Below are 125,589 nucleotides of genomic sequence, written 5' to 3'. Positions count from 1 at the left end.
CACAGTTTGGGAACCACTGTCATACAGTATATCAAGACCACAATAATGAAACAAGACTATTGCTTAAGCTAGCATGGGGGTTTTGTCTAGATTGCCTGCGGGCATGTGTGTGTGTGTATGAATCTGCTTCCATTGGGAAGTGCTGGGTGTACACAAGATGTGATAGTCACGGAAGTGGGTGCATAATCCTTGCCGCTATGCGCACATATTGAGCAGGCTAAGTGTGCAGGATGAGCAGTTTCTCAACTGCATACCTCCCATTTGTTCCACAGCAGTGCCCCACAGTGGGGTATGGTGGAAGTTGGGATTTCCAATGCCATTCCCTGCTCTGCTCAGCAGCATTGAACAGATGTTGTGTATTCAGAGAGACCGAGGGACTGGGGGCATGACCGACATTTGGCCTCACTCAGCAATCCGAGTCCTCCAGGAATAGCCAAGCAGTGGCTCGGCCAGACTTGGATCTTTGGAGCTGTTTGGATTCTTATGAATCCGAACCGCTCATCTCAAATCCAAGACGTTCGTAATTTGACTGACAGAAAGCCAGCTTGTGGGTGTTGTTACAGGCCATTTTCTGGGAGTGTCGGGAAAAAAGCAGGAGTGCCCAAGCTTTTTCCGGAAAGGACTGTGACAGGAGCTCTGTCCCTCATCAGCCTGATGTTATTGTACCATTATTCAAACTGCAGAAAATGGTACAAAACAAGAACATTCTTAAGGTCCATACACACTGGGTGATGTTGGCCAGCTTGTATGGACAGCAATGATTGCTATCATCGCTGCGGGAAAGCCACTCAGTGCATACACACTGAGCCGCTTCCCCCCTGCCTGGCGAGGACGGCTTTGCATAGCGCAGCAGCGCTCACCGCTCATCGCCGGACCATACACACTGGGCGGCTTTGAGCTGAAAGCTGCCCAAACATGCTGAGTCGCCCAGGGTGTATGGGTCTTTACTGGCTCTATAGCTATAAAGTCCAATCAGTATGATGGAATCTCCTCTGGTCCTCAGATCAAATTCTGATGGGAAGTCCTCACCAGGTCCCATTTATTATGGCATAGAATCGGAAGCATCAAAGGCAAAACAAAATGTGACACTTTTTAGAAAGTCTTAAACCCCAGGTAAGTATTTGGATGGAATTGGATGGGATCCACTCCAGGTTTTCCAAAGTTCCCAATAGGCTATAATGGACACCACACACATGCAAATAAGGATAATGGTGAGATCGTATGAAAACTTAATTCAAATAAGCAGATGAAGATAAGCAAATTAAGGTCCTCCTCCTCTCAAATACAGCACAGGGATCACAAATAAAAAGTATATATGTTGTGTCTCAGGTGAAACTTAGAATAAGAACACCAACTTGTGAACCATACCAGATGTGACCTGGGTATAGGGCATGGGGGCTTGCTGTGTGCACACGCACTGTATTACCCTTGTTTTAAAAAAATATATATATATATATAAACCGTCACTAAATCCAAGCGTTTCGGCATGCTGTGGTGCCTTTTTCAAAATTGGTGTCTGAGAATGTCAAGGATAAAAAGTACTTAATATCCAGTAATATCTTATAATAATAATCAAATAAAAGAGGGTATAACCTATATGTACTGTACTTTTGGCACCCTATAGCTACATGTCCCAGCATGTCAGTGACTGGAAATCACTGGAAACATGCTGCTCACAGTATACAGACTTTTCCACACTAACTGCAGAGACAACAGGGATTAAATAAGATAGAGACAATATATTGTTGCCAGCTACTAGCTCCAGAGGAGGTTGGAGGACCAGGAACAGGACATCCTGGATGGGTTGGGATCATTTGGTCTACAGCATGGTGGTCGACAGTCATTAGGTCGACACCATTAGGTCGACATGGGAAAAGGCCGACATGGGTATAGGTCAACATGGGAAAAGGTCGACATGGTTCTAGGTCAAAAGGTCATTAGTTTGACAGGTCATTAATTTGACAATGTCTAGGGCGACATTTGACATTTTTTTTACCTGAATGTCAACACAGTCGACATGGACACAGTTTAGTGTGCACCGCATTCCCTTGCTGCGCTCGCAATGCGTCGGGAACGGTGCCTCGCTAAGCTCAGCACACTATTTTATTCTCCCACCATGCCCTAGTGGATAGTAGGGCATGAAATACCGCCTGTCAGCACATGTCGGCTCAAAAAAAAACAGTGAAAAACCCATGTCGACCTTTTGACTGTCGACCTAGACACTGTCGAACTAATGGTATGCCACGGTGCCCTGTATCTCAGCCAGCCCTAAAGGTGCCCACAGACGCATCAATTATCGAATGCGTTTTGTACTTTTTAAGCACAAATTGCATCTTATGTACAATTATTGGATGGTGTTTATGGGCTTGTGCGATGCGATGTGCGTTCCCAGGAGCCCAATATTGTATGTCTAAAAAAGTACGTGCTGCACGTACTTTTTAGACTACATCTGAAATTTAACATTACAAACATGGTTTCATCACATGCATCCAAGTGCACATCTCATAGCAAGCTGGAAGAAAAATTGTATAGAACCATTGTACAGACAAAAACGCATAGCACAGTACAATTGTAGCGTCTGTGGTCACCTTAAGTCTCCTTACCCGTCCCCATTGCCGCCGGCGCTTCTGCCTCTAACCCGACACGCAGATCTGTGTCGTGTGACGGGCGGTCCCCGGCTCCGGCTGCAGTGCTAATATAATAACGACACTCGGAAAATGGCTGCTCCCATACAGCATTATGAGGGCAGCCATTTTCCGAGTGTCTCTTATTATATTAGCACTGCAGCCGGAGCCGGGGACCGCCCGTCACACGACACAGATCTGCGTGTCGGGTTAGAGGCAGCGGCGCCGGCGGCAATGGGGTAAGGAGGGGGGAGGACAGGTGTTGGGAGCCGGGACCAGGTGGTAACTATAGTCCCGCAGACCCCCCAGGCGCCCACACCTGCCTAGCGCCTCCCCGCCACCGCGGGGGCTGCGGGACTATAGTTATGCCACTGACCATCCCCTGTATTGTCCATCAGTCAGCACCAGGGCAAATGCCAGAGTGACTTTCGTGCTGCAGTATTACTGAATGAAGTTTCTTATCCTGTGTTCTGCAAATTATTTAATAACCATTTCTAGCTTGGAAAAGTTCAAGATCTCCCCTGCTGACTGTAGTCAGAGACACAGGGGTACTAACTTTACAAGTCAGCTCAGTTCTTAACAGAGATCTTTACCTACAGTGCCCAGTATTAATGGCTCAAAACTGGTAGTGTGAAATAGAGAGCAATACCATCTGCTGTTCAGAAATACCTTCACTTCCTTGTGCATTTCAGGAACCAAGTGCAGGTCCAAGGGTTTTATGTATGTGCATATACATCATACTTGCCTACCCTCCCGGCATGGCAAATCGGGTCCCCTGGGAAGGTGGGCAAGTCTCCCACATTGTAGCCACAGCCCCTGCTTCCCCCTTCCCCGCTGTATAAATTTCCAAATTCCGCAGGTCCGCGGGAAGGGGACGGGGCTAAATGACGCGAATCGTGTCATTTCGCATAATTTCGCCCCTCCCCCCATCCACGGACCCGCAAATTAATGCGGCTGTTGGTCGTGGGGGGCTGGGCTTCGTGACATCAGCATCGCCCCAACCCCAAAACGGAGCCTCCTCCAGTCCACCTTTCACTTCTCTCTGGGCTTCTCCCGGAGAGGAGTTTTCAAAAGTAGGCAGGCATGATAAACATCCGTTCTTGCATTAGGATCCTAAACCCTGAGATCAGGTACCTTGGAGTTTTTCACCAGGAACATTGCTACCGTGAACTGTGTTGAAATTATATTGCATAGTACAGATGGCATGCATAGTGATTTTTCCTAAAATATTACATATATAATAGTTGTCTCTTTTCAATGCACAGAATATGTAATAGAGATTGCATAGCAGGTATTCAGGATTATTTAAAAGTGGTTTATTCTTACGCATCTATTAATAGAAAGTGATTTGTCATGAGTAGTGGAAAACATTTACTTGCACAATATTGCAGAAGTACTGTGGGCAGGCTTCTCTAAACTAAAAATGCGGTAAAAACCCTGTTCTCTGGATTTTTACCGCATTGTGGGATGCTCTAAAGCAAAAGCTGGCAATGCCCCATAGAAGCCTATGGGCTTCTACTGCGACCCACCACCGCCCGAATGGACCCCCGCCACCCTGCACGGACCCCCACGACCCCCCCCCCCCCTCACCTGTGTCCGTGCAGCACAGCGCTGTGCTTCCCAGGGCGCGGATTTTACAGAATCCCGCCCTGTGACTTGATAATTTGCATAAGTAGTGATTGTATTGCCTGATATCATGATGGTACCGCCTTGTGGGCAGTGTTCCCTATTTCATTCCAATCCTATCCAGTTTAGTAACAACCTCATTGAGGCCATTCACAAATTCGCATAGCTTAAATCAATACTCTCATCTCTCCGCCATCACCAGCAAACCTGAAGCAGGAGTTATTCGGCTGAAGAATCTACAGAGGTTAGTGACACAATAATCCCTACCAGGGTTTTACATACTTACCAGGGACCTTTCAGTTCAGGTGAACAACTCCACAAGCTAAATACTGATTTGCTCTGTACAGTAGACTGCGGCACACCAAATATATATGTGTGTATAGGACCGGCCAGGATGTAGTTACAACTATTTATAGTGTGAATCAAATGTCACTTTCCAGATACAGGAAGTTCCTGCCTCATGTGACCGGAAGTTGGAAGGTGGAGACACAGAACAGTGTCCGTGACCTCCTTCCCGTCATGCTCGGCCGTCTACCACTATACATTGATAGGTGAAAAAAAATCACATGATATGTAAATACATAATAAGCACTATAGATAAAGTGCACAAGTATCCTAAATAGAACAGAGACTAAGGTTTACCGGATTCTGTGGGAACTGAAATGTAAACAGTTCCAAATGCATTCAAACACACAGTCCAAACAACGGCACTTCAGCTGGGCACTTTCTGTGTTCAAATCCCGGTTCCACTGTCTCCTATAAAATTCATATACAGTCCAACAATGCGTTTCTTCCTCCGCGGAGGACTTTTTCAAGGTGTGAAAAAGAATCACATGACCAGAAGTGGGGAAATGGAGATACAGAACAATGGGGCAGATGTATTAAGCCTTAACAAGAGATAAATGCGAGGGTGATAAAGAGAGATAAACGTCCAGCCAATCACATCCTAACTGCCATGTTACAGCCTGTGTTTGAAAAAAGTCAGTTAGCAGGTGATTGGCTGGACGTTTATCTCTCTTTATCACCCTTGCATTTATCTCTTGTTAAGGCTTATACATCTGCCCTAATGTTTGTGACCTCCTTCCAGTCATCTGCCACTATACTTTGATAGTTGGAGAAAGTAGTAGTAGTACTTTATTTATAAGGCGCCACAAAGTGTACGCAGCGCCGTACATAGCAAACTCACATGATTAAAAGTGGGGAAACGGAAACACAGTGTACATGACCTTCTTCCTATCATGCTCGGCCATCTACCGCCAAGCATTGATTGGTGCAAATGGTCACATGCTAATTATAAGTGAGCCTACTTTATATTGTAGATCGTTTTTAATCTATTTAATTTCTATTTAATTTTTATGTCGTTGACATTTTGTTGGAGCCTAAAACAACTCCCCCCTATGCACATACCCATATCACAGATATCAATCACAAAAATTACAGCATTAAAAGGGAAACCTAAAAACATTATTACATGGTACTACAATAAAATAATTTACTACAATAAATAGTGCTACAGTGAAAAATAGTACGACAATAAAAAATAAAAATCTATAAAAACCACCTGATCTAGAATTCATGATTTAAACCTGCCGAAAATCGTATATATAGCTCATTTCTGTTTCTGCTAATCTTAGATCCCTATTTCTAGTGCGCAAATTGTCTTTGATCCATGCAAGAAAGGGCCGGTGTAAGGTTTCTCAGCACCCTAGGAAAAACTTCAACCTACTCACCCTGCCCCCCCCCCCCCCCAAAAAAAAAAAAATAGTAATCATGTGGCCCTCCCAGCCCCCCAGGGAGGGTGGGCAAATCCCCTGCTTTCCCTGGAGGCCCTCTTCACCCTCCCTTTGCCACCCAGCCACCGACAACAGAGTACAAGGAGGGGGGGGGCAGCAACATAGGGAAGTATGTCTCAAGCGAAGTATGGAGGCGTGGTCTTAGAAGTTCCAAAACCACCACCTGCATTAAGTACAACAAGGATCCTCATAGACATCCTTGATTTGCAGACTTGGTGGCGACCGCTCAGATCCCGGCACCCTAGGCAGCTGCCTAAAGCTGCCTAATGGTAGAGCCGGCCCTGGTGCAAGAGCACAGAGTTGCTTAAGACGTTTTGTCTTGCAATCATGTTCCTCTTTGAAGTGTTTAGAGAAAAGCTGTAAATAACACCAGACAAGCCGCCTGTGGGCTTATAGGAGTCGTGTGAGGAAACATTTCTTGCTACTAGTCTTTTGTAGTTCCTCATACAGCTTCTGTTTTGTAGTTGATGACAAAATGCCCAAAATAAAGGTTACAGTACTTTTTGGATTGTATTGTATAAAGAACCATCGGCCACAAGTTTTCCTTTAGGATTTATAAGAGAAAATAATAGGAACCATGATATGAACTTTTACAGTTCTATCTGGGAATCCATTCCTTCTACTACCCTCCCCAGGGGTGAATTTAGGGGTCAGGCCGCCCCTAGGAACAACATTTTTGGCTGCCCTTTAGACACACCGCACCAACTAGAGCCCCTTAGACACACTGCACCATTATACATTGTGCCATACACTGTAATGTCCATTACACATTATGCCACACACCGTAATGCCCATTACACAGTGGCCCTTATTCTGATTGAGTCGGATGGCTCCGATTGCGGACGTCAGCCGATGGTTGGTGTTCTGCGCATGTGCGTATGCCTCACATGTCCGAACACGGCGTGAGTTCCGTGCAGAAAATGATCAGTCGGAACCATCCGAGCAGGGGGTGGAGAGGGGCGTGATGGGCTGTTTGGGCTAATTACCATGAAAATGCTGGGCGTACGTAGGGTAATGCGGCCGTGATGCACGTGTGGGGGGGGGGGGGGCAGGGGCGGACAGCTGACATAGCTGGATGTCAGCTGCCCGCCCATATCCCTGCTTTCACACAGAAAAATGGAGCACTCGGTGCTGCCTGACCACTCGGTCCATCATTTGATGGTCGGCGACCATCGGAGGATGGGGGAGGTTCCCACAGATGGAGGAGGTGTTCACATGAAACATCCACCGCGGTCCGTTCATGAGTTTTACTGCATTCGGATGATGTGAGCGATCCGTACGATAGGCAGGGCTAAGAACACTTGGTTCCTGTCCGAAATACGCATCCATCCGATTCAACTAGAATAAGGGCCATTATGCCATATATTGTAATGCCCATTACACATTGTGCCAGACACTGTAATGCCCATTACACATTGTGCCACACACCGTAATGCCCATTACATATTATACCACATACGTGCCCCTGGATTAAGGCTCCTGGGGGCCCAGGGTACTAAAAACAAGGGGCCCAGTCATGGGGGGTGGGGTATTAGCTTTTAGGCTGGGGGTAGCTTTAAGCACTCAGAAGTGGTTTAGATGCTGAATGTGGGACAGGGGGGTTAGGTTTAGGTGGTGGGGTGTTGGTAGGGCCCTCTGACGAAGGCCGTGTGACGAAACGCGTAGGGGCGTGGCCTAGCGAAGTTCAGACTGTGGCGACTGTGGAGCCCAGACGAAAGTGACCGCTCCGGCAGTGGTAACACGGTGTTGAGCACCTTCATTTATGTTTGGGATAAGTTTCTGTCATATGACAGTGTCACTAGGTTACAGGAATGGGAAGTTCTATGGCTGGTGCAGTGACACAAGACATCTCTGCTCTATTACCAAATAACTAGGCACATATTCCTCATTCTACAGATGATAAACAGGAGACACACTGAGCGGACATCTACAATGAGGGTCTGTGTAACAGCAGGTAAGGTGCCACATATATAATGATACATCTATACTATATTATTACATGTATATTATAGCACATATTACCATGGACCATACAGAGCAGCGAGGGTACTATATATGTCTAGCTGTAACCACAATGGGATAGCTTACTTAGAACTGCTGTTACTTTTGGCCTGATTCAGACCCTATTGCTAGGCTGCAAATGTGAATCCCGCCCCCATTTGTCCATCTCCGTCCAGGATAAAAGTAAATATAGACTTACTTTTATCCAGGAAGGGAGGAAAAATCAATCAATGGTAAGCAACCACCATACACATCCACTCGCATGCTCCAGTGGGGATTATGTTGGCACAAGGGGGTGGCGCATTTAGCGGCGTTTACCTGCTCGCTAGGCTACCTAGAGAATAGGTCTGAATCAGGCCCTGTTGGAAAGTATCGGATTGAAAGTAAAAGTAGCAGGTACTGATGGAAAGTATTGGATTGGAGCCGATAGTAACAGGTACAGGGCTACACTGTAACAGATCCTGTAACATGTGTCAGACTGGAACCAATATTGGTGAGTATATGATTGGAACCGATAGCACAAGTTATAGGACAGGATACATCTGCACAGATTATTGGTCTGGAACTGACGGAAAAGATTATCGGACTGGACCACAACACAAATACACAACAACAGCACATTACTCATTATGCCGCACAGTATTGTCCATTCATCCCGGTACACCACACAGTAGTACCCTTATTCATGTTACATCACACAACAGTACCATTATACATGTTACACCACACAGTAGTACCCTTATACATGTTACATCACACAGAAGTACCCTTATACATTTTAAACCACACAGGTGCAAAGGGGGAGGTCCGATCTGCAGATCTCCATAGATCCACAAAGTTTGGGTGTACCCGATTCTATAATAACGACTAATGTACATATCTAAGTAAGTGTTTTTTTTTACAGTACAACCCATATGTATATTTCCAAATTTCATCTACATTATGTATCTATGTTGGGTCTCCTACCATCACCTCAGGGGCTACAGATGTATTTGTCATACCACCACATCCCACAATAACAATGTCAGATTGGCTGAAGATTGATGTCATGATGTTTCTCTTCCAGTTCTCCTCAGTCTGTGGATGGATCTGACCAGTGGAATTGTCAGCATTCAGCTGATCCCTCAGTATCCGGTGATCCGGGAATCTGTCACCCTGAGTGTTACTGGGGTCACTGGGATGATTCAGTATTTTGCTTGGTATAAAGGACCATACGCTGATCATCAGTATCAAATCCTCGCACATCTTCCTCCTGATCCTACCTCACTAGTTACTGGGCGTCTATACATCTCTCGGGCCAGACCTATCCCTAATGGCTCATTACTGATCACAGATCTCCGTATAACTGATACTGGTAATTATATAGTGATTATACAGACATCGAATCGGCACGAAGAAGTCTCTGTGAGGCTGACTGTGTATGGTGAGTAACATGGTATCACTGACCCAGGCAGACGCATGATGAGTAATGAGCTGCGTCTCTTTTCTGAAATTGACTGTGTGTGGAACCATGGTAGCAGTTACATACAGTAAGTACTTAAGGGTTTGGATGTAGCTTTGGACCATGTGACCGTTGGAACATACCATGTGGCCTGTTACTGCAGTGGCAGCTAAAAACAGTGGTGAGAGCTGCTCAATCAAACTAGTAATGCCCCCCAGGTGCTGCAAGGGAGGGGGATTTACCCCCAGCACAGCAAAGGGCATTAGTAATAAGATTTGAAAAACCAACATAATAGAGGGTCAGTCAGAGATCTTAGTTACATATATTTTGCAAGACATCGAATCGGCAAGAACAAGTCTCTGGGCCAGATTCTCTAAGCTTCAAAAGTGATAAAATGGAGAGTGATAAACAGCCAGCCAATCAGCTCCTACCTGCCATGTCACAGACTGTGTTTGAAAAATGTCAGACAGGAGCTGATTGGCTGGCTGTTTATCACTCTCTATTTTATCACTTTTGAAGCTTAGAGAATCTGGCCCTTTGTGAGGCTGATTGTGAATGGTGAGTAACATGGTATCACTGACCCAGGCAGACCCATGATGAATAATGAGCTGCATCTCTTTTCTGAAATTGTCTATGTGTGGAACCATGGTAGCAGTTACAGAAGTACCCAAGGGTCTGGATGTAGCTTTGGACCATGTGACCGTTGGAACATACCATGTGGCCTGTTACTGCAGTGGCAGCTGCAAGGACTGTAAAACACAAATTAGACTATCCATGCCACCATCTATTCCTTCTAATAAAGGGTGGCAAGCTCTGCTCGCCAACAGCCTAAATTTGCTCCTATCCAGTACCAGGTTTTTCTTCCATCCAACCAACTAGTTGGATGGTTGGAGGAAAGTTGGTATGATGTGTGGCCAGCATTACAAAGCATTTGCTTTGAGCAGGCTTAATAGTATTTCTATATTTAAGCAATTTTTAAACATGACATGCCTGCATTTTTACAACCCCTCCCCACTAACCCCATGCTAACACCCCAAATGGTCACTTCCTGTCAATCACTTTGCATAGGCATCCTTACTGTGTGCAGGTGCACAGCTGCACTTCGACGCATGTGCAATGGAAATTTAGCACATGCGCAATCTGCAGATAATTGCTCAGTTCCGTAGAACAAAGGCTTTGTCACCATTTCTGAATCAGGACCACTGTGACATTTTTTACTGTCCGAGTCACCATACTGAATGTAATTGCTCCCAACTGCCTGGTCTCTGTAACCTAACTGGCCCCGTCCATGAAACATTACTATGGGGCCAATGTGTTTTTGCTGACAAATATGCAGCTTGGGATCACATAAGATTTTTTCCGCATTACGGGGATAGGATCAATCATATGAATGGCTAAAATGTAGTTAAGAGTTCATTCATATTCATTGTGTTTGTGTATTTTTATTTATAGCAACAAGACTGGTAATGTCTATTTGTGACCTCTTACCTGTCCCTATGTTTCTCCATCCACAGAGCGGATCATTAAGCCTACAGTCCCAGCATCTACCTCCCAGCCCACTGAACAGGCCAGTGTAAAATGGCCAGACACAGGAGACTACAGATACGGTACTGAGAATCCAGACAGTGACCATACCAGTGTTCGCAATACAGTGATCATATCCTGTGAGTACTTGGGAGGCCAAGGGAATGGAGACTTGCAGGATGTAGTACCAATATTTAAAAAAGGGAAAATAGATGAACCAGCAAATTATAGACCGGTGAGCTTAACATCGGTCATAGGGAAATTATTTGAGGGAATACTAAGAGATGGTATACAGAAATGTTTAGATATAAATAAGGCAATCAATAGTAACTAACATGGGTTTGTAAGGAACCGTTCATGTCAAACTAACCTACTGTACATTAGTTGGCCTAGACATTGGCAATGCAGTAGATGTGGTCTACCTGAACTTTGCAGAAGCATTTCACATTGTGTCATACAAGAGTTTGGTCAAAAAAAATTGAGGAATTTTGGACTAGGGGGGGAAATTGTAGTTGTGTAGGTAGCTGGGTGCAGGATAGAGAAAAGAGAATGTATGTCTCCCAAGGTGCGTGAACTTAATTGACGAAAGTCTTTTTTCAACCTCAACTACTATACTGTATGTACTATTACATGTAAGTTCATTGATTTATGGGGCGAAATGTAATAGGGTGCAATTTTTAGAAATGTCCAATTTTTTTTTGGGACAAAAATGGGCAAATTTGCACGTTTTATAATAAGATTCGAATTGCAGTAAAATTTGCCCATTTTGACCTATCTAAAAAAAAAATCACACAATTAAAATGAACAAAAATCGAAAAACACATATACCAGGTCTGTACATGGTTCTGTCCAAAAATGTGTAAAAGTTTTAAAAAAATGGCGTACATAAGCAGCCACAGACTCATTTTGCAAATCCTGGCTCTCCAAATATGGGGGGGATCATAGGGATCCCCTCTATTTAAGAAACCAGCACCAGGCTCTTGGACCATTCCTGGTTCCAAAGGTATGGGGGACAAAAAATGTAGGGGTCCCCCATGTTTTGGAACCAGTACCGGGCTCTAACAGCAAGTTTTTATGCAAGGTCCCCCAGCCGTCAGTTCTGGATGGGGTAACTGGGGGAGTGAGGACCCGGAATAAAGGGGAACCACCAGGCTTCACCAGTCCAGGGCTAAAAGCCTTGGCTGTCCCCGATGACCCATTCACTCTTACAGGACTTTCATTGTGCTGCTCCAACCCTATGGAATACCCTTCCAAGCACAATAAGACTCTCCACTAGCCTGCAAAATTTCAAGAGTTCCCGGAAAACTCACCTCTTCAGGCAAGCCTATCATATTTAAGTGCCAACAACATAGCCCTCTGAGGCACATATGTATTATATATTGTAGCTTTTCTTCTGGACTTGCAACTTGGTGGGACTGCTATGCTATTGCTGGCGCCTGTCCTTGTGTAAGCTTACAGCAGGGCCCTCTTACCTCCAACTCTGTCTGTTGTTACTCAGTTTGTTCTATCACTGTCTGCAATTGTAAAGTATATTGGAATCTGCTTTAATATAAAAAACTGTAAATTAATGAATAAATAAATGTACCTCTCCTTCCCTCTCTCTCAGCCATGTACCTCTCCTTCCCTCTCTCTTCCCTCTTCAGGCTTTTACTAAATCAGCTGGAGAAAGGGAAGGAGGAGCTGAAAAATTCTGTTTAGTATGTCCGACTTGTGGACAAAACCCAAAGTGTGGTCAATCTGTTGGCCACTGCCTTTGATCCTAGGTTGAAAGCCTACATGGTATCTTTGTTTCTGGCAGACACAAATCTGTAGAGGTGCAAATACCTGCTGGTGAGATAATTGTCAGCTCAAGAGGAATGTGGCATGGCAACATCTCCTCCTTCATTTTCTCAGCCCACTGTGGCCGCAAGGAAAACACAACAGTTTACAAACAGAGATGCTGGGCAGTCATCAACACATTTTTACATCTAGTCCAGACTGAAGGAACTGCCTAGAATTACTGACATATCTCCTGTAACTGCACAGGATGTTGTTATCATTAAAGAAATTGTGAAGGATAATATCAGTGATAGTATCCAAGTAGGCATGTCAGAAAGTCCATTTGGTACTTGTTTAGTTTCACGGCGGCAGATAAATCTTATGCAATTTGCATACAATTTGCATGCGATATTGCATATCATTTGATGGCCGATGCGATTTACTACAGTACCTGTTCATAACCCCACTATCCACAATGGGACAAAGTCGATTTTATATAGTGTGGCGAGCACAGCGAGCCACCGAGCCCGAAGCTTGGTGAGCGTAGCGAGCCCCGCGAGGGGACGTGGATTACTTTACCTGTATTCCGTGGCAAGTACAGCGAGCCCTGCGAGGGGATGCAGAATACATGTAAAGCATGCGATATCTGCCGCCGTGAAACTAAACAAGTACCGTCCATTTATATACATGCAGGAAAAAAACTAAATTTGGAGACCCCTGCACAAACTGGCTTTGTTATACTTAAGTTACCCACCCTGCATTGTGTACTCAGAAAGAGTTTTTAGCACAGCCAGGAACCTGGTCAACGATCTGCTTAGGAGGTTTCTTCCAGAAAATGTGGAAAAGATGATGTTCATGAAACTGAATTAGAAATTCCATGAAGAAGACCTTTACCAACAACTACCTCCATAAAGTACAGACGGAGCTGTGATTGTGATTCCAGTGGGCCAAGTTATTGTGTGAAGACGAGGATGTACACACTGTTGGGCATAAGGAATCGGAGCATGATGATGACATCTTGCCTCTGTAGAGCCAGTTTGTGCAGGGGGAGATCAATTCTTCTATTTTTGTGTGGGCCCAAACAAACCAATAATTTCAGCCACAGGTGTGGCAGTCCCTGTCGCTGAAATGGTTTGCTTTGCTAAACTGCATGTCCTGTCTATAGAACATAAGGGTGGGAGGGTCATCTTGCACCTCTTTTCTGGCAAAACCAATCCAGATCCAAAACACAAAGAATATCCAGATCCAAAACCAAAACACAAAACTTGAAAAATGGCCCTGTGCTCATCCCTAGTGTTCATCCAAATCCATCCAGTGGTAGGCCCAGAACAAGTTCCAAGTCTCAAAGCACTACCCAGCGTACACGAATGTGTGGTCAAACCAGGACCTAAACCCCTAGTATGTCTTTTGAGCCAAAATGCTTCTACTGTGAAGTTTTTATCCAAATGAAACCAGTGGCAGGCCCAGAATAGGCTCCTTGTTTCAAAGTTCTGGGCAACATACACCAATGGCAGATCCAACACCCTAGAATGCAGTGGCGTAACTATAAATTTTGCTCCCCCCTGCCAAAAAATTGTGGTGACGCCTCCCCCCCCCGGACTCCTCTCCAGCGTGTTTCCCCATAACAGAGAAGCTGAAGCAGGATAGAGGAAGAGAGACCACCCTAGCATGTCCATCCGCCCGCCCATCCTGTACACAGTAGCCAATAGCCGGCTCTGTGTACAGTCAATTGAATCAGTGGAGGGATTTGTCATTTCTGCCATGGCCGCACCCACGCTGCGGCTGGCTCACCTCCGGTGCTCAGCCAGTGGGGAGCGACAGGCAGCAGCATATCAGTGCGTCAAGTGGGTGCCGGCGCCCACACAGACCCTACTGTGGTTTGCTCCCCCAAGCGGCAGCTGGGGCTGCCTTACAGTAGTTACGCCACTGCTAGAATGTCTTCACAGACCAAAAGTTACCACTTTATGAAGTTTTCTTCCATATCAATCCAGAGGCAAGCTCAGTACAGGTTTCTTGGGTCAAAGTTATGACCAGCATACACCATTGAGAGGTCTGCCCTGTTGCAACTGTAGTAGTAATGTATGTGATTGGCTCACCTGTCAATGGTCTCCATTTAATGTACTGTACTCTATTGTATCGGTAGATATAATCAGTAAAGCATTCACCACCCAGTGGTTAAGCTGTGTATTGCATGACATGGATTCTTGCATCTTAGTATACCTGCACAGGTATTTACTAAGACACATTATTGCTGCACTCAGAGAAAAGAAGTAAAATTACACATCTGTATAAATATCAGCAGTGTGATACATACAGTAGCAGACATATGCCATGCAGAAGGTTCTAGGATAGTATAATCCAGTTGAACTAGAAAATCAATTTCTGCATCATCATCATCAATACTGACCAAGAGAGTTATCTCCTAGATCACAGCTTGTGTCATGCATGGACCAACCCTACCTGATGTACAGGAAGATTTGTTGGAGTTCCATTAATCAAGATTGAATAGGTTTATTTTCAAAGTAACTAGTATAAAACTGTTACTGTTCTGTGCTTATATCTATGTGTTCCTGCTGATAAGGATGCTGGTCTCGTCATCAGACATAATGTGTGTCCTACTGTTGTGACATAGGGTATATTTCTTATTGCAGATGGCCCAGAGAACGTGCAAATAACTGGGGAATTATCTGTGAGTTATGGTTCGGACATCTCATTATCGTGTTCTGCTGACTCTGTCCCAGCACCCGACTACCGATGGAGATTCATGGGCAGAGATCTCGGTATAAAGCAGAATACCCTCCTAATTCATAATACTTCCACAGACAAGCAGGGGAGGTATACCTGTGTGGTGACGAACCAGGCGACACAGCGTACTGCTACTGCCTCTGTGTATGTGACTGTTACAGCTGGTAAGCTTATAATGAATGTCAGCAAATGAGCATCTGTGGCAATCACTTTCAGTGACACACCTGTACCCAGGGCGGATCTACACTTTACATTTTGAAATTAATACTGACTCATCCCCTCTACTCATTACTCCTCGTACTTTGTTTTGCCTTTCTCATTTTCAACATATATTGAAAAAATAAATAAAACAAAGAGAATATTCATAAAGAAATAGATACAAATAAACACATTGCAACAAAATTAATCCTTATGCATCTACGTCCTATTATGATGCAATATGCCCCTCCTACATCAATAATTTGGGGGAAGAGGCGAGAACAAACAGTAGAAGTGAAAAAAAAAAAGTTGTATGGAAAGTCTGCGCATGAGGAAAAGGACTAGTATAAATGTATAATAGCAGACTGGATACAGATCTCAGTTAAATAAGTAATATGAAAAAAATGTATTGCTTCTTTTTTTGTGTGGGCCCAAACAAGCCAATCACTTCAGCCACAGGTACAACAATCCCTATTGCTGAAATTATTGGTTTGTTAAACTATGCATGTCTGGTTTATAGAACATAGGGGTGGGTGGGACGGCCCAAGGACAATTCAATCTTGCACCTCTTTTCTGGTTTTGGCAAAACCAATCCTGATACAGAACACGAACATCCAGAGCCAAACACAAAACCCCAGAAATGGGCCGGTGCTCACCTCTAGTTTACTTATAAATCCATCCAGTGATAGGCCCAGAAAGTCAAAGATCTGCCCAGCGTTCAACAATGGGAGGTCCAACCAGGACCCCAACCACCTACTATGTCTTTGGAGACAAAATGCTGACACTCTATTAAGTTTTTTAACAAATTAATCCAGTGGCAGGCCCAGAACAGGCTCCTTGGGTCAAGGTTCTGGCCAGCATAGTGGGAGGTCCAACTGGGACCCTAACACAGCAGAATGTCTTCTGAGGCCCAATGTTACCACTGTATGAAGTTTCCTTCCAAATCTATCCAGTGAAGTGCCCATAACAGGCTTTCTGGTTCATAGGCACTAGTGGGAGGGTTAGACTGCATGGGTGGGAGAGAGTTAGAGTTAGGCTGTGGAGAGGGAGGGGTAGGGGAGGGCAGGAAGAAGGCAAGTATACCTACCTTCTGGTTTGCTGGCTATTCATATGTATTCCCTGTATATATGTAACAGATAAGAATACCACTTGTGAAAATGTTTTGTTGTGTGAAAAAGCAAAGTAAAAACCCTGCCCTGTTGCAACTGTAGTGTCACGTTCTTAGTAGCACCAACTGCAGAGTAACGTAAGCTGGGTGCTTTAACGTATGGGGGTTGCATCCACGACAGAATGGAGTGAAACAATGAAAATAAGATGTAATTGATTTAATAAAGATATTGCAAGACAGTGATATTGATGGTACAAATGGTATATGGCAGGTATGCAAATATAAAGTCAATTGTCCAATAAGTTATTGCAAAGGATGATGGAGCTTGGTACTTGAAGGCTATTGCAATATAATTTGAGGAATGGAGACAAGACAAGAATTTGATTGGATACTTGAGGATTGAAGCTTGGATTGAAGCTGAAGTTGACGATTGGATGATTGGATGAAGATTGGATGATTGGTATTAGGATTGGATGATTGGATGAAAGTTTGGAAGATTGGATTGAGGATTGGATGGTTGGATGAAGATTGGATTGAGGATTGGGTGATTGGATGATTGAATGAAGATTGGATTGCTTGAATGAGCAAATGGTGATTGGAGATAAGGAATAATAAATGAAGAAGACTTGTCCTTTGCTGAATATGGTCGTAGCTGCAGCCAGAGGTAACCGTGGAAGTAACCGTCGGGAATAGAAGCAAGGTGAGACCCCTTAGAAGGACTGACCTTGCTGGATCCACTTTGGCGGTAGGCAGAGTCCGGTGGTATTAGGAGCAGTGAACGGCCAGCAGGAGATCTTCAGGCGAAAGCTCAGGGTTGTAGCGGATAACTACAGAGCTAGGTAGGAGCAATGATGCTGCGGGATAGACATCATTGTACTGACTGCCGGACTAGCCTGGGCAGTCAGTACTTAACAGGTGGACTTGCGCCGGGATAGGTCATGCAATCTGACATGGAGGCGGAGCCGTGCAGGAGAGGCTGAGGAAACCAACAAGATGGCGCCCGCCAGAGAGGGCGATAGATTCCAGCCGGCCCTGATTGTACGCAGCTGCACAAACACCGGCCTTCAGTCAGAAGCTAACCAGGCACAAACACACATGGTGGTACGCCACTCATACCCTGCATGGAACCAGAGCACAATGCCCCGGTGTCACCACGTGGTGACAGCACGGCCACATGTACCCCACTGGAGCCAGGGACACAAGCAGAGGTGAGCGCCATGGTTCTAGTGCAACTAGAGAGCCTAGGGCTGAGTACAGCACAGGGGTTTTGGGTAAACGCCATGGTGGATGTGATATGTAGTAGTAATGTACAGTAAGTGATTGGACCATCTATAAAGGATCTCCATCCAAGGCACAATTTTGTTTTAGCAGTTTTCATCAGTGAAGCATTCACCACCCAATGGTTAAGGTGTGTATTGCATGATGGAGATTCTTGCATCTTAGTATGCCCGCACAGGTATTTACTAAGACCCCTGAATGCTGCGTTAAAGAGTTAAAATGTAAGAGGACACATCTGTATAAATACACAAATATCACCAGTGTGATATACAGCAAATGTATCCCATGCAGAAAGTTATAGTATAGTATAATCCTGTGGAAAGAGAAAATCAATTTCAGCATCATCATCAACACAAGAAAAATAGTCAATACTAGAGAGCGCAAGCGACACAGGTTTAAATTATTTTGTATTAATGTAAATTATCACATACAAAAAACATCAATAGCAGTTAATACACAAATACAGATGTATTACAATTTAATATAATTATAAATATAAAATATAAGATAGGGAGGGGAAAGGAGGGGCAGGGGGACAGGGACAGATGTCACAAGCCAATTTTGCCAAATGGTCAGTTTCCAAAAACCTGAGATATGTTATACTCCAATATTGGCTGCTTAAGCCTTCACAGTCTCAAATCCATAGAGATGTTTGTGCTTCCAATTTAAAACGGAATACAACAGTAATCCAAATCGGCCGATTTTTATCTGGAGGAGTAGATTTTGGTTATAATTGGAGGGCTACACATGGAGCAATCACTGTGGGCAAACAGTCACATGTATTAATTGGAGGTTGTATTGGAGGGATACACACGGAGCAATATCTGTGGGCAAACGGTCATAGGTTAGACAAGGAGTTTAGATGGTGAGGGAGCTGTCCTGACAAGGTGAGGTAGCAGATAGCCTTGGGTGTAATGACCGGCTTCAGTATCCAAACCTGACCGCAGCAGCAAGGTGGGCTGACTGCGTCAGGGAGCCGCCTGCTCAGACTCAGTTTAAGGCAGACGCTACACGGATTACAAGTGCACAGTTCGTTTGTATAGCTACCTCCTTTCCTGTCGGTCGATTCACAGCATCCACCGCGCTCCACTTATTAGGTGAGAGTTCCGTCTCCACAGATCTGTTTGGGGGGCTCCTTTGATATATTCAGGGTATATTCTTGTGCAAGTGTAGAGATTTTAAGGAATCAGGGAGCCTTAATTGGGAGCAGCAGGCTACACATTTATTGAATTTTTATTGATTTTTATATAAAATATAGTAGATTGGTGCGCCCGATTGTCCGGCTTTCCTTTCTCCTTCTCGGCTTTCCCCGACACCGTGTGTTTAAACATATCACACGTTTGCCAGAGGTTTGCCGTGTTGGGAGCGAGAGTGAGCCGGGCTTAAATACTGTAGCATCATCATCAACACTGACAAAGAGATGTCTTTCCTAGATCAAAGCTTGTGTCATGCATGGACCAACCCTTCCTGATGTACACGATGATTAGTTGGTTTGCCCTAAATCCAGAATGGATAGATTTTATTTCCAAAGTATCTGTAGTATAAAACTGTTACTGTTCTGTGCTTACATCTATGTGTTCCTGCTGATAAGGATGCTGGTCTCACCATCAGAATTATTTGTCCTACTGTTGTGACAGGGGGTATATTTGTTATTGCAGATGGCCCAGAGAACGTACAAATTACTGGGGAATTATCTGTGAATCCTGGTTCGGACATCTCATTATCATGTTCTGCTGACTCTGTCCCACCACCCGACTACCGATGGAGATTCATAGACAGAGATTTAAATATAAAGCAGAATACACTGGTAATTCATAATGCTTCCACAGACAAGCAGGGGAGGTATACCTGTGTGGTGACGAACCCGGCGACACAGCATACTACTACTGCCTCTGTGTATGTGACTGTTACAGCTGGTAAGCTTATAATGAATGTCAGCAAATAAGCATATGTGACAATTACTTTCAGTGACACACCTGTGCCCGGGGCGGATCTACACTTTACATTTAGGGGGATGGTTTGAAAATCAGTCATGTACAGTACTTCTCCTTTCCTCCCCCTCTCCCAACCATGCAACTCTCCTTCCCTCCCTCAGCCATGTACCTCTCCTTCCCTCCCCCTCTCCCTCAACCATGCTCCCTCAGGAATGTAACTCTGCTTCCCTCCCCATCCCCCACTCTCTCAACCATGCACCTCCTCCTTCTTTTCTTTCATCCCTTGCTCCCTATCAGAGTTATGTTCCTCTCCTCCCTCTTTCTCAGCCCAGCACCTCTCCTCCCTCTCTAGATACCTCCCAGCTCCTCCTTCTCTATATCAACTACAGTATGTACCCCCTCCTCTTTCTCAGTCATGTCCAACTCACACTATGCATCACACCTGCTTCCCATTTTGTTGCCGCATACCACCTCCTTTTACTTTTATACATTATGTTCCACTGGAGAAGGGGACAGAGGTCTGCGTTGCTAGGGACAACTATCCAGGTGCCAGGCTCGCAGTGCAGGGCAGCGGATTCCCAGTAGGAATGGCCATCATAGCCATTGCCATCGATGGTTGCCATTGATGGCAATTCTGCAACTGGCCATTGATTGTGCAAAACTATGAAATGGATGACCATCTATATTTTTACCTATCAATGGTCATTTATTGTGTTTGACTGAATGGCCTGCCAATCAAAACACAGGGGGCGGGGCTTCATGGGTGTTGGGGGGCAGGGCCATGCTCCATGTCCCGGCACTTTGAAAACAAAAGCAAAACATTGTATCCATCGATGGAGGGAAACCATCTGGTTCTTCCCCATCGATGGCAAAAGTATTCAAAATCGGCCATGAATCATCGATGGTCGATGGCCATCCCTAATTCCCAGCACTTAACTGCAACTGGAAACTGTAGAGGCCATTGGGCTTCCACCGGGCTGATGACAGGAGCAGGCCCACAGCCTGTATTCGCGAAGGAAAAAGCGTCTGGCAGCACGGACTCAGAGGAATTGGATTACTTAATCAACCTGATTTTACCCACTTGTCTCCTCTCTGACAGCTGTTCGTTGCCTGTTACCTTCTCTCCTCTTTCATATCCCAAGCTATCTTACTCTGTTATTTACCATATCCTCGCAATCTACTACAGATGCTGTCTGTCTTCCCAAATCCCTGCCCTCACCTCTGGTCCTCATGGCTGTTAATCTCTCAACTTCACTTTCTCCTACCGCTCCTCCCCCTCCCATCCCATACCTATCCTGACCCCTCGCCCCCGCTCCCCCACCCTCCCAAGGACCCCCCTCTCACTTCTGCAATCCCGAAAACTTTATCCACATATATACACAACCTACCTCCCCTCCCTCTTTCCTGTGCCCTATGGAATGCCAGATCCATCTGCAACAAACTCCCTGCCATCCATGACCTATTCATCTCTAGTGCATTCCACCTCCTTGCTATCACTAAGATCTGGCTCTCCACCTCTGATTCTGTCTCTCCAGCTGCTCTCTCCCACGGTGGCCTCTCTTTCTCTCACACCCCCAGGCCTAACGGTCGCCAAGGTGGCGGCGTGGGTTTTCTCCTCTCAGCCTCCTGCACCTACAGTGTCATTCACCCTGAACCCTCTCTCCTCTTCTCCTTCTTTGAGTCTCACTCCATCCATCTGTACTACCCCTACAACCTCCGTGTCGCTGCAATCTACCGTCCCTCTGGCCCTATCTCCCAATTTCTTGACAACTTTGCCACCTGGCATCCACACTTCCTCTTCTCTGACCTACCTTCTGTCATTCTTGGTGACTTTAATATCCCCTTGGATAACCCGCTGATCCTGGCACCTCCAAACTCCGTTCTCTCTGCTCCTCTCTTGGCCTATCTCAGTGGACTACCTCTCCCACCCACATCCAAGGAAACTCCCTCGATCTCGTCTTCTCCCGCTCTTGTTCCCTTACTGACTACACTATCTTGACTTTTCCTCTTTCTGACCATCACCTCATCTCCTTATCCCTCACTGCTTCCCCCTCTCCCACCCCCCCAAGCACGTGTGAAGTAATGCTGCGCTCGCCACGCTTCGGGCTCAGTGGCTTGTTGCGCTCGCCACACTATATAAAATCAACTGAACGCCGACGTGGATAGTGGGGGTATGAAAAGGTCGGAGGACGCGTACCGCCGCCGCTCGCCACGCTTCGGGTTGTCGTTGATCATGGCGTGGCGTTAAAAATGGGGGGGCATTTGACATAGTAATTACCCATCAGGGTGGGTATACAATTAAAAATCTGGTCTGGGGGGCCATTTAACTTTGTAATCAGCCATCAGGCTGGCTGTACAATTAAAAATCGGGTCGAATTGGTCGCATCGCATGCGATTTGGTCGTTTGCGATGCGACCGATTTTTTGACCCGATTTCATACAATATACTCCCGTCATTTCTTTCTGGCACGCCAGCGTTTTTCGTAGCACTTCCACTAAATGGTCGGTTTCCACCCCAGATGCCGACTTCCTGTAAATCACCTTGCAAACGGTGTGCAAATGAAAAAGTAGCAAGACACGCGCACATTGCAGCCCATATACATGCAGTGTACCGATGATTGTCCGCTGTGCGATTTCTAGCATTTCAAATATAACAGCATTCAAAGCTATATAGACAAGTAAGACATAGAGCACAGCAGGGAGTATTTTGTGGGCAGAACAGAATTTGTCTTATGTTTATTTTGTACTGTAGCTGCTCACTTCCTCTTATTTACCAATAGGTCTGTGATAATATTATGAAGGTGCCCATACGCGGTGCGCTGATTGGGAGTGCGCATCATCTCAAAATCAGGATCGCACTGTGTATGAGCACCTTAAGAACTTCCACATCCATGTATTGCACAGGTGCCTGCGGAGGCTCTGCTGGGCTCAGTGCTGGATGGACCGCTGGAATCATCTGTGGCACAGTCCTGGGAGTTGTGCTGATTGTTAGTGCTACCTTCCTGCTGTATAAGAGATGTGTCCTTCCGACAGGTAATGGGGGAGATGTGCACATTAACATCACTGGATATGGGACCTTATTCAGGTCTGTTCACACGGGGACCTATGTTTTGTTAGTGGGCATATGCAGGGTGTTTGCATCCACGGCATACATTCTGTTTGCTGGGTGCACGCACCCAACACAGCAGGCTGGGGGGCGGAGAGGGGCATGGGGAGCCGTGGAAGGCGATGGGCATTCCAATGAGATGGATACAAAAAGTTCTTAGTCAGTGGCGTAGCTACATATGTGGCAGACCCGGCGGCTGCTTGGGGGAGCGGCGTCAGCTGGGTCTGTGGTGGGCGCTGCTGGCTGAACTGACAGTTGACCCTGGCAGCAGTGAGCGCTGAGCAGGTCCCGCCCTGTACATATCTAATGAGCGGGAACCCAGCGCAGTGCATATTAAATGAGGGGGTCCCCGCCCCGTGCATATGTAATAAGTGGGTCCCACTCTACATATGCACGGGGCATGGACCCTCATTAAATATGCACTGCGCTGGGTTCCCGCTCATTAGATATGTACAGGGCGGGACCACTTCAGCGCTCACTGCTTCCTGGGTCACCTGTCAGCTCAGCCAGTGGCACCCGTAGTCCATTGCCTCGCTCCTTCCGGGGGGCGCCAGAATATTTTTTGGCAGGGGGAAAAAATTTTTTCTAGCTATGCCACTATTCTTAGTACTGTGTACAAGAACAAGAGAGCGCTTATCTCATGTGTTGCTACCTTAAAAGCAGCTGCTAATTAGGAGATGGTCAGTCTCAATAAAGAAAGAACTAAGTGGAGAGCAGTGTTATAAATTATAAAGTTAGGGTTAGTATATGACCTGCACTGTCCACAATCGCAGCAGTCCCACTTTATGATGGAGTCCACACGGCGTTTGATCCTGGGAGCTGTATGAGGGAGTCCCAATTAGATGGCTTGGATGGGACTACAAACTCTGAGCAATTTGTTTCTGGATAGTACCAGGTTTGATTCAGCCAAAGACATCCAAACTTTGGGGGACAGCGTGGTCAGCGAAATCAGCCCGGTCCCTCAAAGTTTGGATGTCTTTGGATCATTCGGGTTTGGCCGTAATTTAAAATCAGTGGTGAATTACAGAACAGAATAGGTCAGTGGTTCTCAAACTCGGTCCTCAGGACCCTGCACAGTTCACATTTTCCAGGTCACCCAGCAGGTGCACAGGTTTACTCATTACTCATTTATAAAAAGCTACAGGTGGAGCTAATTCTGTGCTACGATTCTGTGAGGAGACCTGCAAAACATGTACTGCGTGGGGTCCTGAGGGCCGACTTTGAGAACCTGTGGAATACAGATGGGCCGTTCTCATTGTGACTACACCCAACCGCCAGATTGCACCATCCACCAGAATGGTGCTCGTGCTCCCCATTCTAGTCAATGGATGCGCGGGCGTGTATGATGCTCACACGTCCCCATCCTGCAGATGTCGCTCTGGTGGCAACAGAGAATGACCCCATCTGTAGGTGATATAGAGCACGCACACTTCAGTAATACAATCCAACAATTCCTCACTATAGTTTTCAATGAATCCCAGGTAGAGTACCACCTCGAAGGGCTATTTTATAGGGTATGGGATATTGGGTCGACCACTGAAGGTCCCCAGGACTGGGACGTACTGGCCCATTTTCAGCCCACTCACCCGTTTATAGGCAGGTGGGATTCAATGTCCCACCTGCCCATCGGTAAAAAGGGGGTGTGTCTGCAAAAACCATCCGTGATCTCGACTGTACACGGCCTTTCTCGGCAAAACAGATCCGACTGCTTTTAACGTCAGGTCAATTCGGTCGAGTGGCCTCTTCAATGCTATTGGGAATGACAGCATTAAATAGGCGCCCACCTCTATTCCGTCGGAAATAGAGGCAGGGAATGAATAACCCCCTATATCCCATAAGTGTCGACCTTTAACCCCTTCAGTATTGTTTTTTTTTTAGGGAGCACTCCCCACTGGTCATTTTTTTGGGGGAAAGAATACATTGCATTTCCCGGTGCCGGGCAGCGCCTCACCATGGCAACCCGGCTGTGTACAGCGTGATGTCACACCACACACAGGGAAGGAAGCGGTGCCGGGCAGTGGCTGAAGCTAAGTGCAGCGCTGATCTCAGGAAGGAGCGCAGGCAGTGACACTCCCAAGAGTGGTTTTGCCAGTCTGCGCACTGGAGCTTAACCCAGAAAATTCTTGGGAGTGCCATTGAAATTGTTAATACCAAACCCGCTGAAAGTCGTGGCAAACAGCTTTCAAAATAAAATTCCACGTCTGCATAAAACGGTAAAATCTAGAGATAATAAATTCAAAAATGCATTTAATTATTTCTAATTACTCAACAGAAACCTCAAACAAGTACGATGTCCCACAGACTCGGCATTATAATGCACAGGCGGCTATAACGGTGAGTAAAGTACCAATGTGTCCATATATTTGCATTTTAAATGGGGCAGATGTATTAAGCCTGATGAAGCGATACAGTGGAGGTGCTAACTCAGCAGACAATCAGCTCCTAACTGCCAGGTTAAAGACTGTTTGAAAAATGACAGTTATGAGCGACCCCATTGTACTACAGGTGGAGCGCCTCTTGTTCAGCTGGCGATAGAATAGCCAGCCTATGCCAGCTGCCGGAAGGGGGCGCATGTGCACGAGATGCTCCACCACCCTGTTCCGACTGAGCTATCCACCGCCTCCCCGCACCGCACCCCTAACCCTGCCCATCTCCCTGAAGCAGATATGGGCAGAGTTTCCACTCCCCGCCACCAAGTGACTGGGATGCACATGTGTGTGAGACGCTTGCACGTCCCAGTCAGATGTACCACCTCTAGACCGGCGATCACCTGCAGGGGCATTATGGCGATTCCCAGCGATAAATGAGAGGCGCTCCATATGTATATGTATCCTATGAAATCACCAGATTTTAAAGCAGGTCTTCTGCATACAGTACATCCGTGATCAGTTCTTGCACATTACCATGAATTGAATCTTAAGATATCATATCACAAGGCTTACTGCATTTCAGAATTTTGCCTTGGGCTAAAAGAAGTATATAATAGTTTACAGCAGCAGCAGCAGCAGCAGAAGAGTATAATAATTAAATGATGTATTATTTAATTATTACATTTCTTCCGATGTATACAAAGCTAATATTTTTTACACAGTGGCCAGCGACATCGTATCACTCAAATATTGCTGCTGTACACAATGATTAAATAACCGCAAAATAATTGCATTCGTGCAAACTATTTGAGTGACAGTCTGCTGCCTTTTGGCGGAAGGGGAGGGGGCATCGATGGCCTTTGTTTTTGAAAACAGAGGTATGTCGCCAATATTTGGGGACAATATATGTAACTGGCACTACTAGGGACATGATATGTAACTGGCCCTATTGGGGACGTAATCTGTAGCTAGCACTACTGGGGACATGATCTGTAACTGGCACTACTGGGGACATGATGTGTAACTGGCACTACTGGGAACATGATGTGTAACTGGCACTAATGGGGATGTGATCCGTAGCTGGCACTACTGGGGACGTGATCCATAGCTGGCACTACTGGGGACGTGATCTGTAACTGGCACTACTGGGAACATGATCTGTAACTGGCACTACTGGGGACATGATCTGTAACGGGCACTACTGGGGATGTGATCTGTAACTGGCACTACTGGAGACATGATCTGTAACTGGCACTACTGGGGATGTGATTTGTAACTGGCTCTACTGGGAACATGATCTGTAACTGGCACTACTGGGGACATGATCTGTAACTGTCATTCACATTAGTGCCTGAGATAGTACACAAACATTGTTTTGTAACATTGTATAACAGGCTTAGCTAGACAAACATGTGTTTTTACAACATAAATGCCTTTTGTGTTCACAACACTTGGGTCCCGTCCTCAAGATACCGCATGGAAATATAAAAATACTCCGAAATAAGGTATAATTCGTTATTCAAAACACTTCCGATCCAGAGCATTTTGGATAAGGGATACTCAACTTGTGCGGTTCTGTAACACTCCTCTGTCTATTATCTGTTCTAGAGGTTTCCTGCTACGCAAGAGTCTATATATATGGTGAGTATTTCCAGATAACCAATGATCTTATATGTTAATTTAGCAGCAGCAGCATCATCAAAGGGGAGACCTTTGCAAAAAGGGGTGAGGCTTCCAAGAAAAGGGCAGGACTTTATGTCCCAAGCAGTGGCTGCTCCAGAGGTGGGCTGCACCACAGTCCAAATTTCAAATAGGGGAGTCACAGTTACGATGAATGCTGCCAAATATTGGACAGCCGGGATTTATTGGCAGCTGAGGTTTCTCCCATATTTGAATTTTGGACTGTGTCACAATTCCTCCTCTGGAGCCGCCGCTGGTCCCTAACCCTCATTTTCATCACTTCGGTGGTCCGGAAGATGTAGGCTGCCCCCAACTACAGTGGTTGCAGTGTCGGCTCCTACAAATTGACAGGAGTGGATTGCTGCACGGAATGTTACAATGCAACACCAGGCACTGGTCACTGAGCAGGAGCTAGCATTTTGTTGCCCCCACACATCCCTTGTGAAGCCACTGGGCAGAGACAGCAATGTCCGGAGCAGGATTTTGACTTTTGAAGCATGGTAACTAGAATTTTATATATTCTGTACACTAATTTGTCCAAAAAAAAGGGGAGGGTGAAACCGTGCTTATCTAAGAACATGCAACAGGTATAGATAATAATATGCAAGATTTATTAAAATATTGGTATTTTAAAAATTGATATAATCAATCATTGGATATTCCATAAAAATTAATGGTACCACAAAAAATAAGAGTAAAAAATAATGAGAGCATGGATAGTCACCCACAGTATGGATGTGTGGTGTCCTGTGTCCGTTCCTATAGATTGCTTCCGTGTTAATATCCCATTTAGAGAGGCCAATATGCAGAGTGAATTTATTCGGGAGAAATGCTTGTCTCCAACCCAGGGAGCGCCTGTTGTTTTATGGTGCTCTACCTGGTGTCCTTATATTGTATTGTCCAGATGATTTTGGCTGTAGGGATGGTTTTGGAAGCTGGTCCAGTCACAAAGGGTATGGACAGATTGAATGTCCAAGTGCAGGGTGTCCAGGCTCTGATCCACCAACACGTTTCGCTGGGAAGCTTTTTCAAGGTGAAAAAGACTTGAAAAAGCTTCACAGCGAAACGTGTTGGTGGATCAGAAAATAAAGGACAAAATAAGGACACCAGGTAGAGCACCATAAAACAACAGGCGCTCCCTGGGTTGGAGACAAGCATTTCTCCCGAATAAATCCACTCTGCATATTGGCCTCTTTAAATGGGACATTAACACGGAAGCGATCTATAGGAACGGACACAGGACACTACACGTCCAAGCTGTGGGTGACTATCCATGCTCTCATTTTTTACTCTTATTTTTTGTGGTACCATTAATTTTTATGGAATATCCAATGATTGATTATATTGATTTTTAAAATACCAATATTTTAATAAATCATGCATATTATTATCTATATCTGTTGCATGTTCTTAGATAAGCGCGGTTTCACCCTCCCCTTTTTTTTTAATTCTATTTATTTGGGTTTGACTTCCCAATTCTGAAACCGCTGCTTCAGCAAAACTTACTCCTTTCAGGCACCCTCTAAGGACACTTTTGTGTCCTAACCCCTCTTGTCTAAAAATCTGCCCACAGATCATGCAAGTAAATCAGAGGTGGGGAACCTTTTTTGTTACCCGGGCCATTTTAAATGGATTAAATCCTTCCAGGGGCCAGTACCTTTAGTCCCATGCTCCGGACGCCCCAGATTAACTGCTGCCGGCTGCTGCTGCTGGATGCTCCCGTCCCACAGAAAGTGCCTACGAGGGCCGTTTATGGCCCGCGGGCTGGAGGTTCCCCACCCCTGCAGTAAATCACCCGCTCCTCCCCTCTCTTATAATTGTACATGTTGGTATATTATTTCTGGAAATGTCCTGGTTTTCAATGCTCACCATCAGCACAATACAGGTCTTTACACTTTTATTTAATGTACCATCCATAGGGCCATAGGCGCTGAAACCATGGGTGCACCGGGACCCCCACGGCAGCGAGGTCCCAGCAGCGGATATGCCGCCACTAGCGGGGGTCCCTGCAGCGGATGGGAACTACTAGCCGCTGCTAGTTCCCATCTTCCTCAGGGACCCTGTTGCTGCGGTGCTGCCAGGATCCCCAACGCAAGCCGCGGGTGAGTCCTGGGGGGGGGGTGTCGGGGGGAGAAAGCACCCTCCGAAAAAAATGTTAATTGGCGCCCCTGCATAGAGCCTAATTCAGTAAAGATTGTTTATGATAAGCTGCTCACAATCCTTCACAATGCACATGCAGGTGAATACCACCTCCTGCCTGCATTACATTGCAGTTTAAGAGGATCACTGTGCCCATCGGTTGTGATGCTCCTTGTGCCTGTAACCTAGTAACCTTACTACTGTCTGTCGCAGGGCAGCTTGCAAGTTCTTGGCCTGGCCACTCCCAGAAAATGGGGGTAATATGCCCATTCCCAGAAATGCCAGCCACCCCTGTCTCTCCCTGCCAGAGCCTCTGCCTGTCAATCATATAGAGGCATTTGCTGTTCTGCACGGTTATCGCAGGACCCACATGGGATCAAACTTGAATTAGCCCCATAGTCTATTAATGTCTGAGCTTTAGGAGTTTATATTTAATGAAGAAGAGTATTAAAAGTGCTATAAAAAAAAAGGTTTAACCAAGATATCGTGCAGCAAGGTGCGGAATATAGACTATACCAGGACCCGCCAAGAGAGCATCTGCTGTGAGATACTTATTTGCCCCTGCTCAGCAAGTACCAACAGAAATGAAAAGGGAAATGTTGCCACAATGATGTGTGTGTGTGTGTGCTGATACGTGTGTGTCTGTGTATAATATAGTGTGTATGGTGTAACTCTAAATTTGTATTTCTTGTAGGACTTGCAACACAAATCCCAGGACACTTACAGTGACTTAAGGAGAGGACATGGATACGCTGCATAATCTTCTTGTAACAGAAGCCATCTCAGGGGCAAATGCAGGATTGGCAAAGGGGGGTTTCCAGAAATGGGCAGAGCCATGCATGTTGGTGGAGACTGACATCGCAAACGCAGGTTGGACCCAGGATTGCAAACCCGGGTCCGACCCAGTCCAGCGTATTAAGATTAATACTCAAAAAAATGGGCAAACTGGGTTTAACCTTTCTTATAACTTGGGTCGAAATGCTGGGTTGGTCGACCCAGGTCCTTTGGTGTGGTGCGTTCACACCGCACCTCAACCCGGGTCAACATGTCACCAACCCGGGTCCGACCCATGTTATTTCTGTGATGTGAAAGGGGTATTTGGCGTCTATTGATCTAGTGTGTGTGTATAATAATTCCAAAGCACAAAACAAGCATCAGCACCCAGAGTCTTAATTCCATCCAATATGTATTAAAAATATAATCACAGTCCAACATTTGGGGACACATTGAAATGCCATTATATATTTAATTCATATTATGAGACATTTTGATACGCTTTTTTTATAGAAATATAATCACTTACAAGTGCCACCGGGAAGACATCAGGCTGCAGATGCTGATAGCTAAAACACTCATTGGTAGTCTTGGTTGGTGGAGGGAGAGCCACGCAGATCAAAAGGAAGCAGGGCCGGTTTAAAGTTTGTGGGGGGCCCTGGACAATACAAGGTTTGTGGGCCCCCCTCTCCCCTCCACGCAGGGCCGGTGCTAGGGGGTTCGGCGCCCTCCTGCAAACTATAAATTTGCGCCCACCCAAACTTTACAAAGGGAGGGGTGTGGCCACACAATAGTACTCCTACTCCAAATTACACCACACAGTAGCACAATATTATTCGCCTACACACGTGCCCACACCAGTTGCCGATATTAGTAGTGCTGCCTACACACGTACCCACACCAGTTGCCGATATTAGTAGTGCTGCCTACACATGTGCTCACACCAGTTGCCGACAGTAGTACCGCTTCCTACACACGTGCCCACACCAGTTGCCGACATTAGTAGCGCTGCATATAGATGTGCCCACACCAGTTGCCGACATTAGTAGCGCTGCCAATACACGTGCCCACACCAGTTGCCGACATTAGTAGTGCTGCCTATACACATGCCCACACCAGTTGCCGACGTCAGTAGCGCTGCCTATACACGTGCCCACATCAGCTGCTGACATTAGTAGCATTGCCTATATGCGTGCCCACACCAGTTGCCGACATTAGCAGCGCTGCCTATATACGTGCCCACACCAGTTGCCGACATTAGCAGCGCTGCCTACACATGTGCCCACACCAGTTGCCGACATTAGTAGCGCTGCCTACACATGTGCCCACACCAGTTGCCGACATTAGTACACTCACACTTTACAATGGTGGCAGCTCATCCTGTCCTGTTTCCTGTTGTCTTCAGGCAGTCTTGCTCCCTTGTAGCTCCACCCCTTCTGGTCCATGTAGCCACGCCCCCTCCGTCCATGTAGCCCCGCCCCCTTTCTGCCCCTGGCGATGACCAGCTGATAATGAGCCAGGAGGGATCTCTGTGCCTCCGGCGCTGCTGCCTGTGATGAAGTGACAGGTGCAGCAGCAGCCGGCAGGCACGGAGGACAGCAGAGGATGCACAGCAGGGACAGTGCCTCTCCTGCCCGGCACCTACCTGCTTTGCATCCTCTGCTGAGTGGGTAGCGCCGGCCCTGCCTCCACACACAATTGTGTGTGTGTGAATAGCAAGGGCAACAACCATAAAAGGAAAAAAGGGGGTGGGGGGGGGGGGGGGGTTAGGAATGCTTATAACTCTTTGAGAAGTCTGTGAAGTGATACAGAAAATACTTTTCCTACCTCTGGGAGTACCTCCGGCCAGTGTGGGGGTGGCCCAAGGCAGGCTCCAAGGTTGACTTGTGGAAAATGCACCAAGGACATACAAATAGTGTAGTGCAAAAAGATTATTTCTATGTTGATCTTTATCCCTTTGAGTGCCAAGTGACTGTCAAAATAGATGTGAAAATTTAGGAAAGGATATATTTTTCCATCATAATGGGCGGGATTCTCTAATAACCCCCGCAGCACATGGCCGGCACTCGCAGTGTTGATAATCGCATATGCAGTAATATATACGATTATTAACGCAAAAGTGATGGCCGGCGATGTGCTGCGGGTCCCCCCTCCCTCCCTGAACCCTTACCCGGCTGTGTGAGGGCTCCTTTTCCTCCTCCCTGCACCCGGAAGTTGTGCAGGGAGGAGGAGATCAATGGTCCGGGCAGCACGGCAGGAGGCTGCCCGGACACAGGTGAGGGAGGGCATCGCAGATCGTTGGGGGGCGGGCGGGGTGGCGGGGGACACGAAAGGAAGCCCATAGGCTTCCATGGGGTTATGCCATATACAACTGGCGTAACCCCCCGCTGCATATGAAAATGCGGTAAAAACCCCAAAAACTGGGTTTTTACTGCATTTTTAGTTTGGAGAATCTCGCCCACTGACCTGTAATGTTACCTTATATAGAAAATGTAATTTTTTATTACAAAAAAAATAAATGAAATTTATATAACAAATGTGAGCGGCGCCGGCAATTTTAGCGGATATTTTGCACATCACTCACAGAGATATTGCAACAAAAAAAAAGAAAGGTTAAAGGACTTACTGGAGCTGCCATTAGCAATGAGTAGAGAGGTGTGCAGACCCCGGTGTTTTGTTTTAAGTCTGTATTTCTTTAAAAGTCTATTTAAAATAGGTGTAATCACAGCAAATGCGACCTATCCTGGAGATGCGCTGTCCACAGATTGTGGTGCGGGGAGGAGTTCTCCTGCATAGACCAATCATGCAGCGGATTAGTAGGCAGGTATGCACAATATCGATGTTTCTAATGGGAGAGAGTGCAAAACCAATTGTGATACATTAAAAAAGGTTTATTATTAACCATAAACAATAATAAAATACAATAGTTAATACTATATAAGAGCCATATATTTCATTGAACAAAAATCTTCCAGCTGAGACCCATTTATGCATAAATCCACATCTTACGTTTATTCCTTTATATTAAAAGGTGTTAATGCTTGAGATCACCACTCTTGATCTTAGGGCAGGCATGTCCAAACTGTGGCCCTCCAGCTGTTGTTAGCCTACACATCCCAGCATGCCTTGCCATAGTTTTAGCATTCACTAATAGCAAAAAGCTGTGGCAAGGCATGATGGGACTTGTAGTTTCACAACAGCTGGAGGGCCATAGTTTGGACATGCCTGGCTTAGGGAGTCCAAATTTAATTGAAAGCGTTCCCCCACTGTACCTCTATCAAGAGGGAGCCCTTCTGTTAGTTAAAAAAAGTCTTCCAGCCTTGCCACTTGCAGACCTTGAGGAACTTTTGTATCCATCCGGACCCTTAAATCCGGGCAGATTACTTACAAAGGTCCGGTTAAACTAAAACCACATTACCATTTCTGCTGCCGATTCTCACCTTTGTACCCACAGCTGCGATAGAGCCCACCAACACAAGGGCTCCCTCTTGATAGAGGTGCAGTGGGGGAACTCTTTCAGTTTCATTTGGACTCCCTGAGATTGTGGTCGGATCTGTTATGCCTGGTACACACCAGGACGACTAGGGCCCGATCCCCTCAATAGATCCAATTCCGACCAATTGGATGTAGATTGTGTGGTGATTGGGCCCTTTTCTGTCCTGGTGTGGACCGATACCGATCCGATGCGCGGTCCCGCGGGTCGGATGGTCGTTATTCAGATCCTACCTGCTGCAGGTAGGATCTGAATAACGACCATACTGCCGGGTGCGGGTCACCATTGGATCAGACCCGCTCACGGTGCACATCGTGAGCGGGTCGTGCCCCCCGCATCATCGTGAGCGGGTCTGAAGAAACACTGACGACCCACTCACAATTTGCATCGTGAGCGGGTCGTGGTGGTGTGTACCCTACATTAGACCGTTAGAGGAGTGGGACTGATCCTTAAATATACATTAGGTAACGAATGGTAACTATCATTGTGAACTTTTATCTCAAGCATTAACACCTTTAATATAAAAAAGTAATACATTTAAGATCTGGATTTATGCATACATGTGGCTCAGCTGGAAGATTTTTGTTCAATGAAATATATGGCTCTTATATAGTATTAACTTTTGTATTGTATTATTATTGTTTATTTATGGTTAATAAAACACCTTTTTAATTTAATCACAATTGGTTTTGCGCTCTCTCCCATTAGAAACATACCTCAGTTAGTAATTAACTCTTAGTTGCTTTTGGGAGCAACACTTCCAATTATCTGGTGATCCTTTAGAAGATTATTATTTAATTTGGCACACTTGTATTGCGGCAGTTTTTTTTTTTATCTATATTGATGCATAATTTCCTGCACTGTTAAATTTGTCGGTTGCTCATCTTTCATGGGTGTACCCCATATAAGAGATCAATGTAATTGATCATTTGAAAACTTTAACTTCCTCATTTGGACAGTGTCCATGTTGACGTGTCAACATTCGGGGCAGAAAAAAAAACCTGAAAAACTCATGTCAACCTTTTGACTGTCCACCTTCCCATTGTCTACCTTCCAACCCTGTTGACTTTAGCGATAATGACCTATTCTAGGTGTCGATCTAAGCCCGGTTGACCTTTAGTGGACGACCTAAATTGGGTCAACCCAATGACCCATACCCCTAGGGGACAAAGAACAAAGAAACAATCTAGTTTTCCAGATATCAATAACATTGATTTTTTATTAGATTATTAATTTTTTTTAATACATGCATATAAAAAACACCGTCACCAAGTGCACAAATAAACTGATGTTTAACGGGAAGAAAAACGTCCAACTTCCGGGTGTGTGCCATCAATTCCCAAGAATATAGGACTATATCAGAGACAGGACTGGTCATCGCTTTCCTACTAGCTACATTTCCATTAATAGCTACACAGGCCAGTGATTAATCCTCAACCATCCGGTAACAATAGTAGCTCAACCCAAATAGCAATTTATGGTCCATTCCAAATTGTGCTCTTATTTAGTGACCCAATGTTTTTTTTTGATGGGAGCACAACTATCATCTGATAGAGAAGTAGAAGAGGAAGAATGTTGAAGAGTCGGAATCTCAGCGCACCGCTCCTAGCTTGGAAACATACCGCCGATACCTCGGTCGCGCTGCCATTTACTAGTTTCTGGCTTTGTCCTGTGTGGCAGAAGTTCTTACTTGCGCAGCCCCTTATTATGGTTTTACCTGGAAGACACCATACCGACCAACTAAATTACATTTACTATGCAAAAAGCTGAAACATACATTTTTCAAATCAGACAGCCATTAGGTAGGAGTCCTACCGTAGGACAGTCTGTTATAACATTCACTTAGAGCAGGGGTGGCCGGATATTTGTAACCCGGGAGCTACTTTTTGTACACTTACTTACCGATGATCTGCCGGTATCTCACCCTCCTCAAAAATTATTCCCCTCCCAGTGCAATACACTATTTTGCCTATTTCGGGAGTGGGTTCCTTAATCAATAATTTATCTTCTTTTGTTGATTTTCACTTGCAAGGACACATTAAGGATTTAAAATCATATATCAAAGACACTAAACACTTCCTCAACATTATTAACGAAGTTGAATGGAAAGTGGGATACATCCACGGGACATGTGATGTAGAGGTGTTGTACTCTAACATACAAAACATACTAGGAATAGAAGCAGTAGAACACTATCTTACAAAAGATCTAAAGAAGTCTGAATCCTCTTGTGGATTTGTACTTGAGTCAATCAAATTTATTTTAGAACGCAATTGAGTCATAATTTTATTTGCACACACATGGGACTGCGATGGGGACAAGGTTCACCCCATGTTTGGCGAACCTGTGCATGTTCGAGGACCGACGTGTGGGCGGAGCAATTTATGGCAAACCTTGTCCTCCACAGCAGATTTTGACGGTTTATTATTTGGGATTTACATTAATTTACTGTATTCACTGATAATTTAAACAATAATTAATTTGGTTTAAAATGTACCTGCACACACAGCACAGTTTCTATAAATTTTCTCGATGTTACATTCAAAGTGGAAGGAGGAAAGATCAACACGGAAACATATAAAACCAGTTGATCAGCGCTGATACCGAAATTACCAAAATTCACAACTAGCTGCATGGAAAAACAATATCCCTAAGGGGCAGGTTATACAAACTAAAATGATTTGCTCAATAGAAATACAGTTACAGTGAACAGAAAGGAATGACCAAACAGGTGCACAATTAAACCGCAGTGCAGCTAGAGTCCAAATCACAGAGTAGAACACCTTAATCTACCCAGGAATGCAATACAAATGGAGATGGAGAGAAATGGAACAGACTAGCGCTCCGTGGTAACCATGCATCAAGGTGAAAGATAATAAAATATACAAAACTGGATATCATTTGCAGAATTTACAGTTGTTAGGTATATATTAAGCAGGATTTGGATCTTGCTCCAATGCTCCCCTATTTACACACACACAGGGGAGACATAATAGAAATCCACATAGTGCAAATCAGTAAAATCAAACAGGTTTTTAATACAACGATTGCACTTACAATAGTGTGACTCGTATACAAGCACAAACAGTGTAATCCCAGGCAAAGCAGAAAGCAGGTGACTTTTGAAGATTTTCCCTCAGTCTTGGTCCCTTGGTCAAAGGTCCGCCGTGGATGCCAAAAACCCGTAAAAATCCCTGATCTGAAATGCTCGTGGTCCCGATCATTTTGGATAAGGGATACTCAACCTGTAAAACGTGCTGGAAGTTGCGCTTGGGTGAACACTAGAGAGGGGGCACTGGCACACACCAACTGCTTTCTTTGGCTAGCAAAAGCAACTTTTCCTAATAGTGCTGGTTCCCACTCACCCTGGTCACTTGTCACCTCATATTCAACGCAGTAGCTCTCATTGTTGGTGCAGTTCCTGAAGGCTTGGGCAGGACACTGGTCTAGTTTGTGGGCAAGACAGGTTGGACACTGGAGGCCATTCTGGATCATTTTTGTATTGTTTACTGAAAAAGATTAATTCGATTAAGCGAGGGCTGCATAGGCATGAGTGCATTTAAGAGCCTGTGAATTTGGTGATTGGTTAATAAAGTTTTGTTGCTAGGTAGATTGCCCTGGAGTCTTCGGTATTTGTTGTTTGGTAGATTAGCCAATAAGGTTCATTAGCTAAGAGGTGGTAGTTATGTCAGGGGTATATAAGGGGAATCATATGATGCTACTTCCTCTCTCATTTGCTACTTGGCCTGTTGGCTATCACCTAATTTGGCTTTTTGAAATTATTTAATTAAAATAGTCGGGAATGCGCTCTCGGCCAGCGGTCATAATGAGATACAGGTAGTTGCTGTGCTGTATTTCCCCCCTTTGCCAGGACAGCTGGTGAGTCCTGCCTCCACGGGGGAATTGGGCACTTCCTGGAAGTGTCCTCGTCATGCCATAGAAGGGGCGGTGAGATCGTCAAAGCGCGGGCTGTACCTTTAAATAGATGGGGCGTTCATCGCCGATGTTATAATTTGGGGTGTTCTAGTCGCCACCATTATTAACACCCATTGACCAAGCACTTTCCTGGCCATCCCTTTACAAATAGGGTCATACCAGTCAATAAATATTCATGACCTTTCAACTTATGCAGTTGTTGTCCGTGTCTTTATTTTTAGTTATAAGATATGTCCTTGTGATTTATTTTTAGGGGTAATCTAGGCTTAAACCAGTGTTAAAGGTCAATATCCTTACATTGTATAACTGCTCAGCGGAGCGATATCCAGAGACCCACAAGAATATTGTTACTTATTGCATATATATATATATATATATATGTATTAAGGGCCAGATGTATCAATCTTAAATAAAATTATAAAATGGAGAGTGATCAACCACCAGCCAATCAGCTCCTAACTGAGAAGTTACAGGCTGGTTTAAAAAAAAAGAAATAAAAGAAAAAGAAAATACAGGAAGGAGCTGATTGGCTGGTGGTTTATCACTCTTCCCTTTATCACTTTTTGAAGCTTGCTACGTCTGGCCCTAAGAACTTTTAAGGCCTATGAGAGGTGAGTGATTGATCTACTGATCTGCACATTATGGATTGTAAAGTTGAATAGGTTTAATTGAAGATCAACTACAATGGTCATTGTTCTACCGATACTATTCAATATTAGTTTATAGTAGGTCCATAGAAATCAATCAGGAGAGGTTTTATAGTACACGTTTGTCTGGGCTGCTATGTTTAGTCTAGTTGCCGTGAACACTTTACAGGTCCTTAATTATATTTGCAGGAATCCCGGAGGAGATGAGATAATTATTAATAAATTGAGAACCATTTATAATGTAACTCAGTGCCCTAAACCTTGGTACACACAGATTTATCTGTCCAATCTGTCAGGTGGGAATAAAATTTACAGTCAATCATTTGCTCCCAATCGCTGAAAAACAGATAAAAACCATTTGTATGGAAGTAAAGTCAACGGAATATGCTGCACGATATAAGAAACTGTAAATAATAATACATTTGTTAATTCAATCAGCTACCACTAATTTGTCTAAACAACCATTGTCTGATTTCATGTATTTGTGAGCGAATAGCTGATTGTACTTTTCTCCCATGTATTACCAGGATTTTGTTCCCACCATCAGACTGACAAATCTGTAGGCCTGTACCGAGATTAAACATGCTGTAATGCTGCAGAGGGTAGTACGTTTTGCACATTTTGAAAATTGACCCATTTTGCAGACACTACCACCACAGTGACCTGACTGATGACACCCATGACATGCAATGCCTATCACCCTAATAGCAAATGGGAATGTGGAGAGATATAGGGTGAAATTTAATAGGATGTGATGTGATGTGTTTGGTATAATGTGTAATGGGCATTACGGCATTACGGAGTTTACCTGTCATATAATTTGTCTTGGTCCTAGAACACCAAGTTGCATCCGCAGGGTGCCCAGGAACACAATTTGGGAAGAACTGGTCTAACACAAAACTGCTTAATTACTGTAAAACTACTACTACTTTTCCCTTCTTGGCTTATGCTACACAACAGGATGACCCAGGCCTTGTGCACTCACAGGTAGGTGTGGGTGGTGTGCAGGAGTCCGCACTGCAGCACGTGCTGAGCGTTTCCATGGTGATGAAGCTGGACATGGTGCCATACGCGTTGCAGTGATCCGTGTACCCACAGCTTCTCTCAAAGGTTTGCGTTTTGGCCCCATCTAAAGAACATAAATATCTCAGGAAACATTCAGTTCTTATAATTAGATATTTAAAAAACAATTATGAATGTTTCATAGCAAAAACGGGAAAACTCGGTAGAAAACTTTTTGAGTTTCCTAATTGTAGTAGTCAGGCCCAGGAGACTAAGGGACAGATGTATTAAGCCTTAAAAAAAAAAAAAAAATGCGAAGATGATAAAGAGCGATAAACATCCAGCCAATCAGCTCCTGACATTGAAACATAGTCTATAACAGTTAGGAGCTGACTGTTAGGAGCTGACTGGCTGGTGATTCATAGCTCTCCCACCCTCGCATTTATCTCTTTTTAAAAAGGTGGATAACACTACTTCGATGTATCGCAGCAGTGTATGACCATCCAACCCCCCCCCCCCCCCCCCCAAGCCGCCTGGGACCTTTCCAGGATCATGATCGCATGTGGTCCTTTCACATGTGACCCCATTCCCCGCTGCCGGGAGGGTGCCAAACCGGAAGTCGGACAAGCTGCAGGTCCAGCAACCCGGCATTCCGACCCGGGTTAAAGGAGGGTTTTACCCGGGTAAGAGACAGGTTGCTGGACAGTTTGAACGGGTAAACCCGCATCGAGCGACCTGGGTCCCATTCACTGCTATGGAAGAGGCAGCAGCGTCACTTCAGTTCTGCCTCCTCCCCCCATGGCGCTTTGTCGCTCGACCAGCCCCCCCAAGTGATATCTATGACCCGGCATTAAACAGGGTCGCAGACAGCTGAACGTTAGCGCAAATGCCGGGTCGCCCCCAGGACAGACCGTGTACAAATTCTTTACGCGGCCCCGCATTTACGGTCTGAAAGGGGTATCGGGCCAGATTCTCTAAGCTTCAAAACTGATAAAATGGAGAGTGATAAACAGCCAGCCAATCAGCTCCTGCCTGACATTTTTCAAACACAGTCTGTGACATGGCAGGTAGGAGCTGATTGGCTGGCTGTTTAAGCTTCAAAAGTGATAAACTGGAGAGTGATAGAGAATCTAGCCCATAATGCTCTGGGCACCAATCCATTGTTCAGATGTTATTTATGAAGACACTTACCAGCAGGTGTCATTTGTGTTAATGCCGACACACATACTTTTCCGGCAGTGCAATTCACCAATGGTCCGCTGCAGAATGAGGAGGTGTTTGTGCATTTCACACATTTCATACAGAGCCCTGGAGAGGGACACACACAATCTTATTGTAAGAGTCAGCATGTGGCGGGAACAGTGATCATGGACATTTCCAGTATCTGCAGGTTAATCTGTACAGAAACTGAGCGAGTTCATTTCACTCTGTTACAAGACCAACGTAAGGCTGGATCATGCAGGTATTGGGCGAGATTCTCTATCACAGAAATGCAGTAAAAACCCCGTTATCTGGGTTTTTTACCGCATTTCTGTATTCTCTAACCTCCCTCCGCAGTGTCACCGCTGCGGAGGGAATCGCCAGCAAAAGCTGGCGGTTCCCTGCAGAAGCCTATGGGCTTCTTACCGCAGCGGTGTGTGAGGGATCCGTCACGGATCCCTCCCAGCATGCCCTGTGGTCGGCGCGTCAGTCTGCGCATGCGCAGACGGACTCCCGGGTCATAGACCCGGAAGTCCAGCAACGGCGCCGCATCGCAAGGGACAGCTCTTATCGCAAGAGCTATCCCTTGCGTTAATGACCGCATATTTTAGAGAATATGCGGTCATTAGAAATGCGATGCCGGGCGAAGAGGGCTGCGGATTTTAGAGAATCCCGCCCTATGGGTGACATTCTATGGATTGAGATAAATGCGCATGTTTTCAAATCGCACCACTTCGCACTTTTGAAAATTGCAAGATTGGCCCGTTTTTCGCATATTTAATGAGATGCAAAAAACGGGCCAAATAGTGCGAATAGGTGCAAGTTGGTACGATTTCTTTAGTCCTGAAAATGTGCGATTTTCATGTCTGAAAATCGCACGTTTGCAGGAAATCGCATTTTAAATAAAAAAAAAAACCAGCGCGGGGTCCCCCGCCAGAGTATAACCAGCCCCGGGCTCATTGAGCCGGTGCTGGTGACATAAAATCAGGGTCCCCGACAAATAGGGGTCCCCTTGATTTAATGAAACCAGCACCAGGCTCAAGGTCCATCGCTGGTTCCCAAAATATGGGGTCCCCCGTATTTTTAAGAACCAGCACCAGACCCAACCAGCCAGCAGGGTAATGCCACAGCCGGGGGACACTTATTATATAAGGTCCCGCGGCCAAAGCATTATCCCCGTGGCTGGTCAGCATGGGCAGGGGTCCTGGGGAAGTGGGGACCGCCCCAATGAAGGGGTCCCCCCCCTCCAGGACCTACCAGCCCATGCTGAAAGTCCGGGGCTGTCCCCGATGCCCCTGGGCGGTGGGCATCGGGCTGATGGAAAGTGTAAAAAATAGAATCAAAACTATTGTTTTCTACTGTAGAACTATGAGTCCCAGCAAGCCTACCCCGCATGCTGGGACTTGGAGAACCACAAGTCCCAGCATGCGGAGCATTAAATGGCCCGCTGGCACTTGTAGTTCTACAGTACAAAAAATTGTGAAATAAAACACACTGACACCCTGAAAAATAAAAGTTTAATACACACATAACACACACACTGATACTTACCTACCTTGAGCCCGTAGGTCGGTCCCTGGATCCTGGGTCCGGGGTCCGGGGCTCCTGGACAGAAGAGTCCGGTTCCGGGGCCTTGGTCCTGGTTCCGGGGCTGGTCCGGGGTCCTGGGCTCCAGGGCTGATGTCTCCGGGGTCCAGGATCCGAAGTAGTCCAAAAGGGGTTCCTATGGAAGGAAATCCTACTCACCTGGTCCCCGGCGACGACCTCGGCATCCTCTCCGGCAGACGCGCTGCTCCCGGCTGGTACCCGCTCATGGACTGGAGAGGCGCAGAGATGTTCATCTTCCGCGCCTTTCCTCCGAATGATTCTATTGGCCGCCTAGGCCCCGGAACCGGACTCTTCTGTCCAGGAGCCCCGGACCCCGGACCCAGGGACCGACCTACGGGCTCAAAGTAGGTAAGTATCAGTGTGTGTGTTATGTGTGTATTAAACTTTTATTTTTCAGGGTGTCAGTGTGTTTTATTTCACAATTTTTTGTACTGTAGAACTACAAGTGCCAGCGGGCCCTTTAATGCCCCGCATGCTGGGACTTGTGGTTCTCCAAGTCCCAGCATGCGGGGTAGGCTTGCTGGGACTCATAGTTCTACAGTAGAAAACAATAGTTTTGATTCTATTTTTTACACTTTCCATCAGCCCTATGCCCACCGCCCAGGGGCATCGGGGACAGCCCCGGACTTTCAGCATGGGCTGGTAAGTCCTGAAAGGGGGGGGACCCCTTCATTGGGGGGGGGGGGCACTTCCCCAGGACCCCTGCCCATGCTGACCAGCCACGGGGGATAATGCTTTGGCCGCGGGACCTTATATAATAAGTGTCCCCCGGCTGTGGCATTACCCTGCTGGCTGGTTGGGTCTGGTGCTGGTTCTTAAAATACGGGGGACCCCTAGTCATTCTGTCCCCCGTATTTTGGGAACCAGCGCCGGACCTTGAGCCTGGTGCTGGTTTCATTAAATCAAGGGGACCCCTATTTGTCGGGGACCCTGATTTTATGTCACCAGCACCGGCTCAATGAGCCTGGCGCTGGTTATGCTCTGGCGGGGGACCCCGCGCTGGTTTTTTTTTAATTTTAAGTGTTTCAACTTTTTTTTACACCAGAACCCTGCACAGATCATTGCGATCTGTGCAGGGTTCTGGCTAATTCGCCCATCAGAACCTTTATACAAATCGCATACCATTAAATATGCGATTTGTATACTTTTTCATGTGAAAACATCTGGATACGATGTGCTGCGAAAAGCAGCCATCGCATTTCCAGTGTGTCCAACTTGTTGGCCAAAATCGCAATTTTTTCACATTTTCGCAGCTCATTAAATATGCGAAAATGGAAAAAAATTTGATTTCGGCCGTTTTTGCGAAAAAACTCGCAAAAGTCTGATTATCTCAATCCATAGAATGTCACCCTATGTGTCCTCCTCCATCCTGCGTGCAATCACCCGCTACACTGCATACGCACGTGTCTGTGCTTGTACACAGCGTGGCACGCAAAGTCACGGCGTAGTACTGCTCCATCAATATCAGAGGAGTGGAACGGATGCACTCATCTGCGCACATTCCCGGGCACACTAATCGTGGAAGACCAGTCGCAGAAATTTTCAAGCTGTACATTCATGGGAAATAATAAAATGTACACGGTCTTAAGTCTTATACATAACTAGGCATGTGCAGATCCGGAATAACCCTGATCTCAAAACGGGATCTTATTGGCCATCTGCTGTCATGTGTTTTGGCTCTAAAACATGTGACAACCGATTAGCCAATAAGATCCCGTTTTAAGATCTGAATCTGCACATACATAACCCAGCTTTTGCCAAGTTTGATATATCAGATCAAAGGATTCTTAGCCACAATAATAATTAAAAAAAAAAAAAAAAACGCCCACAAGGGGTGTATAGTGGATCAGCGCTGTCTAGATCGATCAAGTTATGGCCCTCCCACCTTCTATCAAACCCATCTATTTAGACGCCTAAAGATAGTCAAGATCGATAGTAAAAGAAGTTAGACGCCAGCGTAAGAGGGATGAGTTCTCTCTCAGCCAATCAGCCAACACCCCCCCACAGTTTGGACTTGCCGGGATTAGAGTGTGTACACATCCTTAGGAGTAAATTTACTAAGATGAGTGTTCTATCGGAAATAGAATCTGATTGGTTGCTATGGGCAACATCCCATCATCAGTAGAACATCATCTTAGTAAATGTACACCTTAAGCGGTGTACATACGGTGCGATTTGGTCTCTCAGCGATTTTGGCTCAGCAATACGTTGCTCCGTGCACTGGCAGTGTCTCTCAGCAATGCATTGCTCCGTGCACTGGCAGTGTCTCTCAGCAATGCACTGCTCCGTGCACTGGCAGTGTCTCTCAGCAATGCATTGCTCCGTGCACTGGCAGTGTCTCTCAGCAATGCATTGCTCCGTGCACTGGCAGTGTCTCTCAGCAATGCATTGCTCCGCGCACTGGCAGTGTCTCTCAGCAATGCATTGCTCCGCGCACTGGCAGTGTCTCTCAGCAATGCATTGCTCCGCGCACTGGCAGTGTCTCTCAGCAATGCATTGCTCCACGCACTGGCAGTGTCTCTCAGCAATGCATTGCTCCGCGTACTGGCAGTGTCTCTCAGCAATACATTGCTCCGCGTACTGGCAGTGTCTCTCAGCAATACATTGCTCCGCGTACTGGCAGTGTCTCTCAGCAATACATTGCTCCGCGTACTGGCAGTGTCTCTCAGCAATACATTGCTCCGCGTACTGGCAGTGTCTCTCAGCAATACATTGCTCCGAGTACTGGCAGTGTCTCTCAGCAACACATTGCTCCGAGTACTGGCAGTGTCTCTCAGCAACACATTGCTCCGTGTACTGGCAGTGTCTCTCAGCAATACATTGCTCCGCGTACTGGCAGTGTCTCTCAGCAACACATTGCTCCGTGTACTGGCAGTGTCTCTCAGCAATACATTGCTCCGTGTACTGGCAGTGTCTCTCAGCAATACCAAAAATACAAAAGGGGGTGTGTAGTGATGCGCTGTCAGTAGGTGGAACGAGGGCTGTATAAGCCCAAGTGAAATTAAGAGACTGTGAATTTGAGCTTGGTTAAATAAAGTTGTTGAAAAATGACCAGGCATAGAAGGAGGGGTTATTCAGGGCGGGAAGCCCCACCAATGGGGGTCCTGGGGGGTGGCACCCTGGAGCTAGGGTATATAGTCTAGGTAGTAAGCCAGAATACCCCTCCTTGAATTTTGATCCTGTGAGAGAAAAGGGTTTCAGATAAGTGCAGCGCTGCTATTACTAATACCTGAAATGTCCGGGCGTCCTAAACGTTCAGCTCCACCACCCCGCTGGCTGGCGGATGCAGCTCGTCCGCTCAGCCATGTCCCTGGTCGCAGGGGCGGTGGTGTGGGCAGTCAGGCGTCCTATAGTGTGGGGGTCGCGGGATCGCGGCCTACCTCGCCGGGCGCGAGCAGTGGTGCGGGGGTTAATATGGTTGGCAGCGGGGATATGGTCGCTCTCCCCCCGGCTAATGCAGCAGGCGGGGGAGAGGTATCTGTGTCCGGCGGGCGTGTATCGCCGGGCTCCGGCGACAGCGCGCCGAGCCGGGTGGTGCTGGCGGGGGGGCGGGGAGCCTGGACAGGCTCTCCCGCTCCCTTCCGTGCCTGCGCATGTCGGCGTCTCTGATGAGGCGCCGTACATGGCAACGGCAGGAGCCGGGGACGAGCTGCAGGCGGCGTCCACTGAAGTGGAGCCGCCGCAAGGAGAGGGGGGACCCGCATTACACGCTGGGACCTCCGTTTGGCTGAACGGAGGTGACACCAGCGGGGGGATAAATATGCAGCCGGGACTAGGGGGGGTGAGTGCTCCCCCCCCCCCTGGTGATGACAGTAATGTGGCTGAAGTAAATACAGTCACAGAGCAAGGAAGGGGGACAGGTGCCCCCAATGTGAATACACAGGAAAGTAACACACAAGGGGGTGTGGGAGTAAGGCAGCAAGGCAGGGGGCCAAGCCCGCTTATTCATATTACAGGAGGCCGGGACAGCGGACCCAGACATTGGGATAGGCATATGAGTTATGAAGTAAGGGGTTTAGGCAGGCCGGGCGAAATTCGCCAGCAGCTGGGTGAGCCTTTGTATGACCACCGTATGATGGGTCAGCGGGGGCAGGCACAGCACGGTGTTTTTACTCCCTGGGCCCAGGGATACGGCCCGCAGAATCAACAGCTAATGCCTCCAGGCCCTTACTTTAATACAACACCAGGGGGCCTGGTTAATACATTTCCACAATTTGTTAATTGGGGTCAACAGGGGCAGGGGCAGTGGCCTAACCAGACACAAACTGGTGGGAGTTACGGCGGGCCCCAATACCCGTACTGGGGACCGGGGTCCGGCCATCCCATTAACCAGGGAATACATCAATATGGTCACTTTCCACCGCAAGGGCACTATAATATGCCACAATACCCTGTGCAGGCTTACGGGGGCTGGGCACCCCCGTCACGGGAGAGCCCCATGGGGGGTCAGGGTCTACCATTTAGACAAGGCGAGGGGGCAGGGGAGTTTCAGAGAGAAAGGGCTCCCTCGGTTGACGCACAGGTAGCGGCAGAAACGCAACAAAGGCGTTCGCAGGCGGGGAGTACATCCAGCCAGTCCATTAATGATGGTTGTGTTCTTTCAGTTGCGGAGACACGTCCCACTTCACCGCGAGTGCGGAGGGAAAGTTCATCGGTAGAAGCTACAGCAGTGGCGACCGCAGTACAATTGACGACAGGGGAAGCCACATCAGCATCCCAGTCGGCCAGGAAGGAAGGGGAAACACCCGCGAAGGAAAAGACAACGGTCTCGGAGGCAGCCGCCAAGGAAAAGGGTGACGCACCTCGGATGGAGGTGGTCGACGAGGAGGATTCCTCTTCTGGTGAGTCAGCGTCTTCTGCCTCATCAGGCGATAGTGACGAATCAGGCGCAGAGAAAAGGCCGCGCAAGCTTGCCAAGCTGGTAGCTAAGCAGGTAGCCAAGGCGGTTAGGGGCAAGAAACGCAGGCGTAAGAATAGTCCCGTAGCGACAGGGGAAGTAGCTGGGGATGCATCTCATTGTTCCAACACAGCAGTGGCCAGGGGACTTAGGAAAGGGGTCAAAGAAAAGATTAGAAAGGGCAAATTTATTGACCTTTTCACAATCACGACAGAGATGAAGAAGGATTTTGACAAAGTCAAAAAAGATTCGCACAGTGGCGAAGCCTCCTTCAAAGGGTTTCATAACTGGTTGAAGGGTTTCCTGGCATTTGCATCATCTTCCCTCACCACCAGGCCGACAGAATATCAGAATGTGATTAGTTACCTTCACCTCATTAATGAGACTTTTATGAATTATAAGGGTCCGGCTTGGAGGGAATATGATGAGAAATTCCGTCTTTGTCATGAGGGTAAACAGATTATGCCGATGGGTTCTAAGCACGTCGAGATTTGGTGGGAGGTGATAGGAAAGAGCCAACCCATGACGGAGTCAGCGGGTAAGAAGTCCTTTCAAGGTGGGAAAGCGTCCGGGAAGTCTGGGGGGAAAGGGCGATGTTTCGCCTTTAACGATGGGAAATGTGACAAGGGCGCAAAATGCCGGTTCAAGCACGAGTGCAAAATATGTGGAGAGGGCACCCAGCTAAGACATGCAGAAGTGGCAAAGCGAATAGTGCAGGAGAAGGCGCAGCTAGCGCTAAGTAAGGCAGATTCGCCCATTAAGCTACATCAGTTGGAACAATATTTAAGAGGATACCCTAATAAATTTGATGTTAAGTTTTTGTTAGAGGGTTTCTCTTTGGGTTTCCGCCTCCCTATCCCCGATAATTTTTTCACTTCCACAAACAAGAATTTGAAGTCAGCCAGGGAATTGCCAGGGGTTGTTAAGACAAAGGTACAGCTGGAGGTTAGTCTGGGCAGGATGGTGGGGCCTTTTGAGACCCCACCTATTCCGAAGCTGTGCATCTCACCCCTAGGGGTGGTGCCAAAAAAGGATCCAGGAAAGTTCCGACTAATACAACACCTTTCTTATCCACCCGGTAATTCAGTTAACGACGCCATTCCAGTTGAATTGGCGAGCGTTCACTATCAGTTGTTTGACGAAGTTTTAGGCCTAGTTAAAAGTTTCGGCCCCGGGGCACTGATGGCCAAGATAGACATAGAGTCTGCCTTCAGGCTCCTCCCGCTGCATCCTGATTCTTTTAGGTTCATGGGCTTCAAGCTTGAAGGGGCGTTCTATATTGACAGGTGCCTGCCCATGGGCTGCTCGATTTCCTGTTCATACTTTGAGAGATTCAGCACTTTTTTACAATGGTGCATTCAAAATGAATCAAGATCCAAGGGGGTTGCCCATTATCTTGACGACTTTCTCATTGTAGGAACAGGGGGCGAGGAGGCATGTGGGAGGACGCTGGGCGTGGCGTTGCGAGTTTTTGAGTCATTGGGCGTGCCCATAGCCCATGAGAAGACAGAAGGGCCTGTGACAGTCCTGTCATACCTAGGTATTGAAATTGATACTGGGGTAGGGTGCTGCAGGCTCCCAGCTGACAAGGTGGAGAGACTTCAGGGTTTCATTCAGGACTGCAGGGCTAGGAACAGGGTGCAACTGCGAACCGTCCAGTCCTTGTTAGGTTCCTTTAACTTTGCTTGTAGGGTTATTCCTATGGGTAGGGTTTTCTGTAGGAAACTGGAAAGGGCCACAGCCGGAGTTAAGAATCCCCACCATTCTATTCGCCTGGGTAGGGAAATTAAGGATGATTTGAGTGTATGGCAAGAATTCTTGCACCAATTTAATCATAATCTGATTTGGCAAGCTGAAGCGGCCTCGAATGGGGAGCTGCAGCTGTTCACAGACGCAGCGGGGTCGTTAGGTTTTGGAGCCTACTTTGAAGGGGAATGGTGTTGTGAGAGATGGCCTCAATCTTGGATAGACAGGGGATTCACTGGGAATATGCTATTGTTGGAACTGTTTCCTATCATTGTGGCTGTGGTACTGTGGGCAGGACAACTAGCGAACAGGAGCATAGTTTTCTGGTGCGATAACCTGGGGGTGGTGCATTCAGTTAACAATCAAAGGGCTTCGTCCCCAGAGGCCCTAAGACTGTTGCGGCACCTTATTCTAGTTTGCTTGAAAAACAACATCAATTTCAGGGCCAGACATGTACCAGGCGTTGAAAACGATATCGCAGACGCTTTGTCGCGATTTCAGTTTACTAGGTTTCGTGAACTGGCGCCAGCAGCAGCGGAAACAGGTCTAAGATGTCCCAAATCTGTCTGGCAGGTAGTAGAGCCGGCATGACAGAACTAGCATGCCGGTCACTAGCACCTGCTACCCGCAGATCTTATGGAAAGGCATGGGAGGATTGGTGTAATTATCAGCAACAACCGGAATCCAGGGGTAAGTCAGTGGATGACTGCCTCCTAGCCTTTGTATGGGAACACTTTAACAACGGACGGTCCAAGTCGGCTATGGCGGCGGCTTTGGCAGGGATAGCATTTCACAGCAAATTGCGCAGGGTGCCAGATCCTACTAAATCATTCATCATCAGTAAGGCAATGAGGGGTTGGTCGCGCGTACAACCGGTACAACCGGATAATAGGCGTCCCCTGGATGAAACCAAGTTAGGAGAACTATTGGCTGTGTTATCCAATGTTGCAGATAATGAACCGGAGGTAGCGCTGTTTAGGGTGGCTTTCGCTTGGGCGTTTCACGGGGCGTTCAGAGTTGGTGAGTTAACAGCGCGCAATAAAAGGGTTAGCTCGGGGATTCTTAAGGATGACGTGGTGGTAAGCAAGGAGCAGGTGTTATGCAGGCTAAGAAGGTCAAAGACTGACCAGCAAGGCAGGGGCACCTGGATTACGCTTAAGCCACACGTCAACAAAGTAATCTGCCCGGTTGCGCTAACTCTAGAATATGCCTCTGTAAGGCCCAGCGAGGCGGTTCAATTTTTGGCCCACGCTAACGGGTCACCGCTCACAAAATTTCAGTTTACTGCAGTTATGAAGAAGGGCTTAGCGGCAATAGGGCTGCGTCCAGACAATTATGGAACACATTCATTCCGAATTGGCGCAGCCACTGCAGCAACGGTAGCAGGTTTGCCGCCTGAGGCTGTCAAAGCAGTGGGCAGATGGAAGTCAGACAGCTTTAAAAAATACGTGAGAGTTAATATGCTTTAATATAGAGTGTGTAGAATTTTTAAGTATTAGCTTAAGTATAGTATGCGCCTGTTGCGCGGGTCCAAAAACGTAAAGTTTACAAACGGTTGGGGAACGATTAGCGTTCCGCAATCGGAGGTGTGGGGTGAATTTTTTGATTTTTCCTCCAGAATGCGCCTAATTCAATCTGGCCCCACCTTACAGGCCTTTCTGGTGGTTTTTTAAGTTTTTCAACTCCACTTGGACCCTAGCTTTATGTCATTTATAAGTTGTGAAATATTAGAGTATAAGTTGAATACTAACACCTAGGTTTTTTCCTTCCTTTGCAGCCCCATCCCCCCCCTTCGGTCCCTTGGGGATAGTTTGGATAGTAGGGCACTCCTACATATTCTGGGCAGAGAAGCACTTAGTAGCTAGGAGTTCGCCAGTGCTGGCCACTGCAAAAGCAGTAAGATGGATTGGGGTTAGGGGCCTTCTATGGAAGAACTTGACAGGCCTTCTACAGAGAGAAGCCAGCAAAGGGGACAGGCCAGATGTTTTGATAATACACCTGGGAGGGAATGACCTAGCAAAGACTACTGGCATAGCCTTGAGAATCATGATGGAGAAGGATTTAGCTGCTTTGTTGAAGAGTTGGCAGGGTCTACGGCTGGTATGGTCAGATATCATCCCCCGGTTCTCCTGGAGAGGAGCGCATAACGTAGAGGCAATAGAAAGGGCAAGGAGAAAGCTAAATCACGCCTTAAGCAGGTTTGTGGTGTGTAAAGGGGGATTGGCTGTCAGGCACCCCGAGATTACAAGAGAACACCCGGACCTATACAGGCCTGATGGGGTGCACTTGTCCGAGGAAGGAATGGCTATCTTTTTGAGGGGAATTCTTAAGAGATTGGGCTAACAGTTATTAGAGCGAATAGATTTGTTGGGGGATGGCGGGGCAATTGGCACTTGAGGATGAGTGGTTAGTGTGCCACTTGCTGTGGCGGGTCGGCACCCTCGACCAGGATTCTAGAAGGGCGTCAGGTGGTCCCTGCGCGGTATTACCCCTCGCCTTGCCAGGAGGGCGGACGAGCCTCGACTCAACGCGGTGGGCGATGAACATTTAGGCGAAGATGTTCACGTCAGGCCTTAGAGGCGTGGGGATGTCCGCGCAGGGCGGGCTGTGCCTTTGGTAAGGGGTGTTTAAGAGGTTGGGAGCGACCTGGTCGTTGCCCGGAGTAACACCCCTGAACGGTCTTCGGTCTCAGGTGCCTGGTCCTTGCCATCCCCTTTTAAAGGGGTTATACCAGTTTCTCTTGGTCTTTAATAAATAACTATGACCGTTTAAACTGAGCTATTGGTGTCGCGTCTTTATTTTAGATAAGTTGTGTCAGTGTGAAGTTATTTCTAGGCCAAGGTATGATAAGGTTAGAGTCACAAGCAACATAATTCTCTAGGCTACTTAGGTGGAACGAGGGCTGTATAAGCCCAAGTGAAATTAAGAGACTGTGAATTTGAGCTTGGTTAAATAAAGTTGTTGAAAAATGACCAGGCATAGAAGGAGGGGTTATTCAGGGCGGGAAGCCCCACCAATGGGGGTCCTGGGGGGTGGCACCCTGGAGCTAGGGTATATAGTCTAGGTAGTAAGCCAGAATACCCCTCCTTGAATTTTGATCCCCACCCTCCCTTCCCTTGCACATTAAGGCCTTGCCTTAAAAATTTCGATCTAATTGGCATTTTTAGAATTGGCGGGTCGGCACCCTCGACCAGGATTCTAGAAGGGCGTCAGGTGGTCCCTGCGCGGTATTACCCCTCGCCTTGCCAGGAGGGCGGACGAGCCTCGACTCAACGCGGTGGGCGATGAACATTTAGGCGAAGATGTTCACGTCAGGCCTTAGAGGCGTGGGGATGTCCGCGCAGGGCGGGCTGTGCCTTTGGTAAGGGGTGTTTAAGAGGTTGGGAGCGACCTGGTCGTTGCCCGGAGTAACACCCCTGAACGGTCTTCGGTCTCAGGTGCCTGGTCCTTGCCATCCCCTTTTAAAGGGGTTATACCAGTTTCTCTTGGTCTTTAATAAATAACTATGACCGTTTAAACTGAGCTATTGGTGTCGCGTCTTTATTTTAGATAAGTTGTGTCAGTGTGAAGTTATTTCTAGGCCAAGGTATGATAAGGTTAGAGTCACAAGCAACATAATTCTCTAGGCTACTTAAACAAGGTGAATTTTTCTCCTCCTTCCTTGGGCAAATGTGGTTCCAAGGATGTAGGCTCGAAGCATAAAAGTACACAGAGACAGAGAAGATGAGTAAATAAAATTATCCAATCCTCAAAGACTGTTTAAGTGTTATCCTTCTGCTTTACTGACCTGTGTGACAGGCCCTATGAGCCTATAAAGGTATCTTTTATTCTGCAGTAGACACTCCCTTTCCCATGAAGTGTGTGCTCACCTTTTGGCAAAGCCCTATGTGCATACAAAGGGTTTCTTTATCTCCTGAGACATCTGGATATTCCGAAAAATCCACTCCAGAACAGTTTCCACAAGTACAGGGGTTTATTCCAGAGTTCATCCAAGACAAAATACAACAAGAAGATACAATAAAAAAATACGAGTTTCACAGATGCCCGTAACCTCCAATTCTTAAGCCGACATCCAATTGCCCGGGTATAAAAATGGATGAGGTTCCCCAAATGATTGTAAAGGGGTGTAAGACAGGAAGGCTATAAGGCACTTGAAAAAACTCCTCCACATCATCGACGTGTTTCGGACCAAACTGGTCCTTTTTCAAGGTGTGGAGTCCATGTCATAGGACCAGGTATTTATACCTGTCCATCCACCATACTAATGATGGTGTTTGCTAAAACAAGAGCCGGATCGCTCCGGAACATACATTAAAAACATTACATTTTTCATAATTATACACAGTTTTTCTAACAAGTACTAGGTGATTCATCGCGCCCTACGGGCGCTCTTCACACCGTCGTAAGGGGCTGCGCCCCCTTAATTTGTGAACATTTGTATATGAGAAAGATGGTTAGAATTGTATGAAAGATGGCCTGTATTGCAACTTGAGTTATAGGTGAAATGTGTTAAATAAGGGCATATGATTTGGAAGGGGGTGTGTATTGTTTTGTTTAATTAAAAAGCGGTTACAGAGTAAGATGTACATTGATAGTGTGGATGGTACAGTGACATTTGTGGGTGTGGGGGGGGCTGTGTGTGCATGTTGTTAAGGTGTGTGTGTGCAATAGTATAGTAGGGTGTTTTTGAGTCAGCAGCTCCCCATTGGCGGAGGTCACGACACAGGAAAACAGGAGGCTGGGTAGTGATAGGGGTGTGTGGACATAAGGGGGACTAAAGAGGAGGGTGGGAGATACTGTGCAGCTTCTGCCAGTGGGTGAGGGTCCAGTGTGGCAGTACAGGAGTACAGGATGGTGGCCCTGAGTCAGTGTCTCCTCCTACTGGGTGGGAGTTAGGGTACATGAGAGCAGGAAGCTGGGCTATGAGGCATGATAGGGGCATGTGGGCAAAACAGCATCAGCGACTCCCCAGTGGTGGAAGTTACGGTTCAGGAGAGCAGGAAGCTGGGTAGTGATAGGGGTGTGTGAGTATACAGGGGACTAAAGAGGGGCTTAGGGGTGCCGTGAATTGTGGGAGGGGCGTGGGGGGTGCCGTGAATCAAGGGAGGGAGGGGGCGCAGGTGACCGCAGATCGCGGGAGAGGGCGGGGGTCCGCAAAGCGTGGGAGGGGGCGTGAATTGCGGGAGGGGGGGGTTGCGAATTGCGGGAGGGGGGGTGTGTGCGGGGGGTGACGTGAATCGTGGGAGGGGGCGTGAATCGTGGGGGGGGGGGGTGCACGGGGGGGGTCCGTGAATTGCGGGAGGGGGGGGGCACAGGGTGCGATAAATTACCTAGTTGGTTATATATTCTTGTAGAAGGATGGTAGGATGTTGCTGTCATTCAGAATGCATTTACATAAACAGTAATAGTAGCAGTAATGCATTTACATAAACAGTAATAGTAGCAGTAAAAGATCTGACTTAAAACACCTACAGTAAAACAGATCAGGTGTTATATATTATACAAAGAATTGGTTGATGATGTGTAGGTTGACGTGCACATAGTTGTCACTGTAAAAAAATTGCTACAAGAAAAAATCAACACAGAAAGGTCAACACATGTAAATGTTGACATAAGTGTGGCACTTCATTGATGTCCATGTCGACACTCCTGGGGTTGCCGTGAATCGCGAGCAGGGGTGGGGGGGGGGGGGGAAGGAGGTGAGGTGTGTCTGCGAATCACGGGAGAAGGGGTCGTGGGTGGATGCTGTGAATTGCGGGAGGGGGGGTCGCGGGGGTGTGTGGGTGCCGCGAATCGTGGGAGGGGGGACGAGGGGGGTTGCAGTGAATCGTGGGAGGGTGGGTCGCAGGGGCGGGGGGTTGCCGCAATGACGGGGGGGGGGAAATCACGGTAGGGGGGGGTCGGCACAAATTGTGGGAGGGGGGGGGTCGCAGGGTGCCACGAATCGCAGGAGGGGGTGTGTCACGGGGTGGGGCCCGCAAATCGCGGGAGTCACCGTGAATTGGGGGGGGGTGTGCTGTGAATCGCGGGAGGGGGGTCACCGGGGGGTGCCGCGAATCGCCACAAGAAAAAATCAACACAGAAAGGTCAACACATGTAAATGTTGACATAAGTGTGGCACTTCATTGGTGTCCATGTCGACACATGAGAATGAATATGAAAACATTGAAAAAGTGAATAATAAATCTTCAAAAACTCATGTCAACCTTTTTCATTGTCGACCATAGCCGTGTCAGTGTTTTGCATGTGCCATTTAATCCTGGGGTTGCCGTGAATCGCGAGCGGGGGTGGGGGGGGGGGGAAGGAGGTGAGGTGTGTCTGCGAATCACGGGAGGAGGGGTCGTGGGTGGATGCTGTGAATTGCGGGAGGGGGGGTCGCGGGGGGGTGTGGGTGCCGCGAATCGTGGGAGGGGGGACGCGGGGGGTTGCAGTGAATCGTGGGAGAGTGGGTCGCAGGGGCGGGGGGTTGCCGCAATGACGGGGGGGGGAATCGCGGTAGGGGGGGGGCGTGGGGGGTACCGAAAGGAAGGGGGGGCCTGGGGGGTTGGCACAAATCGTGGGAGGGGGGGTTCGCGGGGTGCCACGAATCGCAGGAGGGGGTGTGTCACGGGGTGGGGCCCGCAAATCGCGGGAGTCACAGTGAATTGGGGGGGTGTGCTGTGAATCGCGGGAGGGGGGTCGCCGGGGGGTGCCGCGAATCGCCACAAGAAAAAATCAACACAGAAAGGTCAACACATGTAAATGTTGACATAAGTGTGGCGCTTCATTGGTGTCCATGTCGACACATGAGAATGAATATGAAAACATTGAAAAAGTGAAAAATAAATCTTCAAAAACTCATGTCAACCTTTTTCATTGTCAACCATAGCCATGTTAGTGTTTTGCATGTGCCATTTAATCGTGGGGTTGCCGTGAATGGGGGGGGGGGGGGGGGGACACATTGATCTGTTTCTGGACTTTCTTCTTAATTTATGGATTACCATCACCTGTGCTTAAACACCTTTCTTATCAATTACCCTGTTTAAAACAGGTAATGACAATCATAAATTAAGATGGAAGACCACAAACAGAGCATTCTGTCCCTCCTGGAGAGGGTCATGTTGGGAGGTATGGAGGTGTGGGGCGCTCAAATGGTGTGTCTGGTGAGTAGCTGTGTCTTTGCTGTGTAACATGGAGAGGCAGAGGGTCGTGTCTGGCACTGTGGGCTCACTGGGCTGGTTCTCTGTCATGTGAGTCAGTCATGTGAGTCAGAGGCTCCACCCAGCGTTACAGCTTCAGGCACACTTTGAGTGACAGATGTAGCCAAATATATGAGATGTCACTATACATATAAAATATCCGTACAGAAAAAGAAGATAAGTATAAAAAAAGCAATACATTGCTCCGTGTACTGGCAGTGTCTCTCAGCAATACATTGCTCCGTGTTCTGGCAGTGTCTCTCAGCAATACATTGCTCCGTGTACTGGCAGTGTCTCTCAGCAATACATTGATCCGTGTACTGGCAGTGTCTCTCAGCAATACATTGCTCCGTGTTCTGGCAGTGTCTCTAAGCAATACATTGCTCCGTGTACTGGCAGGGTCTCTCAGCAATACATTGCTTCGTGTACTGGCAGTGTCTCTCAGCAATACATTGCTTCGTGCACTGGCAGGGTCTCTCAGCAATACATTGCTCCGTGCACTGGCAGTGTCTCTCAGCAATACATTGCTCCGTGCACTGGCAGTGTCTCTCAGCAATACATTGCTCCGTGCACTGGCAGTGTCTCTCAGCAATACATTGCTCCGTGCACTGGCAGTGTCTCTCAGCAATACATTGCTCCGTGCACTGGCAGTGTCTCTCAGCAATACATTGCTCAGTGCACTGGCAGTGTCTCTCAGCAATACATTGCTCAGTGCACTGGCAGTGTCTCTCAGCAATACATTGCTCAGTGCACTGGCAGTGTCTCTCAGCAATACATTGCTCCGTGTACTGGCAGTGTCTCTCAGCAATACATTGCTCCGTGTACTGGCAGTGTCTCTCAGCAATACATTGCTCCGTGTTCTGGCAGTGTCTCTCAGCAATACATTGCTCCGTGTACTGGCAGGGTCTCTCAGCAATACATTGCTCCGTGTACTGGCAGTGTCTCTCAGCAATACATTGCTTCGTGTACTGGCAGGGTCTCTCAGCAATACATTGCTCCGTGCACTGGCAGTGTCTCTCAGCAATACATTGCTCCGTGCACTGGCAGTGTCTCTCAGCAATACATTGCTCCGTGCACTGGCAGTGTCTCTCAGCAATACATTGCTCCGTGCACTGGCAGTGTCTCTCAGCAATACATTGCTCAGTGCACTGGCAGTGTCTCTCAGCAATACATTGCTCAGTGCACTGGCAGTGTCTCTCAGCAATACATTGCTCAGTGCACTGGCAGTGTCTCTCAGCAATACATTGCTCCGTGTACTGGCAGTGTCTCTCAGCAATACATTGCTCCGTGTACTGGCAGTGTCTCTCAGCAATACATTGCTCCGTGTACTGGCAGTGTCTCTCAGCAATACATTGCTCCGCGTACTGGCAGTGTCTCTCAGCAATACATTGCTCCGTGTACTGGCAGTGTCTCTCAGCAATACATTGCTCAGTGTACTGGCAGTGTCTCTCAGCAATACATTGCTCAGTGTACTGGCAGTGTCTCTCAGCAATACAGTGTACGGTTTTCATCAGCGACCAGCGATTTAGGCTGAAATTTTCAACCAATTCTGTCTCTACCTAATTTTGACTAGAAATCGCTGGTCGCTGGTGCACAGGTGTAGTCAGGTGGTGCACAGGTGTAGACAGGTGGTGCACAGGTGTAGTCAGGTGGTGCACAGGTGTAGTCAGGTGGTGCACAGGTGGTGCACAGGTGTAGTCAGGTGGTGCACAGGTGTAGTCAGGTGGAGCACAGGTGTAGTCAGGTGGAGCACAGGTGTAGTCAGGTGGTGCACAGGTGTAGTCAGGTGGTGCACAGGTGTAGTCAGGTGCAGTCAGGTGGTGCCCAGGTGTAGTCAGGTGGAGCACAGGTGTAGTCAGGTGGAGCACAGTGCATTGTGCACCAGCGATTTGTAGCCAAAATCGGAGGAGCATGCTGCTGTGACCAGCGACCATGAAGGGCTGTCAGCTGGTGCGCGCTCCCGTAGTCACTGACAATATGGTCGCTCGGCGATATGTGCTGATATCATCCCCGTGTGTACACAGACTTAGACTGGGCGTTATCCGGACTGATCATAGACTGACTCATGATAGACAGTCATATGGTCGACCACTAAGGGTTGACAGGGTGAAAAGGTCAACGGGGTTTAAAGGTCGACAGGGTATAAAGGTCAACATGGAAAAGATCCACATGGTTTAAAGGTCGACATGCAATATGTTGACATGGTCAAAAGGTCGACTTGGTCAAAAGGTTGTCATGAAAAAGTTCGACATGAAAAAGGTCAACATGCATTGTTTTTTACTAAAATCTCAACCGATATGTGCCGATAGGTGGTATTTCACGCCCTACAATCCACTAAGACAGCCATTCCCAACCACGGTCCTCAAGGCACACCAACAGTGCAGGTTTTAGTGATATCCAGGCTTCAGCACAGATGGTTTAATCAGAATCACTCAGGTACTAATTATGTCACCTGTGCTCAAGCCTGGATATAACTAAAACCGGCACTGTTGGTGTGCCTTGAGGACCGTGGTTGGGAATGCCTGATTTAGACAGTGTCTATGTTGACCTATATCAACATAGACACCATAAAAACTCATGTCGACATTTTGACCCTGTCGACATTAGTGGTCGACCATATTACGGTCTATGATGAGAGTCTATGATGCATACCATAACCAGACTGGGCCAGATGTATCAAGCTACAAAAAGGATAAATAGAGAGCGATAAACCTCCAGCCAATCATCTCCTACCTGCCATGTTACAGGCTGGGTTTGAAAAATGACAGGTAGGAGCTGATTGGCTGGCTGTTTATCACCCTTGGAAGCTTAATCCATCTGGGTCATCTTCAGGTCAAAACAAACTGGGAATGTCAATAAAATGGTCCCAATCACTGAACCATCAATGGGCGTCTCTCCTGGGAGTCTCATTAAAGCAGCAAACCAACCAGGGATACGGAGTAGAGACAAATACACAAAGCTCTGCATCCCTGTCACCAATGGTGGTGAAACGTCAAACCACTGATGGCAAAACCATTGATGGTAAATGTTGATCAGGCCATAAAAAAATTGGTGACAAGATCGCACAATACTTTAGCAAAGGAGAAGAGACAGCATTCACTCACCTGTAGTGACCAGGCTCAGTAACACACAGAGGAGGAGGCTGATCATTATGGAGAGCGATGAGTAATATCTGCAGGACAAGTCACATCTCCCGGCACGGTCAAATAAATGGTCACAGCAAGATGCAGAGCATTCAGTTCCCCGATTAGAGGCAGCACCCACATAGACCTACGGTAAGGGATTGTTGGCATCTGCACTCAGTTCGTAGAGTTGCTACCTCAGTAGAGAGAGTTCATGTCCCTGCAAACTGGACACCATCTAAGTCAGTGGTAGCCAACTCCGGTCCTCGGGAGCTACCAACAGTTCACGTTTTCCAGCTCACCGGGTACACAGGTGCACTCATTACTGTCTGACACATTTTTAAAGATCCACAGGTGGAGCTAATTACTTCATTCGTGATTCTGGGAGGAGACCTGGAAAACGTTAATGGTTGGAAGCTCTCGAGGACTGGAGTTGGCTACCCCTGATCTAAGTGTACCGCACCCACTCGCCATGCTACATTCGCCACCCCCCCCCCCAGACACTTGTGAATTACACAGATTCCCTGGCTGGCTGGCTTCAAGCTGCATTTCATCTGGTTTTATATAGCCACAGAACCAGTGTACATTCTGGAGTGTCCCACTTTAAAGGGATAGTACGATGAGCGCAGGACTGCCATCAGAAATTGTGGGGCCCGCGACTGACAAATAGGCAGGGCCCCCTTTCTCCTTCTTGAACCCCTGGATTGCCTGGGGAGACCCTTCTGGTGGCTGCCCTGTGTAAGCCTACAATTAAAAAGGTATTTTAAAAAATGATATATTTTCCCATGAAAATTCCGCTGGCTGCCAACACCAGGAGCAGTGGCAATAGAATATCACGTTCTTCCCCTCCTCTGCAACTATATCCTGCCACTATAGAGAATGTCTCTCTGTGCCCAAACTAAGATTTCTAAATGACATTTGGCAATTCTTAAACTGCCGCCCAAAAATCTCCCTCCCGATTATTTCCATGTCCGACTTTTATCAAACAACCAACTTTGGCATTGTTTTCCTGTCACACACTTACCCTGCTTACTGTGAGTGAGGTAGGGAGGTCAGGCTACCTATTTGTTAATTGTATCAGTGGAGACATAGAGGGTGTAGCCAATACCAAATGATCTAAGGGGATTCAGCTGATCAGACACCTTTAAAACGAAAGGTATTTTGCAGTTGCTGATAGATAGGTCCTTTACCCCCGAACCCTTCCTAAATTGACCTTGTTATAGCCACAGTACTGTACGCGGAGTTTGAATTTACCCTTTTATTCTTTATACACTCAGTACCATGTGGCTTATGGGGAGCGGTTGAAAGTTTAAAGCAGCTGTTGTGAAACAACACATCCCAGCATGCCCTGCCACAGTTTTCGAATTTTCTAACAGCATTGCGTGGCGAGGGGACGCGGACACCTTCACAGGTATATGCATCCCCTCGTGGGCTTCACAGGTGTCCGCGCCCCCTCGCCACACTTCGGGCTCAGTGGCTCGCTGCGCTCGCCACACTTTCTATTCTCAACTCCACGCCGACGTGGGGGTATGAAAAGGTCGTAGGACGCGTACCGCCGCCCCTCGCAGGCTCGGTGCACTCGCCACGCTTCGGGTTGACGTTGATAGTGGGGTGGCGTTAACAATTGAGGGGGCCATTTCACACTTCATGGTGGCTATTTGGCCTCTGTGGGCCTTTTAACATTGTTCCCTATTGAAAATCGGGTCAATTGGGACATTTAACATTGTTCCCTATGGGAAATCGCGGTAATCGCGTCGTCGCATCGCATGCAATTTTTTTGGTACATGCGATGGCATGCACCCAATTATTTTTATAAAGCAGCAGCAGCGTGGAGGGAGGGAAGAAACAAAATTCCAAGTTTGAAAAATGTACGTAGCGCTAAACTTTCTAAATTACCATCTGAAATGTACTTTGGATAGCTCCGCCCATGGCCATCGGTGGAGCTATCCAAATTACAATTGAGTGCTCCCACGCCCCCTCTCTCCCGCAAAGCCCAGCTAAGAAGTCGGCAAGTATGCCAAAATGGGTGCAGTATGCACAGAGTAGGGCCTCTTGGGACCCAGGGGCCCATGTGCACCGCGTACACTGTTTTCTATGTGTAGTATTCCCAAGGACCAATCTATGTGAGAAAGATCAGCATCAGCAAAATCGAATCCACATCGAATGGTTTTTAGGACACTTTCGATCTGCATTCGATTTGATGTGCTTCCGTTTTCTCAAAATCGGATAGAAAAATCTACTGTGCAGCCAAGGAAATCTCGAATTCGATCCAGTAAATCGAATGAGTACATTGTGCCTACATTGTGAGATCGAAATCAAATCGAATGCAAAAGTACAGATCTAATGCCAAATTGAATGGGATGATCCAATGCCAGATCTAATAGAAAATCGAATCTAACATCAAATATTAAGCAAATCTAATGGTGTGTACACACGTTAGATGTGCCTTAAGATCCTATCCACGATCTGATCAGATAGGATCGTGGATAGGATATTAAGGCACATCCGATTTGCATCCTATCTTGACTATATAGACAAGGCAGCCAAGACTTTCTGGCTTCCGATACGTGAACGCGCATCGGGATCGGATCGCAAGGGTTAAAACCCTTGCGATCTGCATTCGATGTTGATCCGATGCCGATCGGATATATCGTCAACATCGGAAAGGAAATCGGACCGTGTGTACACACTATAAGGCTCCTCTCTCTGAGATTTCCTACAGACGGTTCAGCGTCACGTGGGGCCTAATTCATATTGAGAGAACACTTGTCCCCTGAGTGACAGTGATTATTTCCCAGCTGTATGAGGCTGAGCCACCTGTTCAGACTCCCGCAGGCTGCTCTACAGTATGGACAGATATCACTTCTGTATCTTACGCCGGAACCATGAAGGTGACACTCGCTGTGTGTGCAATATCTGCTCTTATATCCGCAGGTGCGTCACCACACTTTTATTCATATTTATTTATATGAACCATGTATGATTTTTAAACTTCCTATTTAATTTACTAGTGCAGTTATCTCTATTGAATCCAGTTATACTACTTTTACACCAAAACCCGGGTGCAACCCAGTGTTTGGTACCTTTTACAATGGCATCCCCCCCCCCCCCCTGGCAAAATATATACCGGCATCCACCTGGTGGAGGTGGGTCTTGAGCCGGCGCTTGGAGATGACATCATCTACAAGCATCGTGGAATCCGCCAGCCGGGACCCCTGCAATGTCCTAGGTAAGCTGCTGGTCTGCCACCAGCCCCTGTGCAGCCCTACCCTCCATCCATGAGGTGAATAGATGCAACACACAGGCATCCATTCACCTCCTCCCCGCCTCCGCTGCTGTCTGCAGAGTACAGCAGACATCAGCGGAGGCTGTAGGTGCCCACACCCAACCTCTAGACTGACCGCAAGACGCTGTGGTCGGAAGGTTGGGCTCCCTCATTGGTGAAAACAGTCCCTGGTATTTCTTTCAGTACCCCTTTTACACCAATGCTGACCTGGGTCGACGAGGCAAAAACCTGGGATTTTACCTTGTGTAAAAGGGGCATTACTGATGCTTTAGAACCACAATACTAAAGTCATTTGCTCGCTCATTCATTCGATCAGCACAGGTAACTGCATATGTAAATGATGTTCTATAGTATTTTGTGTTGGGTGGAACAGGAAACATCTGTAATCCGGATTATACAATATGTGGGTAATAGGATGAAATGCATTGTGGGTGGTGTTTGGTGGGATATGTGTCATAGGTTCAATTGCATTGAGGTCGGACAGCATTAGATTGACCACTGAAGGTTGATAAGGCTTAGGTCGACACCTGGATAAGATCGACAGGGGCGGAAGGTTGACACAAGCACTAGGTGGACAATGGGAAGGTTGACGGTCCAAGGGTCCACGAGTTTTTAACATTTCTGATCTGAATGTTGACATGGACACCGTTTAAGTGTTCCGCATGCGCTCGGCACACTATACTATTCTCCCACCGCGCCATAGCGGATGGTAGGGCATGAAATACCGCCTGTTCGCAAGTTGGCTCAAAAAAGGGTATGGATCATTGGATAGACACCAACTAGGTGGATAAGCAGAGATACAGTCGTATTGTCGACAGTCATTAGGTCGACTCTGTTGGGTCGACAGGTGGCAACGTCAACCGGTGTCTAGGTCGATATGGGTGAAGGTCGACAGCATAGGCGTGCACAGCACATTTTATTAGGGGCTGCACTGTCAAAGCGGTGTGCCTAGCGCCACTTATTGGGCATGTCTAACACCGCCAATCAGGCGTGCACTCACTACAATTTTAAAAGGTCTCTCAGCCACACCATTATATCCTGCCTATTTCAGTTTTAGGGCGGGATGTTCAAACATCCGCAGCCCAGCTCCGCCCCCCTTCACCGCTCATCTTATACATAATTATCGCATATGCTCTAACATATGCGATAATTATGGCAAAGGACAGCTCTTGCGTTAAGAGCTGTCCTTTGCGGTGAGAGTCAGCGGGTCCAAGCGGGTCCCGGCGGCTCCCCCTTCCCTCCCTTACCCTCCCTTACCCAGGGCTGCTGCTGCTGCGCCTACCGCAAGACACTATGTAAGTTAAGTTAGAGGGAGACAAAAGAATGTCTGTTGTGCGGTGCACAGAAGAAAAAAAAACATATAAAATATAACTTTTATTGGTGTTTCATTTTAATAGTTTCATAGCGAAAAAATATTTAAAACCAAACATACAACAGATAAAGACTAAATAGACACAATTAAAAAAGAAATCACATTCCTGATGTCGTGGGGGTATATATGTATGTTGTTTGGTGTGTATTCACAGTGAGATAGTTGATACACTTACATAAAGTAACACAACTAAATAGTTTGTTATAAATTATCTCGATATCAAAGCTCTATATGCAGCTTTTTCTTGAAAAATGTGGCTGTAAGGTGGGTGCGGGCAGCATCCTGGCCGCTCTTAATTACCCTGCTGGGAGGTCACCAGCTTATTTATATACATGCCAAACTGAATACATTTGTATGGTGCTGAAAACTGATTGCAGCACCACCGTGTATCTAGAAATTCATACAGCGCTGCTATCCAATTGAGGGTAAGCCAGTATGGATTGTAGCCCTGGTATACACACTAGGAGATTAGGGTTTTATTGGTACCAAGATCAGTGCTGCAAATAATTTCCTAATGGTGCCATGTAATGTCGTGATGATGCAGGCGGTGAACCGCTACCGTGATTACCGTTGCTGTATATGTTGGCAATAATGTCTCTGGGTTCGAACGATCTGTGCTACAGTGGCTGTATTTTAAATCCACGGCAACATGTAGTGCCTTTAACAGATTGACAGGGAAACGCTGTCAGATATGCTGCTGTATGTACACCTTTAATAAGATAGCGGTAGTATTTAGTCAAATGACTTTTCCGTTAGGTGAGCCGCTATAAATAGTAGTATTGGTGTGCACCTTAGAGAATATCTCCGCACAATAGACATTCTTTTGTCTCCCTCTAACCTTCTATGGGGCATTGCCAGATATTTCTGGTGATGCCCCCTGTTGCGGTAACCTGGCGGGGGTGCTTAGAGCATCCCAAAATGTGGTAAACTAAAAACACAGATAACTGGGTTTTTACCGCATTTTTAGTTTAGAGAATTTCCCCCTTAATCTTCATATTACTCTGTGTAACAGTATGTGCAAATAAAGTCAAAATCATATCTGGATGACACAGATATGTAGTGATATGACAATGGTGTAATACAATTAATAATGGGTACTTATGTAGTATCTGGGCGTCCGATTTAGAAATCGGGTCGGATCGGGCACATCGCATCGCATGGCATGCGACCATCGGATGCGATGCGATGCGATGACCCGATTTTTCCATAGGAATCAATGTTAAAATGGACTGAGTCCATTTTAACATGGAATTCAATGGGAAAAAGGAGTCCTTTTCATACCCCTACTATCCAAGTGGGCATGGAGTTGGATATAAAACTGTGGCGAGCGTAGCGAGCCACCGAGCCCGAAGCGTGGCGAGCGGACACAGAATACCGTCCCCTCGCCACGCTTCAGGCTCGGTTTATATCCAACTCCATGCCCACTTGGATAGTAGGGGTATGAAAAGGACCCCTTTTTCCCATTGAATTCCATGTTAAAATGGACTCAGTCCATTTTAACATTGATTCCTATGGAAAAATCGGGTCATCGCATCGCATCGCATCCGATGGTCGCATGCGATGCGATATCGCATCGCATCTGATTGTATGCCTTAAGTTAAGGCATACAATCAAAAAATCGGACGCCCAGATACTACATAAGTACCTAATAATGTAAAACACACATAATTGATTGATGGTAGCTTATTTTAAAGGAATACAGGTCTAAAAAGTCTTTGGTAAAAGGTATTGCTGGTATTACTAGCAGCAATAAGTGTGGGATGGGGGCACAGCATTAGGGGGTGCCTGTGCACCCTTAACACTCAATGTGCGCACGCCTATGATCGACAGGTGTCAAGGTCTACATGGGGAAAGGTCAACACAGTGTTAGATTCGACAAGGGTTAGGTCGACAGGTCGGAAGGTCGAAATTTTTTATTTTTACTGTTTTTTGAGCCGACATATGCCGACAACCGGTATTTCATGCACTACCATCCACTAGGGCGTGGTGGGAGAATAAAATAGTGTTCCGAGCGCAGCAAGGCACCGTGCCCGAAGCCTCGTTAGCATAGTGAGTGATGCGAGAGGCTGCGGTTGACTTCCAACTGCGTCCATGTTGCCTGTGTCGACATTCAAGTAAAAAAAAAACAACAGTAAAAAAACATGTAGACATAACGCTGTGTTGACCTTGCATAATGTCGACCTAGACACCTGTCGACCTAGACACCTGTCAACCTTGCCACTTGTCAACCTAATGACTGTTGACCTAAGTGCTGTCGACAATATGATCCACACCTGACAAGCATTAGGTCGACATGAGGAAGGTCGACAGCCAAAAGGTTAACATGGGGCTTTTTCCTTTTTTTTTGTCCCCATGTCGACACAGTACGAAAAAGTACATTGCGTACATTGCATTGCATCCCATCGCAGGGCTCACTGTGCTCATTATGCTTCAGGTACACTATTTTATTCTCCCACCATGACCTAGTGGTTTGTAGGGCATGAAATACGGTTGTATTGTCGACCACACTTGGGTCGACAGGGGGGAAGGTCGACAGGGTTCTAGGTCAACATGGGTCAAGGTCGACAGGTGTTTAGGTCGACATGTGGCAAGGTTGACATATGCGTTAGGTCGACATGGGTTAGGGCGACAGGTCGACATGGGTTTTTCCACTGTTTTTTGAGCCGACATGTGCCGACAGGTGGTATTTCATGCCCTACCATCCACTAGGGCGCGGTGGGAGAATAAAATAGTGTGCCGAGCACAGAGAGGCACTGTGCCCGAAGCATGGTGAGTGAAGCGAGCTATGCAAGGGGCTGCGGTTCACTTCCAACTGTGTCCATGTCGACTGTGTCAACATTCGGGTAAAAAAATAGTGAAAAAAACCATGTCGACCTATCGACCTAACCCATGTCGACTTAACACCTTTGTCGACCTAAACCCATGTCGTCCTTGTCCCATGTCGACTTTGCCCTATGTCGACCTAGAACCCTGTCGACCTTCACCCCTGTCGACCTAATGACTGTCGACCAAAGTACTGTAGACAAAACGATCCATACACCCTGTCGGCACATCGGCTCAAAAAAATCCCTTGTCGACCTTTTGACTGTTGACCTTCCCCATGTCGACATGATGACCCTGTCAACCATCGACCTAATTCCATGTGAACCTGCATACAGTATTTCTGTGGCCACTAGGGTCACATAAGAGCGCTGATTATAAAGAATTATAATAAGGATGATTCTTTTTTGGCCTTTAGCCTTACAACAAATACGGCACTGGGACTGGTAACTATATATAAAGCCTCTGTGATATATCGAACAATCACACAAAAATTAGCCTCAGTATGTACATCTAAAATATACTCAGCCTTGCCTTAATTGTTTTATGTTATGTGTTGTATGTCATGTACAGTATGTCAATTTAAATCTTGCTGCAGCCCCCTAATTAGAGGAATTGTGCTATAAGCTATACGCTGGTACACCTAGGTGGCGCTGCTTAGCCAAAAACAATTAAGATACCGATATTATAGTATCACAAATTTAATAAAAAGCATAAATCATTAACCGCATAATAAAAAGCTCTGACCGCTTCCAGCATGTCTCTGACATCAGCACTGACCGCTTCCAGCATGTCTCTGACATCAGCACTGACCACTTCCAGCCTGTCTCTGACATCAGCTCTGACCGCTTCCAGCCTGTCTCTGACTTCAGCGCTGACCGCTTCCAGCCTGTCTCTGTCTTCAGCGCTGACCCCTTCCAGCCTGTCTCTGACATCAGCTCTGACCGCTTCCAGCATGTCTCTGACTTCAGCGCTGACCGCTTCCAGCCTGTCTCTGACTTCAGCGCTGACCACTTCCAGCCTGTCTCTGACATCAGCGCTGACCGCTTCCAGCCTGTCTCTGACATCAGTGCTGACCGCTTCCAGCCTGTCTCTGACATCAGTGCTGACCACTTCCAGCCTGTGTCTAACATCAGTTAATTGAAAGCCATCAATATCGCTTTTGTGGCTGACTCCTCCTCCTCCTCAGGGGTGGATTGGGACTGCAATCCAGCCCGGGAGAACTCGTGCAGCAGCCCGGTGGCGCAAGGGGGGGGGGGGGGGTGTTTAATGCCGCTGTAATGCTGGGGGGAGCGAGGCAGCGGGCGGGGTTTGTTGTGCGGGGCGGGGGGCTCACCTGCTCTGCTGCCTCCAGGTGGGGAACGGGAGCAGTGGGAGCCCGTGCTGACGCCGCACACAAAGTACCACGGGAGGTGCTGTGGGTCCAGGGGGAGCGCGGCCGGCCCGTTTTTACGGCGTTTTGGCCCGGCCCACCGGGAAATGGCCCAGTTTCACGGTGGGCCAATCAGCCCCTGCTCCTCCTACAGGACCATAGATGCCACAGTCTCTTTATTCTAAACATAATATCCATAACATACATACAGTACTTATATTTATATAAGGTGTTGTGTTTGTGTGTGTGTGTGTGTGTGTGTGTGACGGTGGGGGTGACCAATATCTACCTTGCCTCTGGGCAACTGGGACAAACTCTGAGTACAGAGTGGCCTAGATGTCAGTGGGTATGTACCCCTGGTATGTCTGTGATTTACAGTGTGTAATTCACAGAGATATTGTGTAGGCCCTGCAGCACAGCAAACACAAGCCCAGAGAGGAGACACTGCTTGCACCATCAGATGATGGGACTGTCAGTCACTAGGTGTCATTAAGAACCTGGCAGACCCACAACTCACTGTAAAATCTCCTCATGCTTCACTGGGAAGCAGGGAGGATATGGGAGATGTCCACTCTTTCATGGGTGTGGGGTACTGCTCGGAATAAAAGGAGTCTCCCACCACTTGGGGAGAGTAGCTAAGTATGTAAGTATCTAAAATCTCTTTTTTTTTTTCTTTCTGCAGTTTCCACCATCCAATGCAAAATCTGCGATTCAACGATTTATAATATGAGACCAGTAGATTGTAAAGGCGATTATAATCATTGCCCTGCTGAAACGGCCTGCGCTGCCGTGTTAGTATCAACAACAAAATGTGAGTTCTTTGGAATGTAATCTACAGTGTTGTATTGTGTGGTTTCATTCAATAGATTCCAACCAGTTGTTCCTTGTCCATGGGTAGCAAATCTATGCACTCCTGATACAACTACGACCAAGATATACAGAGATAAAATATAGCAATGTTCATTACAGACAGCAATAGGATACACTTTGCACATTTAGGGAATACAGTATACAGATCAGGCTCAGGCTCAGGCTCAGCTAACATGCTGTTCCCGCCATTCATGCCTGCAAATGATAGCAGGCACTGCGTAAGCATCTGCGATCCACAGGATCAACCTTGGGATCGATTCTTATTGCCAGGGGTTACATACTCATTGCCAGCGATTACTTGCTCATTGCCAGTGGTTTCTATGCTTTTTGACAGAAGGTTACATGCTCGTTACCAGGGGATTACATGCTCATTGCAAGGGCTTCCATGCTCACAGCACGACAGCGCTCCTGGAATCTGGATAACGCCATATGTACTGCGCTCCTCTAACAGACGCTAGAGCTCCAGTAGGACCTCTAACATCTGGCTCCTCCAAGGTGGCGATCATTTTTTGAGGGCCATTTTAGCATATTGCATGAGGATGACCAGCCCACGTGGAATTGGCAGGGGCCATTTGACTCTTCGCAATGGCTCCCCTCCTGCCACAGCTTGAGCTTCAGTGCCCTGGTTAAGCCACTGATTCATGCTCACTACTACAATGACCAGCCCCTGCAAGTACATTGTATGGAATAGTATTGGCCCCTATTTTTTTTATTGAATTCAAAATACTGAATTTATAGATGGCGTTGCCTAATGGGTCCATTTGAATCTTGGTAAATATGGGGAACGTGGGAAAAACTTTGGAAAGTTTTCCCGCATTGTATTTCCCGCCCATAACCTTTTCATGTACAGCATTAACACTTCATTGCTCGCCTCACTTGGAAATACCACAAATTAATAAGTGAGTCATGTATCGCTCAGATCACTTGCGACCAGTGGCGTATCCAGAGGTGGGGCTGCAGCAGCGACTAGTGGTGGATCCAGGGGTGGGGCTGCAGCACAGTCCAGAATTCAAATAGGGGAGTCATTTTTTTCATTTGGAAAACCATGTGATCTGGTGTTTGGCAGTCTGGTGTATAGGAAGGAACCAGGTTCTACTGCATTGACTCTAGCAACAAACAGCCTAAGTGTAGCATGCCAGAGCCATGGGACAAGAACAGGCTTGTGTCATTGTTTTCAGTTAGCCCACTCCACCTGTTGTTACTGCTCAGTCGACAAACACGTGAAAAGCAGCTGCAGCAAAATACTGTGCGCTGAGCAGTAATCTCTAGAGAAGTGTATTATTCCTGCACGTCTACAATAGCTCGGTGAGTATAATCAACAGCTTCTGGCATTGGAAAAGAAAAGAGGACATGCAATTAAAATTGCATGCGCTATCAAAGGGCGCAGCTGTGCTCAGTACAATAGTAAGTATATACAATTTCTCTAATAAAAATAAAAATAATTTTAAAATAAATTCTAAGCATAGCATAAGAAGTGCACTGCATTGATAATTCCTAACATAACAAAGAAGACATACAACATATAGAGGCTTACAGTAGTATAGATTAATTGCTAGTAAGAGGCTGGAAATATGGCTCAGATTCATAGGCATAAAAATCCACTTTTAGAAAGGTGTGTGTGTGTGTGTATATATATATATATATATATATATATATATATATATATATATATATATATACATATACATATATACATATATATAGTATAGAACTGAACTCACAAGACTCCCCAGTGATTACAGGTGACTGTGCCAGGTCCAAATCACATAATCAGTACATCCCTGCTTGCAAGACAGAGACGACCAGCACCAGTCCAATTTCAATATCAAATATGCAGTTTATTGTCCACACAGGACATTTCCATGCTTATGGGTTAACAATTCAGCATAATGAGAATAATGAAAAAACACCCAACAGGCGATACTTATCGCTCGTCGTCCTCGACAGCCGTTTCAGTGCTCCCAGCACCTTTGTCAAGAGGGGTTATCAAATAAACAGCACCTAGAAATGCCTTATAAAGAGCCTCCCACATCAACTCACCTGCCAGCAATCAGTACTGTCCTCCGGTTTCAAGTCCCCCGCACTACCGTCCACCAACACACGCACGCAGCACGGCGCCGTCGTGCCGGAAATACATCACGGCTGGTGGAACCAATGTCTGCAGTAACATGCGGCGGGGACTGGCAGAGGGTTCCTAGGTCCCGGAAGTGGACAATAGAGCAGCGTGTACGTTGCTATGGTAACCCGATACCACAGCAGCATTTATAAACATACAAAATCTGATATTCATTATATAAAGTGCATAATCGTAATCAAATGCTAGAAGTGTAAAAACATTTAGAACATGATTGTTGGCAGGAAATAAGAATAATTAGCAACCATGTGATGTATAGGCATGCCAGAAAAAAGAGCAGCTCTTGCCAAAACACATACTGCAATAATCATATACAAGCTGCAAATATCATATACACAAACCACCATATCAACAAACAAACAAACAAACAAACATCGGATCAGTATCATAATAAAAAAAAAACCTGACACTAGCAGCAATAAAGATGTTAGATGAACGGGGGCCATAGTAAATTCTTCATTCAGCCCCACGGGCTGCATCGCACCCAGTTCATATATCCAATAATTTTCTTTTCGTAATAGACTCCTGTGCCTATCGCCTCCTGTGCCTATCGCCCCCCCCGTCCCCGTAACAGAGAATATTACATTGGGGAAATTGAGGGACAATTGGCAGATGCTAGTTGTTACCTCAAGCTCACCTATGATCCCACTCTAAATTACAAAAAGGAATTTGATTCAATTATTAAGATGGGATTTGACAATACTTGGATAGATGAGACCACTATGTCCTTTCTGACGCAGGATTTCCCAATTGTTCCTTTGTTGTATTGTCTCCCCAAGGTGCACAAGTCGTTGGTCTTCCCTCCTGGGAGACCAATCATATCCTCCATGGGTTCATTAAGTCAGCCAGTGTCTCAATTTATCGATTACTTCTTGCAACCTGTGGTGCAAGCAAGTCCTTATTTTCTTAGGGACACAACTGACTTTCTGAATAAGTTAAAACTGTTTGGCCAGCCAGCCAGGGACTGTATACTGGTGACCGTTGACGTCACCAGTCTATACACTAATATCACTCACGAGGAGGGCATCGGAGCAGTCCGAGATATCCTCAGTGCCAGTCCTTGTTATAAAGGACCACCCATTGAATTTTTGATTTTATTAATTGATTTGGTTCTGAACAAAAATTATTTTTTGTTTAATAATTCATTTTTCTTGCAGCGTCGTGGAACGGCGATGGGGTCTAACATGGCCCCATCGTACGCCAATCTGTTTATGTACCAATTTCGAAAAACAACACATTTTGTCTAATTTGAAATTTTCAAAATTCATTAATTGTTACGTTAGATACATAGACGATTTGTTTTTTTGTTTGGACTGGCACTGAGGACATGCTCAAAGAGTTTTTTCAGCATCTGAACTGTATTCCTGGCAATATTAGGTTCATATGTAACTGTAGCAACAGTTGCATACAGTATCTGGATGTATCAATTTCCATATCCAATGGTGAATTCGTTACCTCACTGTACAAGAAGCCTACTGACAAAAACACGTTGCTATTGGCGACCAGTTTTCACCCCCAACCCCTCAAGCGAGGGTTACCATATTCTCAGTTTATACGTGCTGTTCGCATTACATCATGTGCGGATGATCTACAAAAGGTCCTTGATGATATGTGCCAAGGATTTATCGACCGATTATATGACCCAAAGGAGGTATACGAAGCCAAGGAAAGATGTCTTAAGCTCAACAGGGAGGAGTTGTTGCTTTCAAAACAGAAAGAAGCGGGTGATGAGAGACTTTATTTTGCCAGTACATATTCAGTGGCCTCAAAGCCCATTAAGGAGTCAATAATGAGGCACTGGCATATCCTTAGCACAGACCCAGTTCTGGGGTCCACTTGTCGATCTCCGCCTCTCTTCTGCTACAAACGTAGCCAAAATTCAAAGCAGAAATGAACCTACTCCGATGTTAGCCAAAAGGTTAACCATCCTGCACACTGGCTTTCAAGACAAAATGGCTCGTTTAAATGCTCTGGCTGCGTGAATTGCCGCCATATTCTCAGGTCTGATAAATTTACACACCCAACTACAGGCAAAGAATATCCTGTAAAATTCCGTATGGACTGTGAATCTAAGTATGTGGTATACCTTATAAGGTGTACCTGTAACAGAATCTACATAGGGAAAACGATACGCATGCTTAAAGAACGCATTGGTATGCACCGGTTGTCAATTAATAAAGCTTACAAGAATGTCGAATCTAATACTCCGCCAGTGGCGTGGCATTTTGTACAGTCTGGACATTCCATCAAAGACTTGTTGTTTATGCCTATTGATCAGGTGCCCCTCATGAGACGGGGGGGGGGGGGCGATAGGCACAGGAGTCTATTACGAAAATAAAATAAAAACATGTCAATAAAGCTTTATGCCTTAAATAACTTGAAGTATTATTGTTTTCTTTCTTGCATTATCATTACATATATAACAAACCATAAACCCAACTCTACCCCCCTCTAACCCTCCCCCCCTTCCCCCTCCAGTCAGGTCTTGGGTGCAAACTAAGTGTTGCTTAGCGATCTGGTGAGGTACCAAGTGGTACCTTCATACAGAGAGTAAATGCGCTGCTGGGATTCACCATCCAGTGAGTCTATGTACACTCCCCATTTGTGCATGAACTTCTTAACCCCTTGTTCTACATGTGGGATTGTGGCTCGCCTATCTAAATGTAAAAGGTGTAGTAGGGACGTTTTGACCGAGTGAAGGAATGGGGGAGAAGACACTGTCCAACTCCTTAGTATGGTCTTCCTAGCCACTGTCACTACTATTGTTAGAAAAGGAACAAGGGCCGTTTTGCGGCCTTGTAGGTTCCAGTTAGCAAAGTTTACGCATAACATGGCCAGGGGATCTTTGGTCAATTTTAAATGGCATATTTCATTTATGAATCCCATCACTTTGTCCCAGAATTTTCTTATGCGGCCACAATCCCACATACAGTGGTAAAAATCAGCTCCTGAGCCCTTGCATTTCAGGCATCTCCCCGTTTCCCCGGGGACATAATGCCTCCTCTGCGCTTGAGATATGTATGCCCTGTGTAAAGTCTTAATATGAACTTCTTGCATCTGGGCTGATCGGAGTAATTTCAACGTTTTTTCCATAGGTTTTAGAAAGATCTAAGTCTCCGTCACCCCTGGTATGTCTCGTTGTCAGGGCACAATGGCATCAGTCCAGATCTTCTCCGGTTGTACCGGGAGAAGGTCTGTATATATATATATCTGAGTCTGAAATGCCCAGTTAAACTTAGTACAAATATCGATTTTAAAGCATCTGGTTGTTCAGGGTTTACCATGGGGGGTGGCAGCGATTGTATGTAGTGCCTAACCTGAAAATATAAGAACATATCCCTATTTGGAGTATTTATCCTTAATATCCTGAAATGACATTACCCTGCCTCCCGGATCAAACACATCTTTTATAGTCAATATTCCCTTTTCCTTCCATCTGCGATATCCTGCCGTGGCCATTCCCGCAGGGAATGCTGGATTGCCCATTAATGGTATAAACTTGGTAACAGTATGCCTTCTACCCAGTTTTTTATTTACATGGACCCACATCCAGAAGGTGTCGGTAAATAATATATTTTGCAGAACCGCCGCAGGGATATGCTTTTGCGGTAAATGCAGCAGCGCCGCCAACGAATACGGCTCTACCAATTCCTTCTCTGAAGCCTTATGCGTATAAGATTGACCGTTGTGCAGCCAATCTAGAGCATATCTTAAGAATACCACCTGAGTAAATGCCACAATATTTGGGACTCCTAACCCTCCCTCTGCCTTTTTTATGAATGTTTTATATCTAGCCATTCTTGGTTTCTTTCCCTGCCATAGAAACTTGAAAAAACTTGTATTTAATTTAGCTATATCTTTTTTTGTTAGTTTTATGGGTAACATTTGGATGCAGTATAACAGCTTCGGGAATATTATGGATTTTAAGGCCGCTGCCCTCCCCATCAGAGATAGTGGTAAATTATTCCAGTTCTCCAGCATGGCGACAACTTTGTCTACTGCAGGGGTGAAGTTCAGTTGGTATAATTTAGTTAGGTCCCCTGGTATGTTAATGCCCAAATATTTAATTGAGTCCCTTGTGACCTTAAATCTATCTACTGTCGGGGATCCCTCCCACATCTCGTCTAGTCCCCCCACCCTCAGGATCTCGGACTTGCCCACGTTGACCCTATAGCCCGCAAGCTGTTATCAAATCCAAAATGGCTGGCAACGAATTTCTCAGGTCTGAGGCAAACAAAAGCATGTCGTCGGCAAAAAGACATATCTTCATTGTCGTGGTTCCCACCTCTATTCCCCTGTAACCCTGGCCGTCGCGCAGTGAAACCGCCAGTGGCTCCAGGGCCAGAGCAAACAGCAGGGGGGACAGGGGCATCCCTGTCTGGTGCCCCTCTGTATCTCAAATGGTTCAGAGATATACCCGTTACAGGCTACTTGGGTCCGCGGGTGCCAGTACAAACTCCTAATCAGGTCTACAAAAGGAGCCGGAAATCCATATCTAGCTAAGCATTCAAATAAGTGATCCCAGGTGACCAGGTCAAAAGCCTTCTCCGCATCCATAGACACAATTGCCTGGCCACCTGGGCTTCCTACCCCTCTCACATGTTGAATCACCGCCAACACCTTACGAACGTTTACTACTGAATGCCTGCCACAGATGAATCCCGTTTGGTCCGGGTCTACTACCCGTGGCAGGATGAATTTCAGCCTTTCCGCTATAATTTTAGTTAATAACTTGTAGTCAACATTTAATAGGGAGATCGGTCTGTAGGCTCCCGGATCTTCCCTATCTTTTCCCGGTTTAGGTATCACCTTGACAATAGCAGAATTGAAATATAATGGCACCCGCGTACCCTTCACTATGGTGTTAAATACATTCCTCAATGTTTCCCCAATTCTTGGGGCCAGGATCTTATAAAATTCCCCCGAGAAGCCATCCGTCCCTGGGGCTTTTAAAGGCTTCAACATGCCTATGGCTTGTTTGACCTCTTCGTCAGTGATAGGGGCAATTATGTTCTCCTTTTGCAAGTCCGAGATCCCAGGTAGCTTTACCTTTTCCCAGAACTCTTCCTTTTTGGCCTGATCAAGATGATCTTGACTATATAGTTGGGTATAAAACTTGTTAAAGACATCCAAAATTTCTGTTCCCTTATGTGTTGTGCCTCCCTCAGGGGTCTTGAGAGAAGCCACAGCAGCCGAGGTTCTAGTTCCCCTAAATAAATTAGACAAGTATCTCCCTGTTTTGTTACCATGCGTGTAGAACTGGAAAGTGGAGTTAGACATGCACTTCGTGGCCTCCACTGCTAAGAGTGAGTCATAATGAGATTTAGCCTTAACATAGTTCTGTTTATGTTCCTCAGAGGCCTGTGTTTTGTATTGTGCGAAGGTCATGGTTAGTTCCTCCTGTGCTTTTTGAATAAGAGTTGTTCTGTCCCTACGATATTTGCCAACAAAAGACATAATCTCCCCCCTTAAAACTGCTTTTGCAGTCTGCCATAGTATCAATGGGTCTGAATCCTGATTTGCATTATTATGTATATACTCCTCCCATTTTGCCTCTAACATGTTGCGGAACTTGATGGATGAGGATAGATACGCTGGGAAACGCCATTGGCGGTGTGTCCCCGTATCAACCGTCTTGTAATGTAATTTGTTATGTGTTTTTGATTATAACTATGCTCTGTAAAGCACTGCGGAATCTGTGTGCGCTATATAAGAAACTGTTAATAAATAAATAAATGTGGCTATGTCACACCAGATCAAAGAGTGGTCTGACAGACATATTGATTCTATACCAGCATCCAGAATGTCCGACATCATGGAAGAGGAGGTCAACAAGTAGTCTATACGTGACAATGTACCGTGTGCGGCTGAGAGACACGTATAATCTCTATCCGTAGGGTATAGTAATCTCCAGCAATCCATTAAATGTAATTGTTCTGTAATGAATTTGATATTTATTGCTGGTTGTGAAGGGGGCCTTCTCGGGCAGGACGACCTATCTATAAATGGGTTAGCCACCATGTTAAAGTCACCTCCCAGAATCAGTCTTGAATCAGAGTGTGTATAAAGTTTAGACATTAGTTTGCGGTAGAACTGCTTTGAGGAGGAATTGGGGGCATATTTGTTGCAAATGACATAGTGTTCCTTATTTACTTGCATTTTCACTATGATTACCCTGCCCTCTGGGTCTACGTATACCGTAGAGATCTGTGCATTTAATGTGGCTTTGACTAATATAACAACTCCTCTGGCTTTAGATCCGTAGGAGGCAGAAGCTGCCACAACATAGCCCATCGATCCCAATTTTGCGTGTTCCGTGTCAGTGAGGTGAGTCTCCTGCAACAAGGCGACATCTGCCTTCTGTTTTTTGAGATACAGCAGTATCTTTTTACGCTTTATAGGAGAGTTCACCCCACCGACATTCCACGAGCACACTCTCATAGCTGTCATCTTATCCTATTTCTAGTATATCTCTGCAAGATTGCCCCAAGACCTGCTTCCCCTCCCTTCTGCCCGCCCTTCCCTCCCTCCCCAAACATCCCCAACCCCTACAAAACACAGTAAAACATAAACTAGTAACCCCAACCCTATACCTAGGGTCATAACAAAACTTGAAAATTAGGAGAACACTTTTCTCCTCGGCAATATCTTGCCTGTCTTCGGACTTCCGGGAAAAAGGGCTCCTTTCGGAGCACATCAGTTCTGCTGTAAGCGTCCCGGACAAACGACAAGGGCCGGCACCCCAATATTCATTCAAAAGATACTTAAATCTCTACACCTGAGTCTATGAATCCCTCCTTTAGGTTTGGTTATGTGGGCCTTGCAAAACAAAAGTGCAGCATCTGTCCTTTTCACATATCTTGAAGATTGTTCCTGCTGCATAAGTCACTTCAATTATTTGTGTTTCTTGACCCAAATTGCTAGTCTTCCACTCCTCAGTGGTTATACAGTATGTTACTATTTTCATCCTTGCTGGCGGGTCGCCAGAACGTACGCGCTGGCGACCCGCCAGCAGCCTCGCCAGCGAGGAGACTGAGACGCACGTGCGTCTCACGCGCACGCGCGTCTCAGTCTCCGTCGCTAGCGCGACGGAAACCCTGTCCGTCTCCGCCTCAGGGAGATGGACAGGGTTAGGGGGGGGTTAGGGAGGGGTGCGGGCAGGCGGCGGGGACCCGGGGAACTGATGGAAGCGCCGTCGGAAGGGGACGCGCGCGCCCTCTCGGCGCGTGCGTCCCCTTCTCACCATCGCCATGGCGCTGGCGGGGGATGGCGGCTGGCGACGCCAGAGCCATCCCCTGCAAAGATGGGACCTGACCCATCTGTACATAGTCCCATTACCTCTAGCAATAGCTCTGTTTACTCTCTTGTTGGGCTGCATCTCTCTCCAGCTCTTAAGTACGCTTGTGCATCTCCCGGTGTAGAAAAGTCTTTAAAGTTGCCGTCCTCAAACAGCCGTAATCTGGCCGGGTACATTAGCGCAAATTTCCTGTTGTCTCTTATCAACTGGGTACAGATCACTGAAAACTCCCGCCTGGCCCTGGTAACCTCAGCTGAGTAATCCTGAAATAGGTGTAACTTATGTGTTTCCCACATCAGGCCTTTCACCTTGCGGGAAGCTGCCCACAGCAATTCTTTATGTAAATAATTCAGTGTCCTGAAGATTACCACTCTGGGTCTATTACCAGCTCCTTCCTTCTCTGGGCCCAAGCGATGTGCTCTCTCTATAACCATGTCACTGCAGTCAGTGGCCACATCCAGTAAATCAGGCAGAGTGTTCCTTATAAAGTGTTGCAGTGCCTGTCCCCTCTCTGACTCTGGGAGCCCCACCAGCCTTAGATTGTTCCTCCTTGACCTGTTTTCAAGGTCATCCAATTTATTAGTCATCATGTGACAGGATTTTTGTAGTGCTTCATTATGTGCTTTTAATTCTTGCACTTTATGGAATACAGCCCCTATTTGTGATTCATTGTGGGAGACACGGTGAGTGAGCTGAGATAGGTGCCCTTTTAGTTCCTCTATAGAGGTCTTAAATGTGTCTGCCTGCTGCTGAAACATGGGAGTGATAGTGTCTCTTATTGCTCTTACCATCTCCTGGTATGAGGCTGCAGACTGCTGTCCTGTGTCCTCCATGCTATCCTGGGTTGGTGTGGGGGTGAGAGGGCTGCTGCTGCGGGGATCAGGCTGCTGTGAGTGAAGTGCAGGCATCTGAGGGCTGGATGGATCAGCACGTCCCGCTCTGGGCGTCTTAGATGCTGCGGCCGCCATCTTGATTTTTGGCTGGTTCGTGCTGCGTTGTTGCTTGCGTCCTGGCATTGGAGATAGATACTTCTCCATGCAGCGGGGACTGTTCCGGAGGGTGTAGGGACGCTGCCCCTCGTGTGCGACCGCTCAGCGGTGATCCTGGGGTGCCGCCCCGATCACCGTTCACGGAGCTGCTGCGACTTGCGGCTCTCTACATGCCCGCCGGAACCGGAAGTGATTTTGTATGTTTATAAATGCTGCTGTGGTATCGGGTTACCATAGCAACGTACACGCTGCTCTATTGTCCACTTCCGGGACCTAGGAACCCTCTGCCAGTCCCCGCCGCATGTTACTGCAGACATTGGTTCCGCCAGCCATGATGTATTTCCGGCAGGACGGCGCCGTGCTGCGTGCGTGTGTTGGTGGACGATAGTGCGGGGGACTTGAAACCGGAGGACAGTACTGATTGCCGGCAGGTGAGTTGATGTGGGAGGCTCTTTGGGCCTTATTTTAGTTCACTCTTTCTGACAAAATCCTTCTTAGATGGACAAAACCATGTGCACTGCAGGTGGGGCAGATGTTACTTGTGCAGATATAATTAGATTTGGGTGGGGTTTTACTTCAAAGTGAGATCTATATTGCAGTGTAAAAATAAAGCAGCCAGTATTTACCCTTCACAGAAACAAAATAACTCACCCAAATCTAATTCTCTCTGCACATGTTACATCTGCCCCCCTGCAGTGCACATGGTTTTGTCCATCTAAGAAGGATTTTGTCAGAAAGAATGAACCAAAATAAGGCCCTTTATAAGGCATTTCTAGGTGCTGTTTATTTGATAACCCCTCTTGACAAAGGTGCTGGGAGCACTGAAACGGCCGTCGAGGACGACGAGCGATAAGTATCGCCTGTTGGGTGTTTTTTCATTATGCTCATTATGCTGAATTGTTAACCCATAAGCATGGAAATGTCCTGTGTGGACAATAAACTGCATATTTGATATTGAAATTGGACTGGTGCTGGTCGTCTCTGTCTTGCAAGCAGGGATGTACTGATTATATATATATATATATATATATATATATATATATATATATATTTATATATATGCTGCACAATGTACTCGGCACTCAGGCTTGAGAGAGTCAGCTTAGACGGTGCCTCGGTATTCCAGGAGGAAGTAATATGTAACACAAGCATCCCTGGCACTCGTCCGGAATAACAGCGACGGAAGATGAAATAAATCAGCCCAATACAGTGGGTGCTTTAGCCAACGTTTCGGGTTCTAGACCCTTTATCAAGACATGCAAAACACAAATGAAGTACTTACATATATAGGTGATCAGTGACATGGAACCCAGTGAATGCAGCAGCTCCCAGTAAGTGCGCCAACCCAGAGCACCGTGACGTCATCGGGGCGCCCGTGCGCCGGCTAGATCTGACAGAGCAGGGCAGGGGGCGTGTTGAAGTTCAAGGGAGAATGCAAAACAAGTGCCCGCAACCTAGTGAAATAAAGTGTACATATACATTAAAAAACGGCTGCGGCTGCAAGCACAGAGCGGGTCATAAAGAAACAAGAGTATTCATGTCATACAATAAAGCATAAAAATAAGCAATGCGTGCGCCAACAATGTAAACATAATATATATGAAACCAAGACAGTAAGGGGCGCAGAGAGCAAAAAATTGCGTGGAGGGAGACCACAGGGAAATTCATTCACTATACGGCAACTACACTGAAGCTGTCAGTGGTAAGCGCACGGCAAAAATCTGAACTGTCAGATATCACTAAGGTGTAGCTGTGCGTGGTGCTGAAAGGTCATCACTAATTTAGAGAAAGCAAGTTAATGATAATTGCTCGTTAAGGCCAAGGGGTTGCACTGTCTGTAGGCGATGAATCCAAAACGATTCACGTCTCAGCAGTGCATTGCCTCTGTCACCCCCTCGCAGTGTGGGGCTCACGCTGTCAATCATCTTATAGCGGAGAGAAGGCAGGGTATGGCTACGTTCCTTGAAATGTCTGGCAACGGGCTGGTCAGAACCTTTCCCCTCAAGGGCAGCTCTAATGGCAGATCTGTGGTTAGCGATCCTTTCTTTGAACTGTGTGGTGGTCTTTCCTATATAAAGGAATCCACACGGACATTTAATATAATAGACCACGAATCTACTGCTGCAAGTGAGTGGGAATTTAATGGAGAATTTTTCACCTGTTCTAGGATGGTAAAAACTGTCACCCACCTCTAAGTTAGAACATGTAGTGCAACCTAGGCACTTATAATTCCCGTTTTTACGGGATAAGAAATGGCTTTGGGGTTTGATGTTAAAATTACTGACGTCATTATGCACAACATAGTCCTTCAAGTTTTTTCCTCGTCTGAAGGATGGGAGGAATGAGCTGCCCTGAAGGCTGGGGAGTGTTTTATTGGATGCAATGATCGGCCAAATTTGTCTGGCCAATTTGGTCAATGATTTGCTCTGTGTATTGTATCTTTGTGTCCAAATTATTTTATTGCCAAGATTTTTATCAGTGGTAGAATTCAGGACTGTAAGTCGGTCCAAATTAAGGACTTTACTCTTGGTCTGTGTTAATAATTTTAGTGGGTAACCCCTGGACAAAAAATCAATGGTCATTGCATCAATTTCCTTTTCAGCATCAATTAATTTACTGTTAATCCTAAGAGCCCTTAGGAACTGAGAATGTGGTAAACCCCATTTCAAGGAGGGGGGATGATGACTTGAGCTCAACAGGATAGTGTTTCTATCAGTTGGCTTTTTATACAACGTGGTGACAATCTCATTAGCGGAATTAATGGTCAATTTTACATCTAGAAAGTTGATCGATGTGGGGCTACAGGTGTAAGTAAATTTAATTGATGCATCGCAGGAATTGGCGGTCTGCATGAGTGAAATAAATTTGTCTTCTCCCCCACCCCAAATCAAGAAAATATCATCGATGTAACGATAAAACGAGCTGATTGAGGCAGCAGTAGATGGGTCAGAGAAGAAAATGTCCTTTTCAATGTCGTGCATAAAAATATTAGCCAGGCTAGGGGCCACACAGGACCCCATCGCAACCCCCGAGCATTGCAGGTAATATTTACTGTCAAAAAGAAAGTAGTTGCGTGACATAGCAAGGTCGAGCAGGTCAATAAAAAATAAGGCATCAGGGCCATTATAGACATCACTATTCAACACAGATCTCTTGACAGATTGAATACCTCTCTGGTGAGGTATTGAGGTGTACAGAGAGACAACGTCTATAGTGCACAGGAGGCTACCAGGAGGAAGACAAGGTACAGACATTAAATGCTTCAAGAACGTATTAGTGTCCTTTAAATAGGTGAACTGATTCTGGACAACAGGCTGCAAGAAAAGATCAAGAAACTGGGCAGAGGCATAAAAGATGGAGTCTCTCGCCGAAATAATCGGCCGTCCCGGTGGATTCAGGGGATCCTTATGGATTTTTGGGATAGTGTAGAGTAACGGGGTTTTAGGGAAGTCAACAGATAGGGCATCACGGACTTTGTCTGGTATAATTCCAGTGTCGACACCATGCTGAAGGAGGTCATCAAGTTCTTTTTTATACTTTGCAGTAGGGTCACAATTTAATTCTCGATACACAGTAGTGTCCGCAAGCTGACGGTAGATCTCATTTTTGTAGTCACTGGTATTTTGTACAACCAATGCACCACCTTTATCGGCTGTGCGAATGATAATGTCCTTGTATGCACTTAAGTCTTTCAAAGCCTTTTTCTCATCAGGGGTGAGATTGTGCAAGAGTGGTGGTGTATTAGCAGTAGCAGAGCAAATACTGCTGTCAATGATATCTGTAAAGCTTTTTATGGCAACATTGTTTGATTTGGGGTCGAAGGAGGATTTTTTGGAGAAAGGTAATTTCTTTACTTCCAACGGAGGACTGTCTGCAAAGTGTTCCCGCAATCTCAGGCGTCTTGAGAATTTGTACAGGTCCACTTTATTTTCAAATTGATCTGGTTCAGTGGTAGGTACAAAGGATAAACCTTTGTTCAGGACTTTGCGCTCAGTCTCAGATAAAATTCTGGAAGAAAGATTATGGATCATGTCCTCTTGTTTGTAGTTTTTCTTTGCGATCCTTGCCCACTGACCCCCTCTCCTGTTTCCAGGACGTCTGCGGGGCCTCTCCTTGCTCTCGTTAAAACACCAAGAGGGGGACGATTGCCGCCCCTGCCTCTGCCTCTGCCTTTTGGGGGCCTGGCACATTCTGATTCACTTGAGGACGGGTGATCACTTGATCGGTCGGTATCTCGCTGATAGCGGCGGCGGTAGTCCCGTTTTCTGCCCTCTATTTGACCACGGCCGTAAGCCCAACTGTATACTTTATAATCCTCGTAATCCTTGTTAACCGTTTCACATTTAGATTTTTTGAACTGGATTAGTTCGCTGCGGTATTGCTCAATTTGTTTATTGAGCAGTGTGTACCAATCTTGCGATTTGTCGTTTTTGATAATGTCTGAATTAATGATCTCAAAGGATTTGATTTTTTCTTGCGTGATGTTAAGTTCTCTTTTAGATTCTTCGATCACCAGAAGAATAAGGTCATACGAACATTTATTCAAGACCGCAGTCCAACGCCTGCAGAATTCTGGGTTAGATCTCCCTATTGTGGGGATATTGTTAATTCTAAACCCTCGGGGAATTTTCTTTTCCCTGAAATAGTCCGAGAGAGTGACCCCGTGTAAATAGAAGTCAACTTCTCGTTTTTTTAGTCTGGTGAGGGCTGTGACCAGTTGCTCCACTGAATCAGCTATACCCACATCTTTAAGGTGGTCTGAGAACAGGATTTGTTCAGCATCAGAGTCCGTAAGAACCAGTGAGTCTCCAACCGCAAGAGAAAGTTCCTTGAACCCAGGTACTGTGTTCTGCTCGGACATATCCTGTGGTGTCGGAGCTGAACGATGGTTGATGAACCCAAGAGGTGCAGGCAGCCGATGGGGGAACAAACACTGATGTCCTAGATGTAGACAATCGGTGAAGAAAGTAGCGGTGCCTCAGTTCCTCATAGCGGATATACCGCAGTGTGGATAATATGCTGCACAATGTACTCGGCACTCAGGCTTGAGAGAGTCAGCTTAGACGGTGCCTCGGTATTCCAGGAGGAAGTAATATGTAACACAAGCATCCCTGGCACTCGTCCGGAATAACAGCGACGGAAGATGAAATAAATCAGCCCAATACAGTGGGTGCTTTAGCCAACGTTTCGGGTTCTAGACCCTTTATCAAGACATGCAAAACACAAATGAAGTACTTACATATATAGGTGATCAGTGACATGGAACCCAGTGAATGCAGCAGCTCCCAGTAAGTGCGCCAACCCAGAGCACCGTGACGTCATCGGGGCGCCCGTGCGCCGGCTAGATCTGACAGAGCAGGGCAGGGGGCGTGTTGAAGTTCAAGGGAGAATGCAAAACAAGTGCCCGCAACCTAGTGAAATAAAGTGTACATATACATTAAAAAACGGCTGCGGCTGCAAGCACAGAGCGGGTCATAAAGAAACAAGAGTATTCATGTCATACAATAAAGCATAAAAATAAGCAATGCGTGCGCCAACAATGTAAACATAATATATATGAAACCAAGACAGTAAGGGGCGCAGAGAGCAAAAAATTGCGTGGAGGGAGACCACAGGGAAAGTCATTCACTATACGGCAACTACACTGAAGCTGTCAGTGGTAAGCGCACGGCAAAAATCTGAACTGTCAGATATCACTAAGGTGTAGCTGTGCGTGGTGCTGAAAGGTCATCACTAATTTAGAGAAAGCAAGTTAATGATAATTGCTCGTTAAGGCCAAGGGGTTGCACTGTCTGTAGGCGATGAATCCAAAACGATTCACGTCTCAGCAGTGCATTGCCTCTGTCACCCCCTCGCAGTGTGGGGCTCACGCTGTCAATCATCTTATAGCGGAGAGAAGGCAGGGTATGGCTACGTTCCTTGAAATGTCTGGCAACGGGCTGGTCAGAACCTTTCCCCTCAAGGGCAGCTCTAATGGCAGATCTGTGGTTAGCGATCCTTTCTTTGAACTGTGTGGTGGTCTTTCCTATATAAAGGAATCCACACGGACATTTAATATAATAGACCACGAATCTACTGCTGCAAGTGAGTGGGAATTTAATGGAGAATTTTTCACCTGTTCTAGGATGGTAAAAACTGTCACCCACCTCTAAGTTAGAACATGTAGTGCAACCTAGGCACTTATAATTCCCGTTTTTACGGGATAAGAAATGGCTTTGGGGTTTGATGTTAAAATTACTGACGTCATTATGCACAACATAGTCCTTCAAGTTTTTTCCTCGTCTGAAGGATGGGAGGAATGAGCTGCCCTGAAGGCTGGGGAGTGTTTTATTGGATGCAATGATCGGCCAAATTTGTCTGGCCAATTTGGTCAATGATTTGCTCTGTGTATTGTATCTTTGTGTCCAAATTATTTTATTGCCAAGATTTTTATCAGTGGTAGAATTCAGGACTGTAAGTCGGTCCAAATTAAGGACTTTACTCTTGGTCTGTGTTAATAATTTTAGTGGGTAACCCCTGGACAAAAAATCAATGGTCATTGCATCAATTTCCTTTTCAGCATCAATTAATTTACTGTTAATCCTAAGAGCCCTTAGGAACTGAGAATGTGGTAAACCCCATTTCAAGGAGGGGGGATGATGACTTGAGCTCAACAGGATAGTGTTTCTATCAGTTGGCTTTTTATACAACGTGGTGACAATCTCATTAGCGGAATTAATGGTCAATTTTACATCTAGAAAGTTGATCGATGTGGGGCTACAGGTGTAAGTAAATTTAATTGATGCATCGCAGGAATTGGCGGTCTGCATGAGTGAAATAAATTTGTCTTCTCCCCCACCCCAAATCAAGAAAATATCATCGATGTAACGATAAAACGAGCTGATTGAGGCAGCAGTAGATGGGTCAGAGAAGAAAATGTCCTTTTCAATGTCGTGCATAAAAATATTAGCCAGGCTAGGGGCCACACAGGACCCCATCGCAACCCCCGAGCATTGCAGGTAATATTTACTGTCAAAAAGAAAGTAGTTGCGTGACATAGCAAGGTCGAGCAGGTCAATAAAAAATAAGGCATCAGGGCCATTATAGACATCACTATTCAACACAGATCTCTTGACAGATTGAATACCTCTCTGGTGAGGTATTGAGGTGTACAGAGAGACAACGTCTATAGTGCACAGGAGGCTACCAGGAGGAAGACAAGGTACAGACATTAAATGCTTCAAGAACGTATTAGTGTCCTTTAAATAGGTGAACTGATTCTGGACAACAGGCTGCAAGAAAAGATCAAGAAACTGGGCAGAGGCATAAAAGATGGAGTCTCTCGCCGAAATAATCGGCCGTCCCGGTGGATTCAGGGGATCCTTATGGATTTTTGGGATAGTGTAGAGTAACGGGGTTTTAGGGAAGTCAACAGATAGGGCATCACGGACTTTGTCTGGTATAATTCCAGTGTCGACACCATGCTGAAGGAGGTCATCAAGTTCTTTTTTATACTTTGCAGTAGGGTCACAATTTAATTCTCGATACACAGTAGTGTCCGCAAGCTGACGGTAGATCTCATTTTTGTAGTCACTGGTATTTTGTACAACCAATGCACCACCTTTATCGGCTGTGCGAATGATAATGTCCTTGTATGCACTTAAGTCTTTCAAAGCCTCTTTCTCATCAGGGGTGAGATTGTGCAAGAGTGGTGGTGTATTAGCAGTAGCAGAGCAAATACTGCTGTCAATGATATCTGTAAAGCTATTTGGTTTCATATATCATATATCAAATGATTTCATAACCGCTCAGAAATCTAAGTCAGGTGCCTGCACATGGAAGGCAAGAAGCCTTCGCATGGGGACGCCCAGGAAACGCTGGGTGTTCAAATGGGAATGCCCCCAGCCCGCCTCCAACATGCACACCATTTGGAGTGTCCACGAAGACTATGCAAATCTCTGAAAACACCCGCACAGATCACCTGCACATGCGCATAAGCGACTATGTGCATGCACAGGCCTTCACCCGTTGCAGAGAATTAACCAGAAGGACCTCCAATCTGTATACACAGACTTGAGCTGGTGCACAGGTGTAGTCATTACTAACTGTCACATTTCCCAGACTCTGTAGCTGGTGCACAGGTGCAGTCATTACTAACTGTCACATTATCCAGACTCCCTAGCTGGTACACAGGTGCAGTCATTACTAACTGTCACATTTCCCAGACTCCCTAGCTGGTACACAGGTGCAGTCATTACTAACTGTCACATTTCCCAGACTCTGTAGCTGGTGCACAGGTGCAGTCATTACTAACTATCACATTATCCAGACTCCCTAGCTGGTGCACAGGTGCAGTCATTCCTACTGTAACTGTCACATTTCCCAGACTCCCTAGCTAGTGCACAGGTGTAGTCATTACTAACTGTCAGATTTCCCAGACTCCCTAGCTGGTGCACAGGTGTAGTCATTACTAACTGTCAGATTTCCCAGATAACCCAGCTGGTGCACAGGTGTAGTCATTATGAACTGTCACATTAATCAGACTGCCTAGCTGGTGCACATATATAGTCATTACTAACTGCCACATTTCCCAGACCCCCTAGTTGGTGCACTGGTGCAGTCATTACGAACTACCACATTTCCCAGACTCCCTAGCTGGGGCACATCTGTAGTCATTACTAACTGTCACATTTCCAAGACTCCCCAGCTGGTGCCCAGGTGTAGCCATTACTAACTGTCACATTTCCCAGGCTCCCTAGCAGGTGCACAGGTGCAGTCATTACTAACTGTCACATTTCCAAGACTCCCTAGCTGGTGCACAGCTGTAGTCATTACTAACTGTCACATTTCCCAGATTCCCTAGCTGGAGCACAGGTGCAGTCATTACTTACTGTCACATTTCCCAGATTCCCTAGCTGGAGCACAGGTGCAGTCATTACTTACTGTCACATTTTCAAACATTCTGCATTAATTCCTATAGATTCACAAGTTGCCTGATATACTATACGTGAAATGATGGTAAATCTTGAGGACAGTTTTGGCCACAACTGGACTAGAGGCTTTAGGTATTAGCCTGTAAAATACAGGCAAATCATAATTCACATAGGAATGCACACATTGAGCCTTATTCAGATCTTAGTACAAATTTGTTTGGAAAATGGACAAAACCATGTGCAGTGCAGGTGGGGCAGATGTAACATGCACAGAGAGTTAGATTTGGGTGGGGTGTGCTGAAACTGAAATATAAATTGCAGTGTAAAAATAAGCAGCCAGTATTTACCCTGCACAGAAACAAAATAACTCAGACAAATCTAACTCTCTGCACATGTTACATCTGCCCCACCTGCAGTGCACATGGTTTTGCTCATTTTCCAAACAAATTTGTACTGAGCTCAGATCTGAATAAAGGCCAATGAGTGTTGGAGGTGCACAGGCACCCACCTAATGCTGTACCCACCCTTATGAACACCTCCCTGCCTCTAGCAATACCTTTTACCAAAGGCTTTTGCTTTTTAAAGAGCCCATCAATCAATTATGTGTGTTTTGCATTGTTACTTGTACTAGACCATTGTCCTATCACTACAGACCGGCACTATGGGGGACATTTACCAAAATGGATTCGTAGAAAAAAAGGTGTATTCGTAGGGAGAAATACACCTTTTTTTTACGAATTTGTATTTTCGGGATTTACAATCCCAAAAATACAACAATTCGTAGTCCTAAAGATGGAACATTCGTATTTGTATTTACAAATACGAATGTCCTACACCATCGATAGGATATGACAGAAATCACCATTCAAAAGAATGGTGGTTCCTGATATACTAAGCAGCCGTACTGATAATCCGGCTGCTAAGTGGTGTGAAACACCCAGGCAAATACAACAGGAAAATAGAACACCATTTTCCTGTTCTATTTGCGTTTTAGCCTGTACGGATCAGTCAGATCCCTGCAGGCTGCGGTGTAAAAAAATAGAAAAAATAAATAAATATTAAAAAAAAAAACGGCGTGGGGTCCCCCCCACAGCCGTAACCAGCACCAGGCTGAAGGAGCCGGGGCCGGTAATTAAAAATCAGGGAACCCGACAAATAGGGGTTCCCCGATTTTTAACAACCAGCCCCAGGCTCCAGGTCCGGGGCTGGTTCCCAAAATACGGGGGACAAATGACTAGGGGTCCCCCGTATTTCAAGAACCAGTCCCAGGCACAACCAGCCAGCAGGGTAATGTCACAGCCGGGGGACACTCATGATATACAGATGGGTCTTGTCCCATCTTGGCAGGGGATGGCGCTGGCGTCGCCAGCCGCCATCCCCCGCCAGCGCCATGGCGATGGTGAGAAGGGGACGTGCGCGCACGAGAGGCGGGTCGCCAGCGCGGACGTTCTGGCGACCCGCCAGCAAGGATGGGACAAGACCCATCTGTAAGGTCCCGCGGCCAAAACATTAACCCTACCGACCAGTCAGCCTGGCCAGTCGCTGTCGCCGTTGCCGTCCGGATCCGACGAAATCCATTTGGGAAGCTGTGGAAGGAAACCATACTCACCTGTCCCAGCGCGACGTAGTCCAGGTAAGTGTCTTGGCAAAAAAACAAACCAACACGCGAAACCAGCCGGACAGAGAGTCGCACGGTGTTTGTTTACATCGTGCGGCTCCGCCTCCCGAATGCCGCTATTGGTCGCCTTGCGGCTCCTGATTGGCCGCTAGGCCGCAAGGCGGCCAATAGTGGCATTTGGGAGGCGAAGCCGCACGATGTACACAGAGTACCGTGCGTCTCCCTGTCCGGCTGGTTTCGGGGTGTCGGTTTGTTTTTTTGCCAAGACCCTTACCTGGACTACGTCGCGCTGGGACAGGTGAGTATGGTTTCCTTCCACAGCTTCCCAAATGGATTTCGTCGGATCCGGACGGCAACGGTGACAGCGACGGTCGACATGGAGCCAGAAGACGACACAGGACCAGAAGACGACGACACAGGACCAGGACATCAGGGCTACCTATGGAAAGAAGATAGGTAAGTATTAGTATGTGTGGGCTTTGTATGTATTAAAGTTTTATTTTAAAAGTGTGTCAGTGTGTTTTGTGTACTATTTTTTTAACTGTGGAACTACAAGTGCCAGCGGGCCCTTTAATGCCCAGCAGGCTGGGACTTGTGGTTCTCCAAGTCCCAGCTTGCTGGGGAGGCTTGCTGGCACTTGTAGTGCCACAGTAAAAAACAATAGTTTAATCTATTTTTTTACACCATAATCAGCCCGATGCCAACCGCCCAGGGGCATCGGGGACAGTACCAGGCTTCAGCCTGGTCAGGTAAGTCCTGGAGGGGGGGGACCCCTTCATTGGGGGGGTCCCCACTCCCCCAGGGCCCCTGGCCAGGCTGACTGGTCGGTAGGGTTAATGTTTTGGCCGCGGGACCTTATATCATAAGTGTCCCCCGGCTGTGACATTACCCTGCTGGTTGGTTGTGCCTGGGACTGGTTCTTGAAATACGGGGGACCCCTAGTCATTTTGTCCCCCGTATTTTGGGAACAAGCCCCGGACCTGGAGCCTGGGGCTGGTTGTTAAATATCGGGGAACCCCTATTTGTCGGGTTCCCTGATTTTTAATTACCGGCCCCGGCTCCTTCAGCCTGGTGCTGGTTACAGCTGTGGGGGGGACCCCACGCCGTTTTTTTTTTTTTATTTATTTTTTTTTTCTATTTTTTTTTACACTCTGCAGCCTGCACGGATCTGACTGATCCGTGCAGACTGCTAGAAATAATTTGTATTAGCAGCCGTATATATGGCCAGCTAATACGAATTGTTACACCATCGGAGGGTTACAAAGCAGTCGTGTCTGACTGCTTTGTAATTTCCCCTCCGGAACACGACTTTGCATACGACTTAAACAGTCGTATGCAACCGTAGGGGAAATACCAATACGAAAAACTAGGTTTTTCCTATTGGTAAATTTCCCCCTATATGTTTTTTAATTTATTTGCATGAACTGTTACACAGAGTAATTAAAAGATTAAAACTGACATAGACAGGAGATTATGATGTGGTTAAAAGCAGAGGCGTAGCTAGGGTGGAGCCGGTGGAGCACATGCTCCGGACGCAGACATGTCAACTGGCGCCGGAGCTCTGCATCGGCTCCCCTGCCCTGCTCGCCCGCTCCCAAGGGCAGCCGCCAGGCACCTTATACCACCCAGTGTGTCAGTCTGACACAACAGAGTAGCCGCTCGCCGCCACTCCTCAGTGCAGGGAGGAGCTCTCTCTAGCCTCTCCATCCCCACAGCTGTGCCTGTGTGCTCAACTCTGCTGCTGCCGCTGTACCTAAGGTAAGCTATCCCACTCGGGGCAGCAGCGATGGCAGCCTAAAGTCCCTCCCTCCCTCGGTCCGAGCAGAGCATACAGCTCCCTCCCTCTTTCCAAACAGAGCATACAGCTCCCTCCCTCCCTCCTTCCGAACAGAGCATACAGCTCCCTCCCTCCGAGCAGAGTATACAGGGCAGACACTGACAGCCTAAAACTACGGAGCCGTCCACAGTCCTCACAAGCTGCCAAACACTAGTACATAGTTGCCGACTTTTTGACTGCCCTCTTCGGGAGAGGGCAGCCAGCTCAGTAAAGCAGGGGGGTGGGGCCATCTCCGGGAGGGGAAAGGGGGAGATTCGGGGGCGAAGCCACATGGCTGGCTGTCCTATTAGGGGCGTGTTCATAGTGATCTCATCATTTTAGCCCCGCCCCCTGCCGTGCTATGCCTTCAGGCTCGCGAAACATGCCCTTGCTCCGGGCACCGTGGAACCTAGCTACATCACTGGTTGAGAGATATTTTATATTTTAGTGAGTGCCAATAGATGATGGTAGACATGCCTGATTGACGCACCCAAAGAGCAGTGTTATGCTGGCCACACATCAGACCAACTTCCATCCAACTAGTTGGTTGGATAGAATAAAAACCTGGTACTGGATAGGAGCAAATGTACTTTGTAATTAAGTCATTTATTTCCCAAATTGGAAAATGAACTGTCGCTCAGACAATGTACTGTAGTTGGACCTATTTGATTTAAACAATTTCACTGAATGTTTTTGTCCATTCTGCTGAGTTTGTGAGAAAACTGCTTATTGGCATTTGCCCCCATACAGTACCCAATTTTCAGTCCCACCAACCAACTAGGTGGATGGTTGGAGGAAACTTGGTATGATGTGCGGCCAGCATTAGGCATGCCAAATAGGTGGCGCTAGACACACCCCTTAGACGGTGCACCCCCTAAGATAATGTGCTGTTCACGCCTATAGTAATTCAGGTGAGATAGCCCTTAATTTGAATTTAAAAGGCAAAACCAGATGTGTACAATATTTCATCTTCGCTACACTCAAATAGCCATATTTAGGTTGGGACGGGACCACTGAGATATCCACATTCTTCTTACGTGATGTTCATTTTAGATGTCCAACATCAGTTAAATAATAGTTTATTAAAATAATAACCATTTTTTTGCTTGCTTATAGATAATGATTTGAAGAAACTCTACTTCAACATGAAGTGTCTGGAACCCCAATTCTGTAATATGAGTGGAAGCATTACAACACCAGGATTTAAAATATCTTACAGTAGCAGATGCTGTGAGACAGACCAATGTGCACCAGGTGTTCCGGATTGTAAGTGTTTACTGATTTTCGTCAATCAATATGCAAACTTTGACTATGGGGGAGGAGATTAAAACAGCATTAATAGGTTACATTTTAAAATATGAAATTAAGGGGTGAGTCAGGTTGGTTTGCAAAAGCAAACTCCTTTAACCCCTTCAGTTGTGTGTTGTTGTTCATTTGTTGTTGTTTTTTATGTAGTGCTCCCCACTGGGAGACACGCTGAGTCTAAAGTCCGCACCATCATAGACTGTCACACAGCTAGGGGGATGGGAGGGGAAGGGGGCGCACCGCCAAGCAGTAGGAGTTGGGCAGCGCTGAAGCTGAGTTCAGCCATCATCTCAGTGGCGCTGCCCGGCTCTAACCAGCGGCAATCCCGAGAATTTTCTGGGCATGTCAGTCTGGGCACTAAGGCATAGCCCGGGAAAATTGTCACTATTACCACTGAAGAGGTTAATGGACAAAACCATGCTGAACTGCAGGTGGGGCGTGCAGAGAGAGTTACATTTGGGTGAGTTATTTTGTTTCTGTGCAGAGTGAATACTGGCTGCTTTATTTTTACACTGTACATTAGATTTCAGTTTGAACACACCACACCCAAAATGTAACTCACTCTGCACATGTTACATCTGCCCCACCTGCAGTGCAGCAGACGAGTGCACCTCCTCAGAGACAGCACCAGACAAAGCAATGCAAATTCAATGTTTTTTTTCAGCAAAAAGACGAGCAACGCGAATAGAGTTGTACTGGACCAGTCAGCTCACTCAGGGCAGGCATATCCTTCTGCATAGTTAATTGAGGCAAGGTGAACAGTATGAGGATACATCTGTATCATAAGCGAATCTAGAAATATGGTAATGGGTGGTTCAAGATATAACTACTACTGGAGGAGCAGAGAAAAGGGTGTGTGGCCTCATAAAAGGGGTGTGTCCTCACAAAGGGGGCATGGTATCACACATTATACCACACACCTTAATGTCCATTACACATTATAGAAAATGCCATAATGCTCATTACACATTATACCACACGCCGTAATGCTTGTTACACATTATTCCACATGCTGTAATTTCTGTTACATAGTATTCTGCATGCCATAATGGCCATTACACATTATTCTGCAAGCTGTAATGCCTATTACACATAAGGCCATGCACCTTAAAGCCCATTATACATTGTGCCACACACTTGATGCCTATTACACATTGTACCGCTCACAGTGATACCCATTACACATGCAACACACAATGATGCTCATACATAATTTAACACACACCTTGATGTCCATTACATATTATACCATGCCACATAAGTGCTTACCTACATGCTCAATGCCAGGAGTTACATGCTCATTGCTAAGGGGTTTTTATGCTCATTGCCAAGGGGGTTTCATGTTCACTGTCAAGTGGACTGCTGGGCTATATTCAGATCAGGTCCACGGCTATTTTGTGCCGGCTTGCGAGCCAATCAGAGCTTGCCCTCCGGTAGCCAATCAGGAGCGGCAGTGGTGGTTCCCTGTCACTATCAGTGTTAGCTCCACACAGGACACCTCGGAAAAGATGGGCAGGACAAGTGTAGCCGGGAAGCTAGAGCTGAAACAGCCACTGAGCTGGGCCTGGCTAGAGGAAATGCTGCTTGCGGTGCCTGTCCTCACTGGTATGTGCCAGTGCTATGGTATACAGTGTAGGGCCTGGAACCAGAAGGGCATGATACAAATCGGTATTTGTTTGCACTCTGGCAACCAATCAGTACCTGCCGCTTCCTGATTCGCTGCAGTTCCACAATTAGCTTGCATTCTGGCGCCACATTTAAAACAATCAGCATCAGTCAGTCAGTGTATCTATCAATAAATGCCAGGCACCCTCCTCTCTGCGGCAACTTACTCAGCCGCGTTCACGGCATAATGGTCGGGCTGGTCCTGGTCTACTGAGTGGTCCAGTGCACCCCCGGACCACCCCCTAGATTCGCCTATGATCTGTATGTAATATCTTTGGAAAGATAGGTGCAAATGTAATGGATTGAGATATTTAGTCGTGCAATTTTCCAGTCAAAAACTACAAAAATGTTCTACTTTTGTGGGGGTTTTTTTTACATTGGTCATGCTGTGGAACTACAAGTCCCAGTGGGCTCTTAAATGCCACACATTCTGGGACTGGTGGTTCTCTAAGTACCTGCATGTGGGAGAGGATTGCTGTGAGTTGCACAGCATGACCCAATATTACTTTATTTTTTTTGCACAAAAATATATGCCTGGCACCCACCGCCTAGGGGTGCCAGGGACTACCCCAGCCATCATACCTTGATGGGTGAAGCCTGGAGGGGGACCCCTTTATTGAGGAGGGTCCCATCTTCCCCAGGGACAGTGGCGTAACTAATATTTTTTCACCCCCCACCCCCGCTGAAATTGACATCGCCACCCCCCCCCCCACATAGACCCCGCCCGCCCACCCAAGTAAAGTTAAGAACCCCCCTTACCCCTCCGCATACCGCCACCGCCGCATTCCTGGTCCAGCACCGCAGATATCCTCCTGGCTCCATCTCCTGCAGTTATGAAAAATGACATGGCAAAATGGCTGCCCTCTAATAGCAGGCCGCCGCCTCCTCTAACATTCCTAGAAAACTGTCTGCTGTATGGGGCAGCCATTTTGCTGTGTCATTTTTCATTACACGACAGAAGGATACCTGTGGTGCCGGACCAGGAATGCGGTGGCGGCATGCGGAGGGGTAAGGGGGTGGCTTTGAGCAGTGTGCCCTGATGAGCACCGGCGGCGCCCCGCTGGCGCTTGCTCCCCCAAGTAGCCACGGTGGCAGCTGTACGGTAGCTACGTCACTTCCAGGGGTGATATTTTGGCCAGGTGAGCTTATATAAAAAGTGCCCTTGGGCTGTGGCATCACCCTGAGAGCTAGGGGATCCCTCGGCTTTTTGTCAGTGGCATAATTTGAAATGTTGCACCCCAACCAAAAAAACTGTGACGCCCCCCAGCATTCATTATAACAATTTTTTACCTACATGCTCATTGCCAGGAGTTTCTTTCTCGTTACCATGGGTGACATGCTCATTACCAGGGGTTTCTTACTTGTTGCTAATATTTTTGGAACTAGGACCGGTCCATGGGCCCTTTCCTGGTTCCTTATTATTTATTATATATTAACCGTTTCTTATATGGCGCACACATATTCTGCAGCGCTTTACAGAGAATATTTGAACATTCACATTAGTCCCTGCCCCAGTAAAGCTTACAATCTATATTCCCTGCCACATGGACACGCGCAGACACAGACAGGTTCCTTATATACGAGAGATCCCCAACACTGTGTTCTCCTGTATTTATGAAACCAGGAAACTCAAACATTTTTTAGTACCAATGTGTCTAGAATTGATTGAAGGAGCAAAGTGCAGAGTTCAGACAAATGGTGTGGCCACCACATTCACTCTGCATGAACTCAAATGAGCATTTATGGGACATTGTAGAGCGGTCCATTCACCCCCAAGGTCCTGCATGTACAAATATCAGGGAACTGTTGGAAGCTATCCTGGCAGCATGGGTCAACTTCTCTCCTCAGAGATCTTCTGTCCTCTTTTGGAATCAATGATACAGTACGTAGGCTAGAAGGGGTCCTACGTGATAATAGGCACCTATCTCATGAGTTTTGCCACTTCGGTATTCCGATACATGAATACATGAGAAACTGAGAACTTTATATTGTTATAATTGTAGTAAATATGTAGGTCTAAGCCATGGTGTGTGATATATATACAATACTGTGTGTTCAATGTTATTTCTTTAGTACCACCAGAGAATACGACCAAGAATGGGGTTCTGTGTCCTGCCTGCTATTCACCCAACGAGGAGAACTGCCAAGCTAATCATGCCATGGAATGTACAGGAGAGGAAAAATACTGCCTGGATTATACAGTCCACATGCTTTATGGTAATTAGAGATTCATCTATATTTTTATAGTAATATTTATGTATTTTATATTATATACTTATCAGGGGGGAGAAGGCTAATTCTCCTTGATGGACAATACTTAGCAGACTCTGAGTATGACTCGCAGCATAACTGAGTATGATTGAAAGGATTGATGGCCTAATTCAGATTGTTCGCTAGGTTGCAAACCGATAAACGCCACCCCACCGAACGGAGGGGACCGCCCAGTGTACGTAGGCATTCCTGTGCATCCTCAGGGCTGGTTCACATCACCTGACGTCAGTGCCCGCCCCCCCAATCCCTGCAGATAGCAGCTATCAGCAAAGGTCATTGTGATCATTGAATGATTTTTCTACCGTGCGGCCTTCTGCGAGCGCATGTGCTGGAAAACAGATGACTTCGCTGGGTTAAGAAAGGGGGTGCTCCAGTGCTACCTCCTGCACTGATATCAGGCTGGCTGCTGCAACCTCTACTGTGCATACAGGACCCAGTTCCAAATGTTGCTAGAACACAGTAATACTCTGCCAAATTATATCCAAATATACAAATAAAAGGTGCCTTGCGATTGCTTACACCATTCTCAACCTCCCTCAGATCAGCTTGTATCTCTGTTAGATTGCTGGCTCTATCTGGTTTCCCCGTTAGTGCATCCTTGGGACTTCCAGGGCATCTTCTTGCTCTTCACCCGGTGGGCGGCGGCCTTTAAGTTATTTTACATTCTTTTACTAAGTCGACTCCCAGTTCCCATTGGCTAGTTTTTGCAAAAGTCTGGGGAAGGTCTTTAAAGGAAAGTGGAGGCAAATGTAGCAGCTGTAAGAGACGCATCCCCGGGGACCTGCAGTCAGCCCATATGTAACACATACACAGTATCACAAAATGTGTGTGCATAACCGAGCTGTTACAGGTTTAAACTCATCATCGTGTTTTGGTTTTGGCAAAGCCGACCTCAAGATTTTGGTTCACCTAAAATCGTATCCTTTTTACAATTCGAGATTCTGATTTAAAGTAAAGATTCCGTAACATGGAAAGGGCCACATCGGCTCTCGGTTCAGATCAGGTTGGGAGGTCCAGACCGGCCAGGTCTTAAATCTTTATTTCAGAATGAGATACCAGCCCACTAGGTGGTTTGGGAATGAAATCCTGTCAGTAGGGATCCCTACATTCAGAAGACTGACAGCTAGATCTTGACAACAGGATCCCGACAACTAGGATCCTGCACATACCAGTATTATCTCCTTAATCCTTACCCTAGCCCACCCCTCCAGCAGTCTAACCTTAACCTCTCCCCACCTGAAGACTAACCATACATGTCCCTTTCATTAGCCTAACCCTATGCGTCCCCCTAGTGCTCCTAACACTGGGAGTTCCCATGGGCAACACCCGTCCCACGACCCTGGCCCGCGACCCTGGCCCGCATCGGCCCATGCGAACGGATCGGCACCTAGTGTGTTCGCCCGGGGATCCCGCACATAAGCATAAACCATTAATCGCATAGGCAAAAAAAAACATTGCTCCCCTGTGCGAATGACGTGGAATGACCCCCAATGTTTGACCTGGGGCTCCGTGGGGGAAATCATGAATGACACTGTATTGTATGCAGTGTCGTCTAATGTGTACCCAGCTTTATGTCCTGTACACATGGTGCGATTCTGCCATGTTTTAGTCTGATTTTGCTCGTATAGTCAAAATCAAATGGGAATCGCCATTGAATGGATTTCAGCTGCATTCAATGCTTATTCAATGCTGATTTGTGCTCATGCGGCATCAAAATAGATTCTAAAAATAGATAAGACTATATACTGTAGTATAGATCTGTACTATGCCATTGCAAAATGATCCCAATTCGATCCAGATCCAATAAGGATCGAATAGGAAGGCAATCGCGCCATGTGAACACCCCAATGAGTTTCTTTTTGGTAAAGGGATTGTGTAAAAATAGCTACTGTAATATGTATTTCCTCTTTCACAGACACACCTCCTGTTGCTAGTAAGGGCTGTGTCACTAAAAATATTTGCAGTCAACAACATGAACTGACTATTTTCAAACATGAAAAGTATCATGACCTAATCACGTGTACTGAAATTAGCAGCAAGCATAACTTGAAAGCAGGTAAGTCAAACAGTACCTTTCAAAGTCAGTCCTCGGGATTCCACACAGTGCATGTTTTGCAGGTCTCCTCACAGAATCAAGTGACATAATTAGCTCCACCTGTAGATCTTTTCAAATGTGTCAGTCAGTAATAAATTCACCTGTCGGATGACATGGAAAAATGTGAACTGTGTGGGGTCCGCAGGACCAAGATTGAGAACCATGCCAAAAAATGCAAAATCATGCACTTGGGTTGCAAAAATCCAAAGACTAAATATAGTATAAATGGCACTATAATGGAAACTACTGAGGAAGAGAGGGATCTAGGTGTCACTATTTCAGGTGACTTAAAGGCAGGTAGGCAATGTAACAAAGCAATGAAGAAGGCAAGTCAGATGCTTGGTTGCATAGGGAGAGGTATCAGCAGTAGAAAGAAAGAAGTAATAATGCCACTGTATAGATCATTGGTACGACCTCATCTAGAGTATTGTGTTCAGTTCTGGAGGCCATATCTCCAGAAGGATATAAATACATTAGAGACTGTACAAAGAAGGGCAACTAAAATGGTGCATGGCCTACACCACAAAACATACCAGGAAAGACTAAAATAGCTTAATATGTATACTTTAGAGCAGAGAAGGGAAAGGGGGGACATGATAGAAACTTTCAAATATATCAAGGGTTTTAACAAGGTACAGGTGGGAGACATTCTTCACAGGAAGAGGAGCAGCAGAACACGAGGACATGTACTGACACTAGAGGGAGGAAGATTCAGGGGAAATGTGAGGAAGAATTACTTCACAGAAAGAGTAGTAGATAAGTGGAATAGCCTCCCATCAGAGGTGGTAGACGCAAATACAGTAGTACAATTTAAACATGCTTGGGATAGGCATATTGATATCCTTACAAAAAAATAAGGATCAAATATGGTTTGAGGTAACATGTTTAAAAAAGGGGCAGACTAGATGGGCCAAGTGGTTCTTATCTGCCGTCAAATTCTATGTTTCTATAACCACTGCACTATAGCCATTGTCTGATTAACATACACTAAAGGGTATATTTACTCGTACTTACCTACTTTCGAAAGAGCATGTCAGGGAGATTGTGAAGTTGACACCTAGAGGCGCGGGCGCGTGCTGCTACATCTAAGAGGCGTGTCATAAAAGGGTAAGGGTCATAGGGTCGATTGTATAAAGTTTGACATACGGATGGAGCCCCTCTCTTCTTTGCCTTGCGCTTCCCAGAACATCCTCGCTGACGAGCGCCGGCGGAGAGGGACTCCATCAGACTGGGATGTACGTGCATCTCATGCGCATGAGCATCGCAGCCTCTCGCCGGCTGGGCGGCGGGACCCTGCCCGTCTTTGCTTCAGGGAGACAAGCAGGGTTTGGGGGGGTTCGGGGAGGCAGTGGGGACTGGCGATGGTGGCGGACGGCAGCAGGGAGCACAGTCACAACAGGGCATGCGATCATCTCATGCGTGCGCGCCCACTGGCCACGGCTGACGGGGACTGGCGATAGGACAAGAGGTGCTCCTTCTGTACATTAGGTCAACCACTAAAGGTTGACAGGGCGTAGGTAAAATATGAAATAGGTCGACCTGGCTAAGGTTGACAGGGTGGGAATGTCAATAGGCTTTAGGTAGACAATGGGAAGGTTGACAGACAAATGGTCAACATGAGTTTTTCATGGAGATCTTACATGCAGCACGTGTGATCTCCGGCTCCGATCTGATGCACATGGGACCGCGGATCAGATTGGGTCAGATGTCACACACAAGCTATTTGGGCCAATTTCACCCAATTTCGTGTCTCGATCCACTGGAAATGGGGTGAAATTGGGCCCAAATAGCATAGTTTATGGAGGCCTTAAGCAGAAGCAGGGGAACACCTAGCATTTTATGGGCGTCCCTACACAAATGTGCAACGCAGGAAGGCAGATGCCTGCTGGGGGGAGGGGTGTCAGCTGCCGTCACATGACAGCAACACCCACCACCTCTTCGGCAGACACTGACGGAAATCAAAGTCTGTTCAGGCTGTCTTTAATTTCCGAAGGGGAAAGAAATCATTCGATGGTGGGCAACCATCAAATGATTTCTGTCCCCTTCGGCCGCATGCAAACTTAGCAACCGGTCTTGAATCGGGGCCTTTCCCCTTTCTACTTTATCACTCTCCAAGATTTCATTCTTGTTTTCTCTTTGGTGCTGAGAAAAATGATGCTGCCATCTTTATACAAATCAATATACTGAATGCTTATTTTATTCTAGGACATTTCCTTTGGTGTTACTCTTGTCACAACTACAACGTTATCAACTGCGATGACGATCATCAACTGTGCCAACATGATGAGGACGTTTGTTTGTTTGAAAGAACCAGAAGTATATATGGTACATGTATAGACATTTAATCCTGGTGTAAAGGAACTTGAAGGTACTTTGCAGAGAGATTGGGCTGCAACTTAACCGGGAACCTCACGAATATGGAGGTCATCATAATGATCACCAGACGTAACCTCGGGTCTCTTGACCCTACTGTCCTGTCTTCCCTGGAGACTTTCCTCTCTCCTCTTTCAACCATGACCTGCCCCAACCAGGCTGCCTCTTTCTATTACTCTTCTCTCACCTCTGCTCTCGACTCTGTAGCCCCCCTCCACACTGTCCCCCTCCAACGCTCTAAACCCCAACCCTGGCACAACAAAATAACACGATTCTTGCAAAAATGTGCACACTCTGCTGAACGCCTCTGGAGGAAATCTCACTCTCTGGCAGACTTCCTCCATTTCAAATTTATTCTCTCCTCCTACAGCGCTGCTCTCTCCTATACCAAACAATCTTTTTTCAAATCTCTCATCTCTTCTCATTCCTCCAATCCCTGCTGTCTCTTTGAAACCTTCAACTCTCTACTTCGCCCTGCACCACCCCTCCTCCCTTCATCCCTCACTGCCACTGACTTTGCGTCCTTCTTCATCTCTAAAATTGAGATAATCCAACATGATATCTCCTCCCATACCCCCTCTGCTGCCCACCCACCCCAATCACCCTCCCCTCCCAACTACCCCACTCTGTCATCCTTCTGCCCTACTACAGCTGAAGAGGTCCGCTCCCTCATCTCATCCTCTCCCCCTCTACCTGTCCCTTGGACCCTCTCCCCTCCCATCTCCTCAGTTCCCTTTCCCCCACTGGCTGCTCCCACCTTGCTCACCTCTTTAACCTATCTCTTTCTACTGGCATCTTTCCCTCACCCTTCAAACATGCTCTGGTCTCACCTATTCTTAAAAAAAAAAACCTGGACCCTTTATCTCCCAAAAGCTACTGCCCTATCTCTCTTCTCCCATTTGCCTCTAAAATACTAGAACGTCTGGTTTACAGGAGTCTCACCAGCTACTTGTCTGACCACTCCATCCTTGATCCCCTTCAATCTGGCTTTCGCCTACTTCCCTCCACTGAGACTGCCCTAATGAAAGTCACCAATGACCTGCTGTCAGCCAAATCCAAGGGTTACTTCTCCCTGCTTATCCTTTTGGACCTATCTGCTGCCTTTGACACTGTGGATCACCCTCTCCTCCTCCACACACTCCAAAACATTGGCCTCTCTGGTATGGTCTTCAACTGGTTTTCCTCTTACCTCTCCAACCGTTCCTTCTCAGTCTCTGCCTCTGGCTCCACCTCACCACCTTTCATCCTTCCTGTCGGGGTCCCTCAGGGTTCCGTCCTTGGCCCCCTTCTGTTCTCCCTGTACACCTCCTCTCTGGGTGCACTCATTAACTCCTTTGGCTTCCAATATCACCTCTATGCTGATGACACCCAAATCTACTTCTCCTCTCCTGATCTGTTCCCCACTGATTTCTCTCAGGTTTCCACTGCCTCTCTGCCATCTCCTCCTGGATGTCTGAGCGATTTCTGAAGCTGAATATGGAAAAAACCGAACTTATTATCTTTCCCCCACCCAGACCTATGCCCCCTACTCTCCTCACCAGCCACACTCAATCCCAACTGGCTTCTCTCCAATCTGTCCTCAACGCTGCAGCCAGGCTTATCTTCCTCTCCCGCCACTCTAATTCTGCCACTCCCCTTCAACAAAATCTGCACTAACTCCCATTTCCCTACAGAATCCTCTTCAAACACCTCACACTCACATACAGGGCCATCTCTAATTCCATTGCTCCATATATCTCTAACCTCATCTCCATTCATACACCCTCCCACCCTCTACGGTCGGATGACGACTGTTGTCTTTCATCCACCCTGATCACTGCTTCCGATGCTAGAGTACAGGACTTTGCCCATGCTGCACCCCTTCAGTGGAACACACTCCCTCGCTCCATTAGACTCTCCCTGACCTTGCAAAGCTTCAAACGGGCACTGAAAACTCACCTATTTATCAAAGCGTACCCTTCCACTGCATAAACTAGCTGGTTCTCCGACCCCTTGCCTTTTTACATCCGGCTATCTAGCTACCACCCACTTGCTTGCACCTCTTGTAATCTGTCTGTCTCCCCTTCCTACTAGATGGTACGCTCCTCCGAGCAGGGCCCTCTTCCCTCCTGTTGTCAAAGCCCACTTCTCTTCACATTTCACTCACAGCTCTCCTATACTCAAACACTCAGTGACCATCTTCATCTGCATACTCCTCTCCATCATTGGCCTCAAGCCTCTAGTTGTATGTTGATTGAGTCCTCACTACTTATATTTAAGCTGTAATGTGTATTGAACTGTGGCGCTCTTTATTTGTACTCCTATTTTTGTTATTTATTCAATGTTATGCCAAGTTCTGTCTCCCTGTACTGTTCCTTTGTACGGCGCTGCGAAACACTTGTGGCGCCTTATAAATAAAATAATAATAATAATAATAATAATAATAATAATAATGATAATAATAGAGAGCTGAGGATACAGAATGTAGTAGTTGTATGCTGGGATGCAGTCAGCATCCTGATTGGTGAGTATGTGGGGCAGGCTACTGTGCGTCTGGAGAAGGTGGGGTGTAGGTTTTAGTAGAGGCGGGACTTATGCATACCTCCCAACTTCTGTGACGATGAAATAGGGACGCGCGATCGCCCAAAAAGGGGGCGGGCATATGCAAATGAGGGTGTGGCTTATGCTAATTAGCCGCAGTCTCATTTTCATACGACAATAGACGCTGAATAGATTGGGGGTTCTCCCAACTGCCACCCCCCGCAGCGGGACAATGCCTGCCGCGGGTGGGTCAGCGGGACAGGACCCGAAAATCGGGACTGTCCCGCTGTAATCGTGACAGTTGGGAGGTATGCTTATGGTTAGGCTGTGTGGGGAGATAAGCTTTAGGCAGTGTGGTGCAGGGGTTAAGGTCAGGCTGTGGGGGGGGGGATTGAATTAGGCTGCTATAATGTAAGTTTATGTTTAGGGTGTTGGGGGAGAGGGTAAGGTACTATACGCAGGACTGCCATCAGAAATGATAGAGACTGAAAATATAGGCAGGGCCCTTTTTCCCCTTCTTGAACACCTCGAGTGCCTGGCGAGACCACCGTTGTCATCAGCTGGCCGCACTACTCAACCTCTACATCGCTTCAAGGGAAATGTGTTCTTTGTTTATGACAAATAACACTTGATAGACTCCAGTCCTGGGCCCCCTTTCTGTCTGGGTGTGGGACTGGAGTCCCTGCAGACCCCCCCTGATCGCCGCCCTGACCTTACAGCACTCCTTAAGGAATTCTTCGTAACGGGATGCCATTGCACTGGCCATGCCCCCATAGTGATGAGAAATGGGTGACTTGTGAAAGCAACACCCTATTTTTCAAGTATGCATCGCTTTTTCGGGGCCGCGTGGTATGGCTGCGCTGGAGTCTTGACTGCGCTGGAGTCCTGACTTCCTTTCAGCGTGCATTTGGGGTACGGCCTCATCCTCTATCCCCCGGTTTATAAATCCTCTGCACGCTGTTCTCTCCTCATCCCCTACACATGCTTTAAAGCAGGGCACTTACACCCACGGGCCGTATAAGGCTCACTAAATCATTTCGTCTGGCCCCGCCTCAGTGTGTTCCAGCACACAAAGTTGGGTATGGATGGGACTAAAATGATGTGATTAGCATAGAATCATGGGTACTTGTGTAGTTTCACGGCACCACTAAATCGCATGCGATATCGCATGCGATTTCACACGTGATATCGCATGTGATTTACTATCCAGTTCATAACCCCACTATCCACTAGGGCGTGCAGTTGATTTTATATAGTGTGGCGAGCGTAGCGAGCCACCTAGTCTGAAGCGTAGCGAGCGGACACGGATTACGGTACTTGTGTTGTTTCACAGCGACTCACGATATCGCATGGCATTTGCATGCAATTCCATGGAATACATTCCGTGTCCGCTCGCCACACTATATGAAATCAACCCCACGCCTTACTGGATAGTGGGGTTATGAACTGGATAGTAAATCGCATGAAGTTTAGTGGCGCCGTGTAACTACACAAGTACCGAATCAGGCACAAGTGTGCCTGACATTTATCTCTGCGCACTGTCTGATGAGACTCAGGGCCCAGCCGGATGACCGCCCCTCCCACCACAAATCTCCTTGGTAACAGGCAATGGGATGTACACGTACACATCCACTGGCATGCGGCTGAAGGGGAGAGAATCCATTTGATGGTCGCCGACATCGGCTCACCTGCATACCCAAGGGAATGCTCATTGTTTTCAGGGGGATGAACATAAAATGTTTCTGCCCATGTCCGCTCCCAGTCCACGTTCCCTGCAACAAATGGCCCAGCGAGTGTGTAACTCGCAAAAGCCGTCTGGTGCCAGAGTTTACACATGCGCAACCCCAAACTTCCTTTCACTGAGCATTTGGGTACTGCCTCTTCCCAGTGGCGTAACTATTAATTTCCACCCCCCCTGCCACAAAGTCGGGCAGCGCCCTCCTTACCCTTTTGGGTTAACAAACCCCCCCTCGGGTTAATAACCCCTCTCCCCCGCTTCCTCCCCATGCACAGTACCTTCTGCCGCGGCCGCAGATAGTTCTTGAGGATGCTAGAGTAGGCGGCGGCCACCTCTAGCAACCTTAAAAACGGTCTGCTGTATGGGGGCAGCCATTTTCCGAGAGTCACTTTTTATATGCTGCAGGAGCCGGGACCTGTCAGAAGCGCCGCAGCAGGAGGTACTGTGCACAGGGAGGGCGGCAGGGGCAGACAGCAGTGACTAACTATAGCCCCGCAGACCCCCCCGGCGCCCACACCTTCTCAGCGACTCCCCGCCACCACAGGGGCTGCGGGGCTATAGTTATGCCACTGCCTCATCCTCTGCTCACCCTCTATCCCCGCGGGCTGTATAAGGCTCACAAAATCACAAAGTTGGATAAGGGCAGGAGTAAAGTGATGTGATTAGCATAGAATCATGTCTACCGCAGGATCCATGAGAGCAGACAATATATATAGCCATGCACATGAAGTTTTTAAATAATACTGATTAAGTGGGAGCGTGTCGCCCTCTGGTCGCAGGCACCCTTAGGCAGCTGCCTAATGGTGGTGCTGGCCGGCCCTGATCACTCCCACCCTCTTAGCACCATCCCACAGTATTCCTATAGCACCTTTTAATATCCTCTCCTTTGCACTCTCCCTAGCTGCACCAGCAGACTCACTTTTTTTCATTTTTATAAGGTTGCCCGTTCTTGTAGCAGCAGTTCTGGCTTTATGGAGGCTTCAGTCTGATGGTGGTAACACAAGCTGAAACACTAAATATCTCACAGAAGTAGAGCTGTCTGGCTTCACACTGTGAGCGTCGCGGGCAGGAATCATAATGTCTCCGGCTCCAGCAGACCCCGGCATCCTTGCTCCCTCCAGCTCCAGCAGCACTGAATGCCCAGCATACATCGTGTTGCCTCCGGCTCCCAGCTAAGCAACCACTGTACCGCGACCCTGCACCCACATGGCACCAGCTCCCCCCGCCACCGCTAGGGCTGCGGTGCGCTAGTTACGACACTGGTTCCATTGCGTATGAGAATTCTTTATTCATCAAACTGCATACAATATAGTAAAGCTAAAAATGGAGATGTTACCTTTTTCTGTCCACATCTGGTTGCTAAAACCTGCTTATTATTGCCAGTTTATTATGTTATTGCATTGTACTGCTGTTCATTTTCTTCTTCATACTTCATGGCAGCCATTACATTGGGTTTATCCCCCTCTCTCTCCCAATTAGACAGGTAGTTTTTTCTCCCTAGGATCCGACTCCTCCTCTTCCTTATACTATATAACCGAGCACCTCCCCTTTAACCATAGTCTTTTTTCCTGTTTAGAGTAGTCAGAGTATTTAAACCTGGCAGCGAGGGGATGGCGGTGCCTTAACCTATTTTTTGATCCGGGGCTGGCGGCATGGATCAGTGCTTATTTATGGGTTGGCGGTGCCTATAACCCTAACAGTGGCAGGACAGATGGTGGCTTTTACCCCAAGAAAATCCTGTTGGACTCACCAAAGTTGGAGCCTGTGGAGCGGTTGCCTGGGCATGTATTGGTGAGTCCAGAGCACTCAGAGGCAGCGGCAGCGGCAGCGGCAGCGTGTCCGGCGTAGTTACTGTACCCGGCGTCTGTTTATAGCTGTCTGTGCAGCAGACGCCGGGGGGAAGTGACGCGCACTTCCGGCGCGCGGTCTGCGTTTCAGCAGCAGACCGCGTGCGTTCCGGATACCGGCAGTATCCGGCGCATGGTTATACTCGGCGTCTATTGTTTTCTATAGACGCCGGGGGGAAGTCACGCGCACTTCTGGCGCGTCAGCACGTGGCCTGCGTTCCACCGCAGGTCCGCGTGCATTCCAAAATACCGGAAGTGCCGGTATATATAGCGCCTGGTTGGTGTAACAGGCGCTGCTGCATTATCTCAGCTGGAGGTGGATATCTAAATGCTCTGCACTATGGAGGATGCCTCTCTTAGTATGAATGTACCGCTGCCCAGGTAAGAGGTTAAAATTAGTTAGTTAGTCTATCTTTTCTTTTGTTTTAGTGTGTCTATAATTACAAAAAAGAAAACAGCTAAGAAGAAATTGGATAAGATTTGCCCGGAGTGTGACAAGTCATTTACGGGAGAGAATGTGTTATGTAAAAGTTGTCTTCAAAAGAAAGAAGCTTCTTCAGTGTCTAATCAGATCTCTGAGCTTAGAGAATGGATGGAGAAAAATTGTGTCTCTAAGAAGGAGTACGCTAGCAATAAGAGGTCTAGGTCTCAGACCAGTTTGGACTCCGGGTCCTTTAAGAGGGTCGATAAAATGTTCCCTATAGAGGATGAGGACTTTTTGAAATGGAGCAGTGTACCTAAAATAGACGCATCCGTTTCTGAAGTGACTACCCGTACGACCATTCCATTAGAGGACGGGGCGACCTTAAAGGACCCTATGGAAAAAAGGATGGAAAGTGCTTTAAAACGGTTGCACATATCTACATCAGTGTCAATGAAGTCTGGCGTAGCAATAGCTTCTCTGTCTAGAGCGTTGCGAATATGGTGTGCGGCATTACAAGATGATCTGCAAGACAGAGCTTCTCGTGACCAAATGAGCAAAAGTCTGGCGCAAATCTAAATGGCTGTGGACTATGTCTGTGAAGCTTCATTAGACATGTTGGACTTCTCGGCCAAATCCCTGACTTCAGGGGTAGTAGCCAGAAGGGCACTCTGGCTAAAATCATGGTCGGCGGATTCACATTCTAAAAATAAGCTTGCTACACTTCCGTATGAAGGAGCCTTTCTTTTCGGGAGTAAGCTCGACCAAATGATTCAAAGGATGTCGGGTGGCAAATCCGTGAGGTTACCCCAGGATAGGAGGGGTAGATTTAATTCCTATTCTAACAGGCTGTCATATAGACAGGCCAGATCATACAGGCCAGGTAGGCCATTTCGTGACAAGTACGCCTCAGGTACGTCGCGGGCATTTTTTCGCCAGTACATTAAAAAAAGAGGCGACAGTTCTGGCGCAACTCAAAAGCAGTGACGCCAGAAGTTCCATGGAGCAAATCCCAGTAGCAGGAAGACTCCTGGAATTTGCTCACATCTGGGAACAAAACGTCTCAGACAAATGGGTTCTAGAGATAGTATCCCAAGGTTACCAGTTAGAATTTCTGTCAAAGCCAAGGTTGGCAAGATTTTTAAGTTCCAAACTTCCCCTATCAGAAACCGAAAAGGAAGTTTTGAAATCAAGTGTGCAGGATCTAATCGACACAAAAGCAGTCGAAGAAGTCCCGTTAAGGGAAAGAGGACTGGGATATTACTCCCGGTTGTTTGTCATAAGCAAAGTCTCAGGCGGGTTCAGAACTATCCTCGACTTAAGGAGTCTGAACGATCGTCTAAAAAAAAAAGAAATTTCATATGGAAACAACCAAATCTATCTTGATGGGGATCAGAAGAGACGATTATCTAGTAGCTATCGACTTAAAAGATGCGTACTTCCACATCCCCATCTTTCCAAACGACAGAAGATATCTGAGGTTTGCCATAAAAGAAAAACATTTCCAGTTTACATGCCTGCCGTTCGGTCTAACTTCATCCCCCCGGGTCTTCACGAAGGTTCTAGTGGTGTTAATAGAAAAGTTCAGAAGGCAGAAGATTATGGTATGGGCATACCTAGACTACATTCTGATAGCAGCGCAATCCGAAGAGGAAAGCGTAATAGCAAGAGATTATACCATCAAGTTTCTTCAAAAGCACGGTTGGATGATCAATTGGGAGAAAAGTCGTCTCATCCCTTCAAGAAAAATTCAATTCTTAGGCATACTAGTGGACACCATCTCTTTTCAGATAGCTCTCTCAGAAAGAAGATGCGAGAAAATTCAACAGTTAATTTCACTTATTCACAACGATTCTCGCGTGCCCTTAAGAACTGTAATGAGTTTGCTAGGGATGATGGCCTCAGCAGTAGAGGTCACTCCGTGGGCAAGATGGAGGATGAGGCCATTGCAATGGTTCCTTCTAAGGTTCTCAAAAAATCGTACATCGTTGGATCAAATAATAAAGATCCCAAACGCAGTAAAAGAATCTCTAGACTGGTGGAGCTATGATCTGTTAAGAGGAAGAAGGGGGTCACTAGAAAGCCCATCGTTTGTAGTGATAACTACAGATGCCAGCGCCTCCGGTTGGGGGGCACATGGGATGGAAAGATCATGCCAAGGGAGGTGGTCGATGCAAGAAAAGGATTGGTCATCAAACCACAGAGAGTTGAGAGCGGTGTGGCAGGCAGTGAAATTCTTCGCAGAAGATATAAAGGGGTCGCATGTTCGAGTATTCTCAGACAACGTCACGACAGTCTCTTATATCAACCGTCAAGGAGGCACAAGAAGTCGGGTGTTGTTGGAGGAAGTAGAGAACATAATGTCATGGGCCGAAGTAAATCTCCAGTCTATCTCGGCATTACACATTCCAGGAGAAGAAAATCAAATTGCAGACTTCTTGAGTCGCAGTACATTAATTCCAGGCGAATGGGAACTAAAGCAGTCAGTTTTTCAGCTTGTAATAGAGCACTTCGGCATGCCAGAAATCGATCTGATGGCGACGTCTCTCAACAAAAAGATTCCCAGGTTTTTCTCCAGGTACCCAGCACACGGGTCATGCGGAGTCGATGCCCTGTCACAAAAGTGGAGCTATACTCTAGCCTACGTGTTCCCGCCGTTCTCCCTCATTCACAGGGTGCTGTGGAAGATCAGGTCAGAGAAGTGCCATGTGATAATAGTTCTGCCATTTTGGGCCAGAAGGGCTTGGTTCCCGATGTTGGAGAGCATGGCAGTAGCGGGGCCTCTGTTTCTGCCAGTATCAACAGATCTCCTGTCCCAGGGACCGATCAGGTGTCAAGATCCTCAGAAGTTATCGTTGACGGCGTGGAAATTGAGAGGCAACAGTTGAGAGAGAAGCATTTATCGCCAGAGGTGATAGAAATACTCCTTCAAGCTAGGAAGAAGGTTTCATCCGCCATCTATTATAGGGTCTGGAGAATATTTGCTAGGTGGTCCAAGGACAGATTTCATTTTCCAAAAGCGACCATATCTCATGTGTTACAATTCCTGTGCGACGGATTCAACAAGGGCCTAGCAGTGGCCACATTGAAGGTGCACATTTCAGCATTAAGTGTGTTATTAGACCCCGAAGGCTGGCGGATCATAGCTTAATAAAGAGATTCTGTCAGGCCATCAAGAGAATTCGTCCAAGGATTCGTTCTACGGTTCCTCAATGGGACCTTAATTTGGTACTGAATGGACTCATGTCAGCACCATTTGAACCATTGGATAGAGCAAGTCTTAAGTTTATGACATGGAAAGTGGCCTTCCTGGTGGCAATCACCTCGGCCAGAAGGGTTGGTGAAATCCAGGCTCTATGCATCAAAGATCAATATCTAAAAAAAAATCCAGACAAAGTGGTCTTGAAGACTAAAAATTATTTTTTGCCAAAAGTAGTATCCTTTTTTCATTTAAATCAAGAAATTATATTACCTTGTTTTTTTTTCCCAAATCCTTCAAATAAAAAAGTAAGAGAATTTACATACGTTAGATGTGGTTAGAACCATAAAAATTTATTTGGACAGGTCTGCAACCTTCAGACAGTCAGAGAATTTGTTTGTGATTCCGCAAGGTGCGAAGAAGGGATTCGTTCCGGCAAAACAAACGATTTCGAGATGGCTTAAAGATGTTATTTCCTTTACCTACAAAAAGGTAGGACGTCCAGTCCCTGAGGGTATTAAGGCACACTCAACACGGGCAATGGCGGTATCGTGGCGAGAGAGGCGAATGTGTCAGCCAGAGAGATATGTCAAGCAGCTACTTGGTCGTCTCTACACACGTTTTCTAAGCATTATGCCCTAGATGTGGCAGAAGCACGATTTGGGGGTGAAGTCCTAAGACAAGCGTTGGCTTGAGGTATTGTATAACCCGCCCTACTGCTTTGGTACATCCCAATGTAATGGCTGCCATGAAGTATGAAGGAGAAAGCAAGGATTATACTCACGATAATACCTTTTCTTCGGAATACTTCATGGCAGCCTATAATTTTTAGCCCTCCCTGTTTCTGTTTTTTCCCTAGGATCAGGGCGGAGACATTCAAAAGACTATGGTTAAAGGGGAGGTGCTCGGTTATATAGTATAAGGAAGAGGAGGAGTCGGATCCTAGGGAGAAAAAACTACCTGTCTAATTGGGAGAGAGAGAGGGGGATAAACCCAATGTAATGGCTGCCATGAAGTATTCCGAAGAAAAGGTATTATCGTGAGTATAATCCTTGCTTTTCGTTTGATGAATAATCTAATATACATATAGACACATATTGCACTTTGTTTTAGATGATAGAGATGACATAGAAATTTTAAAACGGTGTGGAAAATCCAGTTATTGCCAGAGATCTGGGATTGTCCGAAGCTCAAACAAGACCATTCTGACGAATACCACCTGCTGCGATGATAACTTGTGCAATGCCATCTTACCAACCTGTAGGTATCAATCTGCAAATTTGTTACAAAACAGTGCTCTCCTGCAATACCTCCCCACAGAGCATACATGCTGGGTGCTAACACCCAGGGAGGTCTCTCCTCCAATCTGATGTATCCCTGCACCATGGGCCTGATTCATGTTTGTAGGTAAAGCAAAAAGGGTACTTGTGTATTAGCACGGCGCCCACTAAGCAATTTGCTTAGTGGGCTGTTCTGCGTAGTGAAATCGCATCGCATGGGCCATTTTAGTGCCATGCGATATGCGATGCGATTTTCCTATGTAATTTATTCACTGCTCTCTCAGCCCCGGGCCATCCCATCGCATCTGCCGCAAAATCGCATGCGATCGCATGCGATTTTATGGGGTGTCTGATGCTATGAAATTAGGGATACAATAATGATTGTATGTTCCCCAAAATAGGTTTTACGCACCCCCCCCCAATATCCACGCCACCCTGAAGTGTGGCGAGCGGCGGCGGAACGCATCCTCCGACCTTTTTATTCCCCCAGTATCCACGTCGGCGTGCAGTAGATGTTATACAGTGTGGCGAGCCCGAAGCGTGGCGAGGGGACGCGGAATACATGTAAAGTAATCTGCGTCCGCTCGCCACGCTTCGGGCTCGGTGGCTCGCTGCGCTCGCTGCACTATATAAAATCATCTCCATGCCGACGTGGATAGTGGGGGTATGAAAAGGTCAGAGGACGAGTACCGCTGCACCCGCCACACTTCGGGGTGGCGTGGATAGTAGGGGGTGGGGGGTTGCGTTAAAACTATTTTGGGGCCATACAATCATATTATTGTATAGCTAATATAATGGCATCGCACACCCTATAAAATCGCATGCTGCACTGCAGGTGGGGCAGATGTAACATGTGCAGAGAGAGTTAAGCTGAGTACACGCTACACGATATGTTGTCCTATCAGAGCGACATATAGAGCATATTGTCTAGTGTATTACTGCTACTGTATGTCGGTGATGATTCACACTTACAGGATACAGGGCCGACAGAAGACATCACTAGCAAGGACCCTGCTGCCATCGCTCTATCACTGCCAGCATCAGCAAGTGCCTATGCTGACTCTGCCATTGGGACCCATCAAAAATGACGTCAATTTAGGAGCCTAATTCTGATTTTCTATCGGAATGGGCAGAGCCAGATTAAGGTCTAAATGGGCCTGGAGCTGAAAACTATCAAGGGCCTATTATGGGCAATAATAGGGGTTGTGGCCAGCACCTAATAATGTGGGGGGTGTGACCAGTGTTCTGGTTGGGTGGTCTGCTCATGGGTGTGTCTCTATTTGTGTAAATACTTTCAACTAATTATATATGCCTGGAAAAGGCAGGGGGCTGGCATAAGAAAAATGCAGGGAGATATATTGGCGGGTGCACTCCAAAGGTGCACCCGCAGGATGCCGATGTCCTAAGATACTTGCGGGGTGAGGCGGCACTCCAGTCATAAAAAAAATACTGAAAGCCGAAACTTGGTAGACAATATGTCAGCACCTTTTATGTGGTAACCTAAGTTTACCACACCAGATACCCCTTATACAAATCATGCAACACAATAGTAACCCCTTATACTGTGCTTCTTACACATTATGCCACATGGAATGAGACAAAATTCACACTATACCAGGCATGTCCAAACAGTGGCCCTCCAGCTGTTGTGAATCTACACGTCCCAGCATGCCTTGGCATAGTTTTAGCATTCCCCAATTGCAAAACTGTGGCAATGCATGATGGAACTTGTAGTTTCACAGCTGAAGGGCCATAGTTTGGACATGCCTGCACTATACCAAACAGCAATAATACACAATATGCATCATAAATAGGGGCATTGCGCGCCAAAGGCGCACATTAAAAATTTACACCATAATGCCCATTACATGTTTAGCCACACACCATAATCTCCATTACGTATTATGCCAAACACCATAATGCCTATTAAAAATGATGCTACATAAGTGTTGCTTACCTACATGTTCATTGCCAGGGGTTCCATGTTCATTGCCAGGGGGTCCATGCTCATTGCCAAGTCATTCCATGCTCGTTGCCATGTGGGATTACATGCTCATTGCCAAGGGGGAATACATGCTCTTTGTAACTGGGGGACAGTCGCCGCCGGGCAGAAATGACAGCCATTAACAGCCGGGCAGAGAGCAGGGGGCTGCCCGGCTGTATTCAGAGCACTGCATGTCCTGGCTATTTGAAATAATACCCCTTTCATACCAGAAAATGCAGGGAATATGGTCCCAGGATCATGCAGGGACATTCTCGGACTGGCCCCTTTTACACCAGCCTAGTCCCTGCATTTTCTGGTGTGAGGGGGAGAGAAAACCACCCCCGCCCCCCTTTAAACAACCAGCTATATCTTCGGAACCAACTGACCCATTTACATGTAGGCTTCGAATGATTTTGGTCCCGTGAAACTGGGCCGTTTGGTTCCAGAGACATCTGCCCTCAAACAACATGAACAGCCATGAAATTACATTTCAGAAATGAAAAAAAAAAATGGTTTACCTGCAATATCTCTAGAACCAATGAACCCATATGGACCAGGTATCAGATGGAAGGCCCAGCGATTTGAGTTTGACTGAGATCAACCTCGAGCTTCTGTGATGCGGGGAACTGGCAGCCGTTGGAACCGGGTGTAGGTCGGAATTAGCGGGTCCCATGTTATCCTATGGGGAAAACGTTTCAGGTTTGCCTGGCGGTATCTCTGGTTTCCTCAGGGCTAGCGACGCGGGGCTGGTCTCGTTGGAAAGCCCTGACCATCAGCTACAAAATGGGCCTATTTGGAGAGTGGGCCTGGAGCTATAGCTCCATCAGGCCCATTGTTAATCCGGCTCTGGGAATGGGGGGAATTCGGGCCCACTCTGATATTGGGGGTTCTGTGCTTCTGCAAGATGCGGTCTGCTAACAGTCAATTATTCAACCGCTGCGTCCAGCCGATTGTGTGCAACGTCTAGGTTAGCATCAGTGGAGATCAAGAACTAATTTGACCTTACTCCTTCTCAGTGCCGCCCATCAGTAAAGAGGAAAATGGACTCATCTGCCCGTCCTGTTTCGTCCCAAACTCGGATCGCTGTCTAGGGCGTAACAATTTGAAATGCACAGGAAACGAAAACCACTGTATTCACTACATGAGAACTATTACACAAGGTTTGTTCCATGAAAACTATGTGTGACCAGGGCGTCGGATGGCCATACACTGCTGCAAAACATCACAGTAGTGTATGGCCAGCTTTACAGTTGATATAATGTTCTATGTAATATTTGGAAAAAATACCATATAATAATCATTTACTATCTGAGAAAATGTGGATGGGTAATGTGTGTGTAACTGGAAATGTGTGTAACAATGTGGTCGGTAATGTATAACGTGTCTGGTTATTTACCCGTGGCTGGGCAGTGTGTGTAACAATGTAATTGCTAATATATCATGTGGATTCCAATCAGTGGTGTTGCAGTGGAGGTGCGATGGGTGCTGGCTGCACTCGGGTGTCAGCCACCGAGCAGTGGCAGCAGAGTTATGACTCCTCCTCAGTGAAAGAAGCCTGGTGCTGCTCTCTAACATTACATGCAGCATTCAACTCCTGTCACTGTGTAGGAGCCAGCACTCTAACGATAATAGATCCCAGTGGTAGAGCACCCACACCCCAGTGTCAGTGGGCCCCAATTGTTTAGTGCCCCCCTCTGGAGCAGGAGGAAGTACTTTCTGCACTGGTGGGATTTGCTGGGCCTATGGCATCCGGGCCAGGTAACACATATATTATGGTGTCCATCTCTTCTGAATCATGCGTCAAGTTTTAGCCTATTGTAAGACTCATAATTCTATATATTTCTTACAGATATTTACTCAATAACAGAGAATTTACATGGCTGTGCAACCAATGACATCTGTGAAATGGGATCCAGCATTGTGCAATTCAGTTTTAATGAGAAAAAAAGGATAAATGTTAATATCATGTGCAACGGTTCCATAAACTGGCGAGCCGCCTGCGGCGTTATGGATGTTATAATTCCCATTATAAGTATAATGCAAATTTATTTTTAACCTTGTGACCTGGGTCCATACAGCATATTTCCTACTAGTTTTCTTGAGTATCGGTAGTAAAGTACTGTAGTTTTCAAATAACGTCACAATAAAACTTGAAGTGTATTATTAAAGCATGTTCACAGCAAGAGGCTATTGTCTGTTTTTGGAAATGTTATTTATCTAGTAACAGTTTTGTACTGTATATAGCGCACACATATTCCACAGCGCTGTACAGAGTATATTTGTACATTCACATCAGTCCCTTCCCCAGTGGAGCTTACAATCTATGTTCCCTACCAGATGTACATACACATACAGACATTCTAGGGTTAATTTGTTGGGAGCCAATTAGCCTACCAGTATATTTTTGGATTGTGGGAGGAAACCGGAGCACCCAGAGGAAACCCACGCAAGTACGGGGAGAATATACAAACTCCACACAGGGCTATGGTGGGAATGGAACCCATGACCTCAGTGCTGTGAGGCAGTAATGCTAACCATTACACCATCCGTACTGCCCTGTACAATGCTGGAACAACAAGACATAAGATACATTTCTATAATGTGATGCACTATGGACCAATCATTTCATTATTAATAAATTAATTATTACAATATATTCCCTACCATATGCAAAGTTAATTTGTTGTTGGGAGCCGATTAATCTAATAATATGTTCTTGTTGGTTACTGTATAAATAGCAGACAATGTCTAGGTCAACAGTCACAAGGTTGACCACTAATGATTGACAGTGACTATGTCGACACCGTTAAATGGTCAACATACCTTAGGTCAACACTCCTAAAATGTCGACACAAGCTTATGGTCGACATAGGCAAGGTCAATAGTCAAAAGGTTGACATAAGTTTTCATGATTTTTTGGTGTCTATGTAATCGTACGTCAACATGGACACTGTATATATGTGCTTCGTCCCCCCTCCCCCGCATGGCTTGCTGCACTCACCATGCTTCGGGCACCCTACTATATCACCACTCTATGCCACCTTTAAAAAAAAAAAAAAGTCATGAAGTTTTTTTTTTACCTTGCCTATGTTGACCATAAGCTTGTGTCAACCTTTTTGCAATGCCGACTCTTTTAGGTGTCTAACTAGTAACTGTCGACCTAGACATTGTCTATCCACTGACTGCATACCATTTTTGCCATTGTTTGAGGAAATTGGAATACTTAGGGAAAACTCACACAAGAATGGGGCTTTCGTGGGAATTAAACCCATGCCCTCCTTGCTGTGAGGTCGTAGTGCTAACCATTACACCATCTGTGCTGTCTCAACCCCATATTGATCCCAATTATGCTCTATAAATATATACCCTTTATTATTATAAAATAAGAAGACAACACTATGTTTAAACCAACATAGAAAAAGATTATACAATGAAAAAGTGATATAAAAAGGATTAATCTGTGACCACTTACCGTCCAATAATCTACAATGTAGCTCTACTATATAGCACATGGGGAGGTTCTTAAATATATTTAATTTATAGTGGGGCAGATGTATTAAGCCTGGCGAAGAGATAAACTGGAGATAAAGTTGAGATAAAGTGGAAGGAGATAATGCACCAGCCAATCAGCTGTGTTTAAAATATGTTAGTTAGGAGTTGATTGGCTGGTGCGTTATCTCCTTCCACTTTATCTCAACTTTATCTCCAGTTTATCTCTTCGCCAGGCTTAATACATCTGCCCCAGTATTAGCAAAATATTTCTCTAGTAATGGGGCATATGTACTAAGCCTGGTGAAGTGATAAACTGTCATTTTCAAACCCAGCCTGTAACTTGGCAGTTAGGAGCCGACTGGCTGGTTCTAATTTATAGCTTCACCAGGCCTAATACATCTGCCCCTATATCCTTTAAATCCTTAGCAGATGGGATGTTACCAACCCAACTGAAGATGGGATTTTGCCCATAGCAACCAACCAGAATCTGCTTCTTACAGATGGAGCAGCTCTCAGTGGAGGTTGTCCTGGCAATAACATCGCCAATCGCCACTGCGCACCATCTGTCAGAGCCCTCCACGGCTCCCTGCTACTCCTCCATCTCCCCCACAGCCTGCCCGTCTCCCTGAAGCAGAGATGAGCAGGGAAGCCGCTTCCCGCCGCCGTACTGACGGAGACACACGAGTGTGTGAGACTCTCGCAAATCCCCGTCAGGTGGAGCTCCTATCCGCCAGCCTGCGCAAGCTCCATCTGTATTTAATTAGCACCTTCTAGAACAGGGCTGGGCAATTGCGGCCCTCCAGATGTTGAGGAACTACACATCCCAGCATGCCTTGCATCAGTTTCAGCATGGCCACATAGCAAAACTAATGCAAAGCATCCTGGGATGTGTAGTTTCTTAACATCTGGAGGGCCGCAATTGCCCAGCCCTGTTCTAGAATCTGATTGATTGCCCACATCAACATTCCATCTTTAATAGAACTCCCATCATAGTATATTAACCACTCCACAATGAGGCATATTCAATGCCCACAGCGCGCTCCCGATGACGACATATATGGCGAGTAGTGCCGATAGCTCACTGTCAGAGTATTCAACTGCCCCGCCCTTCACCGGCCATTTTCATCTCACAGGTTCTTTTCAGCCAAGGAAAAACGGAAGTGTGCCCTTAAAATGGCAAGAAATGCGGTTACATTGCTGCAATTGTGGCAAACCTTGCAGTTTAAGGGAATCCATTTGCCGTCCTCTGATGGCGAGGATTTCCCCTGAATGTTGAATACGGCGAGCGGGTTGGACGGTGAGGATGGCTTTTCCTTGCCAAAAAAGCCATCCTCGCTGAACAAACCCCCCTCACCGGCCGCTCACCTACGGCATTGAATACAGCCCAATGTCTTCTGTGTTATCTGTCCTTGGAAAAAATATAGGGCCTTATTTTGGTTCATTCTTTCTGACAAAATCCTTCTTAGATGGGCAAAACCATGTGCACTGCAGGTGGGGCAGATGTAACATGTGCAGAGAGAATTAGATTTGGGTGGGGTTTTACTTCAAAGTGGGATCTATATTGCAGTGTAAAAATAAAGCAGTCAGTATTTACCCTGCACAGAAACAAAATTACTCACCCAAATCTAATTCTCTCTGCACATGTTACATCTGCCCCCCTGCAGTGCACATGGTTTTGTCCATCTAAGAAGGATTTTGTCAGAAAGAATGAACCAAAATAAGGCCCATAGTCCCTTCTACAGATCACATCCATGAATATTAGTTGTTCCTTTGTCATTGTGTCTATTTCTATTATTATTAATATACAAAATAACAAAACTGCATGGATCCTTTGCACCACACCCAATTGAACATGGCCCTCATTCATATCTGATCACTGTACAAATTTGTTCTCAAAATGGGCAAAACCATGTGTGCTGCAGGTGGGGCAGATGTAACATGTGCAGAGAGAGTCAGATGTGTGAGTTATTTTGTTTCTGTGCAGGGTAAATACTGGCTGCATTATTTTGACTCTGCAATTTAGATTTCAGTTTCAACACACCTCACCCAAATCTAACTCTCTCTGCACATGTTACATCTGCCCCACCTGCAGTGCACATGGTTTGGCCCATTTTGAGAACAAATTTGTACTGCGATCAGATGTATAAGGGCCCATATTCTATTCCTACAGTACAGTATATGGCAGTTGTTCTCCAGCTCAGCACCACGGACAGCGCACATGTTTTAGGTCACCCAGCAGCTGCACAGTTGTACTCAATACTTACCGACACATTTTATAAGAACACTGGTTGAGTTATTTCACTTGCCATTAACAGAACTCATAGGGCCCTATGTACTGATATCTTTGGCCCCCCTTGAGCAGCATATTTTTATTACATTGCATATTGAATGTGCTGTTTTATTATTATTATTATTATTATTATTATTATTATTATTATTATTATTATTACAAAAAAAAAACACAGATAATGAATATTCACTTTTCAATATAATAAAAATCTGCTGCACTACCTGCATTGCGTAATGTCACTAAACTCCGTAGTATAGGGAGCTGGAGAGGTGTCCAGGCCCAGGGGAGTTACCAGAGGGAGGTCCTAGTAAGTTGAATTTATTAATGCAACAACCCTTTTTGAAGCATGTATAGTCAGGTTTTATATATTTTATTATTGACTAGTTACCAGCCCATCAAAATGATGGAGCTGCTAGAAGCCAGGGCTTGGTGAGGCTGAGGGTGTGTGTATTTGTGTGCAGGGCCGGACTGGCCACCTGGCACTTCTGGCAAATGGCCTTGTGGACCGATTTTGTGATCATTGTGCGCCGCACTGCCCCCGCGTCATTAGCATATTACCGCGTCATTAGCATATTGCCGCATCATTAGCACGCGTCATTAGGATATTGGCGGTGGAGGTGCTGTGAGCTAGCGCTACTGTCCTCAGCTGGGACTGGACCCAGCCAATGTGTTCAGCTTCCCCGGAGCCGCAGAGAGCAGCAGAATGATTAAGAGCAGAAGAGTGATTATGGGACATGCAGCCTCTTTCTCGGCCAGTCACAAGGACTAAGATCCACCGCAAGCTGCAGGAACCAGCCCCAACTTCTGGAACTGAAGAGGGGGTTGCCAAGCTGCAGACACCTGTCCCAGCTTGTGGAGCTCACTGCATGAAGTGCTGCGCTGGGGCTAGCTGTGCAAGCCGTCACCAGGTCAGTGGTGGTGGGGTGTCTGTCCATGTTGTCATGGGGGGGCATGAGGTGGGAAATGGAGGGAGGGGGGGGCAGCCCGCAAGCTCTTATTGGTTGACAGCACAGTGATACAGGGAGGGGAAGGAGAGACGCGCGATGCACTCCTCTCTGAAGGGAATCAGTTGTGGCGGGGCCGGCGGACCTGGGAGAGGCCATGCCCCCGCCACTCACATATGCACGCATGTGCAGTAAAAACTTGAGGGGGTATTTGTTATGGCGGTACGGAGTACCGGCACCATATGTTTTAGCGGTACGCCGTAACACCCCGTACCACCATACTTACACCCCTGTGTATAACACATTTCTGTAGTGTTCATGGTCCAAGTATGTGTTGGGCAGGTGGTTTGCTGAATCTTCATCTGGTGTTCCAGACCCTGAACTTTCTCCAGAAGAAAAAACCAACTACATGAGGAGAGAGAGACACCAGATGATCTGAAGTGGAGTACCAGACCAGTCAAAAGGAGAAAATGGGATTTGTTCCATGTTTTGCGATGACTTGGAAAATGCCTACAGCAGACTTTAGTAAACCCACAGGGAGACAGCAGGAACCATTTTAGCTCCTGCAGTTTGGTTTTTGATTGAAAATCAGTAAGGGTCCCTGGAGGTGGATGGGAGAAAAGGGCGGGCCCATCCACAAAGGCCAATCCAGGTCTTGTAGGTTCTGCAGCCATGATGGCTAAGTAACTGTGCACCTGTGGGATACCTAGAAAAGGCTGAAGGTTTCACAGATGCAGCACCTCTGATGCTGACTAGCAGCCAGAAGCTAGGGCCTGTAAGGGGGGCTGAGGGCTAGTGTTAGGGGTCTGTATGCCAGAAGGGACTCTGTATCGGTGGTTCTTGACAGGACGCATTCCGACTGAAGCGGGAAGCTGCACAGGCTGGTGACTATAACCCAGGACACACAGCAGCCACTAGGTGGAGTTCCGCTCGGTAGTACACACAAACTCCTACACAAACACACACACAAGAAGGGCCGGACTGGGACCAGATATCGGCCTTGGCATTTTGAGCACACAGGCCCACCCGTAGCAGACGGGGCACTGGCGCAGCAAAAAGGGGGCGTGGTCTCATGGAAAGGGGGCGTGAAATCACAAAAAGGAGGCATTGCACACTATGGAACACACCGTAATACCCATTACTCATTGCCACACACTGTATTGCCCATTACAAATTATGACACACACCGTAATGCCCATTACACAGTATGGCACACACCATGATCAGGGAAGGTCATCCACTACCACTGTCACTATGGGCATAACTAGATTCTTGTGGGCCCCATAGCAAAGTTGTGAAAGCCCCCCCCCTCCATATATACTTTGTGAGTGTGACAGGGAGCAATGGTTTCAGTTACTAGGGGCCACAACATTGGAGAGCAGTGGAGTGTTACCCCCTCTTTTCCCCATGACAGATTACACAGACACCCCCCCCAAGACACAGTGCCAGCTTGCACAGTCCCCAAACCCCTGACCCAGCCTTTATCCTCCAATCAATCTGCATACTCTGGACTCAGTCATAAAGCTCACCAGACCCGGTGACAGCTTGTACAGACAGCTACTTCACACATCTCCCAGATCCTGTGATTGCTTGCACTGACTTCCGCAAACCCCCCCCCCTCCCTCCATCTCCCACCTCATGCCCCAGATGACAGCATGGACAGACACCCCATCATGGAAGGTCATATACCACCACTTCCACTAGGGTCGTAACTACATTCTTGTGGGCTCCATAGCAAAACTGTGAAAGCCCTTCCCCCCGTATATACTTTGTGAGTGTGACAGGGAGCAATGGTTTCAGTTACTAGGGGCCACAACAGTGGAGAGCAGTGGAGTGTTACCCCCTTTTTTCCCCATGACAGATTACATAGACATATATATCCCTATATTTATATGCATAGGCAAATCTGGGGGTGGTCCGGGGGTGCACAGGACCACCCCTTAGCTCATTTTGTACCTGGAGGATGGGGCTTTCCAACGAGCCCAGCCCTGTGTCTCTAGCCCCCTGGGAACCGGAGATACTGCCAGGCAAAGCTGGAAAGTTTTCCCTATAGGATAACATGGGACCCGCTAATTCCGACCCCCACACAGTTCAGCGGCTGCCAGTTCCCCCTTCGCATCACTGAAGATCGAGGTTGATCTCAGCCGAACCCAAATCGTTGGGCCTTCAATCTGATACCAGGCTGGATCCATATGGGTTAATTGGTTCCAGGGATATTGAGGTTAAACCATTTTTTTTTTTATTTCTTAAATGTAATTTCATGACTGTTCATGTTGTTTGAGGGCAGATTTCTCTGGAACCAAACAGCCCAGTTTAACGGTGCTGTCATCGAAGCCAACTCAAAAGTTCTTCAATATGATACTGGTCTCATGTAAATGTCTCAGTTGGTTCTGAATATATAGCTGGTAGGTTAAAGGGGGGTAGGGAGAGGGGAGTGGTTGTCTCTTACCCTCACACCAGAAAGTGCAGGGACTAGGCTGGTGTATAAGGGGTCCCTGCATGATCCTGGGACCATATTCCCAGGTAAATCCCTGCATTTTCTGTTGTGAAAGGGGTATTATTTCACACAGCCGTGACCTGCAGTGCTCTGAATACAGCCGGGCAGCCCCCTGCTCTCTGCCCAGCTGTCAATGACTGTCACCCCTGCAGCTTCTGCTCCAATTCTTCTCCCCGCTTTCACCTCAGCCCGCCCCCCCTTTAATCATGTGGTGCCGGCGCCCGGCGTGCTCCCCCGACATCACACACAACAACAGCGTGCACAATATTTCAAATGTCCACTCGGCTAGAGGGGACAACAGGAGGGGAGTGGGAGCATGCTCTGCGATGCGCTCTGCTCCTCTCCCCATAGAAGCAGCTGCACCGCTCTCCATCTCTCCCTGCAGCAGCAGCGAAGGCTCATATAAAAATTTACAGTAAGTGGCACTTTTGGGGGCATTGCTTAAGAGACGCTACAAGTGGTATGTGGGGGCATTACGCATAATGTGTGGCTTAATGTGTAAGGGGCATTACGGTGTTCAGCATCATGTGTAAGGGGCATTATGTGTGCAGCATCATGTGTAAGGGGCATTATTATTATTATTATTATAATTTTATTTATAAGGCGCCACAAGTGTTTCGCAGCGCCGTACAAAGGAACAATACAGGGAGACAAAACTTGGCATAACATTGAATAAATAACAAAAATACAGTACAAATAAAGAGCACCACAGTTCAATACACATTACAGCTTAAATGTAAGTAGTGAGGACCCAATCAACATACAACTAGAGGCTTGAGGCCAATGATGGAGATGAGTATGAAGATGGTCACTGAGTGTTGGAGTAAAGGAGAGCTGTGAGTGAAATGTGAAGAGAAGTGGGCTTTGACAACAGGAGGGAAGAGGGCCCTACTCGGAGGAGCTTACAATCTAGTAGGAAGGGGAGACAGACAGATTACAAGAGGTGCAAGCGAGGGGGTGGTGGTTAGATAGCAGGATGTAAACAGGCAAGGGGTCGGAGAACCAGCTGGTTTATGCAGTGGAAGGGTACGCTTTGATGAATAGGTGAGTTTTCAGTGCCCGTTTGAAGCTTTGCAAGGTCGGGGAGAGTCTAATGGAGCGAGGGAGTGCGTTCCACTGAAGGGGTGCAGCACGGGCAAAGTCCTGTACTCTAGCATGAGAAGCAGTGATCAGGGTGGAGGAGAGACGACAGTCGTCAGCTGACCGTAGAGGGCGGGAGGGTGTATGAATGGAGATGAGGTTAGAGATATATGGAGCAATGGAATTAGAGATGGCCCTGTATGTGAGTGTGAGGTGTTTGAAGAGGATTCTGTAGGGGAATGGAAGCCAGTGCAGATTTTGTTGAAGGGGAGTAGCAGAGTTAGAGCGGTGGGAGAGGAAGATAAGCCTGGCTGCAGCATTGAGGACAGATTGGAGAGGAGCTAGTTGGGATTGAGCGAGGCCAGTGAGAAGAGCATTACAGTAGTCAAGCCGTGAGATGACTAATGAGTGGATGATCAGCTTAGTTGCACTCTGTGAGAGAAAGGGCCTGATGCGAGCAATGTTGCGTAACTGGAACCGGCAAGAATGGGCCAGGGCTTGGATGTGGGGTGCAAAGGAGAGGGAGGAGTCAAGAGTGACACCCAGGCAGCGGAGTTGGGGAACAGGGGAGATGATGGTGTTGTTAACAGTGATAGAGATATTAGTAGGGGGCATAGCTCTGGGTGGGGGAAAGATAATAAGTTCGGTTTTGTCCATATTCAGCTTCAGAAATCGCTCAGACATCCAGGTAGAGATGGCAGCGAGGCAGTTGGAAACTTGAGAGAAAACAGTGGGGGACAGATCAGGAGAGGAGAGGTAGATTTGGGTGTCATCTGCATAGAGGTGATATTGGAAGCCAAAGGAGTTAATGAGTGCACCCAGAGAGGCGGTGTACAGAGAGAACAGAATGGGGCCAAGGACGGAACCCTGAGGGACCCCGACAGGAAGGATAGAAGGTGGTGAGGTAGAGCCAGAGGCAGAGACTGAGAAGGAACGGTTGAAGAGGTAAGAGGAAAACCAGTTGAAGACTGTGCCAGAGAGGCCAATGTTTTGGAGTGTGTGGAGGAGGAGAGGGTGATCCACAGTGTCAAAGGCAGCAGATAGGTCCAAAAGGATAAGCAGGGAGAAGTGACCCTTGGATTTGGCTGACAGCAGGTCATTGGTGACTTTCACTAGGGCAGTCTCAGTGGAGTGAAGTGGGCGAAAGCCAGATTGAAGGGGATCTAGGATGGAGTG

General features: G+C 46.7%; 3 protein-coding genes and 1 long non-coding RNA gene across 5 annotated transcripts; 3 read left to right on the top strand and 1 right to left on the bottom strand.

The window, feature by feature from the left end:
* The first annotated feature begins 7,943 nt into the window (after window positions 1–7,943).
* On the top strand, window positions 7,944–31,791 carry LOC146042237 (cell adhesion molecule CEACAM8-like). Its single transcript, XM_083162158.1, has 9 exons — window positions 7,944–7,997; window positions 9,111–9,467; window positions 11,000–11,149; window positions 15,419–15,676; window positions 19,755–20,012; window positions 22,934–23,062; window positions 25,408–25,469; window positions 27,113–27,145; window positions 30,018–31,791. The coding sequence occupies exons 1-9, from the start codon at window positions 7,976–7,978 to the stop codon at window positions 30,081–30,083; spliced, it is 1,335 nt and encodes a 444-aa protein (XP_083018284.1). The 5' UTR covers window positions 7,944–7,975; the 3' UTR covers window positions 30,084–31,791.
* A 2,994-nt stretch (window positions 31,792–34,785) lies between these two features.
* On the bottom strand, window positions 34,786–59,215 carry LOC146041749 (phospholipase A2 inhibitor and Ly6/PLAUR domain-containing protein-like). Of its 2 annotated transcripts, XM_083161654.1 has the most exons (5): window positions 58,909–59,215; window positions 40,367–40,483; window positions 39,159–39,302; window positions 36,956–37,099; window positions 34,786–35,307 (listed from the first exon to the last, which is right to left on the bottom strand). In XM_083161654.1, the coding sequence occupies exons 1-5, from the start codon at window positions 58,952–58,954 to the stop codon at window positions 35,066–35,068; spliced, it is 693 nt and encodes a 230-aa protein (XP_083017780.1). In that variant the 5' UTR covers window positions 58,955–59,215; the 3' UTR covers window positions 34,786–35,065. The 2 variants fall into 2 exon arrangements, with proteins under 2 accessions (XP_083017780.1, XP_083017781.1); XM_083161655.1 differs by lacking the exon at window positions 40,367–40,483.
* On the top strand, window positions 58,709–96,593 carry LOC146041750 (uncharacterized). The gene is made up of 4 exons (XR_014463574.1): window positions 58,709–59,079; window positions 68,459–68,587; window positions 92,529–92,678; window positions 96,456–96,593. It is a non-coding gene; the product is annotated as an uncharacterized LOC146041750 (long non-coding RNA).
* Window positions 96,594–97,620: 1,027 nt separating this feature from the next.
* Window positions 97,621–116,242, top strand: LOC146041495 (phospholipase A2 inhibitor and Ly6/PLAUR domain-containing protein-like). Its single transcript, XM_083161463.1, has 6 exons — window positions 97,621–97,645; window positions 98,569–98,709; window positions 100,954–101,073; window positions 111,960–112,106; window positions 115,127–115,270; window positions 115,960–116,242. Exons 1-6 carry the CDS (start codon window positions 97,621–97,623, stop codon window positions 116,163–116,165), a joined length of 783 nt encoding a protein of 260 aa, XP_083017589.1. The 3' UTR covers window positions 116,166–116,242.
* The last annotated feature ends 9,347 nt before the right edge of the window (window positions 116,243–125,589 follow it).

Source organism: Crinia signifera, chromosome 19 (genome assembly GCF_055691185.1).
Source record: "Crinia signifera chromosome 19, ASM5569118v1, whole genome shotgun sequence".
In the NCBI taxonomy this organism is placed as follows: Eukaryota; Metazoa; Chordata; class Amphibia; order Anura; family Myobatrachidae; genus Crinia; species Crinia signifera.
This window is presented reverse-complemented; position numbering and strand designations above follow the sequence as displayed.

Excerpts from the sequence above, each read along its gene's own strand:
- LOC146042237 (XM_083162158.1), top strand. The coding sequence starts at position 7,976 with ATGAGGGTCTGTGTAACAGCAG. Across the intron at positions 11,150-15,418 it reads CAATACAGTGATCATATCCT|ATGGCCCAGAGAACGTGCAA; the intron begins GTGAGTACTTGG and ends TTCTTATTGCAG. Across the intron at positions 27,146-30,017 it reads CGCAAGAGTCTATATATATG|GACTTGCAACACAAATCCCA; the intron begins GTGAGTATTTCC and ends TATTTCTTGTAG.
- LOC146041749 (XM_083161654.1), bottom strand. The coding sequence starts at position 58,954 with ATGATCAGCCTCCTCCTCTGTGTGTTACTGAGCCTGGTCACTACAG. Across the intron at positions 39,303-40,366 it reads AACACAAATGACACCTGCTG|ATGGGGCCAAAACGCAAACC; the intron begins GTAAGTGTCTTC and ends TATGTTCTTTAG. Across the intron at positions 35,308-36,955 it reads TGAGGTGACAAGTGACCAGG|GTAAAACCATAATAAGGGGC; the intron begins GTGAGTGGGAAC and ends GGTGTCTTCCAG.
- LOC146041495 (XM_083161463.1), top strand. The coding sequence starts at position 97,621 with ATGGAAAGGGCCACATCGGCTCTCG. Across the intron at positions 98,710-100,953 it reads CAAGCATAACTTGAAAGCAG|GACATTTCCTTTGGTGTTAC; the intron begins GTAAGTCAAACA and ends ATTTTATTCTAG. Across the intron at positions 115,271-115,959 it reads CATGAGAACTATTACACAAG|ATATTTACTCAATAACAGAG; the intron begins GTTTGTTCCATG and ends TATTTCTTACAG.